The sequence below is a fragment of the Bubalus kerabau genome, chromosome 5, assembly GCF_029407905.1.
Source record: "Bubalus kerabau isolate K-KA32 ecotype Philippines breed swamp buffalo chromosome 5, PCC_UOA_SB_1v2, whole genome shotgun sequence".
NCBI lineage: Eukaryota > Metazoa > Chordata > Mammalia > Artiodactyla > Bovidae > Bubalus > Bubalus kerabau.
Window position 1 is genome coordinate 8,369,531 of NC_073628.1, and position 121,896 is coordinate 8,491,426.

The following is a 121,896-nucleotide window of genomic DNA, read 5'->3' on the forward strand; positions in this document are numbered from 1 at the left end:
TTATTTAGGATGGAAAGTTAACCACTAGTAGAATCCAGGAGCTCAGTGAAACCTCTAAATCGGGAGCAGAAGGGGTGGGGGAGAGCAGAAATAAAAACGAAGTTGTTCAAGCCAATGAAAGTGAAAAAAAGAAAGCAGCAACAGAGTCGAGTAACCAGAAAAGTCCCAGCATTCCAACCCCTCCTAGAGCTCCTTGCTGATGGCTCGAAGGTGAAATGCGTTTCCCAGCCTCCCTGGCAGCTCAGTTCTGCCTGTGACCTTGCTTCCACCAAGCAGACGCAGCTGAGATGAGGGCCAAAGTGAGCCCAGGCCCCACTTCTGTTTCCAACAAACAGGGAACCAGCAAGTCCTTAGAAAGAGACGTCAAAGCCCCCCAGATCCCTGTTCAGGGCTCCTTCCCACCTCCAACCAAGGGAAAATCTACTTCCTTCACTCCTGGACAGAAGACAGGACGTTTGGACTTAGACTTAACTTCTTTGATTGAACATTGAGTAGGCGCCTACTGCATGCACCACACCACCAGCTGTGTCTTTCCCTCCCCTCCCCACCTTCTGCACAGAAAAGCCAGATCTAACCATTTGCTAGGGTTGCTTGTCCCCCTGTCACAGCGATGTCTCCCAGCAGGGTCCTGGAGCCTCTCAGGAAGGTTCGTGCCCCACAGAGTCAGTCACTGTGATGAGATGCTGACCCAAACCAGGAGGTGCCCATTCCATCCTGTAGACTGAAGCGCTGGCACCAACCCATACCCTTGCTATGGCCTGGTTGTGGGTGAGGGCGCTTTTCTGCTCCTTGGCTTTGAGGTTGTCCATGCCAATGGCAGAAGTGACAGTCGGCCAGGTCCTGAGAGGCCTCATGTGTCCTGCTCACCCTCTGGTGCCTCTGTCATAGAGATGCATGCCCGACTGGCCCACCAGCCCAAGAAGGATGGGAGGCACGTGGAGCTGACAGAGCTGACCCTGCAGTAGACGTGAGGCCCGAGCAGCCCAGCTGGACTGGCAGAGCCAACCAATCCACGAAGTCATGAGAATAAGCCGTTGTTCAAAGCCACTGAGTTTGAGGATGATTTGTTACATGGCAATAGCTGACCAATACATCCCATCACTCAAGGACTATGTGATCAGGACCATGTGAGACCATAACAACTGTTGCAGCCTTTCAGAGAAGGGTGATATCAATGTGGAATAAGAATCTGGAAGCTTCCCAGAGAACATAGTTCTGTATATTGACAGCCTGCTCTGTCAGGTACGGTGTGTAGCCTCTCGTTTATCTTCATCACTGTTTCTGCAAGGTCCTGCTGGGGATGCTGAGCCTCTTCACTCCCACGAGGTAACAGCCAGCTAGAGCTAAGCGGTGTGCCTGTCCCCTCCACCGGCCCCCTCATGCAGTTCACTATAGCCCCTTCCACTCCCTTGTGCCTCCCACGGGGCCCTGGTCACTCCTCTAAGTACCTGCTCAGCCCTTTCTGGCAGTTTGAGATCCCTTCTCTGCCAGGTCGCTGAGTCTCTACCAGCCCTGCAGTGAGTCACAATCTGTCTTTGCAGCAAGGGGACTGTTTCTGTGTTGAGAACTCACAACTCCCCAGGGGTATCAGCCCTCTCTGCAGAGAGCGGGGACAGCTGGAACCATAGAGAAAGTGAAATGGTGAAGAGGCACCTGTGGAAGACAGCCAAGGGCAGATGGAGGGGACTCCCAGGAGAGGAAGTGAGGTCCCAGGCCCTCAGAAGAGAGATAGATGTCCAGAGGCCAAGAGAAGCCTTGTCTCCAGAGGGCAGGATGCTGCAGACGCTGCTAAGGGGCTAAGAAGAAGACATCCCAGCAAAGACCCCACATCGGGCAGTAGGAGAGGGACTGTGACCTCTGAGAAAACTGATTCTGCAGCATAATAAGCAAGAAGCCAGGCTGCAAAGGGTTTGGTTTTCTTGTTGTTGTTTTTTAAGACCAGAAACCAGCTGCGTGAAGACTGACTGGACAACGCTTCAGCTTTGTCTGCACACTGACTGGTGTACACCCGGAGATATTGTACTGAAAACAGGTTCTCCACTCCCTCCAGAAATGCTCCTAAAACTGGATTTTTCTTCCATTTTCCCCCAAGTCACTCCATTCTGCTTTGTTCCATATTCTTTAGTACAAAAGAGACTAATGTACGTGAATAGAGTTGGGAGATTTCCCAGACTGAAAAAAAGAAAAAACAGAAACACTTTGGTTTCCATAGCTTTGAAAGCTTTGCTCCCTAAATACCTGGGTCCATCACCATTTTTCTAAACAAATCCCAGGAGAGCAAGCCAAAATGCCACCCTGACTTATCCCATCCTACTTCTGCCCGGATACCCAACCCTGATCAAGCAAGGGGCATGAGTGGAGCCAAAGGTCAGACAAGACACAGCGTTCTGTCCAGTCCAGTCTCCATGCAGGGCCAGACTCGTATTCCTGAAGTCATCAAAACAACCTCAGAAAAGGAGACTTCGTGAAATCTCCTCTCTTGTTCTTTCACGGGCTGTCCATGACCCAGGCCTCCCCACTCTCTCTCCTCTCCTCTCCCTACCACCCCAAATCTCCCAAATCCACCAGGGCATCCTGCATCATCTCCTAGGGTCTCTTTCCCACCCTCTCAATTTTGCATCAAGGGGTCCAGGAACTGACGTGGCAGGGACAAGCTTCATCTTGAAGGACAAGAGCAGAGAAGATGAGCCAGCCAGGCCAGAAGTCCCTTCAGGAGGCAGGAGGACAAGGGAGAACCGTCCAGCAGCACTCACATGCTGGAGAATTCTGCTCTTTAACAAAAATGAACTCTCATTGCTCCAGAGGGAGTGGCCTGGGGGCTGAAGGTCCTGCTCTGGTAATACCCCACCCCAAGCAATACCAGTTAGGATGCCCTCAAGAAAATGGGGAAATGTAACCCAAAAGTCCAGAGGCAAAGTGTGCTCAGGTGAGCTAAAAGCATGCCCTTTCTAGCACTTCCCTGGCTAAGACTCTCTACTTCCACTGCAGTGGGCATCATTTCACTCCCTGGCCAGGGAAGTAAGATTCCACATGCTCCAAGGCACAGTCAGAAATTTTTCTAAAAAATTAAATTTTTAAAAAGCATGCTATTTCAATTTTTCTGCTGTCTTCCAAGGCACTAGCTTCATCCTACCATCAGCCCCTCTGAGGGTCCTAGAGTGGCCACCAGCCATAGCTGGGGCTGCCTGGCTCCTCGATCCCAGTTGGTGGATCAGTAGGGTGCTGCTTAGCCAGGGTTTGGTGGAGCTCTAATCTGTAGCTTACGCTAATTGCTGTAGTGTAAACGCTCCCACCACAGTTGATTGCAAGCTGCCAACTTGACAACATAATTGAGAGGAGATGTTCACAGTAGACTCTCGCAAGCCAGTCCTAACCTATGCATCCTTCCCTGGAAAATCCTCATAGACAGAGAACGGGATCACATGGATTGGTTTAGACCCTGGCATGGGAGTAAGGTCACCTCCACCCAAACCTTTTGGCAGCTACACAGTGGGGGCTGGAAGAGGGAAGAGCAGATGTTGGGAGAGGCCACCATGATGGACACCTCTTACCTTCCCAGAATTCCCTTCCCAACACTCCCACCCAGCCAGCATCTTGCAGCTTCCAGCAGGCCCGACCAAGAGTGGTGGTGGGCAGTGGCTGATTTCTGGTTTGCGGGACAATGAAGCCATGAGACAAGCAGATCAAAGACCTTAGGGATAACCAAGGACAGCAAAAGCCAATATCCCATGAAAGTTCCAGGAATTGTGGCACGGATCTTCATCACGGCTGCATGGTTACAGGCTGCCTGCTGGACAGTGAGACAGCCATTGCCCAGTGCAATCAGCCTGGTGATGTCCAAGCCAGAGGAGGCAACTGGGACCCCTTCACTCTCAGTCTACAGGTTCTGGGTCTTTTGGACCGTTTCTGAACCCACTGCAGGTGGAGAAAGTTCGAAGCTGGTATCCCAACTACCTCTGTCATGATTTATGACCATGTTTTCAGGCGGCTCATTTTTCTTTTAAGCTGTGTCTGTGCCATTGGGAAGCCTGTTAGAAAAATGGCTTGATGAGACGTTGACAGCTCAGCTCTAATACGGCCCCCCAAGCTGGAGGTTCCGGCACCCGGTGGGGGCTGAGACTACAGACCTGAAGCCTCCCTCCAGCACCCACTTCCTGGCCCAGAGCGTGTGATGGGCTGGAAATGATCCTTCCCACATCATCTGTGCAGAAACCTGTTTCTCTTTGCTGCCAGCAGAGCTAATTGCTGAGTTAATTGGCAATGTGTTGTTAGGTGAAAAAGAGCGAGTTACAAAACCGTATTTCAAGTTTGACATTCTTGAGGGAAAGGAAATATATATGTGTCTGTGAGAATGTGTGTGTGTGTGCATTTGTTGCAGGAGTGTCTGTGTGAATATAAATGGACATAAGAAACAATAACAGAGCAGGGGTTCTCACTAGGGGTGATTTCATCCCCCAGAGGACATTTGATAATGTCTGGAGATGTTTTGGTTGTCATTCTGGGGGGAGGGGTGCCACTGACTTCTAGTGAGTAGGGCCCAGGGATGGCTAAACATCCTGCAGTGCACAGAACAGGCCCACAACAGAGATGCCAATAGTGCTGAGGCTGGGGGAGCCTGAGATGGAGCAGTGGTTCTCAAAGTGGGATCCTCGGAACGGGCAGGATCACCTGGAAACTCGTGAGAAATGCAGATTCTTGGCCCCACCCCCCAGACCTCCTGAAGCAAACACTCTGGGGTGGGTCCAGGCCATCTGCATCTTCACAAGCCCTCCTGCTGATGCTAGTACACTCTCCAGCTTGAGAACCACTGGCCTGAGAAGATACATGTTTTATCTCTGGATGAGGGAACACTTTCTCTTTCTCTGTCTTTTCCAAAATCTCTATATTTAGGTAGGTATTGCCTTTGTGACCAGGCAAACTATAATCTAAGCTCTTAATTAATCAGCAATGCTAAGGCTTTCTTGTTACGGGAGGAGAGGACTGGGGATTCCAAGAAGTGAAAGTAAAAGTGTTAGTTGCTCAGTCATGTCCGCCTGTTTGCGACCCCATGGACTGTAGCCTGCCAGGCTCCTCTGTCCATGGAATTCTCCAGGCAAGAATACTGGAGTAGGTTGCCATTTCCTTTTCCAGGGGATCTTTCCAACCCAGAGATCAAATCCTGAGTCTCCTGCATTGCAGGCAGATTCTTTATTGTCTGAGCCACCAGGGAAGCCAAGATTGGATAGTAAATCCTGGCTCAGTTTAACAAATAGACTGTGCCACGCTGAATGAGCAGGTGCCCCAAGCCTCAGCTTCCTCATCTGGAAAATGGATGTGAGATGGTCGCTCTCTCTCAAGTCTATTGCAGGGAATAAGATAAAATATCTCAGGCAAAAGCACCTAGAATTGTTCCAGGTTCGTGGGAGGTGACCAGCAATTCCCTGCCTCTGGCCAGGTATGAACAGTAGGAGGCTAGGGACAGGAGGAGTCCCTGAAGAAGAGGAGGGCAGCCCCTACACCCCCTCCTTGAAGGCAGGGTCTCTAAATGGAGGTCAGCAGGGTTTTGTTCTGTATTTCTGGCTCCCAAGTCCAGGGAGGAAACCAGGCATTAGCTCTCTTACCTCTGCGGGACACTGATTGGACCAAAGCTGAAGTTACCTGCAAACAGTTTCTTTCTGTAAAAATCTAGACACAGGGAGATTATCTGGGAGTCCTGGAGGGGTGGGGGCAGAAGCAAAGACCCCCGGAGCTGGGGAAGGGAGCACCCTCAGGTCCTCTGAGAAGTGGGCTCCCTGAGGCCCTGACTCCCAGAACCCAAGGAAGGGGGTGGCTGTGGTGTCCACAGAGAGCCTGGACCCTGACCCCACGGAGCCACAGAAATACAGGACTCCAGGAGACCACTGAGCATGGCAAAATGCATCTCCATGGTGACCGTGTAGACCAGAGACTGGTCCTGAAAGCTGTGAGCTGTGCGAAGTCCCTGTGGCAGGGTTTGGAGAGGAGGAGCCATTGAGAGCTGGGACCGCATTCGCTCCCACCCTCGGCTGACTTCACTGGATGTAAAGAAAGCCCTGACAGAGTGACACCAACTTAAGCTTGTGATATCCGATTCTTCCGAGTCACCGCACACTCCATCTTCTGATGTGCATGTTCAGGGGGTTTTTCTCTGGGGCGGGTGCCTTCTCCAGAGTCCAGTTTCTGCAGTTCGGGTGGTTTTTCCACAGGCCCACTTTTGCAGCATGTGGCAGCCAGCAGCCTCCAGCAGCCATCAGTTTCCACTGGCTTCCACCCTGGGGTGGTTCTGTAGTGGACTGGGACACTCCCTGTGAACAGCTTCCCACAGCCCCCTAGACAGCTTGTGTGCTCTGCTGTGCTTAGTCGCTCAGTCGTGACTCCATGGACTGTAGCCCACCAGGTTCCTCCGTCCATGGGGATTCTCCAGGCAAGAATACTGGAGTGGGTTGCCATGCCCTCCTCCAGGGGATCTTCCCAACCCAGGGATCGAACCCAGATCTCCCGCATTGAGGCAGATTCTTTACTGTCTGAGCCACCAGGGAGCGTAATTCCAGCAAATTCCGAGATGGATTTCCAGCGAGTCCCACTGGTGTGGCACCACAGCAACTTCTCTGCCAGGGCAGTGCCTCTCCAACAAGGTCCAGACCTCGGTCCTCAGTTGGGGTAGGGGGAGATGGGTCTTCCTCCTCGGGTACCCAAGCCCCTCTGAGGGATGAATCCTTGTGCCCACTTGACAGATGATAGAGCAAGACTCGAGAGGCAGCTGCCCCACCTAAGGCCATACACGGGGCAGGCCCATGCCTGAGCCCATAATCCCCAGGCCTCAAGGAGGTGATGCTTCACACCCAGCTCCTCCCACATAACCCTCTGAAGCCCCTCACCCACCAGCACCACCCAGGGGGTTCCCAGTGCCCCCAGCCCCTCCCAAGAAGGCCTCATTTGCAGGGACATGAAGACAAGTGAAAAGAGCTCCAGAGCAGCCCACACCACAGAGGGTGCTTCCCAGAAGAGGAAAACCAGTGAGGGGGCAGAGGTCTGGGTGTCAGAAGACAGGTGTCTACCATTTGCAACAGGGGACAAGGACTGGGAAGGTCATGGAAGCAGCAGAAATTTCCAGGAAGCCAGCATAGGCAGCCCAAGGAGAGACGATCCACAGCAGGCCCAGGATCCCCGCCCAGGGCGGAGACCACGTTGTCCTAACGTGAACCAGGCCATGACCCCTCCCTCCTCACCCGAGAGCCGGGATGGTGCGGCCACTGTGGTTGAGGATGTCCCCTCCCATGGCCTCAGGAGCCCATTAGTTCTCGTGACACCACTTCAGTGGTCACGTGTGCTTCTGGTGATGAGGACATCGTGTTTAGGGACATTTCCTCCACAGAGCCATTGAGCTGGATGCTCTCGGATACTATTGTAGAGCCCGTGAAGTCTGTCCAGCGCTGAGGAAGCTGTCAGAGACGCAGGCCCGGCTCCACCACCCAGCACTTACTTGTGTGACTGCACTCAGGCTGGGTCCACCACGGCAGCGCCCGCCTCCCCTCCCACCCCACACACACTGGTACCTGTCTGAGCCACGGTCAGAACTCGGGCACCACCCCGGGTTGTGTCACAAGCGGACCCTTTATACACATTAATGATCAACTGAAAAATCCAGATACACGCAGTTAGAGGTAAATAGGAATGCCCATCACCAGACCAGCTCCCAGCAGAGGGGACCTTGACAAAGGCAGATGGTCTGGGACCAATTCTACAGGTAGGCAGCAGGGGGCGCTTTAAGTGACCTCGGACAGGTGACCCAACCTTGCGGGGCTTCCATTCCTACTTCGGTAAAGGAGGGCGAAGACAGCGCCCCTTTAGGGAGTTCTTGGGAGGATTCGTGAGATTAGGTGCCTGCAGCTAAACCTGGCGAGCTTCAGTCCATAGGCTCGCGAAGAGTCGGACGTGCCTGAACCTACTGAGCACGCACAGCACAGCTCTGAGCCCACGAAGGAAGCGCGGGTGACATGGGGGCTCCTGACAGCTCTTGAAAAGAGACCACCTCACCTCCAGTGATCACTGGTCACCAGACACTGCGTCATTGCTTTTTTTTTTTTTTCTGGTGGATTCAAGACTCAGGCCTCCCATCCCTCCACTCCTGGACCAGACTGGGCCCTCAGTCTCGAATCCTTGAAGATGAAGTCCCAGGGTGGACTCTGAGCAGAGACATCCTTGTCCCCCGAGCCCCAGGAAAGACAACTTTCCATGTGCCCCTCACCCTAAATTAGGCTCTCCCCATGACCTGAGGAGATCTGGAGGTAAGGAGGGAGCTTTGAGAAGAAAGGGAGGGTTTATGAGAGGAAGCCAGGACCCAGGGGAGGGAGCAACCCCCCAAAGACTCTTCAAGCCTCATCTCCTCTCTTGGGGATCCGTTTTGATGCTGTGCAAGTGTCTGAGCTGGCTTCGATGGTGACAGCATCTGGCTTTTAGCAGGACAAAGAAATAATAATCCTCAGAGGACCTGATGGTTACCTTGTGGTTTCCTTGGAAACCGAGTCCCCTGCTCACCTTCCCTTGGCTTCTTCTTCCCCCTCTGCTGCCTTGATCTGGGCCATGAATTCAAGAAGGGCCAGGTGGCTGCTGTAAAAAAAAAAAAAAAGATGACCTTCCACCAATCAAGAGAAAAGAACCCCACAATTTCCCTGTCTTTCATGTAGGCTCCATACTTCAGGGTCACCAAGGAACCCTAGCTGCTGAAGGAAAGAATTCCTGCAAATAAATATGGGACAAATGATAGAATTAGAAAAGCACCTTTTCATAACTTCCAGTAAAATACTGGATTCAGGCAGTAATCATCAATAGTTGAAACATTTTGAGGATAAGTCCTCATAATAAGCCAGTGGGCATTCCGGTCAATAACAAGCCATCCAAAGCACTATGACTGACAACAGCCATTCCATAGGCTGTCTCACGGTCAGGGTGGACCCGGCTCAGCTGTGTGGGGCTCACTCAGGGTCTCTCAGACATTTGGGGTCAGATGGAGGCTGAAACTGGAGTCATCTAATCATCATCCCTATCCATCTTACGGTCTGATGCCTCAGCTGAGATAATGCTGCCAGAATCTTGGCCCTCTGTGCCAATGCCAAAAAGAAATACGGAGACAAGAGTTTTGGAGGAAAGAGAAAGAGTATCTTTATTTCTTTGCCAAGCAAAGAGGTAACACAGCAGGCCATCACCTCAGAAACTGTGCCTCCATGGAGGAAACAGTGAGGAGTTTTACAGTGTTCAAGGAGCAGGGTGTGATCAGTTCATGGACAATTTTCAGATTGGTTGGCATCAGGGTGAAGTTTCCAGCTTCATCAACTTTCTGGTTTCAACCAGTCTAAGGTCTGCGTTCTTGTGGTCAGCAGCTGGCATCTGGAGGGGGTCTGCTTCCTGTAAAAACAACTTAGGCATGTGTGTCCAGCCTTTATCTTTCAGGGAACTGTGAATTCGGTGATTGTGACGTGTGGCAGATTTAGAGTCTAAAGTTGTTACCAGTTCCCCAGACCAACAGCCATTCTTTGTTCCTATGTCTTCACATTTTCCAGTCATTAACTCTTGAGACAGTATTCTACTTCAAAAGACAAGGACACAGGGGCTTGTACACGGTTCCAAAGACAAGAACAGAGGGGATCAGTGGGGCATCCCTCTCGTCCACGTGGCTAGCTCGGGCTTCCTCCCAGCATGGCAGACTCAGGGCAGCCAAGCTTCTTGCATGGCAGCCGGCTGCCCCCAGAGTGAGGTTCTGAAAGGCTAAGGGGGAAGCCCCGAGACTTCCTCGGAAATCACAGTGTCACTCTCACCACATCCTAGGGTCAATGACAGGGCTTAAAGCCAGCTAGATTTGAGGACTACAAAAAGATGTGAACACTGGGAGTCAGTTAGGTGGGGGAGCATTGTTGGAGATCATCTGCCAAATGAGGAGCTTTACCATGGAGGGGACAACTGTCCCCCTCGGAACCCACGAATCATTTTTAGCATCACTGAAAGGGACAGGCTGATGCGCGTGCCTCCTGATGTGGGGCAGTGGAAACCCCAGACCCACCATGGAGTGTTGGTTGAGCCCAATTCTAATTGAGACCTTATTTCCTGGAAGTGCAGAGGTAAAGAGGTAGCAATACCGTGAGGGGAAAAAGGGGGATTTGGGGCGTGGAGCAGTCCTCACTGATTGATTTGTAGACTAGGCTTCTACAATAAGTCAACAGCATTAAATGAAAAGAGAGAATGGAGGAACCAGCCCTAGAATGGAAAGACTTTAAGAATCTTAGGGGCTTCATGGGTGGCTCAGTGGTAAAGAATCTGCCTGCCAATGCAGGAGACATGGGTTTGATCCCTGATCCAGGAAGATCCCACTGTGGGATGCTGTGGAGCAACTGAGCTCCTGCATCACAACGATTGAGCCTGTGCTGCAGAACCTGGGAGTCACAACTACTAAAGCCCACATGCTACAGCCCACACAACACAACAAGAGAAACCATTGTGATGAGAAGACCACTCACCACAACCAGGGGAAAGCCCGAGCATGATGAAGACCCAGCACAGCCAAAAGTAAATAAATAAATAAAATCTTTTTTTTTTAAGAGTCAGAAAGACAAAACCCTGCATACAGGGCTCTTCTGGATCCAGAATCCAAACAGACCAACCATAATATAAATAGACACTTTTGAGGCAAGCAGGGAAATTTGATTATAGACTTGGTATTGAATGATCCCAAGGGGTTATTATTCCTTTTGTTAGGTATGATCATGGTTTTGTGGTTATATAAGAATGTATGTGTCTATGTGTGTTAGAAAAATACATAGAAGTGAAGTCACATTATGACTGAGATTTTATTTTAAGTACTTCAACAGAAAGAAAGAGAGAGAGAAGAGTAAGCAGATGAAGTAAATGTGGCAAAAGCTTGCTAATGAGCCACTCTAGCTGGGGATGGGCATATGGGGCTTTATTGTACTATGCTTTCCACTTGTGTGTACGTTAGAAATAGCTCAAAATAAAAAGGAAAGTTTAAAGGGGAGCCATTGAGAGGGAGCCTTTTATCCCCACTGCTCCTGACAGCGCGGCCTCTCACTGAAATCATTTGTCACAGTAAAAGCTCGGCTGCCCAGACCTCGTCGGGAACACAGGCAGCCTTTCAAAGTCACCTTTCGTAGAGCCAGAGGCCGAGTTTCTGAGCTCCTGCCTTCGCCCCTCCTATTGTTCAAGGAGGCTCTGCTCAGCCAGACGGCAGGTTTTACCTCCTAAGGAACAGCGGGGTCCCCCCAGCATGGCCTGTCCCCAGTGTTCTGTCCCCATTGTGGGGGGTGGGGGGCGGGGAGTGATGGCATCACATGGATCCTGCAGGTCACATGCAGCATCAGGGAAGAAGGTCAAACACTTGGCACGTGCAAGCTCATATGTGCACGTCCTTCCCAACACACATGACCAGGAGGGCGTAGGGTGTGGGGAGACACTCAATGGGAACTCACTAGAAGGGGCCAGTCCTTCCTCAGGCTGGGTGATGCTTCTTCCTCTGTTAAAAGAGATGTATGGACTTCCTTGGTGGCCCAGTGGATAAGAATCTGCCTGCTGATACAGGAGACACAGGTTCGATCCCTGGTCTGCGAGGGTCCCACATGGCATGGGGCAACTAAGCCCGTGTGCCACAGCTGCTAAGCCTGAGCTCTAGGGCCCTCACACCACGACCATGGAGCCCATGCGCTGAAACTACTGAAGCCTGTGCACCCTAGAGCCTGTGCTCAGAAGCAAGAGAAGCCATCGCAACGAGAAGCCCACGCATCACAAGGGAGAGTAGCCCCCGCTCGCTGAAACAAGAGAAAGCCAGCAAGCAGCAATGAAAACTCAGATGACATAGACAAATTCCTCAAAGACACACACTACCGAAACTAACTCAGAAGGAATAGAAAACCTAAATACACCTATAACAAGTAAAGACGTTGAATCAGAAAACTATCCTCAGACTTCTCTGGTGGCTCAAAGAATCCACCTGCCAATGAAGGGAACACGAGTTCGATCCCTGGTCCGGGAAGATCCCGCATGCTGCAGAGAAGCTAAGCCCTTGTGCCACAACTCCTGAGCCTGTGCTCTAGAGCCTGGGAGCAGCAGCTACCGAAGTCCACACGCCCTAGAGCCTGTGCTCTGTAACGAGAAAAGCCACGGCAAGGAGAAGCCTGCGCACCACAACCGGATAAAGAAAAGCCAGTGCAGCAACAAAAACCCAGCACAGTCAAAACAAATAATTTTTTTTTAATTCAACAAAGTAGGAATAAAAGGGAATTCTCACCACTGAACAAAAGGTATCTAGGAAAGTTTCTCAGCGAACATCATACTCACTGTCGAGAGATTGGAGGCTTTTTCATAAGATCAGAAATAAGACAAGGATGTCGGCTCTCACAATTTCCATTCAACGTTACTGGAGTTCTAGCCAGGACAACTGGCAAGAGAATTAAACGAAAGATGGTTATACTGCAGAGAAAGAAAACTATTTCTGTTTGATGATGACATGACCTTGTATATTAAAAATCCTAAGAAATCTACTAAAAAGCTATTAGAACCAATAAACAAGTTCAGCAAAGTTGCAGACTACATGATCACCAACAAAAGTTGGTATAGTACTTCTATACATTTTCAGTTAACAATTCAAAAGTGAAACTTATACAAGAATTTACAGTAGCATCAAGCAGAATAAAATATTTCATAATAAATTTAGGAAAGGAAGTATAAAACATATACTCTGGAAACTACAAAATATTATTGAAAGAAATTAAAGAACTAAGTAAACGGAAAGACACCCATGTTCATGGACTGGAAGATTTAACACTGTTAAAATGACAATACTTTCCAAGTTGACCTACAGATTCAATGCTATCTCTATCAAATCCCAACCTGTATATTTGCAAAAATCAATAAGTTGATTTTTAAATTCCTATGGAAACTTAAGGAACTCAGAATAGCCAAAACAACTCTCAGAAAGAAGAAAAAAATTAGAGAACTCACACTTCTGAGTGTCAAAACTCTCTGCAAAGTAACAGTAATCAGGACGCTCTACTGGCATAAGGATAGACATAAGACCAATGGAACAGAATTGAGAGTCCAGAAATAAATCCTCACATTTATGGCCAGTTGATTTTCAACAAGGATGCCAGTACAATTCAGTAAGAAAAAAAATCATCATCTCAACAAATGGTGCTGGGACCGCTGGATGTTCACATGCAAAAGAATTACATCATATACAAAAGTTTATTCAAAATGGATCGAAGACCTAAATGTAAGCACTAAAACTATTAAACACTTAGAAGAAAACATATAGTCTCATAACATTTTAAAAGTAATTTTATTGACTTATTTTTGGCTGTGCTCGGTCTTCATTGCCACATAGGCTTTTCCTTAGTTGCCGAAAGTGGGGGGCTACTCGCTAGTTATGGTGCACGACCTTCTCACTGCAGGGGCTTCTCTCACAGTGTGCAGGCTCTAGGGCGTGTGGACTTCAGCAGTTGCAGCTCGGGGACTTCAGCAGCTGCGGCTTTCAGGCTCAAGACCACAGGCTCAATAACGGTAGCACACAGGCTTAGTTGCTTGCTCCACGGCATGTGGGGTCTTCCTGGATTAGGGATCAAATCCATGTCTCCTGCATTGGCAGGAGGATTCTTTATCACTGAGCCTCCACGGAAGCCCTCTGATAATATTTTCTAAAAAGAAGAAAACACAGGTATAAATCTTCATGATCCCAGGTTAGGCAATAACTTATCGATATGACACAAAATTACAAGCTACAAAAGAAAAAAGGCAGATACATTAGACATAATCAAAATTAAAACCATTTGTGCTTCAGAGAATGCCATCTGAAGTAAAAAGACTGTCCACATAATAGAAAAACATAAGAAAATGTTTGCAGATCATATATTCCATGAAGGGCTGGCCAGGATATATCAAGACCTCTTACAACTTAATAATAAAAAGACAAGTAACCCAATTAAAAAATGGGCAAAGGGGCTGTACATTTCTCCAAAGACTATATACAAATGACCAGCAAACATGAAAAAAATCCTCTCGACATTATTAGCCATTAAGAAAACGCTACTAAAATCACCATGAGATACTATTTCACTCCCACTAGGAGGACTTTTAAAAATAATAATAACAATAACAGTGTTGGCAAAGATGCGGAGAAATCGGAACTTTTGTACTCCGCTGGTAGATATGTAAAATGATGCAGCCAAAAAGAAAATCTGAAAGTTTCTCAAAAGGTTAAAAATAGAGTTACCGTGCGTGCGTGTGTGCCAAGTCGCTTCAATCATGTCTAATTCTTTGCAAGCCTATGGGCTGTAGCCTGCCAGGCTCCTCTGGCCATGGGATTCTCCAGGCAAGAAAACTGGAGTAGGTGCCATGCCCTCCTTCAGGGGATCTTCCCCACCCAGGGATCACATCTCTTGTGGCTCCTGCATTAGCAGGCGTGTACTTACCACTAGCTCCACCTGGGAAGCTCAGAGAGTTACCACGTATGTATGTATGTGAAGGTTTCTCAGTCATGTCCAACTCTTTGCAACCCCATGGACTGTATAGGAAATTCTCCAAGCCAGAATACTGGAGTAGGTAGCCTTTCCCATCTCCAGAGGATCTTCTCCACCCAGGGATCGCATTTCTTATGTCCCCTGCATTAGCAGCATGTTATTTACCACTAGCTCCACCTGGGAAGCTCACAGAGCTACCATATAATTCAGCAATAATTTTTCTTAGTATACCCAAGAGAAATGAATACATCCACACTAATTAGCTTCCATTCAAAGGGAAGCATCATCTGACCTACCCAGACTCTAAGTTACAGCCTCACCTCAGGCAGGCCAAACCCTTCAATGATCTAACAGAGATCTAACAGGTCAGAGATCTAACAGGACTCGGAGCTGCAACTGGGAAAAGACTGGCAACTCCAAGAATGTTCCAGGTCTTTTATCCTTGGCTTCCAAAGAGCAGCATCCATCCTTCGAGACACAACTCTTTGCTCAGGAGCCATTAACCTCACAGCCTCTTCCAGAAACGGATCTCTCTTCCTTCCACCACCACTAAACCTGCCCATCTTCCTGTACGATCTTTCCCTGTGCTTGGCACTTGGTATCTATTTTCTCATGTTCTCCTACACTAACCCTGGGAGGTTAGTGTTTTTCTAGATCCACAGATCTTGCTCCAAAAGCCCTGAGGCCAGAAGGATTGCAGAAATCAGATTTCTTCAAATTAGAAAGGTAATGTGAGCCATACACTGTGTATTATGAAACATCCCCGGGGAGCCTGGGCGGTGCCCTGTAATCAGACATATTAATATTTCCATAGTGAGGTGTATGAATATTCACATTGAGTGAAATGAATAAAAGCTATAAATAGCCTTTCACCAGCTCGGATCACATTTTACAGGGTCAAATTTCTAACCTGGTCTGTCTGCTTTGAAACCGCTGCCCTCATTCCCTGCAGTAACAGCCCCCTAAACACACACACACACACACACACACACACACCCGTAAAAATTCTGCCACATTCATTTCCTTTATCCATCTTTCCATACAAAAGCCAGCCTTTGCTATATTCTGGGGCCCCAACCTATGTGTCCAGTCCTAGGGGACTGAAGAAATTTGATGCTTAGAGTTCATCAGATAATAAACAAATAAATATATAACATAATGTCAGGTGGTGAAAAGAATCATGAAGAAAAATAAAACAGGATAAGCATATAAAACAGGATAAGCATATAAAGAGGAAATGGGAGACTTCAGGTTCCCAGACTATGGAAGCCCACGCACTCTAGAGCCTGTGCTCTGCAACAAGAGGCGCCACTGCAATGAGGAGCCCACGCACCACACCAGAGAGTAGTCCCTGCCCGCCACAACTAGAGAAAGCCTGTGAGCAGGAACAAACTTTTGCTGTTACAACTGAAACTGAGCAGGACACTGTGGGGGTCCTGGCTCCAGACCCTTTCTATGTCCCTTGTTTCTTGTTTGTAGGGAATAGACTTCAGCCTTCATGACCTTCCCTGAGATCCAAAAGGCAGGTTCAAACAGTCGCTAATCAGGGAAGAGAGGGGACGCAGAGACAAAGGAGGAGCAGCCAAGAGACAGTCATGCAGGAGACTCCCCTGGCAGTCCAGTGGTTAGGATTCCTCACTTCCAATGCTGGGGGCATGGGTTCCATCCCTGATCGGGGAACTAAGACCCCACATGCAACAGAAACAGCACAGCCTTGGGACAGGGTCTTGGTTCCACCACAAAGGATACATGTAACAATATCTTTGAGTTCTTCTGCAGAACTAAAACCCCCAACAAATGTTAAATGTTAACTACTTTATTTTCTTGGGCTCCAAAATCACTGCAGATGGTGACTGCAGCCATGAAATTAAAACATGCTTGCTCCTTGGAAGAAAAGCTGTAACAAACCTAGACAGTATATTAAAAAGCAGAGACATTACTTTGCTGACAAATGTCCGTATAGTCAAAGCTATAGTTTTTCCGGTAGTCGTGATGGATGTGAGAGTTGGACCATAAAGAAAGCTGAACGCCAAAGAATTGATGCTTTTGAACTGTGGTGTTGGAGAAGACTCTTAAGAGTCCCTTGGACTGCAAAGAGATCAAACCAGTCCATCCTAAAGGAGATCAGTCCTGAATATTCATTAGAAGGCCTGATGCTAAAGCTGAAGTGCCAGTACTTTGACCACCTGATGCAAAGAGCTAACTCATTAGAAAAGACTCTGATGCTGGGAAAGATTGACGGCAAGAGGAGAAAGGGACAACAGAGAATGAGATGGCATCACTGGCTCGATGGACATGAGCTTGAGCAAGCTCCAGGAGTTGGTGATGGATAGGGAAGCCTGGTGTGCTGCAGTCCATGGGGTCTCCAAGAATCGAACATGACTGAGTAAGTGAACTGAACTGAACTGAATTACTTGATGAAGCGTTCTTTATTCCAGAAGATCAGTTTGATAACCTCAAGAACCACAGAAGCTCATCAGGAAACCACCTGAGGTCAGATTAAAGGGATACATACACCCTGATCCTTATCATCAACCTTGCCCTTTGAACCTGAGCTATAAAAATCCTCACCAAATCCCCTGGGTGGGGACACGCAGTTTTTGAGGTCATGAGCCCACTGTGTCCCCCTCTGTCTGGCAAAGTAATAAAGTTATTCTTTTCTACTTCACCCAGAACTCTGCCTTCGAGACTCAGTTCAGCACTGGTGCAGAGAGGATGACTTTTTGGCATCATAACCACTCTGTTTTGGTGGTTGTTGATCACTCAACAAACCCAGCAAAAGCTGATGGATGATGTAGTCGCACTGCATCGGCCTTGTGGGACTCTGTTTTCCGAGCCTCTTTTCCTGGCTCTGGCTGATCATTCTTTCTCAAAATGTGGCTCCCAGGGCTCCATGTGGCTCCCAGGGCTCATCCCGATGATGTCTGAGCAGCTCAGAGCAGTGGCCCGGTCCCTCTCAGATCTAAGTGTCACACAATCACTCGAAAGCTTCCTGAAACTTGGGGGCCTCTGCTCTCTGGCACCCTCACAGTCTGGAACATGGAAACCTCCCACACAGCTAGAGAAGAATGTCTCTGGGGACCAAAAGACGTCATCATGAGTCCACGCTCTGAGGCTTGGGAACCTGACCCTGAGGACAGCCTTCTAGCCTCCTCGGAGCCAAATTAAACATCTTAACCTACAACCTAAGGAGCCTGATGATATGGCTGCCGAGTCCACAGCAGACCCAAAGGAGCGAATTCGAGCTGAATGAGGCTGAATCAGGGAAGAAACGACGGATTCTGAAGGCCAAACAGTACCAGTGTGTTAGTCGCTTAGTCATGTCCAGCTCTCGGCGACCCTGTGGATCGTAGCCCGCCAGGCCCCTCTGTCCATGAGATTCCCCAGGCAAGAATACTGAAGTGGGTTTGCAACTTCCTACTCCAGGGGATCTTCCCCACCCAGGGATCAAACCTAGGTCTCCTGCATTGCAGGCAGATTCCCAGGCACGACCCAACTCACAACCGCTCTGCAGGAGCAGTATTTATATGCCCATTTTACAGGAGAGGGAACTGAGGTCCAGATAGATTAGTAATTTGTTAAATTTGCAGGCTTGTCAGTAAGGATCCAAATTGGCATGTAGTATGGACTCCACTCCAGTACTCTTGCCTGGAAAATCTCATGGACACAGGAGCTTGGTGGGCTGCAGTCCATGGGGTCGCTACTAGTCGGACACGACTGAGCGAGTTCACTTTCACACATTGGAGAAGGAAATGGCAACCCACTCTGGTGTTCTTGCCTGGAGAATCCCATGGACGGGGGAGCCTGGTGGGCTGCCGTCTATGGGGTCACATAGAGTCCGACACGACTGAAGCGACTTAGCAGCAGCAGCAGCAGCATGGACTCTGTGGACAGTAGTTCCTGATGCTGATGTTGACCTTGGTGTCGTTTGTAGGTAAAGCAGAAAGAACCAGGGAGAGATTATAGGTTGAGATTACATAGAGATTATAGGTGACTATAGATTTTCATGGGGTGATGTCCCAGGTGGAGGGAATTATCTAAAGAGCAGGGCACTGGGAGGAGGGGGCAGCTGAGAGCCCAGAAAACCATCCTCACCTCAGCGAGGCCCTGCCGTGAGCAGGCTGCCCCTGCTCTTCTCCTCCAGAGACCAGCATGGCCAACTCTGCACTGTCTCTCCTGGGCTCATGCAGGGCTCTCTCAGGACTGGCTGCCGAGGTCAAGGGTCCTGAATGGACTAGGACGTATGTACAGGACCAGGTCGGATGTCAACACTGGTTTGTTGCTGAGAAAGCCAGACTGGAGAACTCTCTCATCCTTCTGAACCTAGCTTGCCAGGCAAGGTGCAGGCCCCCGACAAGAGATCCTCAGGGGCTGCCCCCGGGGGAGAGGAGACTGGTGCAGCCTATGTGTGAAGGCCCAAGAGTCACAGAGACTAGAGCCTGGGGACCCCTGCTCCCCCTCCTTCTGCCAGGCCCTGTGATGCTCTGAGTCCTGTCTCCTCCTGACCTGTTCCCTCCGGGGAGGTGGAGGGGACCCACATCCCCCTAGTGAGGTGATCCGTGGGCACAGGCAAGCTGGGAGGAGCAGCTGGGGATGCATGCTCAGTCTGGAGACCCGGCCAAGACCAGACAACCCTGGGATTTTGGAAGCCTCCCACTCCCAGGGTGGATTTAATTTTTATTTTTTTTATTATGATAAAATAGACATAACATTAAATTTACCATTTCAAATATTTTAAAGTGTATAGTTCAGTGTGTATTTTGGCCACCTGTTGTGAAAAGCTGACTCAGTGGAAAAGACCCTCATGCTGGGAAAGATTGAAGGCGGGAAGAGAAGGGGACGACAGAGGATGAAATGGTTGGATGGCATCACCGACTCGATGGACATGACTTTGTGCAAACTCCAAGAGATGGTGAAGGACAGGGAAGCCCGGTGTGCTGCAGTCCATGAGGCCACAAAGAATCAGACACAAATGAGCAACCGAACAATGACAACATGGTTCAGTGGTGTTAAGGACACTTGTGTTGGTATATAACCATCACCAGCATCCACCTTCAAAGTTTTTCCATTTTCCCAAGTTGAAACTTTGCACGTGTTAGACCCTAACTCCCCACCTCCCCCTCCCCGCTCCTCTGACACCCGCCCTTCCACTTCCTGTCGCTGTGAATTTGCCGGCTCTTAGGGGCCTGACCCAAGTGGGCTTTGTCTTTCTGTGTGACTGCCTTATGTCACTTAGCATTACTGGTGTTATTTCACTTAATTCTTCAAGGTTCAGCCTGTTGTAGTATGTTTTAGAATTTCCTTTCTCTTTAAGGCTGAATAAAATTCTATCACGTGAATAGACCTCACTGTTTATCCATCCATCTGTTGATGGACACTGGGTTGCTTTTACCTTTTGGCTTTTGTGAGTAGTCAAACACCACGCACAAGTATCTCTCTGAGACCCTGTTTTCGAATCTTTCGGGTATATAACCAGCAGTGGAATTCTTGCATCATATGGTAATTCTGTGTTGAATTTTTTGAAGAACCACTAAACCATTTTCCACAGTGGCTGCATCATTTTACATCCACATCAGCAGTGCACAAGATTTCAATTTCTCCACATCCTTGCCAACAGATGGTACCTTCTTTTTCTTTCTATTTTTTTTTTTAAAGTAATGGGATGCTAATGGGTGTGAAGTGGTATCTCATTGTGGTTTTGATTCACACTTTCTTAATGATTAGTGATACTGAGCATCTTTTCATTTGCTTATTAGCCATTGGTACATTGTCTTTGGAGAAATGTCTGCTCAAGTTCTTGCCCATTTTTTGATTGGATGGTTTGTTTCCTTATTGTTCAGTTGTAGGAATTATTTTTATATACTAGATGTTAACCCTTTAGTATCTAGAATTGAGACTTTTGAATTGTGATGCTGGAGAAGATTCTTGAGAGTCCCTTGGACAGCAAGGAGATCAAACCAGTCAATCCTAAAGAAAATCAACCCTGGATATTCATTGGAAGGACTGATGTTGAAGCTGAAACACCAATACTTTGGCCACCTGATGTGAAGAACCAACTCATTGGAAAAGACCCTGATACTGGGAAAAGTTGAGGGCAGGAGGAGAAGGGGACGACAGAGGATGAGATGGTTGGATGGCATCACTGACTCAATGGATATGAGTTTGAGCAAATTCTGGTAAATAGTGAAGGACAGGGAAGCCTGGTGTGCTGCAGTCCATGGGCTCACAAAGAGTCAGACATGATTTAGTGACTAAACAATAATTAGCCTCTTATCAGATATATGGTTTGCAAATATTTTCTCCCGTTCCATGAGCTGACTTTTCACTTTGTTGCTGGTGTCCTTTGACGCACAAAAGGTTTTCACTTTATGTCCAGTTTATCTGGTTTTCTTTTGTTTTGCCTGTGCTTTCGGTGTCACGTCCATGAATCATTGCCAAATCCAGTGCCCTGAAGCTTTTCCCCTATGCTTTTTTCCAAGAGTTTTATAGTTTTAGCCATTAAGTTTAGGTCTCTGCTCCATTTTGAGTTCATTTTTGTCTATGATCTAAAGTAAGGTCCAATTTCATTGTTTTGAATGTGGCTATCCAGTTTTCCCAGTGCCATTTGTTGAACAAATTCTTTTTATACAAACAAAAAAAGCTATGTTTACCATTCTTACAGAACTGTAAGCCACAGTGAATATACAAATGAAACACAAACAAAACCAATGACCAGTAAAATTCAAACAGCACTAAATTAACACAAGAGATGATGTTATTTTGCTGAAACAAAATCCCTGTTGCTCAGCAAGAGCACAGCAGGTTCAACTGAATGGCTCACCACGGTTCTCCACTGGAACCGCTGCCTGAATACATCTGCCGCACATTACTCTGACTCTTCTGTCTCCATCAGCTGTGACATTTAATACCCCAATACGGTCACAAACACACACGGTGATCGTGAAACCACATGGCCATGTGCATTCACACGTGGTCGTGCAGGTGAACCAGAATCGAGTGTTTAAGTTATTGTTAACGTGAAACCCTAAATTAAGAATCCTTGTTTAAAAAAAACTCATGACTCTCAGACATAAAGAAAATACTGGTGGTTGCCAAGGGGGAGGGATTTGGGGGAGCGATGGAGTGGGAGGTTGGGGTTAGCAGATGTAAGCTTTTATGTATAGAATGGATAAATAACAAGGTCTTTCTATAGAGCACAGAATTCAGTTCAGTTCAGCCTCTCAGTCGTGTCCGTCTCTTTGTGACACCACGGACCGCAGCACACCAGGCCTCCCTGTCCATCATCAACTCCAGGAGCCTGCTCAAACTCATGTCCATAGAGTCGGTGATGCCATCCCACCAACTCATCCTCTGTCATCCCCTTCTCCTCCTGCCTTCAATCTTTCCCAGCATCAGGGTCTTTTCCAGTGAGTCAGTTCTTCGCATCAGGTGGCCAAAGTATTGGTGTTTCAGCTTCAGTATCAGCCCTTCTAATGAATATTCAGGACCGATTTCCTTTAGGATTGACTGGTTTGATCTCCTTGCAGTCCAAGGGACTCTCAAGAGTCTTCTCCAACACCACAGTTCAAAAGCATCAATTCTTTGGTGCTCAGCCGGGAGAACTGTATTCAAAATTCTATGATAAATCATAATAGAAAAGAGTATTAAAAATATATATATATGTGTTTAAGTGAATCACTTTGCTGTATAGCAGAAACTAACACATTGTTAATCAACTATATTTCAATAAATTAATAAGTAAGAACTCGTGAATCTTGAGTGTTTCTCCAGGACCTCAGTGAGCCTGTGGACTCTAGGTTAGAAACCTTATGTTAAGTGGAGGTAGCTCAAAAGCTTCCAGAATAAACAGGTATTCAGTGGCTATCTATGGCATCTAAAGGGTTCTGTTTGCAAATGTAAACAATTAACTTTCCAGGGAGCAGAGCTGCATCTCTGCAGGTTATGCACGCTGAAAAGTGTTTTTTCTAAATCTGGATTCCTGGGATCATTTCAAGTGGGCCGTTGGTGCTGCCCAGCTCTACTGCCCTGGTGGGGTTAAACCCCCTTCCCACCCAGTGACTACTTCATCCTTCCCTCCCTTCCTCTCAGCCTGCCCCCTTGCTTCCTTTTTCACTGAGAACTTCCTCAGCGCCCACCTGCACATCCTCGCAGCCTTCTCTCCCGGTCCTCGGAGGATCTGTCTGTCCTCCAGTGCACACCAGAGCCTGTCCCCTCCCTCGGGCTCAAGGACATCCTTCCGGTAAGTCTCCCCCTCCTTTGGCAGCCATGTCTGTCCTCTCTGTTCAAGCATTCTCGTCAGCAGCTCACCCTCCCACCTTGCGTTCTAAAGAGTCCTCTTGATCTTGCTCCCTCTTCAAGTGCCAGCTTATTTCTCTCCTCCCTTCCCTCAAAGCCCCTCGGAGGCTTGGTCTCTGCCCTCTTCCCACCCTCTCCTAAACCCGCTCCAGGCGGGCTCAGAAGCCCAGCCGCTCTTCAAGGTCGCTCGATCGATCCCATGTTAGCAAGTCGATAGTCAGCCCTGTGGTATCGCACCTCCAGGTCCTTGCTGCTCCCTCTCCCGTCCTGAACGGCCCCCTCCACTGGGCCTCCAGGTTGCTGCTCAGCTGGTTTTCCTCCTTCCTCATGGCCCAGCCTCTGCTGCGGGTGCCCCTGCTGTGTCTTGTGGCTTCAGTGCCGCCATACGCTGATCACATCCCGGCTGACACCTCAGCCCAGGCCTCCCCCTGCACGCCTGGCTCACAGCCAGCTGCCAGTCCCACGGCTCCACTGGGGCTCAAGCAGGTACATAAAGTTTAACCTGTCAAACTGAGCTCGCCTCCCACCGCCTTCACAGTCTCACTTATTGACAATTCCACACTCTGCTTACTCAGACCCTCACTTTGGCTCCACTCATGACCAAAAAGCACAAGAAAAGATGCTCAAGCATCATTAGTCATCAGGGAAATGCAAGTCCACAATGAGATACCCCTTCACACCCACTAGGGCGGCTATCATGTAAACAGGCAACAGACGATAATAAATGTTGGCGAGGATGCAGAGAAAGTGGAACCTCACACACTGCTGATGAGATTGCAAAAGGATGCAGCTACGGTGGAAAAAAAGTTTGGCAGTTCCTCAAAAAGTTAGGCATAGAGTTACCATACGACCCAGCAATTCCACATCTAGGAATATACCCAAAAGAATCAAAAACAGTGTTCTAACAAAAATTTGTACCTAAGTGTTCATAGAAGCACTGTGCACAGGAGCCAAAATGTGGAAGCAACTCAAATGTCCATCAATAGATGAATGGATAGACAAAATGTGGTGTAACCGTACCATGGTGTATTACTCAGCTTTAAAAAGGAAGGAAATTGTAGGAACTTCTCTGGCAGTCCAGTGGTTGAGCTTCTGTGCTTCCAGTGCAGGGGGGCATCGGTTCGATTCCTGGTCTGGGAACTAAGATCCCACATGCTGGGCAGCGTGGCCAGAAACAAGGAAGGGGAAAGGGAAGGAAATTATGACACAGGCTAGAACACAGATGAACCTGGAAGACATTATGCAGAGTGACATAAGCCAGACACAAAGGCCAGCCTACTGATTCCATGAGTAAGAAACACCCAGGACAGGTAAATCCATAGAGACAGAAAGCACACTCGTGGTTGTCAGGAGCTGAGGGGAGGGAACGCGGGGAGTGATTGCTTAATGCATACAGGGTTTTCCTTTCGGGATAAGGAAGATGATTTGGAACGAGATCTGGGTGATGACCGTACAGCACTGTGAATGTACTAAAGGCCGCTGAGTCGAACGCTGGAAAATGGTTACTTGTATTGTTGCTGAGTCGCTAAGTCATGTCCGACTCTTTGCGACCCCATGGACTGTAGCCTGACAGGCTCCTCTGTCCATGGGATTCTCTAGGCAAGAATGCTGGAGTGGGTTGCCATCTCCTTCTCCAGGGGATCTTCCCAACCCCAGGATCGAACCCGAGTCTCCTGCACTGGCAGGTGGATTCTTTACCACTGAGCCACCAGGGCAGCTCCATTTAATTTTATACTGTGTGAATTTTGCCTCAGTAAACAAGCTTCACTTCTTCCCCTTATCCTGCACCCCACATCCAGGCACCATCAAAATCTGTGCCCCCACCCCTGTCCTAGCCACTGTCCCCTCTCACCAGAGGACTCTAGGGCCCTCCTAATGCCTAGCTTTGGCCTGCGCTCCTCACAGCATCCAGGGATCCTGTTAAAACACAAGTCAGATCACGTCCCGCCTCTGCTCTAAACTCTCCCCGGGGCCAGCATCACACCCAGAGTCAAAGCCAAAGTCCTCTTTCATACTGAGCAAGGTAAGTCAGACAGAAAGACAAATATATGATACCACTTATATGTGGAATATTTTTTAAAAAGGTTACAAATGAACTGATTTGCAAAACAGAAGTAGAGTCGCAGATGTAAAAAAACAAACTTATGCTGATCAGGAAATGGGGAGCAAGTTGAGATTGGGACTGACACGTGCACACCACTGTATAGAAAATAGATGACTAATAAGAACCTACCATATAGGACATGGAACTCTACTTAATGCTCTGCAATGGCTTCTATGGGAAAAGAATCTAAAAAAAGAAAAAGAGTTGGATGTATGTAGGATGTATATGTATGTATGATCCACTTCATCCTACATACATCCAACTGAAACTAACAGAACCTTGGAAATCAGCTCGCTCTCGCTCTCTCTCTCTCTCTCTCTCTATATATATATATATAGTTCAGTTAAAATTTTTAAAAAACCAAAATCCTCATGGAAATCCAAGGCCCACATAGCTTTCTGTCCCTGTCTCCCCTCACCTCTGCTATTTCAGCCATGCCAGCCTCCTGCTGCCCCTGCCCCTCACGTGCCACCTCCCCCCAGCCCCGCAGAGACCCTGCCCCCTCCCTGCAGTGTGTCCTCCTGCTGTCTGCGTGGCTCAGCCCACGGCCCTCCTCCATCGCTTCCCTTCCTCTCAGCACCACGCAGCCCAGCACCTCCACCCCCTTCTCTAATGGGGCTTTATCTCTATCACTTACTATTGTCTCACCTATAATACAGTTTACCTCTTAACCTTGTATTCAGTCTGTCTCCTCCACTGAAATACAAGCTTGGGCAGCAGGGGACGGAGGTGTGGGGAGGAGGGAGGAAATTCCCTTGAGAACACGCCCAGTGGATATTTGTCAAATGAATGAAAGGGTTCAAATCCATCTGACCCATCTATTTGTATTTGTTTTGCAGAGGGTGTGTGTGTGTGTGAAACTGTTGCTCGTAGGAATTTGGTAAGAAACCAGCAATGCAAAGCTAGGAAGACTTGCCACCAAAGAGGGAAGGATGTAAAAGAAACTGGATTGGCTTAGAATGTCCCTTATGGGATGTGACTCAAAAGCAGATTACTCAGACTCAGGGAATGTTCCACGCCAGTGACATGTGCTGACATCAGCTACCCTGAAGGAAGCAGACGTTCTCACCGTCATCCTGAGACAGGCAGAGCCTGGGCAAAAAGCTGAGGGCCTTTGTCTGGGATGAGGCCACATGGAGGGAAGGGGCCTCTTGTGGGGCGGGGCTCTGAACATGTTCATTTATCCCTCATTTAGTCTGACTCTCTGCAGCTCCATGGACGGCGGCACGCCAGGCTTCCTTGTCCGTCACTGTCTCCTGGAGTTTGCTCAGGCTTGTGGCTAGTGAGTCGATGATGCCATCCAACCATCTCATCTTCTGTCACCCCCGTCTCCTCTCTCCCAGCATCAGGGCCTTTTCCAAACAGTCAGCTCTTCACATGAGCACATCCTTGAATTCCCCAACTCTTGACCCCTCATTTACCTCACCCTAACCCTGCACTACCCACTCTTCCACCACCAGAGCTTCCTTTCTGCCAGTTCCCAGGTAAGCTAAACCTGTGAGCCAAGCTAAGGTGTCAATTTCATTTCAGAAGCACTGCACGACTCTTCAGAAAGGATGTTTTCCTGGACAGATGTTTCATGGCAGCAACTTGAGAGAGGCTCAAGTTTCTTAGGCAGCTGGTCCTCCTCTCCCCACAAGCTTTCAGAGGTCAAGGGATGTGGGGTACCTGCAGAGCTAATCATGAGATCTGTCAGTCAGAGGACACAGGCTATGGATGATTTATATCAAACTCAGTGGTCAGAGAGCAGGCATATCTGGCCTCATCCAGCCTTGTTCCAGATGGGATTCAAGGTGGCTTAATGAGAATGTATAAACTACAGCTAGAGAATATAAATTGTAAAAGGTTGTGAAAGAAAATAAAATAACTGAATACATGGAATGAGCCAGGGAAATGGGAAGGGTGTATAAGAATAGAGAGAGGGACACCCAGCCATCCTGGAAGTGGGGAAGGCTTCCTGGAGGAAGTGGTATCCAGGCAGACTCCTGAAGGGTTGTCGTTGTTGTTATTCAGTCACTAAGTCACATCTGATTCTTTGCAACCCCGTGGACTATAGCCTTCCAGGCTCCTCTGTCCTCCACTATCTCCCAAAGTTTGCTCAAACTCATGTCCATTGAGTCGGTGATGCCATCCAACCATCTCATCCTCCGTCGCCCCCTTCACTTCTGGCCTTCAATCTTTCCCAGCATCAGAGTCTTTTCCAAGGAATCGACTCTTCACATCAAGTGGCCAAAGCACTGGAGCTTCAGCTTCAGCAACAGTCCTTCTAATAAATATTCAGGGTTGATTTTCTTTAGGATTGACTGGTTTGATCTCCTTGCAGTCCAAAGGACTCTCAAGAGTATTCTCCAGCACCGTAGTTCAAAAGCATCAATTCTTCAGTGTTCAGCTTTCTTTATGGTCCAGCTCTCACATCCATACATGACTACCAGAAAAACCATAGCTTTGACTAGATGGACCTTTGTTGGCCAAGTGATGTCTCTGCTTAAGGGTCAACAGAAGTTTAATAAACCAAGACCTGGAGGAAGGGCCCTCTAGGCTGAAGGGCTAGAGTGTACAAAGTTTCATGGTGAGAAAGGGATAGTCCAGTGGGTAGTGGGACCCCCACAGGTCAGACTCCGCTCCCCACTCACAACGTCTTAGAGAGATACTTTGACCTGGCTTCTCAGGGAGTCATCCTGAACAGCCTGGTTCCCCAGGGCCAGTACCACACACTGAAAGATGGGGGTCTGCTCCCACCCCTCCTTGAACCTGCCCGAGCCCCAGGAAATCAGCCTGCACCACCTGCCTGTGAAGACAAGACTCGATTCAGAGGGGCTGGCAGAGACCCTTGACTCCACAGTCCAGAAGCTACCAAGCTTCCACTAAAAGGCTGTGAGACTCACTTGGGTCCCTGGGTCCATTCTCAGAGCGGGAGTGATGCTGAGTGACTTTCAGCGACCTCTCCCTCTCTGCACAGTGACTCACAAGGACTGGGATTCTGGTGCCCCAGTACTGCATGGAAGGGACCCTGTTCTGGTCATCCATAGGCCTTGAGTCTGCACAGAATGTGACTGGCATTTATTACAGTCACTGCTGATATGGAAGGGTGTGCCAGGGCAGATAATGTCAGGTGGTATAAGGAAGGATTCAGGAGGAAAGAAAAACACCACATATGGGGAAAGGGTTTCATCTTAGGACAGGTCGAGGCTTGTCCAGGAACTCTGCAAGCACAGACAGAACCCCGGGCTAAGATAGAGCTCAGGCTTGAGTGAGCGGTAGCTGACCTCTAGGGACAAAGTTTTCTGGAGACACAGGCCCCAGGAGGCAGTTGGAATAAAGTGGATTTTCACTTGCACATTTGTCTGTTTTCCCTTTTCAGTTTCTAAGCCAGCTCACTCAACACAACTGGAATTTCAGTTGTGCAAGCCCTAGGGACTTTGGCCATGGGAAAGAGCAGGATTCACCCTGATGTCCACAGTCCCCTCCCTAGAGCGGCCCCTTCCAAAGGCCAGGGAGGGGCTTTGGGGAGCTAGCATTTGCAGCCTGAACCTCACTCAACGTGGGGCTGGGGGTATCCTTAGAAAAAGAATGCAGAAGTGTGAGTACAGATTGCTCGGGTTTGGGGGCAGGAGGGGAAGGATGAAAGTCAGTAAAGGAAATAGGCACGTAGGGCAAGATCAAAGAGAAACCAGGTGCAAGCTTCCAGCTGTCTTCTCCCAGTGGAGAATTTAATGGGGTACGAACTGGAGAAAGGACAGTGTTGAATTCTCCCAGTAACAACCTGAGACAACGTCTGAAGTATTGCCAAGCGGGGAGCTCACCAAGCCTTGAGAGCTGTACTGGGGGTCAGTCCTGCGGGCAGGCAGCACCCACATGGCTGAAGTTAACCACTCATGCACAGCCTCCCTAGATCCCAGACTGACACAGTGTGGCCAGGGCCCCAGGAGAACAAAAACAGCCACCAAAAACGTTGCTGGCAGAAACTAGCTAGCAGGCCTGAGACCCCAGATGAACAAAGATACTCTATCAGGAAGGATAGTCCGAGGACCCAAGGATTAGCCCCCAGAAGCTGGTCAAGGCCAGTTCTCTCTCTGGCTTAGGCAGGCTTGCAGCAGCCCTCTCCTGCTCTTCTGCTGAGTTAAACCTTTACTGCACAGACCCCTGCTATGTAGGCAGAGTTAATATGCTGGAAAAACCACGACTGGGCCCAGCACTATTGCAGAAAGGAACAGCTGCTGCTGGGATGAAGGGTTTGTGGGGGCGATGCTTACAGGGACAGGAGGGAGCAAGACCCTTCCTCCTCCAGGCTTGTAGTCACTTCTTCCAACATCCACAGCGGAACCAGAGTCCCAGCCCGGGCATCACATCATAGACGAGTACTGAAGGGTAGATATGAAGCTGAAAGGCGCTAACTTGATGATGAGTGACGTCTACCCTTTGCCTATTCGGCATCCATATACACTCCCTGTTCACATCTGAACTTCCGTACAACAACAAAAAATAACTCTCTGGTAACATAGCAAGGTGAAACGATCCTTCATGCAAGCTCATCCTCTCCCCTAAACGGGAAGACGAAAGTCCTAACAGACACCATGTTCATCGCCAAAGGCAAGCACACCCTCAGTCCCCAGGACTTGCTAATTTCTCCTCCAGGACTTGCTAATTTCTTGCTAATTTGGTTGCAACCCCATCTGAAAATTCTGCTACATAAATTAGAAAATTAACCTTGCTGTTATTGCTGCTCAGTCACTAAGTTGTGTCCTACTCTTTGCAACCCCATGGGCTACAGCACACCAGGCTTCCCTCTCCTTCACGACCTCCTGGAGTTTGCTCAGACTCATGTCCATTGAGTCGATGATGCCATCCAACCATCTCATCCTCTGTTGACCCCTTCTCCTCCCACCTTCAATCATTCCCAGCATCATGGTCTTTTTCAATGAGTTGGCTCTTTGCACAGGTGGCCAAAGTATTGGAGCTTCAGCTTTGGCTTCAGTCCTTTCAGTGAATATTTAGGGTTGATTTCCTTCAGGACTGACTGGTTTGACTCCTTGCTGTCCAAGAGACTCTCAAGATTCTTCTCCAGCGCCACAATTTAAAAGCATCAAAATTAACCTCCAGCTTGTCAAATAATGATAAAATCAGGAAGAGGAGAAAGAACAAAGAAGAAATATGCATTACAGAGCAGGAACCCAGCTTCCCCTTGGTGATCAGACTCAGTAACCCCAGGAGCAGAATAAAATAACCCCCTTTTCCTGTTGGTTAGTAGGAGAGGAGCCCAGGGGGGCCAACTCAGTTCACTAACTAATCACATCCCCTGAAAGAAGCAGTCTGTCCTTGGGAACTAAAGACACCAAACCAGCAGAATTCAGAATTGTTGGGAGGAGAAGCAAAAAAAAAAACAAAAACGTGAGTGGGATATTAGGGGTGATGAGGAAAACTATTCTCACTCCATCCTTCGATTCCTGGACCCTTGTATGCCAGCCATGGAAAAACAACCCCCGAAGTGGGTCCCAGGATCAGTCAGATACAGCATCCTGTAAGGAAGAGCTCCATTCTCTCAGGGTGACATCTAAGTGAGTCTTCAGAGACCATCCCATGGTCCCACCAGGCAGCGGCTTCTGGGTGCTAATGTATTTGGTAAGGCCAGGGAGCCCCCATGAGCATAAGGCCGTTGCCACCCTTCTTTTGCCATGAAACAAATTCCTTGTTTCATGTTTCACGAGTAATCGTGCACCACGGCAGTAAATGAAGTACCTGTGGAGTCCACAGTGCTGGCGCTGGCAGAAGCAGGATGGCCAAGGAAGGCAAATCCATCTCCAGAACGTGTATCTCTCCCAGAGGAAACACCACAGCCACGTGAATGTGCTCTGTGTGAGCAGGCACTGACCAGGGGGAAAAGAGCCATGGACATCCGCGGAGAAACCCTTTCCTTCCGTCCCATGTCATTCCATCCACCTGACTCCTGAGAGCCTCGTCTGCAGTGGGGGGCACCCCTTGGGAGCTGTCAGGGTAGTTTGCCCATCCTGAGAAGTCCCACCACTGATTTCTTACCCCGACCTCCTTGTTTTTTGGCTGCATTGGGTCTTCTTGGGGCACCTGGGCTCTCTAGTTGTGGTACACAGGCTCAGTTGCCCATTGCATGTGGGATCTTCATTCCCTGACTCGGGATAGAACCGGTGTCTCCTGCATTGGAAGCTGATTCTTAACCACTGGACCACCAGGGAAGTCCCTCTCTGTCACCTCTTCATCACCCATCTTCCAGTTCTTTCCAAAGCCCTGGTCATTCCGCTGGACCAGGGGTTAGCAGACTTTTTCTACGAAGTTATAAATATTTCAAGCTTTGTGGGCCAGAGGTTCTCCATCACCACTACTCAGCTGTGTCGTAATGACATGAAAAAAGCAGCAGAGACAGAAAGCAAGCAAACGGGTGTGGCTGTGCTCCGATAAAACGTGATTTACAAAATCAGACACTGGCTGGATTTGGCCTCCTGGAACTAAACCATTAGCAGCTGCACATGAAGTACTCTAGGTCCAGAGTTCTGGTTTCCCATCAGTCCAAAAAAAGGTGGAAAACTCAGTGTCTTGCTTGAATGTCTGCACCCAGAAGGATTTCCTTTCACCATGTTCTTCAGGGCAACCCTGGATGGGGCCACAACGCTGCAGCCATTCGCTTCCAGTCAATGTCAGAACATGAGGCAGAATCATCCAGCTTTCCCGGTGGCTCAGTGGTAAAGAATCTGCCTCCAGTGCAGGAGACATGGGAGACGTGGGTTCGATCCCTGAGTCCAGAAGATCCCCTGGAGGAGGAAATGGCAACCCACTCCAGTATTCTAGCCAGGAAAATTCCATGGACAGAAAAGCCTGGTGGGCTACAGTCCACAGGGTCGCAAAGAGTCGGACATGACTGACCACGCAGCACACAGATGTGTAAACCAGGTTCACAAATATTTTCTCCTCGATCAAGTGTTCATAAGGCCACAGGTGCAGATCAGGGGAGACTGAATCTGGCGTCAACATGGAAGCAGACGGATCACATGCGCGTGCAGTATCCTCACACTAAGCACATCCCCACTTGGGAGCTGGTCCTGCCGCAAGTGCTACCTCTTGGTTCAGTGGGTCCAAGGACACCCAATTTCCACTTGGATGCTCTAGAAGATGCTGAGCTATTCAGCAAGGCCCCTACCTCCAGGACTGATTCCTCTGTTCCCCAGCCACAGGGACAGTGCTTACTGATTAATAGCTCACAGCTAAGTCAGTCCAGGACTGGCCTCCACCCAAGGACATGACTCCACCCTGGAGGAAGCCTGAAGCTGATGGCCAGGCCAGTGGAGGGGATGATGGCCCAGCTCCTCTGCCTCAATGTGGGACCTCGCTGAAAGGCCAACCCAGTTCCAGAGCTGCCCTGGGACTGGCTGAGCCTTCTGTTGCCGCTTCATTGTAGTTCAACCTCTTGTTGCTGGTTAATCAGTCAGTCGTGTCTGACTCTTTGCGACCCCATGGACTGCAGCACACCAGGCTTCTCTGTCCTTCACCATCTCCTGGAGTTTTCTCAAACTCATGTCCGTTGAGTCAGTGGTGTCCTCCAACCATCTCATCCTTTGCCACTGTCTTCTCCTCCTGCCCTCAATCTTTCCCAGCATCAGGGTCTTCTCCAGTGAGTTGGCTCTTCACATCAAGTGTCCAAAGTACTGGAGCTTCAGCTTTAGCATCAGTCCTTCCAGTGAATATTCATGGTTGATTTCCTTTAGGACTGACTAGAGAAGGGAATGACCCCATGAACCCTACGAACAGTAGGAAAAGTTCAGCATTTCCCTCTGCCCAATTTCACCTTCCTCGCTGCCATACAGAGCTTATTTCCTTTTTATTTTAATATTTATCTATTTAACTTGGCTTCACCAGTTCTTGGTTGTAGCACAAACGATCTTTTTTTAGTTGTGGCACGCTAACTCTTAGCTGTGGTACGTGGGAGCTTAGTTCCCCAACCAGGGATTGAACCCGGGCGCTCTGCATTGACAGTACAGAGTCTTAGCCCCTGAACCACCAGGGAAGTTCCCAGGGATTATTCCTAAGAGTACTCCCCAAGAAACCTCCTGTCCACAAATCTCTGCCCCAAAGTCTGTTTCGGGGGCACCTGGCCTGAGACAGAAGCCCAGCCTCGTGGCCATGTGATGCCCAGTGTTCAGCCTCTGCCCCGCCCTCGGACAGCAGGGGATGCTTAAAGGAGAACAGGGAGTGCTCCTTGGGTTTGGGTTTAGGTTTGCTCCCAAGTCCTGGGGGCCTGTGCGTGGCTCTCCTGCCAAGGTTTGCCAGCAGCTCCGGCAGCGTTCCACTCCTCGCACGCACTCAGAGTGCCATGGGTGGGCTGGGACTTAAGGCCCCACGCAGAGCAGCTTACAGTGCAGTCTGGACTTGCCTCAGAGTCTTCTCCTGATCTGGTCCCCGCACAAAACGGACACCTTTGAGCTCACTCAGTAAACAATCAGCATAAATCAAATGTGGTAATGTTGCCTCCGGGTTCGACAAAGAAAATCTCCATCCCAGAGGGGTAGGACGGGCTGGGACCTGGGAGGGAGGTTCAAGAGGGAGAGGACATAGTTATTCCTACGGGTAGTTCATGCAGATGTATGGTGGAAACCAACAGAATATTGTAAAGCAATTATCCTTCAATTAAAAATAAATAAATAGCATATGAAAAAAGAGAAAGAAAGCAAATCTCCGTCCTTTTTGTGGTGGGTGGTGCAAGGTGCGGCAACTTTTCTTTCACCTTGGAAGGATATCCTGACCCCTGGATCCCCAGAAACCTCACTGAGGCAGCTGGCCCCTGAATTTTTATGAGGCTGGTCTCTTCCATCTCACCTGCATATGTCTTACTCATGCATCTAAGAAGCACTCGCTCCCCGGGCCCAAGCAGCACACCAGCCAGCATCCAGGTAGAGGACCAGCGTCATGTTCTTCTGGTCGTTAGAGATGGGGGTCTCTGCCAACCACACTGCGGCAGACAGCAGGAGAGTTGGGGGCTTCCTTGGTGGCTCAGTGGAAAAGAATCCACCTGCCAACGCAGAAGACACGGGTTCGATCCCTGGTCCGGGAAGATCCCACATGCCGCGGAGCAACTTAATTCGTGCGTCCCAACTATTGAGCCTGTGCCCTAAAGCCCAGGAGCCACAACTCCCGAGCCCATGTGCTGCAACTCCTGAGGTCCACGTGGCTAAGAGCCTGTGCTCTGCAACAAGAGAAGCCACCACAATGAGAAGCCGGCTCGCCACAACTAGAGAAAAGCCTGAGCAACAGCGAAGATCTGGCACAGGCAACAAATAAATAAAATTATCTTTAAAAAAAAAAGAAGAAAAAAAGCAGGAGAGCTGATCTGACCCTGAGGCAAGCCTGGGAAGGGGACAGGTAGGAGCAAACTCCCACGGGCGGGCCTTGGAAATCCATAGAGAGAAACAAAGCGTCTGGCAGGTCTAGTGCTGCTTCCAGAGACCAGGGGCAAGCTCCTTTGCTCTGTGAAAACTCTACCTGGAAAAGCACCTGCATTTGGAGTTACCACCTGATGAAGTTCACCCAGAGATTCCCCAAGATCCATCCACCTTCTGTGCAGAGCGACAGACAAGGTAAATGGGGTGCGTAAGGAATCACTTCCTCTATAACCCTCAAGCCTTTGATCTTGAAAACTGCCCAGGGATCCACACTGATCTGGTCTACTGTTCATTCCAGGGGGTGGAGAGGAAGCTCCAGAGACTTCTACTTTGCCCTCCATCCTCATGTCTCTTTCTTCAGAAGCCGGAGGGGCTAGGTGAGGAGTCCACCTGTCCCCAAGAATGTCTCCTCCAACTGTACATTCAGCAGCTGGGGAAGTAACCTTGGGAGGAGTCCATGGGTCCACCATGACTGGAACTCAGACCCAAACTCTATCTATTACTTGACCTACTTTAACTGGGGGTCCATAATAAAGAAAATAATTTTTAAAAAAGGAAGGCTCTATAACACAACTTCTCTAGTGGCTCAGAGGGTAAAGCGTCTGCCTGCAGTGCAGGTAGACCTGGGTTCGATCCCTGGGTCAGGAAGACCCTCTGGAGAAGGAAATGGCAACCCACTCCAGTACCTTTGCCCAGAAAATCCTATGGATGGAGAAGCCCAATAGGCTACATACAGTCCATGGGGTCGCAAAGAGTTGGACACGACTGAGCGATTTCACTTTCACTTTATAACACAACAGAGTGTAAGACTATGCAAACAAGGAAAAGAAAGGACCAAGGTGGTTTTGATGTTTAAAATCCTCCCTGAGCCCACAGAAAAGCCCCAGTTCTCAATTCCAGCTGCTCCACGCATCTGAGAACTTTACTAAGACACTGATATGCTCCCTGCATCCCATCCCAGATGGATTCATCTGAGTTACCCAAAGAGGGGCCTGAGCATTGGTGTAATTGTGATTCCAATTGCTTCCAGAGTTGGGAACGTCAGTGGGAAGGAGCCTTGGGTGGAAATAGACTCTGGAAGCCTGACCCTCTGCTGCAGACACAGGAGGGGCAGAAAGGAAGGTTTCTGCAGTCTCTGTAGAAATAACTCACATTGCTCAAATCCTAGAAAATTCAGTGCAGCGTACTAAGTCACTTCAGTCGTGTCCGACTCTTTGAGACCCAATCTACTGTAGCCCGCCAGGCTCCTCTGTCCATGGGATTCTCCAGGCAGGAATTCTGGAGTAGGTTGCCACTTCCCGACCCAGGGATCGAACCCTTATCTCTCTTGTCTCCCGCATTGGCAGGTGGATTCTTTACCACTAGTGCCACCTGGGAAGCCCCAGAGAATTCAGACGCTCATGGGAAAAGGTACATTCCCGCCCCGGGGACTCTGGGAACACCAGGATTCGAAAGCTGCTTTGGATCAGGAATATTCCAAGGTGATCCTTCAGCTGAGACACCTGTGGGACACGGTCCCCCAGACCTGGGATGCTCGGGTCTGGGGGATTCCTGGGTGAGCACAGCTGCTTTGGGGCCTTGCGGTGGGATCTCCAAATGAGACAGGAGGCCCTGTTCTCTGGGAATGATTTAATGAAGCTTCAATCCCCATTTGGTGCCTCCTGCGTGATCTCCACTGGTCAGAGGTAGAAGGGAACAAGAGAAGAGTAAGGAATGAATGGCTCGGGACTTCCCTGGTGATCCAGTGACTAAGGCTCCGCTCCCAGTGCAGAAGGCCTGGGTTCCATCCCTGTTCAGGGAACTAGATCCCACATGCTGCACTTAGGGATGAATAGCTGGGGGTGGGGGTGGGAGGGCGGGTTGACTGGATAATAAGAGATCAGTCTGTCAAGGAAAGAAGGCCGATAGTGTCAGCTCCCTCAAACCTCCTTTTCCCTGACTTCCTCTGTTAGAGACCCTGCAAACTAAAGGCACGCCTTCCCAGACTCCTTGCAGCTTGAATGGCCATAGGGGCCAAACCGACCCACCAGACAAGGAGGTCTATAGGAGATTTCTGAGAAAATGACCTTTCCTTTCTTCATCCAAGAGTCACCAGGGGTAATATACAGGATTCAGTCACCGGCTGATCAGAATGCCACTTGGGAGCAGAGTCTTTGAGCCCCAGCCGTGCCTGGAATTAACCCTATCATTACCAAGTAGTGAGGAAATGGTTGGGTGTCCTCAAGGGCAGAAGAGGAGCGCTGGGGTCAGCAGCTCTTTACCAGCTGATCAGAGATGTTTCAACTTCATAACAACCAGGGGATGGGTCCTACCAGAAGGTTCTTGCTGAATCTCGGCCCTGGCACTGCTCCTGCCACCCCTGGCCCTTCTCTCTTCCTCTTGCCTTAACCACGCACGTGGTGTGACCCTTTTAAAGGTAGGAGGAGGGACTTCCCTGAGGGTCCAGTGGTTAAGAATCCACTTTGTAATGCAGGGGACACAGCTTCCATCCCTCCCTGGTCTGGAAAGATTCCATATGCCTCAGAGCAACTAAGCCCATGGGCCTCAACTACTGAAACCTGTGCCCTAGAGCACAAAAAGAGAAGCCACCGCAGTGAGAAGCCCGAGCACCACAGCTAGAGAACTGACCCCGCTCCCTGCAGCTAGAAAGAGCCTGAACACAGCAATGAAGACCGAGGGCAGTCAAAACTAAATTAATTATTTTTTTAAAAAAAAAAGGTAAGAGATAGGGAGGGATGAGTCTCACCAAACTGCCTGAACCACTCGGGCGGGGAGGGGGACAGGGCCATTCCTGAAGGCAGGGATGAGGGGCTGGTGGCCATGCTGATTGTATTCCAGGCAGGATGAGATGGAGATGGCTGTAAGGCATCCCAAGGTGGGGAGTTTGTCCACAGTAGGACGGTGAACTCCCAGGTTGGAGTCCATTCACGGAGATGGGGCTGGAGGTGCAGGCTGAGGTGGCATCAGTGTCAAGGGGACATTGAAATCATAAGAATGGGTGAGGCTCCATGCTAAAGCTGCAAGAGAATGCAGTTTGACAGATTTCTCCTTGCTGTGCTGGGGGAGTCCAGAGCCCACATGGGGGTGCAGTTAAGCTGAGTCACTCTGGGTGCCATAGAACAACATTGGTCACTTTGGCCACCCCCTATCCATCTCTGGGGCATCCCTCACCATAAAGGTTGGATAAGAGTCAGAGACCACCATCCTCTCTAGAAGCAGAGAAGCAGCCCCTCACTCTCCCAGCCTCCCTCCCTCCCTCCCTGGCCCAGCCTCAACCAGCGCACACACCCGCCCTAAACTGAATCAAGACAGTGACGATCAAGGACAGTAGGGGCTGCAGGGTCAGGGTGGAACTGGGCACAAGCAGGGCTAGATGTGGTGCCCTGTGTTCAGCAGTGGCCTTGGCAGACAGGTCCTGTGCATGATTTTTCCTGGGTCCTGGAGCCCCCATTTCTGGTGCCTGGTTCTCCAGCCTCCTTACTTACACCCAAAAGAATCCCTTCCAGCCCGTGGGTGAGGTCAGGTGCCCCCTTCCTGGTGCTCCCTAGGACCACTCCCCTCTCTGTCCTCTCTTTGTTCCCCCACCAGACTAACAGCCCCCAAAGCAGGGAGCATGCCTTTGTTCACTTCTCTGCCCAAGCCCCCAGCCTCCAACCCAAGAAAAGCTTCTATTTTTGAATGAATGTCTGACTCTTTAGGAACAGAAACAGCCTGGGAGGGTGTTGACCTGAAGGCCCCATCCTGCAGGGAGGCTCAAGAGATGAAGGGTGCAGGCTTTGAGAGTCCCCCAGACCCAGCTCTGCAGAGGTGGGGCTCCGGCAACGACACCCAGGAGGAAATCAGGAACCAGATCAGTGAAGGCCTTTCTAAGACCTGCCTGAGATTCAGGGGCCTCTGTCCCCTCTGCATCACCCAATGAGCTGTGAGAACCACTTAAAAGCAAGAGTTTGGGGATAACAGTCTCTCTCCCATAAAGAAATCCTAAGAAGCAGAGTAGTGAATAGTGAAAGTTGCTCAGTCGTGTCCGACTCTTTGTGACCCCATGGACTGTAGCCCGCCAAACTCCTTTGTCCGTGGGATTCTCCAGGCAAGAATACTGGAGTGGGGTTGCTCTTCCGTTCTCCAGGTAATCTTCCCAACCCAGAGATGGAACCCAGGTTTCCTGCATTGCAGGCAGATTCTTTACTGTCTGAGCCATCTGCAAAGCCCCCATGAAACAGAGTAATGACAACTGTTTCCAAAGGGAAGGCCGGTCTCCCAAGCTCGTGGGGGAGGGGAGGACTGGCCAGGACCTAAGCAGCATGGGATGGTGATGCACTTGGGCCCTGGGGTCCAACAGGGTTTTTACGGAGCCTCGGCCCTGACCCAGGCCACAAGAGATGAAACCTCCCAGTCCCCATCTGTAAATGGGGCTCCCATGAGGCCCATCGCGGGCTGAAAGCAGGTAACACCTGTGAGGTGTGTAGCATACAGCAGGTGCTCATACCGCTTCTTGCCTGCTGGTCACCACGTGGTTCCCAGATGGTGCCACCGGAGGATGGCTATGTAGGGAAGTCCCACCATGAGGAGTCTGTTTAGCCACTGCCTGCCTAGGGAGAAACAGACTTGACTGGAGAACACCGACCCCCTATCTCCTCCTCAAGCTCCCCCAGCCAACTTCTGAGCCCTCCCTGGCCCCTGCATTCAATTCACCGCCAGGAGGGACCGCCTCAGGCAAATTGCTGCCATCAATCGATTAGGTGGACAGAGATAGCTGCCCTGAAGATTAATGAATTGGCTCACAAGCCCATAAATCACCTCCAGTGACAAGCCTGGCCTGTTCCCAAGAAAATATAGAGCCTCAGAGTGAGCCACCTCCAGTGCAGTTTCCCAAACCGCATTCCAGGGAACCCTGGTACCTTACAGGCGTTCCTGGGTGTGGGGTTGGGGGGGAAAACTCCAAGTCAAACAGGCATTATGGTGCAGGACTTGTCAGATCCTTGAATGTACTAATAAACTTCCTGACTTTCAAAAGAGGGGGCAAAGTAGACAGGACGACAAAAGCTCTGTACAGAGTATCTATTATTTCTTACAAATACCTTGAGCTTCACGGAACACAGTTTGCAAAGTGTTCACTGAGGGAAGTTTCCCACCTCGTTCTTTTTGAGGACACTGAAGGCCCGCCTCCTGCTGGGAGCCGTGGCGGGGGGAGGGGCGGGGGTCAGCCAGCTGTCCCCAAGCTGGGGCTTTCCCAGTAACATGAAATCTCAGAGCCCACTGAGCCAAAATGCAGGCTTGGGGCGTGAACGGGCCTCTGCCTCCTCCTCTGGGCCCTCCCCTGCACCCCCTTAGCTCCAGCCAGGTGACCAAGGCACAGAAGCCCCCGGGCTCCACAGCCACCCCCTGACATTCCACTTCCTTCCAGCCAAGGCTCTCTCCATCCTTGCCTTGCCCCCTGCAGGCCACAGGAAGGCCCTTCAGCAGCCCTCACTGAAGGTAAATGGAGAAGTTCAGCCCCCTCTGGGAAGTCCCAACACCTTTCCTGCTCATCACACCTGAGGCTGGGAGTGGGGCGCAGAGGAAGGCGCCCAGCCCTACCCCCGGCCATCAGTTGTCTTCTGCAACTCCAGGTCTCTGGGGTGGCCAGTGCTCACATCCCGTCCCACAACCGGGCCAAGCTGCCTTAGGACCTTTGCCATCGCTGAGCCTACTCCCTCTGCCAGCCACACACACACCTGCCCAGATGGGACTTTTTGTTTACGGTCGTAATGTGTCTAGGGGCCATAGACCGCGCCGGGGTTGTGTGCTTCCTTGGCTATGACTGGTGGAAACCCAGGAGTGTGTATTCCATGCATTGTGACTTTTGCCAAGGAGTGACTGAGAATGGGCTTAGGCCGTGGAGGGATGGAGTGGACGCCTGCAAGAAAATCAGGCTTTTTAAGGAGGTGTAAGTGGGAGACACGGAGAAGGCAATGGCACCCCACTCCAGTACTCTTGCCTGGAAAATCCCATGGACGGAGGAGCCTGGTAAGCTGCAGTCCACGGGGTTGCTAAGAGTCGGACACGACTGAAGCGACTTAGCAGCAAGTGGGAGACAAGGACGCTGAGTAAGCTGTACGTGCTAAATGAAATCACATCTCAAAGGCACTTGGTGTGCCAGGCTGACAGTTGATGCTCATAGATAAGTAACACTTTTATTCTATTTAAACACATATTTTGGCTAATAGTGAGTGTATCTTCCTTTGATGCTAATAGTTTGGAGGGTAGTAGAACATGATAAAAATCCCTGATTTCTTTTCTTTTAATCAGTGATCAATCACTGTCTGCCTCATCACAAATAAGACCCAACCATGAGGATTTCCCTGGTGGCCCAGTGGCTAAGACTCCAAGCTCCCAAAGCTGGAGGCCTGAGCTCAATCCCTGGTTAAGGTACTAGATCCCGCTTGCTTCAGCTAAGAGCTTGCATGCCAAAACTAAGGCCCAGTACAAAAAAATAAATCAACATTTCTTTTAAAAAGACCCCACTTTTGATTCTCCATCTGTGAAAATGAGCATTAAAGTAACTCAGAGAAGAGACCAGACTTTATAAACTGCGAGAGGTTAGCTGTTATGCTTCTGACCCTCGCTATGTATTTCAGATTCTTATTATGAGCATCAGTTGGCAAAGGGATGTTTCTGAGGACTGAGTCCTTTGGCAAACGCTACACTAGACAGAGCTAACTTGGACTGAGGTAGAGGTTTTTGCTTTAAAAATAAAAGTGGTATATACCTTTAAATCCATTCAGTTGAATTGCCGATTCAGTAAGCAAATATAGAACAGACAGAGAAAATTTATGAGCTCCAAGACAGCAAAGAAGGCTGTGAACTTCAAGGATGTTAATGGAGCAGTTGCTAAACCAACTTTGCCAAGGGGGTAAGTCTCTACTAGGTCATAAGAAGGCTACCACATTGGGAGCCTGGCAGGATTTATGATGTTAATTAAGTTCATCCAATTCCAACTCCCAGTATAACCCACTCAGCTGTCTGAGGCTATAAATGAAGTCTCATCCATACCCATATCTAAACTGCCAAGCATCTTCGCGCCCAGCTATACACTCGCGGGGACATGGCCCATCTTAGCGCCTTCTCGTGTGTTTTGCAAGTGCTCAGGTATAAGCCCCAGACTGTCCACCTCCTTGGCCTCATCCTCCATCTCCTGCTCCAGCTGACCCATCCTCCAAGAAAGCAGCCTCTCACTGCCAGCCATCGGGGCCCCTCTCCCCCACTTCTGTGATGCAAGGCTGCTGGCAGGCCAGGCAGGGCTGGGGCGGACGTGCAAAGCTCTGCGCCCTTCCCAGAGCTGTGCAGTCCTTTGTCACCCAGGCCTGGAGGGGACACTGCCCAGGCCCAGAGGCTCACAACTCTCCCAGAAACAGTTCCACAGATCTCTAGCCCCAAGCCCTCCCCTGCCCACCTATCATGCTCCATCACTCTTGCCTCCTCCTCTTTCTGGGCACTTCTACACCAAACGTCTTCATTCTCCCCTTCCAGTTCTAAGAGATGAAACCAAGTGGGTATCTGTTCCTACAAAGAGGACCAGGCTGACACAAGCCCACAGGCCTGCAAACTACAGGCTCTGCTTCCCGGTATACACAGCTCATGTGGGATGTACCTCCTACATCCATGTCAAACTCCTCTTTATTCATGAAGAGAGGTGGGAAATTGGTATCAGTTAAGAATTGCACTTGGTGATAAGTTATAGTAGCTGGAATAAGAAAGAGATTAAACTTTTCTTACATGTAAAAAGAAATCTAGAGGCAGCCAGTCCAGGGCTAATATAACAGCTCCATAGCCCATCCATGACAGTCCCCTCTATCCTGCTCTCTGCCATCATTAACACGAGGACCCTGTCCTTGAGGTCACCTCATGATCCCAATGTATTTACTGTAGCTCCAGACATCACATCCAAATTCCAGGCAGCAAGGAGTAGAAATGGGACACCGGCAAAAAAAAGCATGCCTCCCAACTAAGTCAGCCTGCTTCAAAGAGCATTCCCAGAAACCTCACCCAATAACTTTTGCTTACATCTTCTTGGCTTCTTTCTGAGCAGCAAGGAAATGTGGTATTGTAAAAAGTCCATTGACCCACCTGACACTTTTAAGTTTTCTATTGCTAAGGAAGACAGGGGTGTGAATTTTGGATAAGCAAATAGCAGCCCTGGACACGCTTTCTTGAGAGTTAAGTGAAAATCAAACTAAGTTCTTACCTAGTTTCTTGTGGAGGGCCACAGATGAGTATAAGTCCATAAGCAGTGATTATGGCATCAAAAAAAGAGGCTGTGCAGGGTGTTCTCAGCCCATTCTACACTTGAGATGGGACGCTGTTTTGTGGTGCTCACCTTAACAATTCCACTACCATATTCCCCTGGTAAATAGGTGTTTAAAACAGGAGCTAACCTGCTAACGGTCAGCTGGTGGTCTATTAGGACCTCGGGGTCTTTGTTTCCTAAACTTTTTCAGAATTCGCTCCTCCTCGTCCATCTTTTTTTTCTCGTGGTTTGCTCTTCTCCTTGAAACAACCTACTCGAGAATCCTGTTTCTAGCCTTTCTGGACCACAGTCTTCACATCGTGGTACCAAGTTGTTGATCAGGATGGAAAACTGAGCTCAGATAAGGGATGAGGCAAAATCGTGTGATGACCAGCATGATTTATTTTTAAAAGGGCCACTGCCATGTCTGTCTTTTGAGCTGTCACATCCGCCTCCAATTAAGAAAGTCCAGGCTCTTCAGGCTCTACGAGCTGAGGCAAGAACCAGACTCTGGGTGCAAAGAAAGCTAAAACTTTTAGACAAGGGAGCAAATAACCACATATCTTTTAGGGGGAAGTGTCTTAAAGGCCAGAGATAACTTTGGAAGACAGGTTGACATTATGATTAAGACCTCAGTACACAAAGCTGGGTTCCAGGGCCAACACCCCTGGGTGTGATTGTGTGACTTTAGACAGTCTGCCTCTCTGAGCCTCATGTTCCTCATCCATAACATAGAACAATAACAGATAATTACAATAATGTAAAATCTATTCGTGAGATGAAATCACCCATGCACAGTACTTGGGCCAGTGCCTGGCTTCTAGTACAGGGCAAGTGCCCAAAACATCAGCAATTACTATCACTTGTCTAACAACATTATTAGTGATAATAAGGGTGTTGACTTGTCCTATATGGCATGAACGATTTTAACAGACTCTTGCTTGTAAATCTCGATAAATGGGTTCAACATCAGTATTATCCTTTTTGGTGATGGAGGAAATATCCAGAAAGTGTTTCCTCTTTCCACAGGCAACAAACGACAACACCTCCCAGACTTCTGTGGTGGTCCAGTGGTTAGGACTCCACACTTCCACTGCAAGGGAGGCAGGTTCAGTCCCTGGTCAGGGAACTAAGATCCCACAAATTGTGTGACACAGCCCAAAAAAACAAAAGACACCACCTCTGGATCTGGTTCCCTCCAACAAGAAGAACCTTCTGGTGTGAGACTCCAAGCCTCAGGCAAGGGAGAAGCAGGACATGCAGCCCCTGTGGGGAAGCTTAAGGAGCACTGAGCTGCAAAGTCCCCTTGGCATCTGCAACTCCCACCCTCCGTCCCTCTGCAGACCCGGCAGTGCCCATCTGGGTTCATGGGCTCAAAGGCAGCTTCTCCCCACTCGCTTCTGTGTCCAGCATCCTCCCAAAGCCTGCTTTGTGACAGGCTTTCAGGGACACAGTCAGCGAGCAGGCCCTATTGGCATCTGATAGGCAGAAAAGTAACAGACAGAGGATCTGGGGGTGGGGGCAGGGGCACGGCAGACACCCCTATACCCCAAGGACACCCTCCTTCCCGTAGAACTGTGGTGGCCGAATCTCTGGCAGAGGATACTGGTTTCTGAGAGCTCCTGCCATAAAATTGATCTGTGTCCCTACGGAAAATTCCACGTTACAGAAAGCATGCCCGATGAGGCAGGAAACTTGAGCTGGGAGCATCAGGAGACTCGGCTTTGCCCCTCTGCAGCCCCGTGATTGTAGCTGAGTCTCTTCCCCTCTAGATACCTCGGTCTCCCCATCAGGAAAGTTCAGGAGGTGATCGGATCCACACTCTAGATTTAGATTCAGCTCTAAAAGCTGAACATGCATCAGGGAAGCTACAAAGTTACAAAGGCAGATTCCAAGACCTGATCCTATAAATTCAGATTCAGCTGGACACCCAGGCCCAGGAAAGCACCCAAGCCCCCTCCCAAGGGACAGCGCATCTCCGGCTGCCACTCAGTGAGTGGTTTCAGGCATCCCAGAGGCTCACTCTGAGCATGACTGTCTCCCAGACCCCCAGGAGACTCAGAGGGAGTGGAGGGTCTAAGAAGGGAGCAGCGAGGGGGCAGAGGTCCCCAGAGGCCCTGGCCTGGTGACTGTTGTCTGCATGTCACCCACAGCAAAGCCTGGCCAGGTACTCCCAGCCCACCTTCCCTGGCACCATCAGGGCAGCTGCAGGCACCCCTGGGAGATGCACCTTATGGAAATTGGTCCCCTTGCCTTTCCTGCAGAAAAGTCCTTACCTTTGAGGTTTTCAGAAATCTGAAAAGAACAGCTATCTGGACTCCATCTGCCCTTCAAGCAAGAAGGAAGGGTTTTCTTTCAAGGGAGATATGGTGCAAGCCCACACTCACAAACAGGTGTCCACTGTCCTGTGGGAGCCAGCCTGGGTCGCTGGCTTGGACAGCAGCAGCCTCCCGGCCTGGCTCCAAGGGAGCATTCTGCCCTCTACCTATCCAACCCCCACTCTGCTCCATCACCTGCATTGAGTGCTACCTGGGAGGTGTTCTATGGGCTTTGCGTGTTTCACCCCATCTAATCCCCACAACAAGCCCATGAGGTAGCTGGTATCATTGTCCCCATTTCACAGATAAGGTAACTGAGGCGCAGAGAGGTTCAGTAATTTGCCCTCGGTGACCCAGCTAAGAATTGGTGGAGCTGGGCTTTGCAGTCCACCAGTGAGGCTCCCGGAGGCTAAGCTCTGAGACCGCGTGTCCTCAAGCTCTCACGTCGGCAGCCCCACCCAGGACCATGAAACCATTCATCCTGGTCCAGGCTGAAATCCCACACAACCCTGTTATTAATAAAGCACATCCAGGAACCTGGTGTGGGTGGGGGAGGTGGTGACAAACAGGAATAATAAGGTATTTGCTGCAAAGCTTCTTCCCGGAGGCTCTGTGCCTCCCTCAGAGAGCCCAGTGTGTACACTCACGCACACGCATATGTGCATGCTCTCACTCACATATACTCAAACTCACCCAACACACATTTTGCTCACACATGCATACACATTTGCACCCTCACACTCAAACACACTGACACAGCACATTCATGGTGCGCAAGACACACACACACGTGCAGACACGCTTGCGCACATTCATATGCTCTCAGGACACACACCTCCTCTCACAGTCACATACACTCACATTTAGACACTCACACGTCCTCATGCTCACACACGTACCTCCTCACACACACACACATTCGGGTACTCACACGCACGCGGGTGTGTTCCCAACCGTCACCCACGCCCAGCTGGTTGGTCTGTTCTCAAGCTGCTGACAGCACGTCAGCGAGGAGAGCTGAGGCCGGACTCGTGCTGGAGGGTTAGCGGCAGACGAGGGGCGCCCATCTGGTCCCCACACCTCAGGGACGCGGGGATGCCATCAGCGCTGGTGGGAGCTAGAAGGAGGGCGGGAAGAGCGTGCCCGCTGTCTTGCCAAGACATGGGTCCCTGTCCCCGGGCATGCCTGAGCCAGTCCTCATCTTCCCAGAGTTCTCTTCATATATTTTCAGCCAAGCTGTTGTGGAGGGCTCACAGTGTGCCTGGCATCTCCCCAGGGGCCCTGCCAGCTGCCTTGGGCTCTCCACGGTGGGCACAGCTCTGGTCCCGTTTCACCCAGTCAGCAGTGGAGACCCAGCCTGGTGAATGGCTCCCTGGTGTCCCAGCCGCGTCCTGCCAGCCCTCACCGCTCGCCAACTCCCCCGGACTCCCCAGGGTTCACTGCCAACCTCTCCACCCAGACACCCCAGCCCATCCCTGCCTGGAGGGGAGAAGGAGGAGCTTCCCACCATCCCACTCCACAGCCTTGTGCCCTCCACCACCACAGCCCAGCCAGCCTGCAAGCAGAGGAGAGAAGGGCCCCCTGGTGACCTCCAGGAGCTCTGCCAAGAAAAACGCGGGCGGGCAGCGGGCAAGGACGCGCTCAGTTGCTGAGACGCGTCGTTTCATTTTCAAGGAGACAGCGGGTACTGGATCTTGCCCGTGCTGCTACAAGTCATATAAAATGATAGGATCTCTCTGAAGGGTAGTTGGCTCGTGTATATAGAAGGCCTTTAAAGTGTGCAAGCAAGGGCGCATCCTTTAGCCTATTAATTCCACTTCGAGGAAACGTATCCTAAGGAAATATCTGGATAGTTGAGCAGAGATGTGTACAAAGATGTTTGTTGCAGCACGGCTTAAAACACCGAGGAATTGAAAACAGCCCAAGTAGCCAAAAATAGAGAACAGTTTAAACAAATCATAATATAATCAAACAACAGAATATTATATGACTACAAAAATTTTTTTCATATGATTATTGATGTAGATATTCACAATCTATTTCTGAGTTTAAGACAGGCTATAACAACTTATTTAGATTTGATACCATTTCCTTTAAAAATTTCTATCCAGAGACTTCCCTGGTGGTCCAGTGGTTAAGAATCTGCCTTTCAATGCAGGGGGCTCAGTGAACTAAGATCCCATAGGCTAGGCTACCAAGCCCACAGGACACAACAAGGATTCCACATGCTGCAGCTAAGATCTGACGCAGCCAAATAAACACACATTTTTAAAAATCATTACCAATAAAGAAAAATCAGGAAGTGAATACAGCAAAATGTTAGCTAACACAGGTTCTCCATGGAGAGTCATGCCACCTGTAATAAATTTCATTTTTTCCTTTTTGCGTTTTCTAATTTTTTTTCTAAAATTGACATTCAATGAAGGTGAATTTTTTCAGTCATATGTACATATTACTACATTGGTTTGACTACACATGAACTATTATTGAAAGACTGCATAAGAACTGGCAACACTGGGGCCTCTGCTAACAAAAGGTTTATGGCAAAGCGTCAGGACACAGGGAAGGAAAAATTTTTCACTATGTACCTTAGTGACCTTTGAATTTTCAATCATACGAGTTGATATCTTTTTACAAATATAAACTATATTTAAATTTTGAAGCCAACAGATACAAGATTTAAGGGGCATCTTTGACATTTCACAAAGCCCCTTTTTGCTGCACACAAAAAAAAAAATGTGGAAGGAGACTATTCATATTGGAATTGCGAACTCAGATACCTAGAGGGCTCAAAGAGGTAAATGAGGGACGCAGCTGGTGTGAGCAGTAGAGAGTGGTGGGGACTGGGGCAAACCAGAAAGTGGGGGCCCTCTCTATGAGGCAAAACAATTCTGCTCCAGCTGATCAGGCCATCAGCAAAAGTCAAATATCCAGGCTTTCACATGCATTTTCTCATTTTAAAACATGTGCTGTCCCCTCCCCACCAAAAATAAGTCTCTATAGGCCAGGTACTGGGGTCAGTTCACAATCCCTACTACGTTTCGGGAGGTGGGGGGCTATGCTGGGTCTTCATTGCTGCGTGTGGGCTTTCTCCAGCAAGACAAGCAGGGAGCTACTCCCTGGCTGTGGTGTGTGGGCTTCTCACCGTGGCAGTTTCTCTTGTTGCAGAGCACAGGCTCTGGAGGGCACGCTTCAGTAGTTGTAGTGCATGGGCTTAGTAGCCTTGCGGGATGTGGGATCCTCCCGAACTGGGGACTGAACCCGTGTCCCTTGCATTGGCAGGCAGCTTCTTTAACACTGAGCCATCAGGGAAGCCCTGGCAGGCAGATTCTTAACCACTGGACCACCAGGGAAGTCCCTTACTACATTATTGTGGAATATTCTTATTGAGAGATGCAAGGAACATGAAGGAGGGGTCAAATGGTGTGTGTGGGGCACAGACTAAAGGCCAGCACCCCAACTTCAGTTTTACCAGCTGTTGATTAACAGTTACTTGGAGGGAGGTGAATGTTTATGGGCTCCCAGGCCTTCTCAGAGACATCAGGATTTTAGAACTGGGAGCTCTAGCTTGCTCTCTGAGGCCATATAAGAGTGAAACGTGAAACTAGGGGACTTCCCAGGTGGTCCAGTGGTTAAGAATCCCCCTTCCAGTGCAGAGGATGAGGGTTAATCCCTGGTCAGGTAACTCAGATACCACGTCATGAGACAATGAAGCCAGGGGCAACTAAGCCCATGCGCCACAACTAGAGAGAGGCCCACACCCACAACGAAAGGTCCTGAGTGCCCCAATTAAGACTTGAAGCAGCCAAATAAATTGTTCAGTCGCTAAAGTCGTGTCCAACTCTGCGACCCCATGAACTGCAGCACACCGGGCTTCCCTGTAAATATAGAAAAAGAATGGAATTATAGGTCCAGTGTAGAAAAGTGAGCCCTTCTAGCTCTCTAGGAAGAGACAGCCTCCACATAAGGCTTCTGACCTGGTCAGAAGCCAAAGTCAAGGTGCAGAAGCAGGCTGCCAGACCGCAGGCCTTGATCACTTGCCGTTGGGCTCCCCACTTCTCTGCTGTGGCCGCCCTCTCCCCACCCACTCTGCTGGCTCACACCCTGTCCTGACTACAGCCCAAGTCTCCTGCCTGCCCTGCTGACTCCCTGACCTCGTGGGGCGGAGGCAGGACTCAAACCTGCTCATGCCTCTGAGCCCCAGCACTTTTCATCCAACAGGCTCCCTCCTTGGGCTTACTCCCATCCTGAGTCCCATGAAATGAGGCTAGGGAGACCTCTTTCTTAAGTTGACTGTGAGTTGTGTGAGACAAAGCGTAAGGAAGCTGAAGATAACCGACTATATTTTTATGCCTCAAAGTAGTAAAGGTTTTATCACTGAGTGATAACACTCCAGGCTCATGAACATATAATGGGACATTTTCATACCCTGCTTCTGAGACTGTATGCCAGTACATTTGTGAATGGCTATTTGAAAGTATATTTCAAAGTATATATCAAAGTATGTAGGCAAATCTACAAAACAAGGTTAGATGGATGGCTGCCTAGGGCTGGAAGATGGAGGGAAAAGAGAGAATGACTGCCAATGGGTACCAAGTTCGTTTTGAAGATGAAAAAAGTGTCCTAGAATTATGTTGCAGTGATAGATGTACAACTCTGACTATTCTAAAAATCACTAGGGAATTCCTTGGCAGTCCAGTGGTTAGGACTTGGCACTTTCCCTGCCTGGGTTTAATCCCTGGTCAAGGAACTAAGATTCCACAAGCCATGAGCCAGTGTCAAAAAACAAACAAACAAAAAAAATCACTGAATTGTGCTCTCAAATGGCTGAATAATATGGTATATAAATTGTATCTCAATTAAAAATTATATCTCAATGAAGTTTTTTTTTCTTTTTGCCAAACCTCATAGCTTGCAGTATCTTACTAATAGTTCCCTGACCAGGGATTGAATCCAGGCCCCAGTAGTGAAAGCACCAAGTCCTAACCCCTGGACCATCGGGGAATTCCCTCAATAAAGCTATTTTTTTTTTAATGTACAGGTTTATGTACAAACTTGTCTCCACATAATTTATGAGAGAAACAAAGTTTTAAACAATCCAAACATCCAGCCTTGGGGTAAAATTAAAGCCTGTCCTCACTGCAGAACTCCTGTGGTTGAGGGGAGTCTGGAATTGGGCCACTGGGATGGAAGGCACAATTAGGTCAGTGACCTTGAGAAAGCTGTTGATCTTCACTGAGGTTCACTTTTCTTATCTCTTGAGGGGAAATGGTGCTTTCTTCATCAGCGAGCTGTGGGGAGACAAGGAGATCACCTGTGCAGAGTGTTCAGTGTGGTCCCTGCTCACTGGAAGACCTCAGTCAATCTCAGTAAATGCTGATGATCAAATGACCCCACTTGCACACATTCTCTAGTTCAGGGGGTCCCCAACCTCTGGGCCAGGGACCAGTACCAGTCCATGGCCTGGTTAGGACAGGACCACACAGCAGGAGGTGAGCAGCAGGCAAAACCAAAACCTTCCCCTACCCTAACCCTGGTCCATGGAAAAACTGTCTTCCAGGAAATTGGTCCCCTTTCCTGCCAAAAAGGTTGGGGACCACTGCTCTGGGTCATCCTAACAGTCACATGACTCCCTTTTGACAAATGGGGAAGCCTGGGGGTGTTAGGTAGCTTACTCAAGTCACACAGTCCGTAAAAACAAGAGTCAGAATTAGGAGTGTCTTCCCCTCCCCTCCCAAAGCCCTTCTCCTGAGCCCCTCCCTCTTCCTTCAGACCCATAGGATGGGGTACAGTTGGGTGTCCTCACACCCCCAATGACCCTTGATCCACACCCATGGGGTCCCACATGCCCACCAGGCTCACTCAGCTTTACCCTGACTTCAGCATCTGTGGGGTCCTGGCTCCCATCCCCATGCCTCCAGTTACCTCCTTCTCTAAGAGGCAAACTTCAGAACAGAAAGGGAAAGGTCCACCCTGAGATGACCCCACAGGGTGGCTATGGGGAGAGAAGGCCTGATGCAGCCCAAGCAGGTGGGGGCTTTCAGGATAGCTGCGCCATGTGGACAAATAGCCCTGCCCCTGGGGGGCACAGAGGTGCTCAGGCCAAACTGCCCTACAGCCACAACCACCCAGCAGGGATCACACAGGGGAGTCTCGGTCCTCCTGAGAGGACCACACTCTGATCACTGCCAGGGCCATGGGTATGAGCTGCTTTTCTGCTCCTCTCTCTCCCTTACAGTCACCAAGCCCTGTCCGACTGACCTCTCTCTAAGGACCGCCGAGGGACGGTCTTCCCCATGAGCTTGCAGAGGGGAATCCACGACCCAGATCTAAGCCAATCAGCACTGCAGCCCAGGCCACAGTGACTGATTCAGGGTAGGCCTCTGACCTCCCAGAGCACAGGGATCCAATCAGAGTACATCGCAGGATTCCTGCTGGGAATAAAGACTTTCTTTATTACCAGATTTCAGTTTGTAGCAACCTGGAGCTCCTGCCCCCCATCTTGGGGCCGAAAGGGGAGTCTTTCAGTCTGCAGCAACCACCAAAACACACACACACAGAACAGAAAGCTGAGATTGGGAAACCAAGTCCTGATCATATGTTTACACCCCGATCAGTTCAATCCCTGGGTCGGGAAGATCCCCTGGAGGAAGGCACAACAACCCACTCCGGTATCCTTGCCTGAGAATCCCATGGACAGAGGAGCCTGGCAGGTTACAGTGTGTGAGGCTGCAGAGTCAGAGAGGACTAAGCAACTAACATGCTCACTTCACTTTCAGGCCTTGCCTGAAGCTACCCCTGCATTGTGTAGCTCAAAAAGCCTAAAAATCCTGTCCTGCAGAAGCAAGTTTAGGTTGGGTTTTCCTTTACTTACAACCAGGAGAATCCTAAATGATACACGGCAGAGCTGTCAAATAAACACCTAAAATGACTGTTTGACCCTCATGTCAAAAGCCAAGAACAGACATACAGATGGCAATGAACACATGAAAACATGCTCAACATCGCTCCCTATTGTTGTTCAGTCACTAAGTCATGTCCAGCTCATTGCAACCCCATGGACTGCAGCACACCAGACTTCCCTGTCCTTCACTATCTCCTGGAGTTTGCTCAAACTCAGGTCCTTTGAGTCGGTGATACCATCCAACCATCTCATCCTCTGTCCCCTCCTTCTCCTCTTGCCCTCGATCTTTCCCAACATCGGTATCTTTTCCAGTGAGTCAGCTCTTCATATCAGGTGGCCAAAGTATTGGAGCTTTAGCTTCAGCATCAGTTGTTCCAATGAATATTCAGGGTTGATTTCCTTTAGGACTGACTGGTTTGATCTCCTTGGTGTCCAAGGGAGAACCGCAAGTCAAAACTATAATGAGGTATCACTTCACACCAGTTAGAATGGCTATCATCAAAAAAATCTACAAAAAATAAATGCTGGAGAAGATGTGGAAAAAAGGGAAACTTCTTGCACTGTTGGTGGGAAAACCACTATGGAGAACAGTATGGAGATTCCTTTAAAAAAAAAAAAAAAACTAGGAAAGAACTACCATATGACCCAGCAATCCCACTTGGGCATATGCCCTGAGAAAACCATAGTTCAAAAAGTCACGTGTATGCCAGTGTTCACTGTAACACTATTTACAACAGTCAGGATATGGAAGCAACCCAGAAGTTTATCAACAGATGAATGTATAAAGAAATTGCGGTACATATATACTATGGAGTAGTACTCAGTCATAAAAAGGAACAAAACTGAGTCAGTTGTAGAGAGGTGGATGGACCTAGGGTCTGACATACAGCGTGAAGTCAGAAAAATATCATATAGTAATGCATATATATGGAGTCTAGAAAAATGGTACTGATGAACCTATTTGCAGGGCGGGAATAGAGATGCAGATGTGAACAGCAGACCTCTGGACAGTGGGGGAGGGAGAGGGTGGGACAAATTGAGAAAGGAGCATTGACGTCTATACACCACGACATGTAAATCAGACAGCTAGTGGGAAGCTGCTCTATAACACAGGGAGCTCAGCTCAGTGCTGAGATGACCTAGTGGGGTGGGATGTTGAAAGGGTAGGAGAGAGGCTCAAGAGGGAGGGGACATATGTATACATATGGTTGGTTCATGTTGTTGTACAGAGAAACCAGCACAAATTGTAAAGCAATTATCCTCCAAATAAAAATAAATTTAAAAAACACCAAGGGCAAAGGGTATCATCTTATCCAGAAGGGTCTGCTCTGTCCCTCCACTTTGAGGCCCAAGGGCCAACGCCTGGAAGTGAACCGCAAGACCTCTGCCCCAACACCCTCCACACATACACACACAGATGCCACACAGCACTGAGTAGACTTTTATTTTAAAGTCAAAGGCACAGCCTGGATGGGCGGAGGCAGTGACTATGGAAGCCCAGCCCAGACCCCCAAGGCCCCACCCCCCAGCTAGGGGCAACTGTGCCAAAGGGGAGGGGACGGATGAGAAGGGGGCCGCCCCTTTTAGGGGAGGTCGCCTACCTCCTAACTTAGCCCCAGTAGGGGGAAGCAGGTGACATAAAGTGAGGCAGAAATGCTTCAGGGGGTCCCCCAGGGCCTCTCGCTGAGCGCCCGCCTCAACACAGGTCTTTGGTGGACGTAATTGCACAGACAGTCCATAAAGTGACAGCTTGAGAGGTGCCCCCTCCCAAGAGCAGGTCCTCAGGGGAGGGCAGGGGAGAGGTCCCAGTTTCTCCCTGTGGCAACTCAGTGCTTAGAAATGGAGGAGCCCTTCCTAACCGGGGCAGCCCCTTGGGGTAGAAGGGCCTTCCACCAGATGAGGCAGTATCTTGGCAGAGGGCCCCACACCCCACTCCCCAGCAGGCCCCCTCCTTCCCTGCATCTCTAACTCTAATCTGGTAAGACATTTTTTAAAAAAGAATTCTCTGCTTATAAAAATACTTCTTCTCTGTCTGGGGGTAGGGAGGGGGAAAGGGGGGGAGAAGGGTAACAGTCCTGGGGAGGGGGGCGGCGCCGATGCAGGAGGCAGTGAGCCGGCCTCCTAGATCACAGACACGACGAGGGAGGCGGGGGTCACAGGGGCAGGGGCTAGGAGGGGGGTAGGGGGCCATTGGCTCGTCGGGGGGTTCCCTTGGCGGCCGGGGCCCGGCCCGGGGCGGCGGGCGCTGGGGAGACGCGGCGAGACGTGGCGGCGCTCCGTAATTTCTGTTTCCGCCGCTTGGCCAGCGGCGCGTTTTCCACGCTCTTCAGGAAGAAACCCTCGCGCTTGCCCCGGTTGAACGCCTGGCGGAAAGGAAAGGGTGAGTCCCACGGGCCCGGCCTCGACTTCCAGATCCCGGTTTTGGCCCCATCCCAGGCCCTCCTTCCCATCCCACTAGGTCAGGGCCAACAGGTCTTTGGCCTCCACAGCCTCTCAGAAGCTCAGGGGCCCGGCAGGTCACGGGTTTGGACTCCGCGGAACTCAACCTGGTAGGTCTCCGGAGAGTCGCCTCCCAGAGGCCCCGCCCCCAGGCTCAGGCCCCGCCCCTCAGGCCCCGCCCCTCACCATGAAGGTGGCGTTGAGCCCGGAGCGCACAGCGGACCCCGAGGACTCCAGCACGTCCGGCGTCCGCAGCGGAGGCGAGGAGCGCGCGCTGCCGTCCTGCAGCCACGAGCTGCCCCGCAGCCCCTCGAGCTTCAGCCGTTTGGCGGGATCCACAGTCAGGAGCCCTGAAGGCGGGGCGGGGCAGCGTTGGCGGGCCACGTGTAGAGGCTACACCCCAGAGAGGGCAGCCCCACTCTCCTCCCCGACAAGCCCCCCACCTGGACACCTGACCCGGGGGCACTCCTTGCCCCATCACGACCCCATGGCCTCCCCCTCCCCAACCATAACCTATGACCTCCAGCTCCGCACCTCGGACCAGCTCCTTGGCTTCCTCAGACACGCCTTCCCAGGCCTCTCCGTCAAGAGAGAAGCGCCCCTCGCGGATCTTGCACATGATCTCCGCCGCCTGGCTCTGCCCGCCTTGGCCTGAGGCCCCCTGGAAGGGGACCTGGCCCGACAGCATCATGTACTAGGGGTGGGGGTGGGAGGGACAGGTGAAAAGTGAGACCAGCCCAGACTAGGGGCCAATGGAGGCCAGGAGACTGATTCAACCCACCACAGGACAATGCACTCTCTCCAAGAGGCTAACTCCTGAGGCCCATGGGTGATGAACTCTACTCCTCAAACTAGGGTGCCCAGACCCCAGCACCAGAGCGACCCCGCCTATGTATCAGGACATCTTATCCTAGCCTCAGACCAAATCCTGCCCCTGACATCCCCTCAGAGACGCCATCCCCATACCAGAATAACGCCGAGGCTCCAGAGGTCGCAGGACTCATCGTAACCCTGCTGGGCCAACAGCTCGGGGGCTGCGTACTGCAGCGTGAAGCAGGGCGTCTGCATGGGCCCCGCGGGGCTCTGCGGGCGCAGGCGCGCGAACCCGAAGTCGATGATCTTCACTGGGGCCCCGGGCGTGTCATCGGCGTACAGGATGTTCTACGAGGGCGGCGAGGCGGCCGTCAGAACCCGGCTCTCCGCGCCGAGGCCCTCCCGATGCGCTGAGGCCCCGCGCTCACCTCGGGCTTCAGGTCGCGGTGTACTACGCCCGCCTCCTCGTGCATGAAGCTCACGGCCGACACGAGGCTGCGCAGGATCTGGCTCGCCTCGGACTCGCTGAAGTGCCGCTTCTTGCGGATGTGCTCCAGCAGCTCCCCGCCCTGCAGCAGCTCCAGGACCAGGTACGTGTGCAGCTGCGGGCAGCGAGACGGGTCCGGGTCACCGCCTACCGAGACCCCGCCCACCCGCCGGATCCCGCCCAGAGGTCACCATCGAGCCCCGCCCCCAGTTTCAGGGGCCTTCCACATTCAACCCTGACCTCAAGACTACCACCACCGCCCCCCACCCCCCTCCACAAGAACCACCTTAGGACTCGCTTGCGGTTCTACCCCGTACTGTTTTCCTTCCCAGGTGGCGCTAGTGGCAAACAACCCGCCTGCCAATGCAAGCGAGGTAACAGGCGGGTTGGATCCCTGGGTGGGGAAGATCCCCTGGAGGAGGGCATGGCAATCCACTCCAGTATTCTTGGGCCTGGAGAATCCTATGGACAGAGGACGTGGCGGGCTTTGGTCCACAGGGTCGCAAAGAGTTGGACATGACTGAAGCGACTTAGCAGCAGCAGCAGTCCCTTTGGCCACCTTAAAGTTCAGTTCAGTCCCTCAGTCGTGTCCAACTCTTTGCGACCCCATGGACTGCAGCACTGCCAGGCTTCCCTGTCCATCACCAACTCCTGCAGTCTGCTCAAACTCATATCCATCAAGTCAGTGATGCCATCCAACCATCTTATCCTCTGTCGTCCCCTTCTCCCCTTGCCTTCAATCTTTCCCAGCATCAGGGTCTTTTCCAATGAGTCAGTTCTTTGAATCAGGTAGCCAAAGGATTGGAACTTCAGCTTCAGCATCAGTCTTTCCAATGAATATTCAGGACTGATTTCCTTTAGGATTGACAAGTTTGATCTCCTTGCAGTCCAAGGGACACTCAAGAGTCTTCTCCAACACCATAGTTCAAAAGCATCAACTCTTCGGCGCTCAGCTTTCTTTATAGTCCAACTCTTACATCCATACAAGACTACTGGAAAAACCATAGCTTTGAATAGATGGTCCTTTGTCGGCAAAGTAATATCTGCTTTTTAATATGCTGTCTAGGTTTGTCATAGCTTTTCTTCCAAGGAGCAAGCGTCTGTTAATTTCATGGCTGCAGTCACCATCTGCAGTGATTTTGGAGCCCAAGAAAATAAAGTCTGTCACTGTTTTCATTGTTTCCCCATCTATGTGCCATGAAGTGATGGGACCCGATGCCATTATCTTCATTTTTTGAATGTTGAGTTTTAAGCCTGCTTTTTTTCACTCTCCTCTTTCACTTTCATCAAGAGGCTCCTCAGTTTTTTGCTTTCTGCCATAAGGGTGGTGTCATCTGCATATCTGAGGTTATTGATATTTCTCCTGGAAATCTTGATTCCAGCTTGTGCTTCATCCAGCCCGCATTTTGCATAATGTACTCTGCATATAAGTTAAATAAACAGGGTGACAATATATAGCTTTGATGTACTCGTTTCCCAATTTGGAACCAGTCCGTTGTTCCATGTCCGATTCTAACTGTTGTTTCTTGACCTGCATACAGATTTCTCAGGAGGCAGGTAAGGTGGTTTGCTACTCCCATCTCTTTAAGAATTTTCCACAGTTTGTTGTGATCCACACAACAAACTGTTGTGGCCACCTTAAAACCCACCCGCAAAAATCGTCCCCCTGCCCTGTTCCTTTGTCCATTCCCATATCCACCTTCGAGTCCTCAGGCCCTCCTAGGTGCTTAGTCCCTCAGTCGTGTCCGACTCTTTATATATATGTAGCCTGTAGCCTGCCAGGCTCCTCCGTCCATGGGGATTCTCCAGACAAGAATACTAGAGTGGGATGCCCTCTTCCAGGGGATCTTCCCAACCCAGGAATCAAACCCAGGTCTCCCACATTGCAGGCGGATTCTTTACCGTTTGAGCCACCAGGGAAACCCAAGAGCGCTGGAGTAGCCTATCCCTTCTCCAAGGAAACTTCCCGATCCAGGAATCTCTTGAATTGCAGGCGATTTCTTTACCTGCTGAGCTACCATAATCCCGCCTCCCTCACCTCCAGGTCCTCAGGCCCCTCCCACGGCACGCTCAGGCCCCGCCTCCTGTCCGCCTCCCCGCCCCCTCCCCGCCCTCCTCGGGCAGCCTCCAGAGCCCCTGCGCTCCGCCCCAGCCCAGGAAGGCGTCACCTGGTCGTGATGCACTTCGTGTAGCTTCACCACGTTGGGATGCGACTGGCACAGCCGCAGGGCAGCCACTTCGCGCTGCGTGTTCTCCTCCAGCCTGGGGGCAGGGCAGGCGGGGTCAGAACCTCCGGCCCCACCCTCCCTGAGTCTGCCGGACTCCGCCCGCCCCAGGCCCGCCCACCTGCGACTTAGGATCTTGACAGCGAACTCTTGGCCGCTCTGTAGCTGTCGGCAGCGGCGGCACACGGAGAAACTACCCTGGCCCAACGCGGGTTCCCGCAGGTCCAGTTCGTACTGCTGGAAGAAGGGCGAGTCCTGGGGGCGAAAGAGAAGCGTCAGAGGTTCTAGCGGGAGCCTTGCGGCTATGCCACGCCCCACCTCGGAGAGGCTCCGGGCCTCACCGAAGCCACCATGTGCGCCTGGTGAAGACAGGTATGGAGTCCCCACGCCCACTTCTCCCCACCCTGGCCCAATCCACCTGCATCATGACGCTCCTGGCCAACGCCGCCGGGCCGGGCCGGTCTCCAGCGCCAGACGCTTCCAGCACATCGGTCATCACCGCATTGTTGCGGTCAAACAAGATGGATGGCGCCACGAAGGAGTATCCCTGGTGGAGGAGGGGGTTGTCAGGGCTGGATGGGCATCCGGGGGCTGGAGGTGCAGAAGGAGCCCCTGAAGGCCCAGACCCAGCCGGAAGGGCAGCGAGTAGAGGAAAGATCCTGCCGTAGGGAGTTGAGGGTGTTGCTTTTGCATCCCGGTATACACAGGCTGTTGTGGACATTTTTATTCCACCTTGGTCTGTGATCCCTTGGAACCATGTCTATCCCCTTAGCAGTCTAGGACTCCACCTTTCTTGTCACAGTGGTCCCCCAACTGCCAAGGCCATCATCTGGCACAACGTAGTGGCCCAGAATATGATGGGCTGAACGAATAAAAGAATTGTGGCCTGGTATCACACATGCTTAGCTTAGGAAAATTCAGCTCTACCCAACTCAGGACAAAAAGTCTTTATTAGTTTCAAATCAAACTTTGGCCTCCTCTGCAAGGGGGTGCTATTGAGGAAATGTAAAGAGAAACCAAAGTTAATTTTTTTGCCTTTCCTAAGGATCCAAGTCCTGGCAATTCAAGGAATTCTCAAGGGTAATTTTAAGGATGTGTTGTTTTCTCCTAAAAACGCAGCGCCACTGTATGCAGTGCTAACTAGGATACACACAGGTGGGATTTTTGTCTGCTAAGTTTGTTGATACGTCCCCAGTACCCAAGTCAGTGCCTGGCACGTTGAAGGCACTCAGTACATATTTTTGAATCATTAAATGAATGAATGAAAGTAACCATTGATTCACAAGAAAACTTGCTCATTAGGACTGTGAGATCAAAGATAGATCCCAGTAGATCAAGGGATATTCAAGCACAGAGCTGTCACTTGTGAGAGCTTCACAGAGGGGACTGATCCATCCATAGTTGATACTGGCCTATTATTTACTATTTATGGACCGCATGCTACCCAGCCATGACCCCAAGCTGGACTTAGGGACGCAGAAATTAAACACATAGTCCCTGCCCTCCAAGAGTTTCAGACCAGGCAAGGTGGTCTCCGTCAGTGTCAGCATACGACCTGACAAACTGCTCGGAAGGAGGTTTTGTCTTCAGAGGGCTGGTGCACAAGAAAAGGGCAACCCAGGGCCAGAGGAGCAGGGAAGTCTTCACACAGGGCAGCGCTGGACAACAAGGCTTGAATTTTGCCAGGTGGGCAACTGTAGGGAAAGAACCTCAGGTGGGGGAAACTGCATGTGCAAAGGTACAGAAGTATATTCTGGAACCTCTGAGAAGTTCCAAGGTGCTGGAGCACCAGGTGAAATAACAGAGAGTACTGAGCAAAGACCACATCGTATACAAATGAACTGATTTACACAACAGAAACAGGCTTACAGACTTAGTGAATGAACTTCTGATTACCAGCGGGGAAGGGTGGGAAAAAGGGGTAGTTAGGGAAAACCAGACACAGAACAACGGACTGGTACAAAATTGGGAAAGGAGTACGTCAAGGCTGTATATTGTTACCCTGTTTATTTATATGTAGAGTACATCATGCAAAATGCCAGGCTGGATGAATCAAAAGCTGGAATCAAGATTGCATGGCGAAATATCAACAACATCAGATATGCAGATGATACCACCCTAATGGCAGAAAGAAAAGAGGAACTAAAGAGCCGCTTGATGAAGGTAAAAGAGGAGAATGAAAAAACTGGCTTAAAACTCAACATTCAGAAAACTAAGATCATGGCATCTGGTCCCATCACTTCATGGAAAATAAATGGGGAAAATATGGAAACAGTGGCAGATTTCATTTTCTTGAGCTCCAAAATCACTGCAGATGGTGACTGCAGCCATGAAATTAACAGACGCCTGCTCCTTGGAAGAAAACCTATGACAAACCTAGACAGTGTATTAAAAGCAGAGACGTCACTTTGCCCACAAAGGTCCATATAGTCAGCTATGGTTTTTCCAGTAGTCATGTACGGATGTGAGAGTTGGACCATAAGGAAGGCTGAGCACCAAAGAATTGATACTTTCAAACTGTGGTGCTGGAGAAGACTCTTGAGAGTCCCTTGGACAGCAGGGAGATCAAAACCAGTCAATCCTAAAGAAAATTCATTGGCAGGACTGATGCTGGAGCTGAAGCTCCAATACTTTGGGTACCTGATGCAAAGAGCCGACTTGTTAGAAAAGACTGATGCTGAGAAAGATTGAAGGCGGAGGAGAAGGGGGCAACAGGATGAGATGGCTGAAAGGCATCACCAACTCAGTGGACATGAGTTTGAGCAAACTCCAAGAGATAGTGGAGGACAGGGAAGCCTGGTGTGTTGCAGCCCAGTGTCAGACACAATTTAGCAACTGAGCAACAACAAGGGAGTTTGAAATTGACATGTATATACTGCTATATTTAAAATGGATAACCAACAAGGACCTACTGTATAGCACAGGGAACTCTGCTCAATGTTAGGGGGCAGCCTGGATGGGAGGGGAGTTTGGGGGAGAATGGATACAGGCATATGTATGGCTGAGTCCCTTTGCTGTCCACCTGAAACAATCACAACATTGTTATTTGGCTATATTCCAATATAAAAGAAAAGAAAAAGTAAAAAAAAAAAGACCACATCATGCAAGGCCTTGCATACCAAGCAAAGGAGCTTGGACTTGTCCAACAGGCCTAAGCTTCTAAAACTGGGTAGAGGGGGCCTGTGTCCCCAGGAATGTGATATGGTATGCCACAGTATAAACAAAGCATCTCTTCCTAGGTTTCCCCTTAAAACAAGTTTTACCTAACAATAAAGAGAGATGATGGAGAAGGGAAATCGACATGAAATTTCAAGATAAACCAGAAATTCAAAGACATGTCCTGCCAAGGCAGCCTCAATGACTGACAATTCCAAGTTCATCATGAATGGAGAGCAAGGGAGATACTGAGTCCCGCTCAGGACACAGAGCTATGTAATGTCCAGAGGTCAGCTGGGGCTGAGGCTGGCAACAGCACCCCACTTCCCCTGCATCTGTGGTTCCATGAGCTCTCACTCACCTGGAAGATGCGAGGGTCCCCAGGTGGGGGGCTGCCAGGGGGTGAGTAGACAGGCTCCAGTCGGGTAAATTCTTCTGCAAAGTTGCCCACATCCAGCTCTGAGCGGATCTGGGGTCGGAATGGGGCTGGAATCTTCCTAGCAGCCAGAGCAGCCCAGTCCAGACCCTGGAGAAAAGGAATGAAAGATAAGGGATCAAAGGGCAGGAAGTGGAAACAGTGTCCATTTGGGCCACCCTCACTGGGCAGCTCCTCAGTGAGGCAAAGGTCTCGCTGGCAGTTGTGTGCAAAGCTGTTCTTCCTGCCTCCCCAGCTTCTGTTTCCCTTCCTCTGATAACAGGATCCCTGTTTCCCTTAGAGAACCACCCCTCCACCACACTCAGCCAATTCTGGGACTTTTAATAGAACTGGTATGCAAAAAAAAAATCTCTGTCTTCTACTGGACTTAAATCTGGCAGGATATGGGTCTGGAACTGCTGGGGCCCCCTCAGTGTCTAGTGATGAAATGCCCAGGCAGAAAAGCAGAAGCAGGAGACAAAGTAAGAAATTCCTAATAACATAGACTCAGCACCTGGATCCAGCCTTGCCTGAAATCAGACCGTTTTCCCTGACTTTTCATTTATGGTAGCTAAAACATTCCTTTTTATGTTTAAACTAGTGTGGCATAGCTTGCTCTTGTTGCCTGTCCAACACCCATTCTCTCTGTCATACTTAGCACTATAGCCCCCATTTTATTTCAGGAACCAATGTACAAACTAAAAAATAGTGTTTTACAAACTTCCTTGCAGTTAGCAGTGACCAATTACTTGTAAGCAAAAATTATGAGGGAGAAATCCAGAGAAAGAGCCTGAAGAGGAGGGTGAGCAGTTGTGAAGTACGCTTTTTGCCCTTCCCTCCTTCTTCCTCATGCTTCCCACCTGGAGAGCAACCTAGACAGCAAGAGGTCTGGCAGTCATTTTGATACCAGGAGGCAACCGTGCAGGCTGTAGCATAGTGTTAGCTGCTCAGGCACGTCAAACTCTTGTGACCCCATGGACTATAGCCCACTCGGCTCCTCTATCCATGGGATTCTCCAGGCAAAAATACTGGAGTGGATTGCCATGCCCTCCTCCAGGGGATCTTCCTGACCTAGGGATTGAACCCACATCTCTTGTCTCCTGCATTGGCAGATGGGCTCTTTACCACTAGCACCACCTGGAAAGTCCTGGGAATGGAGGCTATGTGCTAAAAATGAAGGAGCATTTAAAAAGAAAAAATCAAGCTTTCCTTGAAGACACCACAGCAGCCCTAGACTACTGACCTCTGGATTTCTTTTATGTAGATAGATAGACAGACAGACAGATAGATCTCTTTTTTAGACTACCATTCATTCCAGTCTCTGTTCCTAGAAGCCAGACTCTGTTCCACAGATATCACCATCTTCGGTGCACTTTTGGTCACATGCAGCCTAGAGGCATGGCTTGGGCTTAAAGGCCCCAGTTCTGGCACCAGGGACCTCAGCATTGCTATCAGCAAAGAGATTGTCTTGAGAGAAGAGGAAATAGCATCAGGCCTTAAAGACCTTGGGGGGTGTGGGCGCTCTCTAGTCTGACAACTGGTTCACCTGCTCCCAAGCACCCAGGGCCCAGGATGCACTCAGGGTGGGCTGAGGAATTCACTGAAGGACACTGACACTGGTCAGTCACTCTGCCCGTAACGGAACATCTTCACCACAGAGGCTTAAGACTCCTGTCTGAGAAAGCTTCTTTGAGGGCCCTTCCAGGCAAAACTTGCTGGGAAGATTCAAGGAGGTGGTATTCATAGCAAGGGTAACTGGGTGCCCAGCCCACAGTAAGTGCCCATAAATGGATGCTTTTGTTACTACATTGGACAAGGCAAATTTAATACCCACGTGTAAACAGAACATGACACTTCAGAGCATGGGCCTTCAGGCCACCTAGACCTGAGCTGTATCACTTCGCTCAGTGATCTTGGGCAAATTACCTAACCTCTCTGACCATGGACTGTATAGTCCATGAGGTCACAAAGAGTCAGACACGACTGAGCAACTTTCACTTTTTCTGAACCTGTTTCCTCATCTGTGAAAATAAGGATAATTAGCTTGGTTCTGAGGCTTACATGAAATTATGCAAGCAAGGGACCAAGACACATTCACTGTTACAAGGTCCTGCTAGGCAACGGGGGCTTCCCAGGTGGCTCAGTGGTAAAGAATCCGCCTGCTAATGCAGGAGACGCGGGTTCAATCCTGGAGTAGGAAATGTCAGCCCACTCCCATGGACAGAGATCCCCTGGCTACAGTCCAGGGGATCGCGAAGAGTTGGACATGACTGAGCGACTGAGCACGCACACATGCTGTGCGATGACTCGCCACACAGTGTCCAAACCAGCAAGTTCTCACAAGGACAGAATTCACTCTGCACTGCACCCTAACCCGCATGCAAGTTGCTTAGGACAGATCCCACGTGGCTGATTCAGACACGTCCATCTGAAGTACAGGCATACAGAATATACAGGTACAAAGACCAAAACCCTGAGTGGATGCTAACAGTCATGAGACTGGGCCCGACCGTAGACCTGGGGTCTGTTCCCAGCTCTACATTTTTACTGTGTGATCTCTGGCAGATCACCATGCCTCTCTGAATTGTCCAATGAAGAGTCCATTCTCAAGTCCCTGCCAGCCCTGCCAGGCAATGAACCTAGAATTCTTTCCCACGAGAGCAAATTTAAATAGAGATGAATGAGAAGACAAGCCTGCTTTCTTTACCTGCAAAGTTTTCTAAATCAAGTGAAACTGGCCTGTCTCAGACCATCCCTCCAGTGTCCCCCAACCCAGAGCAGTAGCCCAGCCCCGGTGTGTGCAGAGAGCTATGGGGGTGAGCCAGGAGCCTCACCTGGAAGAAGGGGTGGTCCTTAACTTCCTGTGCCCCCTGGGGTCCTGCACCCAGTCGCTTCCTGGGGTCCTTGCAAAGTAGCCGCTGCAGTAGGTCCTGTGCCACTGGCCCGATCCGGGGGGGGAAGGGAGGGGAGCACTTCAGGATCCGTCTGGGAGGATTGGGGGGGGGCGTCAGGGGCAGCGAGCCCCCCCCTCCAGCCCTGCCCAGGCTCCTCGGCCGCCCTCTGCTTCCAGCCCTGCTCACCGAGACACCTCTGCCTGCGTGTTCCTCTCGCCCTCCAGGGTGAAGGGTGAGGCCCCCGTCAGCAGCTCAAAAAGCAGGATGCCAAGGCTCCACCAGTCCACAGCCTGCCGGGCACAGCCAGGGTGAGAGCCTGCAGCCACCCCCGCCTCACCCCACCCCACTCCTGGGCCAACCCACCTTGCCATGGCCCGATTTGCTGCGGATGATTTCAGGGGCCATGTACTCGATGGTGCCACAGAAGGAAAAGGTCCGCTCTTTCTGGAAGGACAAGAGGACCCATTTGGACACCCAGCTGCCCCCACCCCCACCACACGGCCCAGAGTAAGACTCGCTGGACTTGTGAGAGTCGGAGCAGTGGGAACTTCCTGAAGGCAGAGCTACTGCAGAGCCAGGCATGGAGCTGGAGCCGGGATGGGAAGGCCTGTGTAGGGGGGTTCAGGAGGCTGAGACCACCCTTCACTCACCTCCTCTGTCAGGAACTCCTTGCTAAGCCCAAAGTCGGTGAGGACAATGTGACCCTCAGAGTCCAGCAGCACATTCTCCAGCTTCAGATCTCGGTAGATGATGCCCAGCTGGCAGGAGGGAAGAGGGCGCTGAGGGTCCCTCCTCTGACACCCCCACCCCCCACTCCTACAGCTCCTGTTCCGTACCAGATCCCTGGGGCAGGGGATCTCCAGTGGGGTGAGGGGCAGGATGAGACTGGCCCATTGAACGGGAGAAGCCATTTAAGATACACCAGCATAGGGACTTCCCTGGTGGTCCAGTGGTTAACAATCCGCCTGCCAATACAGGGGACATGGCTTCCAGCCCTGGTCCCAGAAGGTGCCACATGCCATGGAGAGCAACTAAGCCCGTGGGCCACAACTGCTGAGTCCGCAGCAAGAGAAGCCACCGCAACGAGAACCCCGAGCACCGCAACAAAGAGTAGCCCCCGAGTGCAGCAACGAAGACCCAGCACAGCCATCAGTCAATCAATCAACTTCCAAAAAGCATGGAAGGGGTGGGGAAACACCACAGAGAGGCCCCCAGGAGGAAAGCTGTGTGAGGAAACCCGAATCACGACAGCTCTGGGAACCAAGGCATGAGGTCTCCGTTTGAGGAAGTTCTGTGAACGTGGCCCCAGGAAGCAGCCTGTGAGAGTTCCCTGTGAGAGGAAAGCCCCCTCGAGGAGGCGCCAGCGGAGGAGACCCCAGAAGGCAGCACCCGGGCCTTCCTCCCAGGAGGTTAGGGGAAGTGGATCCAGTCCCCCCCCAACCCCGACCCCGCGGCCACCCACTTCCAGGAAGCCCGAGGCTGCCAGCTTCACAGGCCCCTCCGGGGCCGGGACCCGGTGCCCAGGGCCACCGCCAGGTGACCGGGTCCTCACCCACCTTATGCAGGTGCTCCAGGGCCAGCACGATCTCGCCCCCATACACGCGCACCTCGGCCTCCTTGAAGTACTGGCGCTGGTAGAGGTGGGTGAACATTTCGCCACCGTTCACATAGTCTGGGGGAGGTGGGAGTGGAAGTTGGGAAGCAGCCCCCATGGGTGGCCCCACCCACCCCACAGGGCCTGCCCTTACCCAGGATGAGGTGCAGCTTGGCGTCAGTCTGGAAGGCGTAGTGCAGCGTGACCAGGAAGGGGGCCTGGCGCACCAGCTCCAGCACCGAGCGCTCGGTACGCGTGTGCTCCTGTGTCTTGGCACGCTGCACCAAGGCTGCCTTGCGCAGCACCTTCATGGCATACAGCTTGCCCGCGTCGTGCCCGCCTGCCTTCCGCACCAGGAACACCTTCCCGTAGGCTGTGGGGGCAGCGAGTGGGCGGAAGGTAGGCCATGAGCAGAAGAGCCGGTGCGAAGGTGGAGGGGTAGCAACGCCCACCCAGGAGGGTGTGCAAGGTGGGGGAAGGAGCTGGGGCTAGAGGCAGGTGTGCACAAAGCTGGCAGCGCTTTCTAAAGCAAAGATGTGCACACCCCCGGGAGGGTGCTCAGCAAACCTAGGGAGGGCATGTGCAAACCAGGCTGGGGGGTACGCAACTCCCTGGAGGCCTGCAGCACAGGGTGGGGGCGGGGTGTGTGCAAACCTGGAGAAGATATAGAGGATGCAAAGCCAGGGAGGGGGCGCAGAGGTGCGGGCAGACGGAAGGACAGTCAACCCCGAGGTGGGGAGTTTGCAAAGTGGAGGAAGACGGCTCTCATATCTCGCAAAGTGAGGGGAGCTGTGAAATCACACGGGTGGGCTGCAAGCCCCCAAGAGTGTTGGCACACCCGGGGAGGACCTTGCTCAATGTGGAGCAGCCCTGGAAGTGGGCATGCCAACGCCGGCAGGGCAGGGCCAAGCAGGCAAGGCGGGCTATGCCGGGAGAGGGTGGGGGGCATTGGTGGTGGCCTGGCCCAACCCAGGCGGGTGTGCCCGCGCGGCAGGCCCAGAGCACCCTGCGGGGGGAGGACACTTGCCGGTGGATAGGGGTCCTCACCTCCCGTGCCCAGCACCTTGAGCAGCTGGAAGTTCTCCACGCCTACCTTCTCCTCGTGCCCCGTCAGGTTGGCTGTGGGCACAGGGGGCAAATGAACCCAGCCAGTGCATGAACCCTCCCCGGCCGGCCTGGGCAGCCATCACCCAGCCAGCACCCCGGGCCACCCCCTGCCCCACCTTCGGTGATCTGCAGCTCCACGGCACAGCCCTCGTCCTCATCCTCGTCCCCCATGGCCGGCGGGTCGCTGGGGCCCGCGCGGCTCGGCTCCGGGGCGGGCGGCGCCGGTTACATGGCGGCTCCGGCCGGGGCGGGAGCTTCCTGGTGCCGCCTCCGGGGCCGAGGCGGGCGCCGGCGCCGCCTCCCGGCTCCCCGCCCCGCGCGGCCTGAGTCAGGCGCTGGAACGTGACAGCGCCCCGGCTGCGGGTGGGCGGGGGCGGTCCGGTCTCCCGCGGCGCAGGGGGCTGCCGCCAGGAGTGTGCGCCCTGGGACCCCGGGCGACCTTCCTGGGGACCTGGGAGTCCCCCTTGGGAGCCATGCCTGGGGTTTGTGGATAACCCGGAGCCTCTGTGGGGCGGACACTCCCCAGCCAGGTATCGGCCCCAGGGCGGTAAGTCCACCGCAGGCTGTGCCCCAAGGGGGTGGGAGTCCCACTCTGGTGCTACAGAGCTGCCTTCCTCGCCAGGGTGCCTGCCCTAAGGGCAGCCAGGCAGCTCTGTCCAATTCTTAGCCACCAGTGAAAGTGAGGAACTTCATACAGATCACAACCCTTTTGCCTGGTTCTTCTTGATCACTTCTTGACTGCAGCAGATAGGGGAAGGGACCTGTCAGTCCCCTTAACAGATGAGCAGCGTGAGGCCACAGGCCACCTCATCCAGCTCTTGCCTCCATAGCCCCAGCCCTGCACACCTCACTCAGTGTGTCTCTTTGCTCTTGGTGCTGGGCAGGCTAAGAGGGTCCCAGAAGCCACGTGGCCCAGCCCAGCTTCCTGTCTGTATCCCCTGCCGCAGCGAAGCCCTCTTCCTTGCAGACTTGCCTTTGCAGGGGAGGCCTGGTTGGGGGCAGGCACCCTGAGGGCCGGGCCTTGTCTCTGGGCTCCCCCTACCCATGAGGGTGCCTACAGGAGGCACTGAGAGGGAGCCCAGCCCGGCCTCCAGCAGGCATGGGCAGCCCGTTTTCTGACTGAATCTCTCTAGAGTGAGCAGACCTTTAAAAGCACCTCAGGGAACTCCCTGGTGGTCCAGTGGTTAGGGTGTGGTTCTGTCCCCTGTCGTCCCCAAGCCTGGTACAGAGTGGATCCCAAAAAGGGGTGTCGAAGCCACATAGGGGTGCCCTCCCCCCCATCAGACTCAGCACCCCTGGCCACCCGGTCCTCCAGAGCCTCATCTCCCTCCCTGACAGCTGACAGGGGCCACCAACGGTGGGGCGACCATCAGAGCCCCCACCCGGAGGCCCTACGGGAAGGGGGTTTCCAGACGCTCAGCCCCCCTGGAGCCAGGGGCTGTCCACTCCCATGCCACCGACCTCAGAAACTCAGTCTGAGAGGAGGGCAGAGCAGCGGGTGACCCCCAAGGGGAGGGTTGTGGAAAGCCAGTGAGTCAGGCTACATAGGTCACCCTGGGGAGGCAGGCCTGGCCACCCCTCCCAGCTCTTGCCACCCCCGGATTCAGGCTGCCTCACCTCAGCCGGGCAGCCCCACCCTCCTCTGGGCGGCCCCAGGTGCCCTGACTCACGTCCTGTCGTCTTGTCACCCAGCCTAATTGCTCCCCTCCCTGGCGTCAGTCATCCGAGAGGCCCTGGTCAGAGACCCCCGGCATCCCTCCCAGCTCCACAATAGCGCCTCCCCCACCCCAGGCTGTAAACTCTCTGGGGAGGGGCTCAGCCCCAAAGGGGTGGAGATGAGAGGATGAGGAGGCAGGAAGCAGTAAAAGGAGAGAAGGGGGTGCAGGGACAGGGTCGGGGCGGGCCCTCTGGGTATTTCACTGCCCACACTCAGGAGCCCAGGCCCAGACCCCCACCCACTGCTGGCCGCTCAGAGCCTCCCCGCCAGCCCAACCGGCCCCTCCCCTGAGGAAAGCCCTTTGCTGCCCCATGCAGGGCAAGGAAGCCAATAGCCACCAGGCCCCTGTCAGCAGAGAACTCCAGGCCCCGTGTCCCTGGCAGCGAGTGGCTCCTGGCTGTGGCCGGTAGACAGAGCAGAGTCAGTGGTTGCACCCCAGCTTTATTCTCCTGTGCCTCATATCTGAGCCAAGGTTCAGAAATGGACCCAGGTCACCGTCCCCAGGGAATGGTCCTTGGCTCCCCTCCTGGGCCGGGCTGGGGGCTCTCTTGCCCACTCCCGCCTGCCTCCCTCAGCTGGGAGTTTCCCCGGGGACCGCCTCCTCAGGGAGGGCTGCAGGGCCAAGCCCCAGCAGGGAGCTGTTTGTGGGGGCCAGCCGTCCCCCCTGTCCACAAACTCGTCCCAGCTCCAGCTCGGGCCCCCAGTGCAGACCGTGGAGGATCCAGGGGCCCAGGCCTCCTTGTCCAAGGACTCGCCATGAGTGCCCTGCCTCCCCACATTCTTGGGCTGCCTGGGGTCCCCACTGAGACTCCAGTGCTGAGAACACTCCGCTCCCAAGCTCTCCATCCACGCGGTGTCACTGGCTGAGAGAAGGGGCGAGAGTTCGCTTCTCCGGTTCCTGCACCTCGAGGCCTGGAGAGAAAAGCTCAGCTCAGGCTTACCCTCTCCAAGGGGTTCCCAGCCGCCTGGCCAGGCCTCGAACATACCAGGCCTTCGCTTCAGCTCTTTCCTCTGCCAGGAACACCATTCCCAATACATGGACAGGACACACCCTCACCTCCAAGCCTTTGCTTCAGCTTCACCTCCTCTCGGAGGCCTGCCCTGAGCACCGTACCTGACCTCGCCACCTGCCCACCCAGGGCTCCTGATCTCACCCACCCTGCTCTCTTTTTTTTTCCAAGGACACTGTCACCTTCTAATACTGTAGGGCTGAGCTCCCCAGGACAGGACTGGGCACCTGAGATATGGCCAGTCTGAACTGCAATGTGCTTGGGTGTAAACTACCACTGGATTTCAGACTTAGTGTGAAAAAAATGAAATATCTCATTAAGGATTTTTTACACTGACTACATGTCTAAAATGGTAATAGTTTAGGCATACTGAGTTAAAATATATTAATATTCTAATATTAATATATGTGGTGATATTGAAATATATTAATATATCGATATTAATATGTACTTATAGAGTATATTGGTGTGTTGATGTATAATTTATTAAATGCATTAAATATATACAATATATAGTATATTAAATATATACCATATGTTTATATAATATATTAATATGCTAATATTAATTAATTTTACATGTCTCATTACTTCCTCTGATGGGGGTTTCCCTGGTGGCTCAGGTGGTAAAGAGTCTGCCTGCAATGCGGGAGACCCAGGGCCCTGGGCCCTGATCCTGGGCCAGGAAGATCCCCTGGAAAAGGAAATGGCAACCTACACCAGTATCCTTGCCTGGGAAATCCCATGGATGGAGGAGGCTGGCAGACTACAGTCCACGGGGGTCGCAAAGATCCTCTGATGAGGCTACCTAAACATTTTAAATTACACGTGGAGCTCACGTCATAGTTCTATTGGACAAGCTATTGTAGATAATTATTATTTTTATGCATATCATGAGCTGTCTCCCAGCTCCCCATACCAGAACGTTCTCTGTTATATTCCCAAGTATCACATCACCTGGCATTCCAGAAAGGCTCATGGTCAAATGAGCGAATGGGTGAACAAGGCCTGCCAGGGGCCCAGGAAGGGCAAATACCCACTTTCCTCCCAGGCCCCCACTCACTCTCTCTGTTGGCATCTGCTTCATGTTCCGCCAGGGTCTCGATGGAGCCGCCCCATCCCACACCAGGTCCTGAGGGCACAAGGTGGCCACTGGGCCATGAGGGCCAGAGCAGAGGCAGCAGGGCGGGTGGGCAGACATAGGAGCCAGGAGGGACGCCCCTTCCCCCAAGGAGCCAGTGGGCCCCCAGGGACCCTTCTCCCTCACCTTTGCCATGGGAGCTGGGTGCCCCCAGGGGCCCTGGGCGCCGCTGTCGGAACCGCTGCCGGGGGGTGTCCCCAGGACTGAATGACTCAGAGCTTCGCCCCACGGGGAATCTTGAGCTGAGTTTTCGCCGCTGCCCACCCGCCAGTGTCTCATCCCGCAGACACAGGGAGCTCTGTGCCCGGCGCATGGGTGCCGGTGAGGGGGACCCTGCAAGAGGCACAGGCGGGGGGAGGTGTCCGAGCAGTGCCGGGAGGGCTGGGGCGAGTGGGGCCGGGGGGCAGGACTGGCAGGAGGAAGCTGCATGGGCTGGGCGCCACAGGGGACAGGAGGCTGCAGAGATGGGGGCTGGGAGTGGGGGCGGGCAAGGTTGAATGAATGGAGGTGGCAACCGGAGGCAGGACCCTGTGCCGGCCCTGACACTAACTCAACACTCACTCACTGTGTGACCCTGGGCAAGGCGCTTCCCCTCCCTGGGCCTCGGCTTGCTCGTCTGCTGTCTGGGATAAGTGACCTCTGACTAAAGTCCCCGCTGCTCCAAGGTCCTAGGCACCTCTGGATGGGTAGGACCGAGTGGGTGGCAGTGCGGGCGGGAGGGAGGTGCCAGCAGAGAGGGACGCAGCAGGGACCCAGGGCAGAGAGTCACCGGAACCATCTGATGGGGCGGAGCGGGGGGGAGGGAAGCTGCAGCAGGAAAGGCCAGTGGGGGACACGTGCACAAGCCACACAGGAAGACCAGGGCACTGGCGAGCCCCTGGGGGCAGGGGGGGCCCCCAGACCCACCTGTCCCATCCGCCTCCCTGCCCTCAGGGAGCTCCGTCTCTGAGGGGCCCCCCAGGCTCTCCGTGCTGCCAGCCCCATCGGCCCCCAGGCGCGGCCCCCCGTGGGGGCCCCCCTCCCGCCGGGGCCGCATCAGCCTCTTCACCTTGTCTGCCAGCCAGCTGCCCTTCCTGGGGGCAAGAGGGCACAAGAGGCGGGGTCAGGCCAGGGAGGAAGGAGGACAAGAGGGCCATGTCGGGGGTTGCAGAGGCCAGGCCAACCCTCACTCAGGCCTGGACCCGGGCTAGGCCAGGGCTCAGAGGGCAGGGCAGGGGCAAGGTAGGGAAGACCTCCAGCCCGCCGGGGTGGAGGGGCCCGCTCACTTGGTCCGGGGCAGGGGCCCAGGCTCCAGCACGCGATACTGGTCCATGATTTTCTCCACCAGCTTCTGCTTCTCCCGGCGCAGAGCGTTGAGCTGGTCCCTGGGAGGATGGGGAAGGAGGAGGTGGACTTGAGGCCTGGGCATGAACGCAGGGTACGCCCTGGTACACCCCTGCTGGTTAAACAGCAACATGCCCCAGGATAGGTTGATACACCGTGCTGCCCGAGCCCCCGGGAGGGTCAGCCTCCTCTTTTCCCCAGGCCTTCCCAGGGAATCTCCCCATAAAAGTCCCAAGGGGCAGCCACGCCAGCCCCAGCAGCCCCTCACAGGTACTCGCGCTGCTCGCGATGCAGGTGGTCCCGGCTCTCTAGGCTGCGTTCCAGCAGCTCCCGGTTCTCCCGGCTCAGCGCCTGCACCTCGGCCAGCAGCTGCCGGTTCTCCTCTTCCTGGGCGCTCCGGAGCTCTGTCAACAGCTGTCATAGGCAGATAGCAGGACAAACAAGCAGGGGCTGTGGGGGACGCTTAACCGGGCTCAGGGCAGCTGCCTTCCACCAGACCCTGACTCTTTCCAACCCCACCCTCCCCTCCAGCCGCCCTCCCTCCCCAGCCACCCACCCCTCACCGCACCTCACACTGCGTGGTCAGCCGGCAGGCACTCAAGTCCAGCTGCTGGTTGGACTCCCGTAGTCGCTGGCTCTGGGCCTCCAGCTGTGCCCGCTCCAGCTCCAGCCTCGCCAGCCTGCCCCGCAGCTCCCCGCGTTCCCCCTGTAACTCCCCGCGCTCCCGGGACACCTCCGCCAGCAGCATCTGAGCCCTGCAGAGGCAAGGAGACCTGCTCTCCAAGAGGAATGCCCCCACGCCCCACCCACCTCAACTGGGCCCTTCATGATGGCAGAAGAACCACAACGAGGAGAGGAGGCAAAGCAGAACCCCATGGGGAAAGGGACTAACTCACCATCAACCCACTTCGCAGATGGGAACACTGAGAACTGGCCCAGGAGGGGAGGGGCTGTGCCCGGGCTGGTACCTGTCATGCTCACTCTGCAGCCTCCGGAGCTCCTCCTCCAGGCCCCGCTGCCGATGCCCATCCTGCACCAGGCGTTCACGCTCTGCCAGCAGAGCCACCTCCTGCGCCTCCACGTTGGCCTTCTGGGCCTGTAGCTGTTCATGCCTGCGATGAACCAGGGTCTCAGGGGGCTGCAAGGACCGGGGGCCAGGGCAAGCAGGCAGCTGGACCATCTGGAAATCCTCCGTCTCCTAAGCATAGGCCCCGGGGGGCAAAGCCACAGGGCAGGATGCTGTGCTAGGTGCCCACCACTCTGGACCACCAATGAAGCCCCAGGGTGAGCCCACCCTGGAAGTGCAGAGAGCCCTGCCACACAGGAGGGCACAGCCAGGGAGAGGGGCCTGCTGGTGGTTCCCAGGGAACAGGGAGCCTGCTCTGGGCGGACAGGGGGCGCCCGGGAGAGGAGCTGTGAGCTTGGAGGGGGCTGCTCACCGGCCCTGCAGCTCCCGATGGGCCAGCTCCAGCGCCCGCATGTTGGCCTTGAGGTCGCGGTGCCGGGCCAGCAGCCCCTCCAGCTCAGCCTCCTGCCGCCGCTGCAGCTGCGCCAGGGCCTCGTGGTCCCGCAGCAGGGCCTGCTGCTGCCCGCGGGTCTCCTCCTGGGAGCGCCGCGCCGCCTGCACCTCCTCCTCCAGCAGCCCCAGCTTGCGGTGCAGCTCCTGGCCCTGGGTCTCCAGCACAGACTTCTCGGCCTAGGCCAGAAGGGAGAGAGGGTTGGGGGGCTGCTGCGGGGAGCATCCCAGGCAGGAAAGGGGGGTAAGGGACGGGGCAGAAGGCAGAGGGCGGAGGAAAGGAGAGAGAGCCGTCGGGGGGTGCCAAGGGCCAGTGGCACAAGGCCAGGATGGGACAGACGGGGCTGGGGTCGGGGCAGGGAAAGCCAGAGGGACGGATGGCCGGCCGTGGAGGGGAGGGCTGGAGGCGGGGTGAAAAGGGCACTGACGGGGGGCTGGAGGCGGGCAGGAGTGGGGGGCAGGGGGGAGGGCCGTGGGCAGGACAGGATGGGGAGCCGGGCCCACCTGCAGCCGGCTGCTGTTCTCCTGGGCCCGCTGACTCTGCAACAGCAGGTCCTGGGCACGCCCCTGCAGGCTCCCCAGCTGCCCCTCCAGGTGCTGCAGCTGGCCCTGCAGAGCCGCCTTCTCGGCCGCCAGCGTGGCATTCTGTTGGGGGGTGGGGGGGGTGATTTGCAGGGGGCCGGATCTCCGGGGCACTGCTCCCTGCTCCCCCAGCCCCGCGCCCACCACAGCCCGACACTCACACTGCGCTCCACCTCGATGAGCCGCATGCTCTGGGCCTCTGTGCCCTTGAGCTCCATTTGCTCTTGGGGCCCCAGCCCCGCAGCACCCTGGCGCAGCTGCAAGGAGAGGCCCGGGGAGGTCACACAAGGGCATCGCAGGGGTCTGGGGGCAGCCCAACAAATCTCCCCTGGCAATCCCACAGGTGCCAGCCAGGTGGTCTGCTGGGGGCCCACAGGCTATGTTCTTGTCTCCGTCCCAGGTGGACAGCGAGCCCCCTGAGGGCAGTGGCAGCCTGGTATGGGGCCCACATCACACCTGCGCTGAGCCGGTGTGCAACAAGGGAGTCAGAAATGATTCCTAACTTATGACCGTTGGTGCTAAGCTCAGGAAGTGGTGGGGCCCCCGCAGGAGAGACACAGCAGGTGCCTCAGAGTCAAGCCACCAGGCTCAGTCGGGTTGAAGAATGGAGGCAACAAGGCCCGGGCAGCCTGGCTCCCAGCACAGCGCTTCTTCCTACAGACCCTGAAAGGGCACGCAAGGCAAGCGACTGGCCAAGAACCGAGGGGAGAGATGAGGGGGGGCCCTGAAGTACCTACCCAAGGATGGAGACAGGGGTGGGCTCAGGCCCCAGGAACCCGGGTGGTGGCCTCACCTTGAACAGCTCATCCTCCAACTGCAGGGCCCTCTTTCTGAGCTCCATCAGCGCCTCCTCCTTGCTGGTGGCCGCCGCCTGCAGCTCAGCTTCCAGCCGCTGCTCCAGGCCCTGGTACCTGCCAGGAGAAGTCTTAGCACCCAGCCCTCCCCAAGTCTTTACCTGCCCCTCTCTGCCCCTTGGGCAGTGCCCCACCTCTGGTGCTGGAACTCCTGTTCCCGCAGAAATTCCTGGCGTTCCAGGGCTGCCCGTTCCAGCTCATTCTGCAGACGCTCCAGCCGGGCCCCCAGCTCCCGGCCCCGCACCACGGCCTTCTCCAGCTCCTGAGGGCAGGCAGAGCAGGCTCAGGGCCAGAAGGGTAGACCACCACCCTCACCAGGCCTGAGCATCAGGAGACCTGGCCTTCTGTCCTTGATCTGTCACCCCGAGCAAATATCTTTAAATCTCTGGGCCTCTACCCCCCCATCTGTAAAATGGGAGCAAAGCCTGATGACCTTGCAGAGTGCGTATGAGAGAGCCAGGGATTATAAGCCTGCCAGGGAGTGAGGGAAGCCCCTGGGCCAGGGCTCAGAGACACTCGCTGGGCACATGTCTTCACCTCTTTGAATCCATGGTTCCTCATGTGCCCAATGACAGCTGGATGCTCCCTGCGTGCTGAGGCCACACGGGGCAGGTGAGGGGAAGAGGGGCTCAGAGGCGGCGGGTCTGGAGAGTACTCTCAGCCACAGGGGGATGGCCACAGAGGGCAGGAACCTGGTGAAGGCCAGGCCTAACCACAGTGGGAGCTGGGAAGGGGAGGGCCAGGATGCTTGCTGCTGGCCAGGCCTGTGGCGGTTGGGCCATACCATTGAGGAAGTGGGTAGGAGACCCGCTCTGGCCTGTGGCCCCCGCCCCCAGAGAGGTAGGTCAAACCATTCTGAGGTACAGGGTGGGGGTGGAGGGGCTCCGGCAGGATGAAACCATGGGGAAGGGCCAACCGTGACAACCGCCCACCAAGTCCTGCCCTTGGAAATGGAGCCTACCCATCTTTGCTCTGGTCTTCCTGGCTTAGCAACTCCACCCGGGCCAGCCCCCAGGGTCACTGCACTTCCAGACACCCTTGGCCACTGCCTCTCGCTGAAAAACTAAAAGTCCCACGAGGCTCTGATGCCCACAGACCCCAGCCACAAGAGCCCCAGGACGGAGAGCAGGCAGAACAAGGGTGCCCACGAAGACCTGCGTCTCAGGCGGGACCCCTGCCCTGCCCCCTCCAGTCCCCGGCCACAGCCCCCAGGGCCCCACCCACTGTGCCTCTGCCCCCACCGACCCCTGCAGCGGGGAGGCCCACTTGGACAACCCCCTTGGCCCCTGGTTCCCTCACCTCCCTCCCCTGGCCAGCCACCTCCTCCTGCACCACGCCTAGTTATCACCAGGAACTGCTCCACCAGGAAATCTCACAAAATTCCCCTTTGTCCTTAAAGTCTTCCACCCTCTTGGTCCTCAGAGCCAGCTCTTTTGGCCGGCCAGCCCTACCGGCTCTTCCCTACCCACCGGCTGGCATTCCCTCTCCACTGATTAAGCCCATACTGAGTGCCAGGCACTGCCCCAAGCACTCTACGTTCATTATCTTACAGGATCTTGTGACATAGGTATCATTTTTATTCTGGTTTTACAGGTAAGGAAACGGAGACTCAGAGAGGAGTAACTGGCCCCAAGCCACACAGCTGAGTAGGGCAGCTGAGCTATAACCCAGATCTACCTGCCAGCATCTCTCAGCTCCTACAGAGTGGACCCAAGAGAGAAGCTCTTGGCCTTACCCTCTCACCCACACTCTCTATTCTCACACGCCCCAGACCAAGCCAACAGCAGGTTCCTGACTCCTCAACATCAGGAGGTGTCTCGGAGCAAATAACTTCTCCTCTCTGAACCTCAGTGTCCTGCTCTGTGTAACAAGGAAACTGCTCAGCTTCCAGAAGATTTGATACTTCCCAAGTGGTACCAATGGTAAAGAATCTGCCTGCCAATGGAGGAGATGCAAGAGATGCAGGTGTAATCCCTGAGTTGGGAAGATCCCCTGGAGTAGGAAATGGCAACCCACTCCAGGATTCTTGCCTGGAAGCTTCCATGGACAGAAGAGCCTGGCAAGCTACAGTCCATGGGGTTACAAAGAGTCAGACATGACTGAACACACATGCGTGCTGCAGCTTACCCTCGCCCCAGCCCTGGGCTGCACTGGCCCGAACGCCCATCCCCTTGCCTCATGGTCTCTTCTGCTTCCCCCGAGGGGCCTCCAGACCTGCAGATCTGACCACTCTGCTCACATTATACCCTCCACTGACTCCTTGTCACCCTCGTGAAAACAGCTGCAACTCCTTCCTTTGCTGGGAAGGAAGATGAAGCCTTGCCCAATAGGAAACCTGCTTAAGGAAGTCTTCATGTCACCTCGCTCCACTCCCTGCTTCACACTCCACCCCTGCAAACAGGCCTGCTCCTCCTCCTGGCTCATTGCCATTCTCTCTCCTCCTCCAGGAAGCCTTCCCTGATGAGCCCCAGCCTGAGTCCAGTGTGCTTCCTAGACCCCTATGGCTCCCCGCACAGTCCTGTCTCCACCCCAGACTGTGAGTGTCTCCCAGAGGCTGCAAGTGCTGGCTGCCTAGTACAGGGCCTGGTGCCAAGAAGATGCCCGCAAACATGCTCGAATGAATGAATACAGGGGTTTCCAGGTTTTCTCTCTTATCCAACCCCCATCCCAGCTCCGGCCAGCCTCACCTGCCACTTTTTTTTCTTTTTTCTTTGCCACGCCATGCAACTTGCAGAATCTTAGTTCCCTGACCAGGGATCGAACCTGTGCTTCCTGTACTGGATGCACAGAGTCCACTGGACCACCAGGGGATTCTCTCACCTGCCACCTTGACCACGGGCACTGCCTTCCTACGGCCCCAGGTCCCCTTGTACACCACGGTGACTCTCCCCAAACCCAGCATCACACTGGTTGGCCCACACCCTTGGGTGAATTTCCCTGCCTGGGGATGAAGTACCAATACCCACAAAGCTGGCCTGACACACCTCTCCACCTACCCCCATGTTGCCCGGGCTCCTGAGTATTTCTAATACCTTCAAGTCTTTGCACTTGTTGTTCCCCCTGGATGAAATATCCTTCCCCACCTAGTGAGATCTCGATTTTCCTTAGAACCCTCCCTGAAGCCTCCTTGCCCTGACCGTGGCATCAGTTCCCGTTCCCATGGATTGCAAAGCACTTTACCCATGACAACCAATGTATCTTGAGCCTTTGCCCACCATGATACTAGACTCTTCACACCATTATTTCCATCGGCCTTCCAAAGCCCCCGTAAGGCAACTATAAAGAGCACCCCCATTTTACAGAGGGAGGCACTGGGGTGCAACTGAGTAAACCACCACAGTCAAAGAGCCAGGATTTGCACCCAGGCCATCTAGTTCCACACCCACCACCTCCTACAGCCACCCATCCAAGGCAGGGGACATCTGCCCCCATCCCAGGCCAGGTGCGCATTTGGGAGGTGGGAGTGGACTTTGCCCTTCCCTCTCCAGCCCCAGCTCAGTGCTGGGTACTCGGTGGCTGCTGACGAAATTAATAACCCCCAAACCCCAGCAACTGGCCTGGAACCCTGTCTCCTGGCCATGACTCCCACCGTACCTCCTGGAGGGCCTGCCTTTCCCGGCGCTGCGTCTCAGCCTCCTCCAGGTGCCGGCGGCCCTCAGCCTCCAGCACGTGCAGCCGCTCCTCAGCCTCCTCGGCCCGGGCCCGCAGCCTGGGCGCCTCTCGCTCCCACTGCCTCCGCTCGCGACCGGCTGCTGCCAGCGCCTCCGCCAGCGCCTCCCGCTCCCGCGACGCAGCCTCCAGCTCCCGGGCAGAAGACTCCACTGCCTCCCGCAACCGGGCTAGCTCCCGGGCCTGGGCCTCCACCTCCCGGTGGGCCTCAGCCTCTGCCCTCCGGGCCTGAGCCAGCTCCTCCGAGAGGCGGGCAGCCTCCATGCCTCGGGCCTCCAGCCTCCGGGCCTGGGCATCCAGCTCTGCTCGAAGGGCCTCAGCCTCTCGCTTCAGCCGCGCTGCTTCCTCCTGGAGGGCCTCCCGCTCGGGGACACCACTGACCAGGATCTCCTCAGGGGCCCGTGCCTCCCGGGTCCGGACTTCAGGAGCCCTTTCCAGTTTCTTCTGTGACTTTCGTTGGGTTGCATCCCCGACCAACCCCCTCCACCTCTGTTCATGCTCTCTGGCCTCTGTTTGCCCCTCGGGTAGGTCCGGCCTCTGGTCTAGGGTCCCCTGCTCCTCCAACCGCACACACAGGCTGGTCTCCGAGGGTCCCGGCTTGCTCTCAGGGTCCTCCTGTCTCACCCTCAGGGCCTCTGGCACCGACTCCCCAGTCTCTCCTCCCAGAGACAGCTGGGCCTGAATGTTAACCTCGGGACCCTGAGGCGGGATCACAGAGGCAGGGGTCCGGAGAGGGGCTCCCAGGCCAGCCTTCTTCGGGAACTCCTGTGCCTCTGCATCGGGGTCTGACTCCTGGGGCATGGAGTCTGCAGGGACCACGACATCCGTCTGGAGAGGGCTCTCCACCACCTGCGGGTCCAGATCAGATGCCGACGCCTCAAGGGCTGACTCAAACGGCAGGGGAGCGGGGTCCGAGGCCTGGGAGCCTTCGTCCGCTGCCTGAGCAGCCAAGGCCTGGGGGCCGGGGTCTAAGACCAGGCAAGTCTGGGGAGCTGAGTCAGGCTCTCGAATCACCGAGTCTTCATTCTGCTCCTCCAGTAGGGGGTGCTGAGGGCATATGAGTTTAATTCAGTCACTCAGTCGAGTCTGACTCTTTGCGACCCCATGGACTGCAGCACGCGGGGGGCTCCCTGTCCATCACCAACTCCCCGAGTTTACTCAAACTCACGTCCATTGAGTCGGTGATGCCTTCCAACCATCTCATCCTCTGTCATCCCCGTCTCCTCCTGCCCCCAATCCCTCCCAGCATCAGGGTCTTTTGAAATGAGGACACAGGGTCTTTTCATGAGGGCACATGAGAGGGATGGTCAAACCCAGAGGAGGTGGCCAGGAAGGGCCTGCTGATGGTTGGAGGGGACTCACCTGGCCACCTGGCTGCCTCTGCAGCACCTGAAGCAGGCCTCGAAGCTCCTGATTCTCCCGCTCCAGGGTCCGCAGCCGCCCAGCCTCTGCCTCCCTCACTTCATCATGTAGCGAGGGAGCCACTCCAGGCAGGGGTTCTAGGGTGTGGGAGATGAGGTCAGCAAAGTCCACTCTGCTCCCTTCTGACTCCTCACATACACCCCTAGCCCTGACACCAGACCTGGGGGAAGGGAATGAAACCAGAAGCCAACCCCACTATGAAAAAAAAAAGAGGGAAAGTGTTAGTTGCTCAGTTGTGTCTGACTCTGCGAACCCTTGGTCTGTCCCCCACCAGGCTCCTCTGTCCACGGGATGCTCCACGCAAGGATACTGGAGTGGGTAGCCATTTCCTTCTCCAGGGGATCTTCCCAACCTCGGGATTGAACCTGGGTTTCTTGCACTGCAGACATTTTTTACTGTCTGAGCCACCAGGGAAGCCCCAATAGCTACAGGGAAACAAGAGGCAGCTCCCACCCACAGACCTGCCACTGGGGCCCCGCTCACCCTCCCCAGGGGAGCCCGGGGGTGGCTCCAGGCTCCGCTGAAGCTCCAGTTCCAGCTCCACATTCTCTTCTGCAAGCTGGTCCACCTGATGCCGCAGGGAGTCCAGCTCCTGGAGGGGAGAACAGGATCAGGCAAGCCTTCCCCTCTGTGGCCAGGCCCTGTGGGGGCTAGAGGGTCGCTGGAAGGAAATGGCAACCCACTGCAGTATTCTTGCCTGGAGAACCCCATGGACAGAGGAGCCTGGCAGGCTAGAGTCTGTGGGGTCCTAAAGAGTCGGACACGACTGAGTGCACACGCACGCATAAACAGAGGAAACAGGGAGTAGGAGTCAGTGATCACCAAAGAACCCTAGGGACCTCTGAGGTCACGGACCACTGAGTGGCCGGGGGGTCTCACCGCGTGGGCCTCGCCCAGCCGGGTCCGCAGCAGCAGGTTCTCACGCTGGGTCTCGTGCAGCCGAGCACAGCGCTCCTGAGCGGCCTCCAGCTGCTTCTCCAGCAGCGCCTTGGAGGCCTCCAGAGCCCCCGAGAGCGCCCGCTCCTCCTGGTGGGGAGCAGAGAGCCGGTGGCGGGATGCCCCCCTCGCCCCGCACTCCAGGCTCCCCTCCCCATCTGACCCTGCACCCCAGTGGCTCTCCAGGCCCCGCCTCTCCCCTCCATCTGCCCCTCCCCTCCAAGTTCTCTCCAGGGACCACCTCCCCAGCACCGGGCCCCGCCCTTCTCCTGTGTAGGCCCTGCCCCTTCTCAAAAATGGCCTTCCAAGATGGCATCCTTCTAGGCCCCCACTTAGCCCCATTGCTGGTGCTTTAGACGCTGCCTCCCCTACCGCTCCCACCCTCCTCTCCAGGACCTAGCCTTGCTTAACACTTCCACCTTGCCTACCGCTCCCCTCCACCTGCCCCATCCTCCAAAGGGCCTATTCGCAGACACCCCCTCACCCCGTTCTGCTAGCAATACCTGGGGCCTCCACCAAGGTCTGACTCCGCCAAACTCTCCTCTCTTGGCCCACCCTGTCCCTCAGAGGCCACGCCCACCCTATGCCCAGCCCCGCAGCCCCGCCTCCCGCTTCACCTCTAGCCGGCCCTTGCAGGCCTCGGCCGCCTGGAGGCGCTCTCGGCAGCGTCGCAGTTCCTCCTGCAGGCGGGGCAGGCGGCCCGCCCGTTCCCGCAGCGCCTCTGCCTCCTCGCGGTACAGCTCCGCCCGCTTGGCCTGTCCCGTCAGCGCCTGGGCCTGAGCCAGACGGGTGCGGAGCTAGGACCGGCCACCCGCCAGCCAGAGGGATTGGGACAGGAAGGAACCGGGTTGGAGGAGGCAGGAGGACGGGGAAGGTGCGGGGAAAGGGTTAAGGAATGCCCCGACCATGCCTGGGGACATCTGAGCGCACCTCCTGGCGGAGCCTTCGGATTTCGGCCTCCAAACCCTGCACCTCCGCTTGGGAATCCAGCAGCAGCTCGGCTTTCTCCTCGCTGGAGGGAAGGCACGCAGAAGGGGTCTGGGGACCTGCCCCTTCCAGCCCTTTTCCTCCAGCCCTGATCCCAACCGGGACCCCATCCTGCAGCCTGCCCCCCAGGTCCCTCCCAGCACTCACAGCTCCTGCCGGAGGCGCCGCAGCTGGGCCTTGGCATTGGCCAACTGCAGGGCCAAGTGGTGCGAGGCCCCCTCCGAGGGAATCTTGGCAGGAGCCTCAGGCAACAAGGGGGCAGGCTCCCGGTCCAGCAGCAGTTCGGCCAGCCGCTGTGGGAGGTCAAGGGTCAGGAGCAGCCCCTCCCAGGACCCCCACATCTGCCCCCAATTACCCAAGCTGAATCTGGCTGTTGCAGCCCTGCGGACCCAAGACCCACAGCCCCAGCCCCACACCTGGACCCCAGTGCTCCCTTCCCCACATGTCTGGATCCTATGGTCCTCCTGTTCCTTAGCCTGCCGCCCCCTACCTGGGCCCCCAGGTCGCGCTCCCGTGCCAGCTTCAGCAGGGTCCCCATCAGGCTTCGGGACAGCATCTCCAGCTCCGGAGGCGCCAGCTCCCCAGGCTCTGGCCCTGTCAGCGCCAGCACCAAGCCTGCCCCAGGCTGGGTCACCTGGAGTCCAGGGAGAGCAGTTCAGCCAAAGAAGAAGAAGGGGGCAGGTGTCCCGGAGGGCAGCCCAAGTCATGGTACCTCCTGGATGGCAGCAGCCAGCTCGCTCTGGACCTCCAGGCTGAGGCCCTGGATGTGGCGGATGAACAGTTCCCGGTGCTCGCACTGCAGGGGGGCGAGGAGGGGGGCGGTGAGACTGGTGCCAGAGTCATCCCGCCACCTCTGCAGCCAGAGCTGGACCCTGCCCTGCCCTGCCCCGCTCACCTGCACTGACGCCCCCAGCAGTAGCCTAAGGATGCCTTCCAGCTCCTCCACCGCCTCCTCTGCAGGGCACAAGCCACAAGGGGTTAACGGGGAGGGACAGCGGGTAGAAGCAGGAAGGGGTGGAGGGGAGGTGGGAGAGAGCACCTGAGAAGGGGTCAAAGCCCAGCATCTGGAGGTCTGGGGGCGGCGACAGGATCAGCAGCTGCAGCTCCTCCTGGGGTGGAGGGGGCTGGTGATAAGAGATGGGCCTCCCCCCGGGGGGTCTCCCGGGCGCAGCCTCCCCCTGCCGACCCCTCACCTGGTAGAAGTCCCTCAGTCGGCCCCACAGGTGGTTGAGGTTCCACAGCCTCCAGGCCGCGGGGCCGTCACGGCCCCTGATCATTCTAGGGGCCCCTCGGGAACTGGGAGCACTGTGGGCACAGGGGCAATTGTGGAAGCGAAGATTGAGGACCCGCCTCCTCTGAAGCAGGCTCTGCCAGGCACCCCTCAGGCTCCTCCCCCCAGGCCGCCTGGCCCCCTCCCCTCACGCCCCACCCACCCCAGGTCATCCTCTGATGCCCCTTACATGATGCCCAGCACCCGAAGGAGCAGGGCCCCATCGCTGAGACGCAAGAACCTCTTCTCCGGACACAGAGGCCCCTCTCTTTCCTCCTCCTCCTCCTCGCCCTCCGGCTCCTCCGCCTCCCCCACCAGCCCGGCTAGTCCCAGTGCCTGTGGGAACACAAAGGAGTCATCTGGCCTGCCCGGGTGCAGGGGGTGGAGACCCCCACCATCAGAGTGAATCCTGAGCCCCTCTGACCTGCCGCCCTGCGCCCACATAGTCCCCTCCTCACCAGTTCTCTGAATGCCAGTGGCCCTGGGTCCGAACTCCTTTTTCTGCCCACAGCTGCCTGAACTTCTCTGTCCCCACTTGAGCCCACCCCTCCCCTCAGTCCCTTCCCCCGCCACGCCCCACTCTGCCCTCTCTCCCCCCACCCCCATACCAGCCCCTCCCTGCTGCTCGTTTCCTCTCCCCAGACCCCCCTCCCACTGCCCCCTCACCCAGGTGGCCAGGCTGCCACTCAGGAAGTCTCTGATCCTGGGCCCCTTGCCCCCATCCATGACGGGGTCAGGGTGTTGGTCCCACTGCGGCAGCTACACCTGCCCTGAGAGGAAGAGGAAGTCCCCGAGTGGGGGATCCCAGGCCCAGCCACAGACACCCTGTGCCGCTTCCTCCTTCCGGGTGCTGGCGGGCCTATGCACCCCCGGAGTCCTGCCTCAGCCCCGCTTTCACCACTCCACATCCTCCCAGCATCTCGGGCAGGGCCGGCCCAGAGGTCAGCTGGGGAAGGTGGAGTCAGGGCCACCCAGGAGCAAGGCCCACCACTCTCCTGGCTCCATGGACAATGGCGGGTGAGTCCTCCCCTTATGTGGGCCTTGGTTGCCCAACTTGAAACCGAAGAGAGTGACCTCAGCCCTGCATCTTCCAGGGCCCCATAAAGGGTTCCAGGCCTTATATGGTGACTCTAGGCACCCACAGTGCATCTTCCAACTTGCCTGGCTTTCCTTTCTCAAACTTACCCAAACCACCCTCCCAACCTGTGACTCTTGGGAGGGGCTGCCTCCCACATCAAGCCCCCTCTGAATCCCCACCAGAAGTGAGTACCTCTCCTCAGACCCCACCCTCCCCCAGCCTCTTTATATACTGGACTGAGATAGGACGTCTACTCTATGTGCTAGTGACCTCACAAGCCTTGATTTCCCATCTGTAAAAGAAGTGGGTTAAAATCCAGCCTCTGAGGGACGCAGTTCAATGCAGAGACCAGCGGCATGTCTTGGGGATAAACCAGGAGGATACCCCAGTTCCCCCACTGCTCACTAGGGGGCGCCGCGTGGGACACTGCTGGGTACCAAGATGTAGTAAAAAGTCACTTTGTCCCCGCCCCCTGGGGATGCACAGCATGCTGGGGAGACAGCTATGCAGAAAGTTGCACACACACCCAAAAGGTAACGTTGCAGCTGTGCTACATACACTGACAGGTAAGGGATTTGACTTCAGTGGGATGATCAGGAGACGCATGGTGGGGGAGGAGGGCAGTGACAGGGCAGCTGAGATCAGGGATGACTGGGTTAAGCAGGTAACGTGGGGATGAAGGAAGGGCATTCCCAGAGGCCCAAGCAGAATGTGCAAGGGTTCTGTGGCAGCTGGAAGTGTGAAGTCCAGAAATTATTCATGTTTCATTGATTTCCAGACACTTTATTTCTCACATTTCGATCTCTAAAGTCGGGTTACATGGTAGAGTCGCTGGCTAGCTGGCGGCAGTCCTGACATTGTTGTCATTGCCTGCACATGCCTACACTCCGAAAGCATCCAACCCTGCAGAAAGGGCGTCAGCAGCCTGGAAGAAAACCCTGGAGACAAGAGCGGAGCACTCTTAACCCCAGGCTCCAAATGGTGCGGGCTCCCAGTGGAGGGGAACCAGACTTGTCAGCAACACTCCCAAAGCAGGAATCCAGAGTCAGCTTGCTCTGCTGTCCTGCATGGCTGGCTTAGGACTCCAATGGCTACTTGTGGGTTTCTGCCTGCGATGCAGAAGACGGGGGGTCAGTCCCTGGGTCAGGAAGATCCCCTGGGGAAGGGAATGGCAACCCACTCAAGTATTCTTGCCTGGAGAATCCTGTGGACAGAGGAGCCTGGTGGGCTACAGTCCATGGGGTCTCAGAGAGTCAGACAGGACTGAGACTAACACTTTCACACTTTCTCTTATGAATTGGGAGGGGGGGATGGTGGGGGACAGTGCTCTCTCGATTCTGGATACTTCACAGGAGGGGGTGACAGGGAAACACCAGACATCCCGCCTCAGATTCCAAATGTGAAGGAGTTTCCTGAACACCATAAACTACTTTGCTTCTATTTTCCTTTTTATGTGTGCATTCAAATTATGTATGATGAGAATCTATGTCTAAGGCAAAAAGAGCTCCTTCGGGAGGTATAAAATAAAGAGTCTAATGATAAAAGAGCCTTGGGACACAGTTAACTGGCAGCATTCCTCTGTTCTTTAGCTTTTACAATTGTTGACATTCTGGATTTGCGGGGTCATAGTGAAAACACGGGCTTATCACGAGCCAGTCCTGATTACAAGTATTTTACAATTACTGACTTATTTGCGTAGGACTAGGCTATGAAACAAGGATTGTGGATTATCTCCAATTCACAGAGGAGGAAAGCGAAACTCAGAGAGGTTAATAACATGCCCAAAGTCACACAGCTCTCAGGCTGTAGCCTGACTGGGCAATGGGAAACTTAAGAGAACATCTAGTTGTTTAAGCCTCCCTAGAGGCATCTGGAAATGCAGATAATCCTCTCAGAGGGCTGTTAACGAGGATTCCATGAGCTGGTGCCCGGCCTAAGCGTTCATTAAACGGTCCCTGGTGTGATTATTATCTTTAGTGTTAATAATATCAAGTATCCGTCCAGATTTGACCCTCTGCGAATCTTACACCTATATGCATCCCTCAGGGATTCCAGCCCAGGAATCTCTCCGAGGCGCCTGCTCTGGGTTAGCCAAGCGTGGTACCGTAGTAACGGGGCGCCCGCAGCCAAGGGCCCCTGCCTTGCTCAACACTCTGAGTCACACCCTTCTTCCAGCCTCCTTGGAGGCCTGGGCCGTGTCACCCCATTGCTCTCGCTGATTGCTCTCACATTCATCACCCCGGACATGCCCGGCTGCACGTCAGTCTCTCAGTCTGGCTCTATGACTTGGTTCAGCTGAGTCAGCCAGAGGGAGGTTCACAGGGGAGGAAGAAAGTTCATCAGCAGACAACAAGATTCTGGGATTTCAAGGCTTAATTAACCACTGAGGGATGCTCATCAGAAACTGGCTATCCTCATCCTTAGGCTAGATTCTTCCTTTAAAAAATTGTTCAGGGACTTCCCTGGTGGTCCAGTGGTTAAGGATCAGCCTTGCAATGCAGGGGACATGGGTTCAATCCTTTTTTGGGGAACTAGGATCCCACATGCCCTGGAGCAACTAAGCCCATGCGCCACAACTAAGAATTGATGCAGGCAAATAATATTTTTTTTAATGTTTTTTAAAACAGTGTTCAGGTGCATGATCAAAATGTAAAGAAGGATTTCCCTGGTGGCCCAGTGGCTAAGACTCCATGCTCCCAATGCAGGGGACCTGGCATTCAATCCCTGGTCAGGGAACTAGAATCCCACATGTCACAACTAACAGTTCACATGCAGCAAATAAAGATCCTTCATGCGGCAACGAAGACTGAAGGTCCTTGCATGTGCAACTAAGGCCTGGTGCAGCCATGTATATATATATACGATATTGCAGGAGGATTCTTTACCATCTGAGCCACCAGGGAAACCCCCACTATATAGATATAGATGTGTATATGTATATATGTGTGTATATATATGCATGTGTGTATATATGGGGTATATATGAGTTTATATGTATGTATGTGTGTATATGTGAATATGTGTTATATACATGTATATGTATATATTCTGTATACGTGTCTGTGAGTATATGTGTGGTATATATGTGTATATGTCTATATGTATATGTGTGTATACATGTATATGTATATACGTGTGTATATGTGTGTAATGCATGTGTGTGTGTTTGTGTGTATATCTATATATGTGTGTACATATATATCTCTCAAGAATACATTAGTATATGGAGAAAAAAAATTAAGTCATTCTCCCCCTCATCACGCCTAACCCCAGTCCCCAAGGCCCCATTAGCATTTTCTGTGCTCTTTCGGAGAGGCAGCTGCCCAAGTCTATCAGCTGTGGTTGCAACCACACGTGAGTGAGCACCTCCATGCTTTGAAATGTATTTCCTAATCTGCTTCTCTTCTGTTCAGAACTGTTGGCCTCGGTCTTTTGAATGGCTACATAGTATTCCATGATGTTATCCCGTCATCATTTCAACTCTCTCTTTTTAAACTAATTTTCACTGGAGCATAGTAGCTTCACAGTGTTGTTAGTTTCTGCTGTACAGCGAAGTGAGCCAACCATACGCATACGTAGATCCCCTCTTTTCGGATTTCCTTCCCGTTTCGGTCACCACAGAGCGTTGAGTCGAGTTCCCTGAGCTGTACAGTAGATTCTCATTAGTTATCTGTTTTATACATAGTAGTGCATATATGTCAATCCAATCTCCCAATTCCTCCCATCCCCTACTTTCCCCCTTGGTCTCTATTTCTGCTTTGCAAATAAGTTCATCTGTATCATTTTTCTAGTCAACTGTCTCTTATTGACAAAGATTTTAAACATTTGCATCTTTGGGGCCATAATGACTGCTCTTCTCAAATATCTTTTTCTGGAGGTTTTTAAGGGGGTTGGTGCTCACTGCTGCCAACATGTGGACCCAAGAGACAGGCAAGAAGCAGAGACAGACAGATGCACAAATGGACAACATCATCTACTGCCTGCAACCTCCTCCCTCGGGACTCAGCTTCCCCAGCTGCACAGGGGAGGACCCCCCACTCCCCTCTGGCTTTGAATTCTCTGGGTATCCCTGGTCCGACCCCAAAGGCCAGAGGCAGGAGCGTTCTGGAGCTCTGGGAAGTAGAGGCCAGCAAGGCCAGGGCAGCTGGCAACCAGGTTCAGCCAGAGCCCAGGACCGACCAGGGCTGAGTCAGAGAGCAGCTTTTTCTCCCTGCCTGTGGCAGGCCCAATGCCCTGCCTGGCACCCCAGCGGCTTGGCTGGGGCCCAGCTCCCTAGCCAGATGGTAAGGGCCCCAGGCTCAAGAACTAAAATCCTAAAACAGCCTCCAGGAACTTCTGGGCACCTAGCCCTCTGGTGTGGGGTCTGAGGGATGCCCTCCTTCCCACCCAAGTATCTGGGAAGGGGTGGTTTTCCCACTCCCCATTTAGGGGTAGAAATAGCCAGAGCTGGACAAGAGCAGAAATGCTCAGGGCTGTGGCCCAAACGAGCTGCCCAGGTGGGAGGAGGCAGTGGGAAGCCAGAGCCAGGGAGGTGAGGTCCAGGGCCACCTGCCAAGCATGGACCAGGTGCCCAGGGACTCGGAGTGTGGCCCCAGCACTGAAGAGGGCCTGATGCAGCCCAGCCCCCACTACCTGACCCTCAGACAGCTTTCCCTGCTCTCCCCAGGGTACCCCCCAACTCCTGGGAGCCCTGCCTTGCCCCAAGCCTCTCACCACGCCTGGCTCCCACACCAAACCCCCTGGTAGATGCCACCCGTGCCCAAGGAGCTGCTGGGAAACACCGACCGGCTCATGACCCTTCCACTGGACTTTGAGTCCATTTCCAGAGTTTCACCATGACCTCTGAGGCCCTGCAGAACAGCCCCAGCTCGACACCCGCTCCCCCACCCACCTCCTTAGCCACCCACCTCCTTAGCCGCACACCTGCTCCAGCTTCCTCAGTCTCTCTCTCACCCTCAGCACCTTTGAGTTTGCTGTTCCCCTAAAGAATCTGCCTGCCATGCAGGAGACGCTGGTTCGATTCCTGGGTTGGGAAGATCCGCTGGAGAAGGGATAGGCTACCCACTCCAGTATCCTTGGGCTTCCCTTATGACTCAGCTGGTTCCCAACCCAGATTGATCCCTGAGTTGGGAAGATCCCCCGGAGAAGGGAAAGGCTACCCACTCCAGTATTCTGGCCTGGAGAATTCCATGGACTGTATAGTCCCTGGGGTCGCAAAGAGTTGGACGTGACTGAGCGACTTTCACTCTCACTTTTCAGCCTGGAACAACCCTGTCCGCCCAACACATGTGCACACCCTCTGCCTCCCCTGTCCAGCTCCTTCTCACCCTACTGATATCCCTAATGACCTCTTTCTCAGAAAAGATCTTCCCTTTCTAAAGGAGACTCCAGTCTTTCTGCGAGCCTTCTCTTTGCAGTGGCGTCTCTCATCTCAGAGCACAGGCTCTAGACACACAGGCTTCAGTATTTGTGATGCACGGGCTTAGTTGCCCCATAGCCTGTGGAATCTTCCCAGACCAAGGACTGAACCCGTGTCCCCTGCATTAGCAGGTGGAGTCTTAACCACTGGACCGCCAGGAAGTCCTCCCCTCGTAGTCTTCCTGCACTGCATCTGTCCTTGTTTGCTCCATCTGCTCCCCACTAGAACAGAAGTTCCCAAGGCCAGGGACGCCGTGGGGTTGTCCAGGGCAGTGATAGCGTATGCTGACAACTTGCCCACGCCAGCTCTGTCCTTCATATGTGTTCATCAGTGTGAACACATATGATGTGTTCAAGCCCCTCTACAGCCATAAAATATGATCCTATTATTACCATCCCCTTTTTATGAAGAAACCGAACACCGAGAAGCTAAGTCACTTGCTTCAGGCCACGCAGCCAGGAAGTGGTTTTGAACAAATGAACTCCTGTTTCAGAGATGTGGAAAGTGAGGCTCAGAGGGGTGTGAGCGTCGGCAGGGTGACTGAGGGTAAACACAAGGCCTCCCTCTGGGAGCCGCTGCTTCTCCCCCACCACCACCACCACACTGCCATCCCCATTGCCTTGTTGCTGCCTGGTGGGAGGGCAAGGCTGGAGCCCAGAGCCCGGTTAGTGAGCGCAGAGAGGCCCAGCACCAAGCCCCGAGGTTGCCTCATAATTAAAGACCCACGCATCAAAGACAGCACCAAGGTACCATTAAATATTCATTAAGCAAGGAAAAAATAAATCCAGAAGGTAAAACGGGTTGGTGCACTGTGGGGAGAGGAACACAAGAACACGTCCCCACAAGACAAGTAACTGGCTCTTAAAACCGCCTCAGGGTTTCCAGACACCAGTAAAACTCTCAGCGCCCTTTGACCCAAGCACTCTCGGCATCTGGGAACATGCCCCCAGGAAGGAGCCCAGGAGGAAACAAAATCAGGAACGTGTCTGACGTTGCTCCTAACCAAATCCCAGAGACGCGCAGATGTCCACCAAGAGAACCCAGCCGTGCTTGTGGACAGAATCCCCTCGCCTGGGCTGCTCAGTCCGGGACTCTCTCACCTGCCTCACCTTTAACCTTTACACAGGCTGTTCCCGCCACCTGGAAAGCCCGTTCCACCTCTGCTCACCTGGCTATCGCCTAACCATTTCTTTAAAAGAAAAATTCCATTTTTTATTTTATTTTGGGTTGCGCTGGGTCTTCTATGCAGCACTCTGGCTTTTTTTAGTTGCGATGAGCAGGGTCTAGTCTTCGTTATGGTGCACAGGCTTCTCACTGCGGTGGCTTCTCTTGTGGTGGAATACGGGCTCTAGGCAGGTGGGCTTCTTGGGCAGCTCTTGGGCCCTAGAGCTTCGGCTCAGTAGTTGTGGTACATGTGCTTTAGCTGGTTTGTGGCACGTGGGATATTTCACACCGGGGATTGAACCCATGTCTCCTGCATTAGCAGGTGGATTCTTATCCACAGTACCACCAAGGAAGTCCGCCTAATCATTTCTTGGCTGCAGCTAGAAGTCCTTCTCTCCCTTCCTCTCCCCCATGGGAAGGACAGGTAATGGGCAGGGTCCTTCTGTGACACCCCAAACGACCCGACTGGTGCTGCTCCCTAGAAGCTTCACCACACTGATAGTAAGCACTCACCTGGAGTGCTTACTGGTGCCCTCTCCAAGACTGTAAGCGCACGGAGGTGGGAACCAGAGCTGCCCTGGTGCTGCCCAGACCAAGAGACCTGTGCTGGGAGTCATGTCTGGTAGTGGTGCTCGCAGGGCTCATGCCCAGCATATTCACTGCTGTGTCCCGGAGCCCCACACGATGCCCGGTGCGGAGATGACTCTCAACAAACAGTGGCTGGATGCACAGTACTGGGGTGATGCTGAGGGTTCACTGGGGCAAGTGGAACCCCTGAAAGTCCAGACCTGCTTTCATAAGTACACAGAGACACACATGCACTGCGATGCTCAGCGAGATAAGCATCAGCTTCATCTTGGGTGAAGTCACTGAGATTAAAAACCCCTCTCAGTAGCAGTGATGGCTGAACAACTTGGTGAACAGATTGAAAACCACTGACTTGTTCATTTTTAAAGGGTGAATTTTATGATGTGTGAATTATATGTCAAAAAAAGCTTCATCTGTCGACTTCTCTGCTGGTCCAATGGTTAAGATTCCAAGCTTCTACTGCAGAGGGGCTTGAGTTCAGTCCCTAGGACAGCTTAGTACGTGCCCTTGCCAAGGTGATGGAAGCAGCCAGAAAGTGACTCTGTCCGTTGGGAGGCCATGAAGCCCCTAAAGTCTCTGCTCAGAGGCAATCCCCCCATGTGGCCCACACTATTTGTTGTCCACTCCAAATCCTTTCTCTCTTAATAATAGAATCATGGCCTTTTTAGTTAGACACAAGACAGTGTGGAATGAAATCAATGTTTCCCATGTGACTAAGCTCTGGCCAATGAGATTTCAGCATAAATAATACATGGCAGCTTCCAGAAAAACTTTTCTTTTTTAAATTTATTTACTTTTGGCCATGCAGGGTCTTCATCACTGTACGGGCCCTCCTCTAGCTGCGGGGCATGGTGCATGGGCTTCTCTTACTTCAGAGCACAGACTTTACGCACGTGGGCTTCAGTAGTTGTAGCACATGGGCTCAACCGTCATGGCTTAGTTGCTCCATGGCATGTGGGCTCTTCCTGGATCGGGGATCGAACCCACGTCTCCTGCACTGGCAGGCAGATTCTTTACCAGTGAGCCACCAGAGGAGCCCCAGAAGAATTTCTTAAAAGGCAGCTGCGGCAGCTACACATTGGCACTTGACGTGGGTGCCTGCCACCTACCTCTTCAAGGATTCGATCCTCTGCTGCTGCAGCTGCTGGCCTTTAACATCCCCTGAAAGGAGTTTAGGGTGGAGAGCAGAAATGAGACACTCTGTGTTTGGGGGGAAATACTGGCAGGACAGGTCTCCAGAGGGTTAAGATATTTTCAGGAGCTGATTTTATGAGCCCAATTCTCCTATCTCCTCATATCTAGAAAAGCACTAAAATCCTTCATGATGATGACTGTTTATCGTGACTAGTGGGAAAGCTTCATCAGACTAACGGAAACCTTCTAGAAAAAATATGTGTTTGATTGCATGTACTCTTCCTTCATCAGAATCACATATATACTGTCCTTCCCTCCTACCTCTTTGGAGCAGTTTCTCAGAGTTATCTGAGGTACCATCTCCTGGGCCGCAGTCCTCATTTTGCCCCAAATAAAACTTAACTCACAACTCTCACATTTTGCCATTTTTTTTAAAGTTGACAGCTAGTAGGGGACTTTTATCTCCTGTTCCCCATTTCCTCCATCCTGCTGGCTGGATTTTAACTGTGATAGCTGGAACTCAAGCAGCCACCTTGGATTGTGAGGTAGAAGTCCCTTGTTTAACATGGCAGAGCAACAAGATAGAATGCGCACAGGTTGGGAATAATCATGGAGCTGCCCTACTAGCCCTATGTTATCCACCTTCCCTCTGCATGTCTGCGAGCTAAGCCTCTATATTAAGTCACTGGTATTTACATCACTCTCAAGAAAGTCTAGTTCCAATTCAGAACCACAGTAGTCAAACATGCTTCCCTGGTGGCTCAGACGGTAAAGAATCTGCCTGCGATGCCGGAGACCTGTGTTCAATCCCTGGGTTAGGAAGACCCCCTGGAGGAAGGCAGGGCAACTCATTCCAGTATTCTTGCCTGGAGAATCCCAGGGACAGAGGAGGTTGGTGGGCTAAGTCCATGACATTGCAGAGTCAGACACAACTGAACGACTAAGCACAGCACAGCACACAGTCAGGTTTATGCTGAAACAGTGGGGACCAGTATCCAAGACGCTGAAGAAAAGACAGCTTTCTCTCTCCCTCCCTGCACTTCTTTACTTCTTCCCAAAGCACATGTTAAGCAGGTTACCTTATCTGTGTTAAATTAAAAAAAAAAATCCCAAGCTCAAACGGGAAGAGTTGGTGCTAATATTAATAACATAGCAGGGGATTCCATGGCAGTCCAGTAGTTCAGGCTCATTTGCTTCCTCTGCAAGGGGCAGGGGTTCAGTCCCTGGTCAGGGAACTAGGATCCTGCATGTCAGGCAGTGCATCCTACATAAGCAGAAAAAAATAACGTAGCAGAAAATATGCATGTTTGTGAACACCAAAAAAGCTGTGCACTTACACAGATATTACTCAAACTTGTCTAGAAGTTATAGACACACATGTACATACACACAGGAGAAGGCAATGGCACCCCACTCCAGGACTCTTGCCTGGAGAATCCCATGGATGGAGGAGCCTGGTGGGCTGCAGTCCATGGGGTTGGGAAGAGTCGGACGCAACTGAGCGACTTCACTTTCACTTTTCACTTTCATGCATTGGAGAAGGAAATGGCAATCCACTCCAGTGTTCTTGCCTGGAGAATCCCAGGGATGGGAGAGCCTGGTGAGCTGCCGTCTATGGGGTCACAGAGTCGGACACGACTGAAGCGACTTAGCAGCAGCAGCAGTACACACACACACACACACACACATAAATGTTCTCTGTCACTCCTTGATGTCTGTGCAGCTAAACCCCAACCAAGATCAGCAGGGTGTGTTCCCCTGGGGCCAGTAGCCTCCAGGGCTCCTAACCATGGTGCCTGCACGGCTGCAGCCCAAGCCTGCTCTAGGCTAGAGATGCTGGGACCCCCTCCAACCCTCTCTTGATATCAGAAGCTCAGGTTTGATTCTCTAAGAGATGACAAAGATTACCCCGAGATATCACCCCAGCTCCTTCAAGTGAGCCTTCGAGTGCCGGGCAACCTAAGGAGAATACTGGGGGCCTTGCCCTAACAGCATCACTAGCCCCATTATACTGATGAGGAAACTGAGGCCCAGGGAGCCACAGAAAGTAATCACCAAGGACAGGCCTGGGATTTGGCCTCTCTGCTACCTCCCAGCTCTTTTCCTACCAACATGCAGGCTGCAAGGTGCAGAGCAGGGGTTCTTTTTCTTTTTACAATCATTTATTGAGCACTTACTGTGTACTAAGCACTGTACCAAATGCTTTACGTAAACTGTCTCATGTGTTCCCCACAATGACCCTATGAGGTCAGTTGGATTATTTCCACTCTAAAGATAAGGGAAGTAGGGTCGGGACTTCCTTGGTGGTCCTGCAGTTAAGAATCCGCCTGCCAATGCAGGGCACACAGGTTCGATCCCTGGTCCGGGAAGATTCCGCATGCTGCCACAACTACTGAGCCTGTGCTCTAGAGCCTGGAAGCCGCACTTACTGAAGCCTGCACGCCCTAGAGCCCGTGCTCCGCAACAAGAGAAGCCACCACAGTGAGAAACCCGAGAACCACAAGTAGAAAGCAGCCCCGGCTTGCCGCAACTAGAGAAAAGCCTGCGAGTAGCAACAAAGACCCGGCATGGCCAAGAATAAACGAACTTTAAAAAAAGATGAGAGAAATGGGGCTCAAGGAGAACTAAATAGCCTCCCCAAGGTCCCCAGCTTCTCGGTAGCAGGCTAGGATGCACAGGTGGTCTGAGCCCGAAGTCTAGTGACCCACTCTGCTATGAGGCTTCCCGGGTCAGGGAGGGGGCTCATCTGGAATTCTGGTAGGACCATAGGGGTTCCTTGAAACTTTTAAAGAGCATGTAGGTGTCCATGTGTGTACACACATGTTCAGATGTGTGTTTTGTAAGGAAAGAGGCATTGCTTTTAGCAATACTTCAAAGGAATTTTTGGCCCAGAAAAGGCTCAGAATTGCTGGTATTGAGCAATATTCTTGACTATCTAGATTTTACTTACTGATATGCCAGTCCTCCACAGGTACCCAGGGATGGCTGAACTTGCCTCTTTACTTGTACAATTAAAAGGAATAATTAGGGTAAACAGGCTTCCCTTGTAGGTCAGTTGGTAAAAGAATCTGCCTGCAAGGCAGGAGACCCAGGTTTAATTCCTGGGTTGGGAAGATACCCTGGAGAAGGAAATGGCAACCCACTGTAGTATTCTTGCCTGGAGAATCCCATGGACAGGGGGGGCCTGGCAGTCTACAGTCTATGGGGTCACAAGAGTCGGACACAATTTAGCACCTAAACCACCACCACGTCAGGTAAATGTTGGAGGTCTTGTTGACTGATTTTAACATTGGCCCTTTGACCACCAACAGCCCAGGAGGGTCACATCCATTTAGGTGGGCTTGAGTAGTTGTGGCATGGGGGCTTAGTCACCCTGTGGCATGTGGGATCCTCCTGGACCAGGAATCAAACCCGTGTCCCCTGCATTGGCAGGTGGATTTGCACACCATGAGATGGTTGATCTCAAGCACTCCTGCACCTGGAGCAGCTCACAAGACACCCCCAGCCCCACGGCCAGCAGCCAGGGCCACTGAGACCGAAGGCCCACCTCCACCCACACCCAACTCCCATCATGCTGTCCAAAGGGGTCACCTCGGGCCTAGAAGAGCCCTCCCCTGCCGTAAAGGCCCAGCCAGTGGCAACAGGATCCTGGAGGGGACGCTTCCTCTCAGAGGCCTCACTGGACCTCAGCCTGTCCAGATATGAGGTCAGGAGTGGAGGAACAGAAGCAGCTGAGTGGCATCGATGGAGACTGGGCTTGCCCTGATGGTGAGGAGCTGCCAGGGTGGCCTGAGGTCTGCTGGGAAGAGGAATAGGGTGCCGGCCCGCGGGGGGCCCACTTGGCCAGAAGACTCCAGGCTCCGAGAGCCCAGCTGCCAGCTCCGACGCTCACTTCTCTCTCGGGCTCCCGGAGCCTCCAGACCACTCACCAGGGTGCACACAGTGACCGTGGGGGGACGTCTACATACACCTCTGTGACCTCATCTGTACGACAAGAGAATTGAGAGATGGTGTCCAGAAAGAAAGGGCCTTCCTACCATCCAAGCCAGGACAGCACTGCGACCTAGGGCTTGGCGGGGACAGGTCACAAGGGCATGGGAAGCTGGAGGGGTGGTCAGCCCTCTGTCCTGCCCCAGCCCAGGACTCCTGAGCGGTGACAGATTGTGGAAGAGAACTGAGAAGACAAAGGTCAGTGGGTGGGCAGGCTGAGCAGCTGGGACCCCTGCAGGGAGGCTGGCCCCCTCCCGAGGGCCCTCCTCTCCCCAAAGCACCCACCCCTTAGACCTCCAGCCAAGTGGCCCCCTGGACTCACCCTTCCAACACCCACAGGTCCCCTGTCCCAGCCCCCACCTCCTGGACACTCAGTCATCAATCCTGCCCCACACTGACCTCTCCTCGGCCTCCCGCCTGCCCCTGTCCATTTCCACCTGCACAGAGGAGTCCAGGTATGAATCTGACCTGTCACTGCCCTACAGACATCCTTCTTTGGTCTGAAGGGCCCGCAGGGTGAAATGTAAGGAGCTTACAGCACTTCAAAGGCCCCGCTGCTCTCCTAGCATCACCTCACTCAGGTGCTCCACCACCTTCGGGCTATTCCGCCCTCTGTAACTGTGGCCACATTGTTCCCGCCACCAGGCACGCCAGCCCCACTGCCTCAAGGACTGTGTCCTCCAAGATGCCTTTCCTTGATCTTTCCTAAGATCTCTTAGCCTGCCTTAGCCAGCTCTGAGCTGCCCTGAGGCTCCCCAGATGGCCTGGAAGGGCAGGGAGAACCCCTTAGAGCCTGGTGCTGAAGGGGCCTAGGGCGGGTCTATAAAGCTCGCCGAGGCCAACTGACCGGCTCAAATCCAAACTCCTCTTACGTGGCTGGAGGAGCCAGGTCCACTTGTTTAACCTCTCTGTGGTATAACAGTTCTCACCGCCCAGGATCGTGTGAGGATTTTTAGCATATCTCAAGCATCTGCCCCCCCTTAGACTGTGAGCTCTTAAACACAGCTGGTGCCTAATAATCAGCCTGCTTCCAAGCACAGGGCTTCCCGAGGACAAGAGGCAGAGACCCAAGGGCAAGGCCTGCAGACAGAATGCTCGTAGGCCTCAAGCCCTGCCAGCCTCCCTGACTCCCGGCCCCTGACAACATACAACACGCTCACCGCAGGGCCAGCCTTACTAGCGTCTCCTCTCTTCCACAGCTCACCTAGACTCTGCCCGCGGGGACCCTGCACCACCCATCACCTCCCACCCCTGGGGCTGAACCAGCACTAGCTCTGCTGATGGAGCCCTTTTTGCCCATCAGATGGTCCCAAGGTGCCAGGGGCCCTTCTTGGGATGTGGGTGCTCCCAAAAGGGGTTCAGCAGAATCTGAGAGTGTGCCCAGGTGACGGGGGGCGGGGGGGTGCCTTGGGCCAGTTTCTACCCTGAGGTCTGCAGTCAAAATGAGATCGGCCATCATCCAGATATCAAATGCAAAAGGTCACGGGCCCTAGCCAAACTCGGAAAGTCCAGTGCCTTCCGGAGGAGCTCCCTCGGCAGGACCACTGGCCCTTTCTCAGCTTGTAGATGGATGCTTCATGACACCTCCCTCAAGAAGCCTTCTCTGACTTGCCTAAGTTAAGTCAGAGTCCTTTATGAGTCCCCACGTCAGCCTCTGCCCACTACCCTCACAGCTGGACGGTCAGTGAGGCCTGGCCTTGGGCAAAGCAGCAATTCAAAACCAAGGAGACAGACATAAACCAGAAGTGTTTATTGCAGAAATTTGGCCAAGATTTCAGCTGAGTGATCACAGACTAGGCTGGGGCCCTCTGCGCACGACTGGGCCGGTAAAACAGGAAAGGGCTGGAGGAGGATATCTGGGCTCCAAGCCTTAGAGCTGTGAGAGGATGTTGGGAGCCAGGCTGCAGGTGAGGCCTGTGCCATCTGGCTCCACGTTCAGGGATTTGACGATGCCATCCTCTATCACCATGGAGAACCTGCCAGAAAGAAGGGCCGGGCCACGTCAAACAGCCTGGGCCTGGAGGCTGACAATGGAGACGGGCAGGGTAGCAGGCGAACCCCCCAAGGGGGACCCTCCCACTTTTACCTCTTCAGTCGGTGATTCCCAAAGAGAAACAGCAATGAATCATCAAGTAACAAATCTGTCTCCTGAAAGGAGAAGCAGAGGAAAGGTCAGGAACGCCCGGAACAGGCCAGGTCCCCTGGCCGCTCCCCACACTGGCCGTCTCCCTCCAAGTCCCTGCTTCCAGGATGGAGGCTGGGAGTGCACTCACCTTCCCAAAGGTCCCATTGGGGTCTGCCAGGAGCCGAACCTAAGGAGAAAGCAAAAGTCACAAAAAAATCTCCACCTTGGCCCGGATCCCCTGCAGGATCCACAGCTCACCTTGCCCTCTGCCTTGTGGGCGCGTGCCCACTCTTCAGTTACAAAGACATCATTAACGGTCAGACATGCCACCACCTGGATCCCCTTGGCCTTCAGAGCGTCAGCCTGCTCCACGAACCCTGGCAGGTGGGTCTGGGGAGGAGAACCAGAGAGTCAGCAGGTGGGTAACAGCCTCTGCTCCTCAGCCCACCCTTTGTCTCCAAGCCCTCCTCATTTCCGAACGCCGAACCCTTTGATCAGACAATGAGAACTGGGTAAGCCACAGTTCCTTTTTGCTTCCCTGGTGGCTCAACAGTAAAGAATCCGCCTGCCAATGCAGGAAACGCGGGTTCGATCCTTGCATCAGGAAGATCCCCTGGAGAAGGAAATGGCAACCCGCTCCAGTATTCTTGTCTGGAAAATCTCCTGGACAGAGAAGCCTGGCGCGCTACAGTCCATGGGGTTGCAGAGAGTTGGCACGACTTAGCGACTGAACAGCAACAACTAAGAAGCTCGGATCCAAGTTCAAGTGTTCCTCGCTTAAGACCGTGAACGTCCCGCGAGCAGGACCGCCTCATCTACCCGAGTCCCAAGTCCCTTCCACAGCCCCGTCACCCAGCAGGATCAATGAGAGGAGTTGCACCACCTTTTCTCCTACATCCCTACACTCACAGTCACAACTTATTTCTTAAAAACCTGATATGCTTCTTTAACTGTCATATCACCTATGTCCCATTGGTACAAGCTGTCGCGGGACTAAGTGGGACTCTGCAGGACTCGTGAACAATACAAACACACACACAAGATCCCAACTGCTGAGCCCAGAAGCGCAGGCCTCACCTTGGAACAACCAGGGGTAAAGGCCCCAGGGAGGCCAAACAGCACTCCCTTCTTGCCTTTGAACAGCTCTGCCAGGTTCACCTTGTTGCCGGGCTCCTTTTCAAATACCTCCACCGACGGAATGGCATCTCCAACCTAGAAGGAAGGACTCCAAGGAAAGGGCAGGGGCAGGGCCGCAAGGGCGGGGTGGGGGTGCCCACAGAGGGCTGAGGAGCCCTGCCTGGTCCCGTGGAGCCAGGGTTGACACCCAGTAGGGAAGTCCACCGCTGTCAGAGCTTCCAGAGGTCCCTTTCCTGCGACCAGCTGGTTACCCCACATCCTCCAAGTTTCAAGGTGGCCCTATTCCTCTTAAGGGCCAGTCAGTGACCACAGAAAAAAGGAGAGACAGCCTCTCTGGGTGTCACAAGAGGTTGAGTAAACAAGGCGAGTTACAGGAAAGAAGTGGGACAGAGGGGCAGGAGGGGGCCCTGACAACACGGAGGGAGAGGACACTGGGCACGGCTGAGTGTCCCACGCTCAAGACGAGAAAATGGGAGGGCAGCAGAAGGTGGGACGGCTGGGGGGCAGGGTGCAGGTCCCTACATCCAGTAGATATGAGTACAGAAGGACTCCCTTCAAGGGGGAGGGATCAGTGTTCCTGGCAGTGTGTGCGGGCTTCACGGGCCAGAAAAAATAGACAAAGGGAGCAAAGTCAGGGGTGAGGGTAGAGCCTGGAGAAACCCAGCAGTGGGTTGTAGAATGAAGTAGGAGGAGGGGATCTCAGAAGACTGTGAAGCAAGGGGGAGCCCCGAGGAGCTGGGGATGGTTCCTGAAGATAAGAGGGCTGAAAAACTCAGCAGAAGGGTGCAGTGGGAGAGACAAAATAGGGTTCTAAGAGACATCACCTGTTTCAAAGGATGGAGTGAGAGTAATACCCAATAACGTGACAAAAGCAGCGGAAGGGCGTGGAGAAGGGCACGCATAGGGGTTAAAAAGGGTAAAGGAGATGGTTCCATAGGTGGGGGAAGCCATGGCACGCCACCTGAAAATGGTGGAGACTCATCACAGGTGTCCCAGAGTGGGTATGGCAGGGAGACGAGGGGAAGGCCCAAAAACCTTGAAAACTGTTAGAGGAGATGGGGCACGAGACCCCTAAAACTGGCGACATCGTTGCAGCCACCGGGGTCTTGATGAAGCAAACAAGGGGAACGGACGGCGGGAGGAGGCTCTATGGCAGCGGGAAGGTAATAAAGACGGTGATTCTCCCCTAGACAAGCGGGACGAAGGGGCGTGCGGAAATAAGTGGAGTCGGGTAGGCAAAAGAAGTCAGGCCTGGCTGGGCCCGCGGTCACCTTGATCGGGGCCATGGCTACAGCAGCGCTTCTGAAACCTCGGACCCCGCCAAACGTCCACTCGAGGATTCCTTCCAGGCACCCTCGGGCTCCCGCCGCTGTCGTTGACGAACCCTCAACGATGGTCGCCCGGGACACCACCGAGCCCGGTCTGCAGCCCAGGACGCGTAACCACCCCAGACGCATGCCGAGTCATCAAGTCAGAACAGCCCCGCCCACGCCTCGAGGCTGAAGTAGAAGGCTGGGCGGAACCGGAGCGCTACGACGCAATCCTGCGAAAGACAGGGGAAAAAGTGGAACGAGGGACCGTAGATTACCTGGCCACCCGCGAGGCGCCGCCACCGCGCAGGCGTGGACGGCGCACGAATGGGCGGGGCTTCCGACCAGCTCGGTATTAGGGGTGGATCACCGGCGCGCGTGCGAGCGGGCGGAGCTTATTTGCATAAAAGTCCGAGTTGCCGCTGTTTCGATTGTGTAATTTACGGATTGGGGCAGTATTTCCATTTCTTAACCGCAAGCAAGTGTCAGGAGACGGTGGTGTCAGGCGCCTGTGTAGGAGTAAAGCGTATTTATTTTGCATTCCACGAAGGCCTTTGCATTATAGCAGTTTTACGTATGATTTACATTGTACATGATTTGTAGCAACTTGAGGTTTAGCTCAGCCAAAACCACTGGGCCTGCGCCGTAGCAATCTCCTGCCAGATGCTTCCAGGAGCAGCGCGTGATACCAACCGACCTCGGCTCCAGCGAGCACCGGAAGTCCAGAAGGTTCGCCGTTTCCGCTCCTCCCAGGTGTCCAATAGGATAGAGCGGGACAGCCCCGGAAATGATGTAAGAGAGACCACTCTCCTTCCGGTTCTGGCTGTGCGGGAGCGGGCAGCGTAGACATGCGGCTGCTCACCCACAACTTGCTGAGCTCGCACGTGCGGGGGGTGGGGCCCCGAGGCTTCCCCCTGCGTCTCCAGGTACCGGCCGTCTCGGGCACCTCTCCCGGGGGCGGGGGTAGAACCAGGATCCGGTCCTTGCATAACTAAATCTCTGCGCCCCTCAGGCCACGGAGGTCCGTATCAACCCTGTGGAGTTCAACCCCGACTTCATAGTGCGTATGATACCCAAAGTGGAGTGGGCGGCGCTTCTGGAGGCTGCGGACCACGTGAGGACCCTCCTCCCCACCTCCCCAGCCCAGTGCACACCGTGGGTGGCTGGGGGCTGGTTCGGGGAGCGGGGGGGGCGGGGTGCGGAGATAGTCTTAACTGCAGCCCTTTACACCAGGCCTCAGGGCGAGCGTCTGGGAAGCCGAGATGATTTAAGCCTCTTGCCCACAGCTGCATCTCATCCAGGTGCCTAAAGAGCCGATTCAGGGGTATGAGCATAACGAGGAATTTCTGAGAAAGATGCACCACGTGCTGCTGGAGGTGAGAACCGGCCCATCGCTTGCCTCCTGGCTGTACACCCACACCTGACAACTGCCAGTGCTCAGTTCTGGTCCCCTCTTCCCGCAGGTGGAGGTCTTGGAGGGCACCCTGCAATGCCCAGAGTCGGGACGTGTGTTCCCCATCAGCCGTGGCATCCCCAATATGCTGCTGAGTGATGAGGAAACTGAGACTTAAACTGTGCCAGGCGCCGGTTTTTCACTCTGGTTGTGTGAATCTTTGTTTACTTTATTTTGTTTGTTAGTCCTATCCTATGTATCCCTAACCCTTGACCCAGTGACACACCACACAGTGTTTTTGAGCTCGATAGTATATATATTTTTTTCTCATTAAAGGTTCAAAACCAAAAGCGGTTTTTCTTTGCAGCAAATATACATTAAAATAGAGTCTCTGTACAGCCAAGGGCTCTGGGCCCTGGCTTGCCCCATGTCCCTGCGCCTCCCTGGCCAAACCCAAAAATAAATATAGTGTTATTGCTCTGCAGGGCATAGAGGCAGTGCTCTCCCTGCCCCCCTGAGGAGACTGGGTGGGAGCTGATGGGGGGCCCTGGCCACCCCAGGGGTCCAGGGGCTGGAGCCTGCTTGGAGTTATTGCTTCAAGGTGGAGGGGGGGGCAGTAATGCCCAATGCAAATGATGAGAGAGGAGCAAAGGGAGCAGGAGCCTTTGCTCTCCAAATCCCTCTCCGTTCTGGAGAGGAAGTCGGATTAAGCAGCAGCAAAAGCATCACCCACTGGGAGACTGTGGCCTCCACTCCCTTCCCTCCCTGAGATCAGGCTTCTGCCCACCACCCCCCCCCCAACACACGTATGTCCCCTGCAGCCCCCTATGGCTTCCGCAAGGCCCCCTACACCCTGGGGGCACGTTATGGCTTGCGAGGGGCAGCACTGTGCCCAGAGCCTGGGCGCACATGTTCCCAGCTTCTAACACCCCCAAGGAGGGGGGAGGGGAGGGTGTAGGGCCTGCTCCCAGGGGCTGATGGTGTTGCCCTGGCCCTGCCAGCAGGCTGTGGCACTGCCCAGACCCCAGCTCTGCCCTCTTGGGGCCGACCCCATGCTGGGCGGGTCCTGCCAGCACCCCCACCCATGCCCACCCCTTGCCTCAGTCCATCATGGCCTCGAGCATTTCCAAAAACAGCTTGTGCATGGGCACCTTGCCCTCCAGCTTCACCCCATAGAAATGGGCCAGCACTTTGCCCGCTGTCTGGCGAAGGAGCGGTAGTGTGAGCAGCAGCCTGCCTGCCCGCCTCCGCTCAGCGCCCCCTCCGGGGCCCGCCCGGCCAGCTTCGTACTCCAGCAGGGCCTCGTGTAGAGCTTCTCGCAGCTGCTCCACTGCTTCAGCATCTTCAATGTGCACAGAGTCTGCAAGGCAAGATGACAGACTGTTGATGTGGGCCATCTCCAGAAGGGGCAGAGCCACATCGACCTGGGCACTGCCAGGTGGGGGCCCAAGGAGGAGCCACACCAAGATTTGCTGAAGCACTACTCGCTGCTCCTGCCCATGAGCCAGGGCCCACTCCTCCTTCCTCAGCTATGGCCACCTCCAGTCCCCTTCCCCTTCCCTCCCACTAAGTGGTTCACCTGTCTACAAAACCACGGGCACTAGAGCTCAGAATTCAGCATGCATTTCCTAGACCTGTCCTCGCCTGGCTTCGTGACTTTCAGCAAGTCACTGTTCTTGCCTAAGCCTGTTTTCCCTGTCTGCAAAGTGGGAGCGTGCCACCATCACAGGTTAAAAACCAAAGCGCCTGATGGAGAAACCCATCAGTACAAGCCCCAGACTCACCTGAATTGGCGAGGGCCAGGGCCTTCAGCAGAACGTACTCCTCGCGCTCCAGCCGCAGGGCCTGCAGTCGCCGCACCAGCTGCAGCAGGGCAGCCCCCAGTTCCCCCAGGCCAGCAGCTCGTGCCCCCTCTTCATCCAGGACCAGGTCCTCGGCGAAGGCCAGCTCATCCTGCAGCGGGAGGGAGCGCTGGGCCACACCCAACACCAGGACCTCCATCCACACGCTCTGCAGTACTGACATCTGGTCAGACAGTGACAGCGACGAGAAGCCTGGAGGGCAGGGGGACCAGAGTTGGCTAAGCAACTGCACCAGAGCTGGGCAGGGCCCAGCCTACCCAGGGAAGCCCCACATTGCCTGGGCCCTCTACCTGGGATGCTCTTGGCCCAGCTGATGGTGACCACGATCTCTCGGTCAAAGAGGTCACAGAGGGTGGCCACAGCTGGGAGGTGTCCATCAGGGCCCGCTGGGTCGGGCATGGCATACAGCTTCTCAGGTTCAACCACCAGCAGGTGGGACACGAGTGCGTTCACCGGGGCTGTAGTGACAGTTGGAAGAGGCACGCATTCATCCCTCTGCCAGCCCTTCAGGTCAAACATCTTCCCAGAGTCAGCCCCCTGTGGCCTTCCTCAATAGCCACTGGCCAGCCTGGCTCGGACACCTCTCTCCGGGAAACGCCGCACTATCTCCTAGGGAAAGCGTCTGTCTGTGGACAGGTTCTGAGCATTAGAAAACCTTCCCTGTTCCCAGCTGTACTGCTCGAGGTCTGACACAGAAAAGGGTATTTTTGTAAATACTTCTCAAGGGAAATGTGTGAATGAACAGATGAAGACATGGGTCCCAGCGCCCAAGATAACTACAATCCCGTATGAATGACATCAGACAGACATTGCCCACCCTGACCCCAGAGCCCCAAGGACCCCACCGTGTTCTCACCTGTCTTCCGAGGGCCTCCAGCTACTGCCAGAGTTCCAGCAGGGAAGGGGCCTGGGAAGGGCAGTGGGTCCACCTCTGGCCGCCGCTTGTACTTCTGTCGCCCACCACGGACGCGGTCCAGACGTACCCCTTGAGAATTGCAGGACAGCGCTGTGTCCACGGGGCTGGGGCTGGCCTGCTCTCCAGAGCCCAACTGCCCAGCCCAGTCAGCCAGGACTTCCCAGGCCTCACCCGGCACAACCCCATGCACCCAGCTCCCCAGCCTCACCCAGGCCCCCGCCAGCGCTCACCCTCCTTGAGCATGCCCACCCGCAGGCACTTGGTGAAGCGACAGGCCTGGCAAGCCTTGCGTCTCCTCTTGGTGATCTCGCACTCATTGGAGGCCGGACAGCTGTACTCGATGCTCCCTGCCAGGGAAGAGGCAGGGCTCCAGTGGCAGCCTCCTGGGGCCCAGAGGGGGCCTAGCCAGTGGGGAGAGCCCTGCCATTCCAGGCAAGCACAGGTCTGGGGAAAGCGGGAGTGCTATGAATGGGCCAGGGAAGCCGGGGCACTGAGGGGAAAGGCAGCTGGGCTGGGAATCCTGGCCTGGGCAAGGGAGGGGCTGGGACCAGGGGAGAGTCAGGTGGCATCCGGCCCCAGCCTCTGGTCAAGTCACACCTCTGGGCTGTGCTGCCCTCATCTGTTCTCATCAAGGGCCGCAGTGGCCTCCACACTGCTACATCCAGTGGTCAGTTCTCGTCCTTCTATTACTAACATCTAACACTGCTGATCCCTCCTAGAAACAAACACTTTTCTTCTTTTGCTTCTAGGATACCACACTCTGGGTTTTCCTCCTACGTCACTGCTATTTCAGGGCTTCTGTGCATCTGCCCACACTCCTTCCATTGAAGACCCCCTGAGGGCCCTCCAACCTGTCTCCTCTGACTCATTCCCATGGTGATCTCACCCAGGCTTTCAAATCTGTACCTCTAGCCTAGACCTGTCTGAACTCTAGACACATCCCACTGCCTCCTCGGCATGCTGCATGTCTAGAAGGCACTACAGACTTATCTTGTCCTAGATGGAGCCCCCAACCTACCCCTCCAAAACCTGCAATCTCATTTGTCCAGCTGCTCAAGCAGAAACCTAAGAGACATTTATAATTCCTCTCCCACCCCAAATCTAAGCCACTGACAGGTTCTGGTGGGCTTTACCTCCTAATCCGTTCAGAAGCCCACCCCTTCCTTCCCTGGCAACTGTTTCTACCCTTGACCAGAGTTACTCTCACCTCCCTTCCTGCTGCCTTGCCTCCTTCAGTTACTATCAACACAGAGGCATCCTCTTAAACCTAAGACAGGGAATTCCCTGGTGGTCCAGTGGTTAGGACTCCACACTTCACTGCTGAGGGACTGGGCTCTATCCCTGGTCAGGGAACTAAAGCCAAAAAAACCCTCTAAGACAGATCATGTCCCTTCCCTACTTAAAACCCTCCAGGTGTGGGGGAGGGAGGCTCAAGAAGGAGGAGATATATGTATGGTTATGGCAGATTCACATTGTTGTACAGCAGAAACCAACACAACACTGTAAAGCAATTATCTTCCAATTAAAAATAAATTTAAAAAACCCTCCAGATAAATCCCATGGGCTATGAGACCTGCATCCCAGCTCCTCGCTACCTTTCTGACCTCATCCCCTTTGCCCTCTGCCCAGCTCTGTTGGCCAACTCAATGTTCCTCAAACAGGCCCTGCCTCAGGGTGCATGGTCTCTTACCTCCTTCAGATCTCTCCTTCCTGGGGAGGCCTTCCCAGCCACTGGGTAAGAATGCCAAGAGTCCCTCCACAGACACCTCTGGTCACTTGCCCCTGCTGTATATTTCCTGCCCTTGCTTTATGGTTTCTCGTGAGCTCTTAGCACCGTTTAATATGCAACATCTGTACATATTTATCTTCTTTGTTCTGTCTACCCATTTTAGTGCCAGTTCCATGAGGGCCAGGACTGTGCCCAGTGCTAGGAACAGGGTCTGGCTGAATGAATGCACGGTGGCCCTCCCAGCTCCTGGGCTACCCCAGGACTGAATGGCTCAACCGGCCAACATACCCAAAGTGAATTTCTCCTCACAATCTGCTCTCTCCTCCACCCTACCTGGGCTTCTTCAGCTTAAGACGCCTCCTCAGGGAGGCCCTCCAGCATCTCAGGCCCAGCCAGGTTCCCTGGCTCATCCTGCTCCTGACCCCCCAGCACTTACCACAGCTGTTAATAACAACTGTGCTCAGTTCACTGTTTTCTCTCCTCCTCTGCTGGGATGTAAACTGAGGACAGGAGTGATCCTTAGTCCCAGCTGTGTCCCCACACCTGGAACAGTGGCCAGGGCAGCAGAGCACAAGTTCATGAAGAGTGAGGATTCTGGAGGCTGCCACTTACCAAGTGGGTGACCTTGGGCAAGCCCCACAGCTACGCCCTCGACCCTCAGTTTTCCCATCTGTAACACTGGGATGATTAAAAACTACTTCCTACAAAGGTGGGTTGTGAGAACAAAATGCGATAATCGAGGTAAGACATTTAGCAGGCTCCAGCACCTAGATACTCCACAATGATCACTGTGTATGGCTAATGCTCGACAAATACTTGTCAACAGAGAACCAAGTGTTCCAGGGTGGGTACGAGACATCTGAACCCAGACCTGTTGGCTCAGGTCTGCAGGGCCAGAAGGGAACAAAGCTTTTAGGCCAGTGGGTCTCAGCCAAGTCAAAACTTGCTAGAATGTCACAACCGGCCATGAGGCATCTGCCCGGAGTTATTTGTAATAAGCAGAGGCAACAGTCTGGCCTTTACGAGCTTAGCTCTGGACCTCAATCGACCCAAGTTCAAATCTTGTTGCTGCCATTTTCTACCCGTGGGACCTGAACCAAGTTTTGAAAACCTCTCTGGGCCTCAGTTATAATCGTGCTAGTACCTTAGAGACTGCTGTGAGGGGTAACAGAGCTTAAATGTAATAGGGCACGGTGCCTGACAGTCAAGAAACACTCTGAAAAAGCCTACGTATTATAGCCCCAAAGTAACCAATGGTTTATATAAAAATATAAGTAACAGGTACATCCCAAATAATGCTTCTTACATCGCCATCTTGCTCACTCATATTTTGATATGCTGAGTGGAAAAATTCACTGAGTACTATTGGCAGGGATGCCTAATAATCGTTGTTTTTTTTTTTTTTTTTTTCCCCTGACCACACCATGTGGCTTCTGGGATCTTAGTTCCCTGACCAGGGTTTGAACCTGGGCTCTTGGCAGTAAGAGCGAGAAGTCCTAACCACTGGACTGCCAGGGAATTCCCTGCCTAAGTCTTGTTAAAGGTAGATGCTGAAATATGATGTAGTCCCCTCTCAGTTAACCATAAAAACCCGCCTTGTGCTGGGGCTGCTTCAGGAAATCAACACAAAAAAGGGCATGTTCTCTGCTGGGGAGAGGATAGCAGCGGCCAGAAGACTCAAGCTTAGAAGCAGGCAGGGGCTGCTGTGGAAGGTGCTGGCCTGGGTACCAGAAAACTAGGAGGCATCCTGAGTCCCGCTCTCACATCCCACATCCAATCCATCAACACGTCCTGGCGGCTTTATTTAACTCTTAAGGGAAAGGGCATTCCTGGGACATAGGAGGACCTGGGCCAGGCTGCCAACCCCAAGTGGTACCACGGCACTCAGCAGTGCAGCAGTTAGGCAGCTCCAAGCCCAGAGAGCAAAGGGCACAGGAACGGGGTGGGGGCTCACCCTGGATGGTCCTCTTGAAGAAGGCTTTGCAGGCCTCACAGGATGCCACACCATAGTGGTAGCCGGAGGCCACATCCCCACAGACCAGGCAGAGGCGTTTGGGCAGGGAGCTGAGCACCAGCTTCCCACCACCCTGCTCGCCAGGCCCAGCCCCATCCCCATCCTCCTCTTCCTTGTGGCCTGGGAGGCAGCGGGTGGGAGCTGGGCCAGGAGCCAGAGCCACAGGGGGCTCAGTCTCAGTCTCCGAGGAACCCTTTGGGCTGTCAGGGCTGGCTGGTTCTGCCTTGATGTAGAGAGGCTCAATGCCCACCACCTGGCTGGACATGGCGCTGGTCACCTGCGGGAAGAGACCCGTCAGGTCACAGGGAGGAGCTGGGATGGGGGATGGAGACACCCTGTCACCCTGGTTGCCCAACCCCAGGCCTAGGCAGGCTTCCAGGCCTAGCCAGAGGGTGGAGGGGGGACAGAGTCCAAGGAAGGCTGCCCATGAAGAGGGCCCCCCCCAGCTGTTGCCATAGGAACAGAGTCTCCAGAGCCTCCAGGGCCAGTAACTGACAGCAGGTCTCCCACATGGGAACCTACAGGAGGTTTGGAAAACCCCTACCCCACCGAGGCCAGGCAATAGGGAAACCTTACCCCCAAGCACCCTTCAACCCTATCGGGAATCCTCAGCCAAGAGTGGGATATCTCTCAGTTTTCTCCAGATGCTGGCGATCTCAGCAGTCCCCCCACACCTGGGGATCCTCCACTCAAGAGCCAAAACAGAGACATACACACCAAAGGGCAGTCCATGTGCTCACACAGGTGTGTGTATACCCTCACCCTCCCACTCACTTGGGTCTCCAGATGTCCTCACCTGCACACACACCCTCATATGCTCACACACGGTCACACTCTACTGAGCAGGTTCACACTCACATGGCCTTCTCAAACCCCAGCTCTTACTCATGCTCCCATTTGCCTTCACACACTCCTAAAGTGCATACTACATAACAAAGTCACACTCAAGGCTCATAATCACACTCTCGCTCACAAATACACTTACACTCTCATCATGATCCCCGCCCCCCCCCCCCCCACACACACACACAGGCATAGACCCTTATGGAAAGACATTCGGAACCTCTCACACCTGACACATCTTCCCCTCTGGCCCCAGGCACACCCGCTGGCGCGGCTCCACCTCCTTGCACACTCTTCCGCACATTCGCTCTTACACTCCTGCTGCCGCAGAATCCTACACCACGGGGCACCCAGCCCGCCCCCCCAACCTGCGCACACCTACGGGAAGTTGCCTAAAGTTACTGCGTCTCCCCTCCCCCTCCGCCCGCGGGGGCCCTCTATCAGGTTATCAGGAAGTAATGGGGGAGCGCCAAGGAGGAGGAAGCTCTCCCCAGCCAGTGCGATGACCTTTGACCCAGAGAGAAGGGTGGCCCGAGGCCCCTTCGAGCGCCCCCACGTGGTCTTCAAAGCCCCTTCCCCGACCGGGAACCCTTCCCACCTTCCACCCTGGCCCGCCCCCGGGACTCCGGCATGCTCCAGGTGCCGGATTGAACCCTGCCCTGGGATTGGATCCGAAGCCCAAGCCCGACCCTGGCCAGAACCCGCAGCCCGAGTCAGAACTGGCCCCGGGTCTCGGGCCGGCGCCTTAAGCCCTGGACGCCAGATCCCGCCCGCACCCTGACCCCGTCTGGCTTTCGACCGGGTGCCGACCGTGACCTGGGCCGGACCCAGAGTCGGACCCCGCCTGGAACCCGCCCCCCGCCCGCCTCCCAGCCGCGCTCGCACATGGCCCCCGAGCCCCGCCCGCCCGCCCACCCCCCAGCGGCGCTCCCCTCCGCCCCCGGACCTGGGGCTCCGGCAGGGCGGGCGGGCAGGCATGGGGGCCGAGCGGCCCGGAGCGCCGGGTGAGCCGGGGGCCGCGCGCGGCCCCTCCTCCGCCGCCTCCTCGGGCCGCGCCGCCCCGCCGCACCGCGTCCCCTCACTCGGCGGCGCCGCCGGCGGCTTGTAGGACACAAAAGGACATCGCGGCCGCTTCCTACTCCGCTTCCTCCAGCTGACAGCGGGGGCGGGGCTGGCCGTGCGCATGCAAAGCAGGGGGCGTGGCCCAGCGCCCTATGCTAATCAGGCAAGTGGGGCGGGCAGCGCCTGCGCGCCGGGACGTGCCGGGGCGGGGCCGGCGAAGCCGGCGGGCTGGCCTCCGCGCAAGTCCGGGCTGCGCCGCCGCCGAGCTCTGGCGGCGCACTTGCTTGCGTAGGAGGCGGCCGAAGGGGCGTGTCCAGAGGAGACGCGGAGAGGCTCCGGGGAAGGGGTGGGGCCAGGAGCCTTCTTACGTAAAGGGAGAGGCGGGGCGCGCTGTTCGCGAGAGGTCGTTGAGGGGGGAGACTTCATACATATGTAAATAGGGGGCGGGGCGAGCGCCGAGACTGGTGTATCTGCATATGCATGAAAGGCGGGGTCTAGCGCGCCTAAGTTAGAAGGGAGGTGCTACCCCTTTCTTTTTCCCCTTTCCCCCAAGATAACACAAACGGGCACTGGCACTGCACACCCCATATTCCCGCAAAGCTGCTGAACCCAGAGTGGGAGAAGCTGACCTAAGACATGAAATAAGTCCTGGATTTCGAGTCCTGGGAAGGCGGAGCCCATAGGGCCCGAACGGAGAACGCTCAAGGTCACTGCGGTGACCGAGTGAAGGTCACAGGGAAAGGCGGGGCCACGTGCGTCCGCCTCTAGCGGGCAGCCACGCATTGACTCACGGACCATGTACAGATTCTTTTATTTCTCTAAGGGCTCAAATTCCACGTGGGCAGGGTCGGGCTTGGATCTGGGTACTGGACAGGGACCAGGGCTGGAGTCGGGCACTCGCTGGAGCCCGAGGCGGTGCTCTCAGATCGCCAAGACTTGCAGCCTCCTGTTCCGGCGCCTTTTGAGCCCCTCGATGTATCGCTGCAGCTGTTTGGTCAGGGAATGGTCCCGGCCGATCTCTGATTGGTAACCTGGAGGGCAGAGCTGTATTCAGGGCAGTGAGCAGGGGCATGGCCTCCCCATCAGCCAGTCTATGTTAGTTCGGGAAACTGGATCTTCAGGGTACTGGAACCTGGTGGTTTTGTTTCAAATGGTCAAGTCAGAGACCTGTGCTCCAAACAGATGGGAGAGTCAGAGTGGGATGGGGTGCTGAGGTGGAGGATGGATGAGGAAGGCAAATTTAGAGAAGATGTTGCCGGCCTGAATTAGGGCACTGAGAGCAGGAAGCTTTGGGGACACCTCTTGGACCACCCCCTCTAAGCCATTAGCTCTTAGCCCTCCCCACCCAACCCTGACTTTCATAAAGTAAGCAGGGCGACCAAAGGAAATTTACTCCAATAATCCACTGTCCAAAGGCTCTAGGAAGGGGCCAAGGCCACACAAAGGCTGTAATTCCCAATAGGCAAGTGGAGAAATGGCCTTAGAAAAGCCACAGCAGGTTAAGAGGGGCTGCACTGAGGCTACAGCCCAGTCCTGTGACAGTCACTCCGTACTCTGTCCTTTGGATCTCCCTGTGCCCAGCCTCCTAACTTTTTACTTTTCCTAAAGCTTCTGGAATATTTGTGGGTGGTAAGGGAATCTGACAAGGCAGATACATCCTGAAACCCCATTCCTATAGGACCAAGGCCTGCAAAATCCCCCAGGGTCTCTTGTGGAAGTTGGGGGCAAGGGTGGGGGGTGGCGCGCGGGGAGTAGGGGGTGGGGAGGCTCACTCCGGAGGGCTTCGGTGAGTATTTCCAGAGCTTCATTCTCCATCAGTTCAGTCAGGGGCAGGGGCAGCTGGAGAGGCAGCAAGAGACTCAGATGAACAAGGGACCCCAGCTCTGCCCACAGCTGAAATGCCCCAACTATGCCCTCCAGTTCCAAGACCCCCAATTGACCTGCCTGCCCCTCCACCCTGCAAAGCACCCCCACCCTCCCACCCCCCACTTGCTCACCCTCCACCCCCCACTATACTCCCAGTCTCCTTGGTGCCTCCAACCCTGCTCTGCTGTTCCACCCAGTAGGCTCGATGGGGTGTGTGCCTCGAGATATTGAGCGATGACACTGAGGAAGGCTTTTCTGGGAGAAGAGAAAAGAGGGATTTGTCATCTGTAGACTGCTTGGGCTTCCCTGGAGCAGAGAAGATGTAGAGGTATGTTGAGGGTTAGGGGGCTCCAGAGACCAGCTCCAGGTACTACTTGAGTGGGAAACAGTATGGGATAGGGGTTTACAAACCTGGGCTTTGTTGTCCCACCCTCCGAGATGCCAGTTCGGACTACCCCACTTTGTGAGACTTAAGGCCAGTGACTGACTTTCTGACCCTCAATTTCTTCATCTGTACAATGGGATAATAAGACTGGCCCCTTATGGAGGTTATGAAGTTTAAAGGTGATCATGCAAGGGAAGCTGAGTGCCTGGCACAACAGCAAGTGCTCAATAAATAGCATATTGTTGTCTGCTTCAATTCCCTGATGAAGGCCTAGAGAGCAGAGGTGGCAGGGAGAAGGGCATGCCCCAAACAGCCTGGTAAATAGTATTTACTACTGGAAGTAAAGGAAATGGCAAATTCCTGGAGAAGGAAATAGCAATCCACTCCAGTACTATTGCCTGGAAAATCCCATGGACAGAGGAGCCTGGTAGGCTACAGTCCATGGGGTCGCAGAGTAGGACACGGTTGAGCGACTTCACTTTCACTTTCACTGGAAGTAAACAGTATAACAACTGTAACCAGTGACAGTGAATAAAAGGTAGGCACCCCCTCAAATAGCTCAAATCCACAGAAAAGGCATTAACTCCCTTTCAACTATTCGGTGATTCCATAGAAAACACTCCATACGGCCTTTGCGTATTTTCCTGCCTGTCTCTATGGCCCCAGGACCTTGTGCGACGCCTGCCCGGTAGGGGGCGTTCCTAGAATGTCTGGTTGCTTTAAAGCCAGAAAGATTAGCGTGGGGCGCCCCTTCCAGGGAATCCTAGAAACTTAGGTCCTACTGTTTTCCCCCATTTTACGGCAATAGAAATTGAGGCTCTGGCCAGCCCCCCAGCTCGGGCGCCCACAGCCCGGTGAGGCCACACACCGTTGTCGGTCTTGGAATCGTCCTCCTCTAAACGGCTTCCCTGGGAGCTATCGCCGCCAAGCTCCAGCTCCTCTGGCTCTTCTGGCTTGAAGGTGTCCTTGTCCTCTCCGCCGTCGGATGCTTCCCAGCCACCCTCTGCGTCGTGGCCAGCCTTCTGGTCGTAGGACCAGCGAGTCTTACCGCTTACGCTAACGTCCTCCAGTTCCGAGTCCTCGCGTACCGTGGGCAGCTGCACATTCAGCTTCGGCTGAGACAGAGTAGCCGTGGTCCACATGTTTCGGATGTCCTGCAGGCTCGACCTGCCCGAGCCATGGTGGCTCGAAGACTTGGCCGACGCCTGTGGGCCACACACAACGAGGGAAGCCGAGGGTCGTGGGGAATCGGGAGGAGAGGAAGAGCAGGCTGGGAGCAGGGATCCTGAACCCAACCAGAGCCGACACTCCCCTGCTGGGGGCGGGGGGAGATGGGGGGCGTGGGGGGTGATTGTTGGGAGCTGCCCTGAGCCAGGGCTGAATGAGAGGACAGTCAGGGGCCCAGGGTGAGCCTGCGAGCTGGCAGGGTGAGGAGGACCAGGAAGAGTTCTTACTTTTAAAGGCTTTCCCTCCATGCTTCTGCCCCAACGGACCCAGTTGCCACAGGCCTCCGGGCGAGAAGGGTGGGGGAGGGGTTTCACGCTCCTTGAACGGGGTGGGGCAGGGTCCCGGCGGAACGGCCCATGGGAGTCTCGCGCCCGGAGAGTTCAAGCTACAAACCTCCACACTAGATGCCCTTCTGTCTCCCCATCCCTGGCCGCATAGCCGCACCGGGGATGGACGCCCCGCGCATCCTGGCTGATTCCCACTCCAGACCCTACCGGCAACTTCCAGGCAGAAACACCGGTCCAAGTACCCCTGAGAGTGCGGTCCCTTGACCGACGGGAAGGGCATGGGTTCGGCCTGGGGACCCTGGCGGGAGGAGAAGGAGGGAGCGGGGCCTGACTTGCCCGGGAGGTGGCCGACGACGCAAGCACTCGCACACCCTCTCGCGTTCCCGCAGCTCCACGCCCGCAGCCGTGCAGACTGTTTCCGTTTATTGATGCGGGCTTTGAGGCACAGTCGTGAGGTGTTGTGAGGGACAGGCCCGGCCGGGACAGCGAGACAGAAAGCCGTGGGAGTCTGGAAATGGATGAAGTGACAGGGCCAGGAGCAGGGGGTGGCAGACAAGCAGCCCATGGCCTCCTCCCCAGGTTTCGGTCCGGTCGGTCGAGAGAGGGCTCTTTGGTCAGACAAGCAGAGCATGCCGGGGTGAGAGGGCCAGAACGAAGCCCTTTGAGAGGCCGGGGCCGGGGTCCTCCCTCTACGCGGGCACGCCTTTGTCCCGGGGGCGCCCCGGGCCGCGGGGCCGCGACGGTTTCCTGGGGGGATTGAGGGGGCGGCGGCGACCCCGTGGCGCGCGGGGCAGCGCGCAGCCGCGCTCGCTCTGCGTGTCCGAGGACTCGTCGATAAAGGCCAGATTCTCGCTGGGGTAGTCCAGCGCGGAGGCCGTGGGCGGCGTGGGCGGCGTGGGCGGGGAGGGCGGGGAGGACGGCTCGGTCTTCTCCGGGGCCGCAGGGGATAGGGGCCTGCTGGCAGGCTGCGCCGTGCAAGGCGGTGGAGGCAGGGGTGGCCGCTCCTTCTCCAACGGCGGTGGTGCCGTGGGCCCAACTCGCTGGGTCACCCGCGCGGTCACCGTGCCCGTCCAGCTGGCGGCCTGCGCCGTGAGGCCACCCATCTGCGCAGGGAGGAAAGGTAGTCCTCGACCAGGGATCCTCGACCGTCTCTCCGCAACCCCGGGAGCCTGCGCCGTCACCTGTCAGGCATGGCCCCTCTTTTCCGCCTGGTCCTCCTGCCTCATGAGTGGGAAAAGGCCGGAGGAGGGAGGGCAAAGCTCATCACCAGCCATATCCTCTCCTTTCCTCCGCCTGCACTGAAATGCTCCCTTCTCCAGAAGAAAAGACCCGAGGTTTTGTATCAGCTCTCCCGTGTCCCCAGAGACCTTTGTGCCTCCACCTACTCCACGGCCAGTAGAGGGGGTTACAAAATACAACAATAAATAAAACTACAACGACAAAACGCAGCAACAAATAAAATTTTAGTACAAGTATGTCCCATGCAATATTTGAGACATACTTGTACTCAGATAATATCTGCAATTTATCCGAAATTCATATCCAACTAGGATTCCTTCATCTTTATTGGCTAAATCTGGTAACCTTTAACCATGAGAGTAGAGACTGGAGTCAACTGCAAACCTGTCCGAGCTTATCCCTTTGATCCCAACCGGTGCACACCGTGACTCCCTCAATCCCTGTCTTGGGGAGCCCACACTCTGGAAGGGAAGGCGGGGTGGTCCACCGGCTGCTGGGGAACAGCGCGTCAGCACCACAGCGCGGGCGCAGGCGCGGCGTCGAAGCAAGGGGCGCCTACCTCTGCGCGAGTGCGGCGGGACACGACTCGCAGCCAGTTCCCGATGGTGGTGAGCACTGAAGCGAAGTAGGCCAGGCCGAGCAGGATCCAAAACCACACCAGCGGCTGGTAGGCTGCAAAGTTCTGGTTGGGACTGGCCCCTGGGACATCGCCGGAGAGGGCAGAAAAAAGTTGATTGTGAGACACGCCTTGAGCCCATAAGTCTCGGGTTCACTGTCCTTCCCAACTCCTGGAGAGGATCCGCCCTCCCCAGGGCCAAGGGTCTGAGCTAGACTGCGTGAATAGACGCAAGGAGACAGACTGGGAGTGACTTGAAGGTGTGCAAGGGAAGAGTAAGTGGAGGTGCTCACGCGCAAGAATGTGAGCATGTGTGAGGGGTGCACGTGTACAAGAATGTGGCATGTGTGAAGGGGTCACTTAATATACGTGTGAGCATGCATGGGCGTGCAGGCATGCAAGACCATAAGTAGGCAGGAGGTGTCGCAGCCCTGCCAAAACGTGAGGGTGCATTCAGTGAGCGGATGTAGGGCGTGGAGCAAGCGCGTGTGAGCTCACAAGCGCCCTGTGGAATTTCGAGAGAGAAGCCAGATGGCAGAGCCCGTGGGAAGGGAAGAGCAACCCAAGAAAGGTGGCCTCACCGGCCACATAGTCCCCGAAGCCCACCGTGGTGAGTGTCACCACCACGAAGTAGATGGCCTCCAGCTTGCTCCAGCCCTCCATGTAGCAGAACACGAACGTGGGCGTAAGGACAAAGAGCAGGCAGCCGATCAGCAGGAAGAGCACCGCGGATAGAATTCGCACCAGCCCCGGTGGCACGTGCCACTTCTGCAGGGAGGGGCCGAGGAGTCACCAAAACCTCCACGCTCACACCCCACACCCCCTCTTCTCGGAGCCAGTGTTCGAGGTTCGCGGGATTCAGGCGCCCCGCCCCGCTCACATGCCCGGGCTGGGACGGACGTAGGTAAGGGTATCCCGAACCCAACGCCAGGGCGCACAGGGCTTGGAGCAGCTCACCAGGAAGATGGCTTCGATGTGACCGATGCCGCGGCGCAGGGAAGAGCCCAGCCGGTCCCCGACCCCGGCCAGCAGTATCCCAAACAGCGGGATCCCCACCAGCGCATAAAAGATGCAGAAGAGGCGCCCAGCGTCTGTGCGCAGGGCTGCGTTGCCATAGCCTGGGCAGAGGGGCCGTGCAGCAGGTCTAGGGGCTACCTGGCACCCCCCTAGCTCCCCCTGCACCTTCCCCCCTGAGAAAGCCCAGCCACCCCTTGCCCCCTCTCCATGCCCAATCCCTTCCCCCACCAATGGTTGTGATGATGGTGCCTGAGAAAAAGAAGGCACTGCCCAGGTCCCAGGCTGAATGGTTGCTGTTACTGGTTGAGTTGGTGTCAGGGTTCGCGCCCCCTCCCAGGGCATCAGCCACATCCTGCAGGACAAGGCGCAGAAGGAGGAACCTCAGTCCTTGCCTCCTATCCTGGCCAACCCCTGGCCCTCCAGTCTCTGAGTGCTTCCCTCCTTACCCCTCCCAGCTCTCCCCTGCCCTCTGGTCTTCTTGAAGGCAGTCCCTTAGAGCAGACATTGCAGATTGGGCAGCCCAATTTTGTTGTTTGACCAACACATTGTTGTAGAGACGTTTGAGTTATCAGCCCCTTAATTTCACATAACAGATTTCCAGTTTTACAGTGGTCAGGAGCACAGACTCTGGAACCAGCCTGCCTGGGTTCACATCTTGGTGCTAAGTGAAGCTGAACTGCGCTTCCATTTCTGCATCTGTCAGTTGGGGATGGTGATAATAGTACCTTCCTCAAAGAGTTATTGTGAAGAGTTAAAGCATTCACAACAAAGCAAGCATTGTGCAGTTGTTAAATGATTACCCATGTAGACACCATGCTCAATGAGTTCAGCTTTCCAGGGACCCCACCACCTCTACTTCCCCTTAGGAAGCTGACTTTGAGTCAGTCTCTTGCCTTCAAAAATCTGATTAAAGTTAGGGACCCTCCCTCCAGGAAGGTTCACATACCAACAAATTTTGCATCCAGTTTGGGGAGGGTCATGGACAGACAAACCCTTCCCCACCCTGCTGAAGTCCAAACCAAACCCTGTGCTACACAGTAGATGTTCACTGAAGGTGAAAGTGAAAGTCACTCAGTCTTGTCTGACTCTTTGTGACCCCATGGACTATACAGTCCATGGAATTCTCCAGGCCAGAATACTGGAGTGGATAGCCTTTTCCTTCTCCTGGGGATCTTCACAACCCAGGGATCGAACCCAGGTCTCCCGCATTGCAGGCAGATTCTTTACCAGATGAGCCACAAGGGAAGCCCAGATGCTTATTAAATATGATTACATTCATGAAATGGCCATGTGTCTGCCCATCTTGCCAGCCAGTTGGCCTCCCTCCCAAGACAGAGTCTGTGTTTTGAGAGTGCCTGCCCTAAGTGATGGAGGTCAGAGCACAGTGAGCCCTTCCCCAAGCAGCACCGAGCCAGGACACACAGGCGGTCGTGTGAAGGAGGTCATAAACCACCTTCTTTCTCTCTGACTGCAGTCCTCATTAGCAAGACACATTCCAAATTAATCTTCCTAAAGTGACAGCCCCAAATCTTCCATCCCTCTCTGCTATCTGCAGAATAGAGTCTGAGCCCAGCCTGTAAGCCCCTTCTCCATGTGGTCCCAACCTCCCTTTCCCGAGTCTTCTCTCCTGGGACTTCCATTTTGGAGCCCAAGTTACAGTGACCTTATCCCCAGATTTTGAGACGATTCCATTTCCTGTAATAATCTCTTCATGAAGCCAAGAAGTGAAGTGTATGATTAAAAGTTATTTCATTTTATTTTGCAACACTTTTCCAATAAATTCACAACTTGGGAAAAAATCCTTTGTCATTCTGGGTGTTCTAATTTTTGCTTCAAATGACTAGGCATCTGCTAAATCCAAGAACTGCAAAACACTTTGAGCTTTCCAGTTTCCACGCCTTTTTCCATGCTGTTCCTCTGCCTGAGAGTCTCTTGCAACCCAATCACACATCTCTAAATTCTACCCATCTCATCTGCTTCACCAATTACTGGCTCTTCCCAAAGACCCTGGGGCATCTCCCTCCTTGCCATCACCCTCACCCTGCACCTAGGCCAGGGCTCAGCATACAGCTGGCAGTTAACAAAGAAGGAAGTAAGGAAAGCTCCCCTTCTACTAAATCCTACAGTGAACTTTCCCTGGAATCGGTGCCTTCGCCTAGATGTGACATCCTCTAGGCTACAGCCTGCATCTGTCCACCCCAATATCAATTTCCCTGCTCACCCTATCCTGGACAGCATGGCACCTAGCACACAGTAGGTGCACAATTGCTGCATGACTGGCTAATTATAGAAGAGAAATAAAGCAGCTGTTGCCCGCCTTGCATGTTTCTGCCCTTCCTTTTCTTCTTTTTTCATATCCAGGAGAAAAGCTATTCCTTTGTGAAGATAAAATAGGTCAGGTTCCCTCTCTCCTCCTGCCCTGTGGTGTGGTCAGACACTCTCCTACCCAGAGTGTCAGAGAGCCTTTCTGGGCATTCTCTGGGTCAGAGACAATGTCAAGCTGCCTGTGTCCTGGCCCCACCCCACCCTCAACTCTGCTCCAGGTCCTGCCACCTTGGGAATCAGCTGGAACACTGAGTCCCCATGCTGATGCCTCCTCCTTCCATAAGAACAGGCAGGAAAGGAAAGGTGGGGGGAGGTTAGCTTTTCAATAACATAATACACATTAATGTAATCAAGTTAAATGTTAGGTGTTTTTATTTATTTTTTTTAATATGACAGTGGCTCAGAAATCAGAGGGAGAACAGAGGGGCTTGCCTGACAGTAGCATGAAAGGCTGCGGCCCACTCTTCCTTTAGTCACTGGACCAAAGCCCACCCCATCCCTGACTTGCACTCCCTCTAGCTTTCACTTCACAAGCATGTGTCCTGGCAGGAAGGTGTGCTCAAGCTGGCATCCATGATGGCATGGATTGGCTTAGGGGAACCTGGAACCCTCCGAAATCAAGGGTATGTATTTATATGTGCACTTTTTTGGAGGTAGGGGGTGGGGAAGTGTTCACAGTGTTCTTGGGTTTCTCTGAGGCATCTGTGACTCTAAAGAAGCACAGGAACTAGTGTAGAGATGCCAGATTTAGCAAATAAAAATACTGCATGGGACAAATTTGTGTTTTAAAAGTATTCATCCTTGAGCTGAAATTTACATTTAACTGGGTGTTCCAGCCTTCATCTGGTAACCCTAAACCTGTGAGTTAGACCTGGGAAGACGTAACATATCTCATATGCTACAGCCGTTTATTCATTTCTTCCTTCACGGGTTCCTTCACGCAATTACTATCACACGCCAGGCAACCCAATGCTGGGCACAGCAAGGAAAACAAATGCAGCCCATGGCCGCCATATTGAAAACACAAGAGACCTGGATCCCGGCCTCTGCCCCGCACCCCTCCAGCTGCACCCTGCCTTCAGGGGTGTGGGTCAGGAAGCAGCACTCCAGAACAGGGCCCCAGCCGCATGCAGCTAGTGTCAGGGGGTCACGGGTGACTGCTGTGGGGTCTCTCCCCCACCCACGCACCTTGATGAAGAGCCCCAGGTCCTGGTCGCTCACACATGGATGGGCCCTCAGGAACTTCTCTCGCACCTCCCCCAGCTCCCTTTGGGCCTGCTGCTCATGGGGCTGCTCCAAGGCCTGGAACACCAGGGCACCGGACACCAGGTAGAGCAGGACCAGAGCCAGCAGCGCCAGTAGTGTGGTGCTGCGCATGGCGCGCCCAGGGGCCCGGCCAACTCCACTGCCCGCCTGGGGAGGCTGGGCAGGGGGTTCCTGGGGAGCTGCAGTCACTGCGGGCAGAACCAGGGATGCCGGGGTCAATCACCTGGCCTGACACCCTTACACCCTCCTTCTCCAACCCTACACACGCAAAGGTCCTGGGAGCCCCCGGCCCTACTACCTGCAGAGGGTCTCTCCTCACACCCCTCTGATCAACCCGCTCCTGGTACCAGGACACACCCAGTGCCCACCCCACCCCCACCTCGGTCCTCCCCCTTACCTCCACTGCCCGGCCCTCAGCCCCAGTCCGGGACTCCAGGGTGTGAGAAGAGGGCACAGGAAAGGAAAGGACGGAGAGTGGAAGGTGGAAACAGAGACAGCCTGCCCAGGGAGAGGCGGGGCCAGAGGGGAGATGCTGGGGGCCTG

At 53.8% G+C, this 121,896-nt stretch overlaps 7 protein-coding genes across 15 annotated transcripts; 1 reads left to right on the top strand and 6 right to left on the bottom strand.

The window, feature by feature from the left end:
• Positions 1 to 53,222: 53,222 nt before the first annotated feature.
• Positions 53,223 to 67,187, bottom strand: RPS6KA4 (ribosomal protein S6 kinase A4). The gene is made up of 17 exons (XM_055580927.1): positions 67,051 to 67,187; positions 66,875 to 66,946; positions 65,982 to 66,200; positions 65,790 to 65,905; positions 64,884 to 64,991; positions 64,597 to 64,677; positions 64,420 to 64,523; positions 64,174 to 64,324; positions 61,286 to 61,450; positions 58,187 to 58,315; positions 57,890 to 58,023; positions 57,712 to 57,805; positions 55,485 to 55,658; positions 55,210 to 55,404; positions 54,778 to 54,937; positions 54,430 to 54,593; positions 53,223 to 54,167 (listed from the first exon to the last, which is right to left on the bottom strand). Exons 1-17 carry the CDS (start codon positions 67,103 to 67,105, stop codon positions 53,973 to 53,975), a joined length of 2,316 nt encoding a protein of 771 aa, XP_055436902.1. The 5' UTR covers positions 67,106 to 67,187; the 3' UTR covers positions 53,223 to 53,972.
• Positions 67,188 to 69,083: 1,896 nt separating this feature from the next.
• On the bottom strand, positions 69,084 to 84,127 carry CCDC88B (coiled-coil domain containing 88B). Its single transcript, XM_055580928.1, has 27 exons — positions 84,028 to 84,127; positions 83,552 to 83,697; positions 83,285 to 83,396; positions 83,131 to 83,200; positions 82,987 to 83,045; positions 82,804 to 82,887; positions 82,582 to 82,725; positions 82,239 to 82,384; positions 82,035 to 82,116; positions 81,722 to 81,880; positions 81,048 to 81,194; positions 80,652 to 80,760; positions 80,109 to 80,245; positions 78,672 to 79,793; positions 75,212 to 75,339; positions 75,017 to 75,134; positions 74,385 to 74,480; positions 74,146 to 74,286; positions 73,565 to 73,821; positions 73,094 to 73,237; positions 72,694 to 72,880; positions 72,394 to 72,539; positions 72,068 to 72,166; positions 71,709 to 71,875; positions 70,929 to 71,135; positions 70,725 to 70,793; positions 69,084 to 69,563 (listed from the first exon to the last, which is right to left on the bottom strand). Exons 1-27 carry the CDS (start codon positions 84,085 to 84,087, stop codon positions 69,508 to 69,510), a joined length of 4,392 nt encoding a protein of 1,463 aa, XP_055436903.1. The 5' UTR covers positions 84,088 to 84,127; the 3' UTR covers positions 69,084 to 69,507.
• Positions 84,128 to 98,469: 14,342 nt separating this feature from the next.
• Positions 98,470 to 101,578, bottom strand: PRDX5 (peroxiredoxin 5). Its single transcript, XM_055580931.1, has 6 exons — positions 101,268 to 101,578; positions 99,937 to 100,071; positions 99,118 to 99,249; positions 99,008 to 99,046; positions 98,821 to 98,882; positions 98,470 to 98,710 (listed from the first exon to the last, which is right to left on the bottom strand). Exons 1-6 carry the CDS (start codon positions 101,451 to 101,453, stop codon positions 98,605 to 98,607), a joined length of 660 nt encoding a protein of 219 aa, XP_055436906.1. The 5' UTR covers positions 101,454 to 101,578; the 3' UTR covers positions 98,470 to 98,604.
• Positions 101,579 to 101,749: 171 nt separating this feature from the next.
• Positions 101,750 to 103,049, top strand: TRMT112 (tRNA methyltransferase activator subunit 11-2). 3 transcript variants are annotated; one of them, XM_055580935.1, is made up of 4 exons: positions 101,750 to 102,035; positions 102,319 to 102,420; positions 102,593 to 102,682; positions 102,770 to 103,049. In XM_055580935.1, the coding sequence occupies exons 1-4, from the start codon at positions 101,970 to 101,972 to the stop codon at positions 102,875 to 102,877; spliced, it is 366 nt and encodes a 121-aa protein (XP_055436910.1). In that variant the 5' UTR covers positions 101,750 to 101,969; the 3' UTR covers positions 102,878 to 103,049. The 3 variants fall into 3 exon arrangements, with proteins under 3 accessions (XP_055436910.1, XP_055436907.1, XP_055436909.1); XM_055580932.1 differs by having other exon boundaries at positions 101,966 to 102,098; XM_055580934.1 differs by lacking the exon at positions 101,750 to 102,035 and adding an exon at positions 102,100 to 102,232.
• A 146-nt stretch (positions 103,050 to 103,195) lies between these two features.
• ESRRA (estrogen related receptor alpha) lies at positions 103,196 to 111,213 on the bottom strand. 2 transcript variants are annotated; one of them, XM_055580929.1, is made up of 7 exons: positions 111,010 to 111,213; positions 109,161 to 109,497; positions 105,708 to 105,824; positions 105,418 to 105,546; positions 104,852 to 105,019; positions 104,484 to 104,753; positions 103,196 to 104,059 (listed from the first exon to the last, which is right to left on the bottom strand). In XM_055580929.1, exons 2-7 carry the CDS (start codon positions 109,483 to 109,485, stop codon positions 103,800 to 103,802), a joined length of 1,269 nt encoding a protein of 422 aa, XP_055436904.1. In that variant the 5' UTR covers positions 109,486 to 109,497; positions 111,010 to 111,213; the 3' UTR covers positions 103,196 to 103,799. The 2 variants fall into 2 exon arrangements, with proteins under 2 accessions (XP_055436904.1, XP_055436905.1); XM_055580930.1 differs by lacking the exon at positions 105,708 to 105,824.
• Positions 111,214 to 111,919: 706 nt separating this feature from the next.
• On the bottom strand, positions 111,920 to 115,097 carry CATSPERZ (catsper channel auxiliary subunit zeta). 6 transcript variants are annotated; one of them, XM_055583339.1, is made up of 5 exons: positions 114,831 to 115,097; positions 114,245 to 114,491; positions 113,123 to 113,241; positions 112,898 to 112,964; positions 111,920 to 112,169 (listed from the first exon to the last, which is right to left on the bottom strand). In XM_055583339.1, the coding sequence occupies exons 1-5, from the start codon at positions 114,849 to 114,851 to the stop codon at positions 111,952 to 111,954; spliced, it is 672 nt and encodes a 223-aa protein (XP_055439314.1). In that variant the 5' UTR covers positions 114,852 to 115,097; the 3' UTR covers positions 111,920 to 111,951. The 6 variants fall into 6 exon arrangements, 5 of the variants coding, with proteins under 5 accessions (XP_055439314.1, XP_055439312.1, XP_055439315.1 ...); XM_055583337.1 differs by having other exon boundaries at positions 114,245 to 114,581; XM_055583340.1 differs by having other exon boundaries at positions 111,920 to 112,156; positions 114,245 to 114,581; positions 114,831 to 115,060.
• A 482-nt stretch (positions 115,098 to 115,579) lies between these two features.
• On the bottom strand, positions 115,580 to 121,536 carry KCNK4 (potassium two pore domain channel subfamily K member 4). Its single transcript, XM_055583706.1, has 6 exons — positions 121,276 to 121,536; positions 117,991 to 118,114; positions 117,703 to 117,863; positions 117,327 to 117,513; positions 116,689 to 116,828; positions 115,580 to 115,993 (listed from the first exon to the last, which is right to left on the bottom strand). The coding sequence occupies exons 1-6, from the start codon at positions 121,462 to 121,464 to the stop codon at positions 115,580 to 115,582; spliced, it is 1,215 nt and encodes a 404-aa protein (XP_055439681.1). The 5' UTR covers positions 121,465 to 121,536.
• Positions 121,537 to 121,896: the final 360 nt, after the last annotated feature.

Bases quoted from the DNA above. Each gene is read 5' to 3' on its own strand.
- RPS6KA4 (XM_055580927.1), bottom strand. From the start codon at position 67,105: ATGGGGGACGAGGATGAGGACGAGGGCTGTGCCGTGGAGCTGCAGATC. The intron at 65,906-65,981 runs GTAAGGGCAGGC...CACCTCCCCCAG, and splicing joins CAAGCTGCACCTCATCCTGG to ACTATGTGAACGGTGGCGAA. The intron at 54,168-54,429 runs GTGAGGGGCGGG...CCTTTCCGCCAG, and splicing joins GGCTCAACGCCACCTTCATG to GCGTTCAACCGGGGCAAGCG.
- CCDC88B (XM_055580928.1), bottom strand. From the start codon at position 84,087: ATGGATGGGGGCAAGGGGCCCAGGATCAGAGACTTCCTGAGTGGCAGC. The intron at 74,287-74,384 runs GTGAGTGTCGGG...ACCCCCCAACAG, and splicing joins TCATCGAGGTGGAGCGCAGT to AATGCCACGCTGGCGGCCGA. The intron at 71,876-72,067 runs GTGAGCGGGCCC...TCTTGCCCCCAG, and splicing joins GGGCCCCTGCCCCGGACCAA to GAAGGGCAGCTGGCTGGCAG.
- PRDX5 (XM_055580931.1), bottom strand. From the start codon at position 101,453: ATGCGTCTGGGGTGGTTACGCGTCCTGGGCTGCAGACCGGGCTCGGTG. The intron at 99,250-99,936 runs GTGAGGCCTGCG...TCTCCTCCCCAG, and splicing joins TTACCCCTGGTTGTTCCAAG to ACCCACCTGCCAGGGTTCGT. The intron at 98,711-98,820 runs GTAAAAGTGGGA...TCTTTCTGGCAG, and splicing joins GGGAATCACCGACTGAAGAG to GTTCTCCATGGTGATAGAGG.
- TRMT112 (XM_055580932.1), top strand. From the start codon at position 101,970: ATGCTTCCAGGAGCAGCGCGTGATACCAACCGACCTCGGCTCCAGCGA. The intron at 102,099-102,318 runs GTAAGAGAGACC...TGCGCCCCTCAG, and splicing joins GGGACAGCCCCGGAAATGAT to GCCACGGAGGTCCGTATCAA. The intron at 102,421-102,592 runs GTGAGGACCCTC...TCTTGCCCACAG, and splicing joins TTCTGGAGGCTGCGGACCAC to CTGCATCTCATCCAGGTGCC.
- ESRRA (XM_055580929.1), bottom strand. From the start codon at position 109,485: ATGTCCAGCCAGGTGGTGGGCATTGAGCCTCTCTACATCAAGGCAGAA. The intron at 105,825-109,160 runs GTGAGCCCCCAC...CTTCCCTGGCAG, and splicing joins CTTCAAGAGGACCATCCAGG to GGAGCATCGAGTACAGCTGT. The intron at 104,754-104,851 runs GTAGAGGGCCCA...CCTGCCCTCCAG, and splicing joins CTGGGCCAAGAGCATCCCAG to GCTTCTCGTCGCTGTCACTG.
- CATSPERZ (XM_055583337.1), bottom strand. From the start codon at position 114,851: ATGGAGGGAAAGCCTTTAAAA. The intron at 114,582-114,830 runs GTAAGAACTCTT...TGTGGCCCACAG, and splicing joins TGGAGGGAAAGCCTTTAAAA to GCGTCGGCCAAGTCTTCGAG. The intron at 113,242-114,244 runs GTGTGTGGCCTC...CTCCCAGAAAAG, and splicing joins CGATTCCAAGACCGACAACG to CCTTCCTCAGTGTCATCGCT.
- KCNK4 (XM_055583706.1), bottom strand. From the start codon at position 121,464: ATGCGCAGCACCACACTACTGGCGCTGCTGGCTCTGGTCCTGCTCTAC. The intron at 118,115-121,275 runs GTGCGTGGGTGG...CTTGTCCTGCAG, and splicing joins ACCTGGGGCTCTTCATCAAG to GATGTGGCTGATGCCCTGGG. The intron at 116,829-117,326 runs GTGAGGCCACCT...GCGATGTCCCAG, and splicing joins CTTCGGGGACTATGTGGCCG to GGGCCAGTCCCAACCAGAAC.